We start from the raw sequence: 119,228 nt of genomic DNA, 5'->3' as shown, positions 1-119,228 counted from the left end.
GTGCAGAAAACAAGCACCAAGCAGTATATCAGTGAAGAGCCGGGGTAAAAAACGAAAAGACTTTCTTTCTTACATATCTGCCTTAATTTGTATCTCCATCAATGATATTATTGTAAGTGATCTCAGTCCTCAAATTGTCAGTGTTGTCTTCAGGCCTTTAAATCCAGTCTCTATATTTCTTCCACGTTTCAGTTACAGTGGTAGAAAAAAAATTTTGAACCCTAAACAATTTGTATGCTTCCCCAGTTACAGAGAAATGAACAGTCACTCGTTTTTATGGTAGTTTAATTTTAATGGAGAGGGACAGAAAACCCAGGAAAAAAACACATGACAAAAAAGGTGTAACTTGCCCGTCACTGACTGAAACAGGTGTTTGAGCCCATTGAACACAGTCAGATTACTGGCTCTGTAAGAGTGATGCATTTATGGACTATGGATTTGATATTGTTACTGTACATTACATTATGGTGTTTACAATAAAACCAACTATACTTTTATTTTGCATGTGTTTTTATTTTGACATTAGATTCATGAAGAGAACAGAAGCGTCAAACAGTCTTTGGATCTGATAAAACATCTTTACCCTTTACAATAATATTTTACTTCAAAATGACAGGTAAAAATCAGCAACAATTTTTATCAATGATTTTTGTAATTCAGTTCTCAACACATGCTTTATCTAAGTGTTTGAAAATTTGTGTTTATTCAGTGTGTTAACCTTCAAATCTCACAGTCACGTTACACGCAATTGTGAACATCCAACTTGCTGCTCCTCCAACACTGCCAAACAATAAAGGGGCAATCCAAGACAGACATGCTGCGCCTACAGTAAAATCACATTAGACACCATTAGCTGTTTGTTATACTTGTTCAACATGAGCAAAGCTTTTATTTTTCCATCTTCACCACCTGATACATAAATTATTTTAGTCGTGAACATTTATTTATAGAGACGTGTTCAATAAGAGCATTTTATATGTTTGACATGTACTTAGATAAACATCAAAAGCGAAGTGGACTAAAATATTACTATTCTGAATTTACCTGAAGCTGATCCTGTTCCCGCTCAATGAGAAAACATGTCTGTTTGCTTGGTTTTGTTTTACACACATTTAGAGAGAGTGAGAGGGAGAGAGAGAATATATAACAAAAAAAATTTTTTACCCCAGGACTGCAAGATTGCTATGAGACCTGCTCCACCTACATTAGCGAGTGCTAAATGTGGAATCAGGTTGGCAGCGATGGAGCCTGCTGCTATTCCAGCTGAAGTGAACCCCAGTGTAGGCAAATCGGCAGGGGTCAGAATCACAGTTCCATCAGGTCCTAGATTAAAAACAAAAAACAAAAACAAACTTATAATAAAGATTTTCATATCAAAATTATGCTGTGGTGATGTGATGGTGTACCTGGAGACCCAAGGACTGCCTTGCCTGTTAATAAAATACAAAAAGATATCAAATAAAATCTTGACAGTAACAATAATAATTCATATAGACTGCATTATATATATATATATATAAGCAGCTGGATAGCGTAGTGGTTAGACTACACGCCTTTGGAACAGAGGATCGCAAGTTCGATTCCTGCCAGGGGCGTCTGTATCCTAAGGCTAGACCCCCTATGCTAAGCAAGCCTACCGCAGACATGAGCGAGACAGATAAATATGAAGGCATGCCGGCTCGGACGTCGCCCGGATCAACAAGGTCCGCGTCAGGTGTTGAGGAACCAGGGCACCCTGACGAAAAGTGGGCTACTGGAACAAGAAGGCATCGGTGGGCAAGAGACGAAAACAGGGCGTTGTTGGAATGCTACTACGCAAGTAACCCCGGCGGAAGGGGCTACATGAATAGGATGAGGGACCTATGGATTCTTCGATACCCAACATCCACAATGACGGCGAAACAACTAGTAGTTCGAAAAGAAGGGACTGCTCTCACAGCTAGAGATTGACGAGGTACAACACAAATGCTACGGCAAGGAGGAGTCAGGATGCCAGGTCAGGGGGGTGATATCATCACCCCCACCCGAGATTGGGTACATAGCCCCAAGTGCGATAGGAGAAGGATCGTTGAGTGCGAGAGGAACTGACCTGAAAAATAAGATCATGGCCAAGCTTGAAACCTGGATCCCCCGTACCCGGTTACCAAGATTACGTGAAGTACCCTCAGAAGGTCTGCTAGATGATGTTAATGCAGCACTACGGGCAATACCTACAGCCACGATTACCGACACTAACAAGCTGATATACAATACGGCAGCAGTGATCAGTGAGCTGCTTGGCTACAAGTTGAACAGCGACAAGGGGCAGTACCCTCCATGGAGAAGGAGGCTAGAGGGCAAGATCAAAGTAGCACGGAGGGAGGTTAGCCAACTAACGGAGTTGCAGAAAGGTGCGACAAATAAGGTGCCTAAGAAATACAGCAAGCTGTCCATACCTGAGGCCTTGGAAACTGCCAAACAAAGACTCACAGCCTTGGCCAGCCGCTTGAGGAGGTACACCAGAGAGATAGAAGGCAGGAGAATAAACCAGCTGTTCTCCACAGAACCAGCAAAGGTGGTTCTCAGTGGCAAGAGAACAGTACCACCAAGGCTGGAGACGGAGCAATACTGGAAGAGCATATGGGAGAAGGATGCAACCCATAACGGCAATGCTAGAGGATCTGAGGGCAGACCACAGCGACCTCCCTGAACAGGGTCCAGTAACCATCACAGTGGCAGATATCCAAGAAAGGGTCTCCAGTATGAAGAGTTGGACAGCACCCGACATGGTTCACGCCTACTGGCTGAAGAAGCTGACTGCACTCCACGAGCGTCTGGCAGCACAAATGAACCAGCTGCTAGTTAACGAGAGACACCCGGAATGGCTAACTGAAGGCCGGACGGTCCTGATCCCCAAGGACCCCAAGAAGGGACCGGTCCCCTCCAACTACCGACCAATAACCTGCCTCAGTACTACATGGAAGCTCCTGTCAGGCATCATATCGGCTAAGATGAACAGGCACATGGGTCAATACATGAGTGGGACACAGAAAGGAATTGGCAAGAATACCAGAGGCGCAAAACACCAGCTACTGGTAGACAGAACAATCAGCCGAGACTGCAAGACCAGACTGACCAACCTGTGCACTGCCTGGATTGATTACAAGAAGGCCTATGACTCAATGCCCCACAGCTGGATACTGGAATGCCTAGAATTGTACAAGATCAATGGGACCCTAAGAGCCTTCATCAGGAACTCAATGGGGATGTGGCGTACAACACTAGAGGCCAACTCCAAGCCCATAGCACAAGTCAGTTGTCAGCCACCTCCTGTACATGGATGACATCAAGCTGTATGCCAAAATTATTAAAATTAGGAGATTTAGTGAAATTACGGACATTATTAATTATGTTTAAGGCTAAAAATAATATTTTGCCTTTTAAGTTACAAAGAGTATTTTTGATGTGTTCAAGGGGAGAAGAGAATAGAAGGAAATTTTATTTTAAACATCAGTTAGCCAGGACTACACAAAGATTAATGAGCACAACGGTTAGGGGTATAAGACTGTGGAATTCACTTCATTATAATTTAAAGAATTGTATAAATTTACAATGTTTTAAAAAGTGTTATATGTTTAAAACGATAACTCAGTATGAAGAAGGCGAATGAATGTGATGTTGGTTTGGGATTCGACCGGAGAGAAATGTCAATATTAGTTTGTTCCTGATTTTTGGTGCCCACCGGTGATATAAGTTCGATGGTAGATAGGGGGCAGGGTTTAATAAGAATATTTTCTTCTTCCTGCTCCTTTTCACACATGGTTGTTGTGTTTTGTTGACAGAAGATGTGGTTGTTTTGTTTGATTTGTAGTACCAAGTGTGAAATAAATAAAAATGAAATGAAAATGAAATGAAATGAAAGAGTGAACGAGACATCGATTCACTGATCCACACTACCAGGCTATACAGCAATGACATTGGAATGTCGTTCGGACTGGAGAAGTGTAGTCGGATGGTAACAAAGAGAGGGAAGGTAGTCAGAACTGAGGGGATTGAACTACCAGAAGGCAACATTGCAGACATAGAGGACAGTTACAAGTACCTGGGGATCCCGCAGGCGAATGGGAACCATGAAGAGGCCGCTAGAAAGGCTGCAACCACCAAGTACCTGCAGAGGGTCAGGCAAGTCCTGAGGAGTCAGCTGAATGGTAAGAACAAGATCCGGGCCATCAACACGTACGCCCTGCCCGTGATCAGGTACCCTGCTGGGGTAATAGGCTGGCCAAAGGAAGAGATAGAAGCCACTGACATAAAGACAAGAAAGCTCCTTACCATGCATGGAGGGTTTCACCCCAAGTCCAGCACCCTGAGGCTGTACGCTAAGCGGAAGGAAGGGGGCCGGGGACTGGTGAGTGTCAGCACCACAGTCCAGGATGAGACAACGAACATCCAAGAATACATTGGGAAGGTGGCCCCAACTGACTGAGTGCTCAGTGAATACCTCAGGCAGCAGAAACCCAAGAAAGAGGAGGGAGACGAGGAACCATCATGGAAGGACAGGCCCCTGCACGGTATGTACCACCGGCAGATAGAGGAGGTGGCTGATATCCAGAAATCCTACCAGTGGCTGGACAAAGCTGGAGTGAAAGACAGCACAGAGGCACTAATCATGGCAGCACAAGAACAAGCTCTGAGTACAAGATCCATAGAGGCTGGGGTCTATCACACCAGGCAAGACCCCAGGTGCAGGCTGTGTAAAGATGCCCCAGAGACAATCCAGCACATAACAGCAGGGTGCAAGATGCTAGCAGGCAAGGCATACATGGAACGCCATAACCAAGTGGCCGGCATAGTGTACAGGAACATCTGTGCCGAGTATAACCTGGAAGTCCCGAGGTCAAAATGGGAGATGCCCCCAAGGGTGGTGGAGAATGACCGAGCTAAGATCCTGTGGGACTTCTAGATACAGACGGACAAAATGGTGGTGGCTAACCAACCGGACATAGTGGTGGTAGACAAACAGAAGAAGACGGCCGTAGTGATCGATGTAGCGGTTCCGAATGACAGCAATATCAGGAAGAAGGAACACGAGAAGCTGGAGAAATACCAAGGGCTCAGAGAAGAGCTCGAGAGGATGTGGAGGGTGAAGGTAATGGTGGTCCCCGTGGTAATCGGAGCACTAGGTGCGGTGACTCCCAAGCTAGGCGAGTGGCTCCAGCAGATCCCGGGAACAACATCGGAGATCTCTGTCCAGAAGAGCGCAGTCCTGGGAACAGCTAAGATACTGCGCAGGACCCTCAAGCTCCCAGGCCTCTGGTAGAGGACCCGAGCTTGAAGGATAAACCGCCCGCAGGGGCGAGCTGGGTGTTTTTTATATATATATAAATATATATAAAATTGGGTTTCTCCTCCACCACCTCCAGGCGTGTTCCCCGAAAAATGTGACCGCAGTCAAGTGAGCCCTCACTTACGAAGACACAGTCAAGTGCTGATAATCGGGGATGAGCCACGGCTTTCCCAGGAGCTCCTCCTCTAGCTGGGTGCAAGCTGCTTGCTGCCGCTCACAGCAGAGGTCGAAATCCATTATTTCCGAAGTAGGTCTTTCAAAACTACTAAACACTGTACTTTCAGCCTCAGAACACGATTCAGTCATAGTTTCCAGCCCCGGCGAATCAATGCAAATCTCGCTCTTCTCTATAGATGGATCGTGAGACAGAGACACACAGTCACTCACCCCCGGGGGTAGCGCGGTGCGACGGCAGCGGCGCTGACGCCAGTTCTTTCTGGAAGTGGGTACGATGGATGCTGATGCCACCGAAGAAGAGGGTGACGTGGCGGCAATCTCCTCGTCTTCTGCCCACATCCTCGCCAGAAACGAGGCAGGTGAAGTAAAGTCCGAGCGGGGTGGAGAGGGCAAGCGGCTGGTCTGAGGCGGTGCAACAGGTGAGAGCTCCTCCTCGGGAATGAGCCAGGGCTTCCAATGGAGCTCATCCTCCCGTAAAGCCAGCAATACCTGCTGTTGCTCATCGTCGCTGAAATTTGTGGCCTCCACCATCTCGGTGCGCTGGGCTGTGCAGCTTGACTGTGGCGGAGACGAACTGTGAGACGATGGCGGAGCAGCGGTGAGCCTCAGTGTCCCTACTATGACTGCCTCCGGCTCGCGAGGCAGCAGCGACGACAACGACAACCGTTTATGGGTCGGAGTCATAGGTGCTGAGGCGGCGTTCAACAGCGCACGGGTGCAAAGCTCCTCCTTAAGTGGGGGCCAAAGAGTCGAACACCTCAAAAAGCTGGAGAAACTGCCGGAGCTGCAGCGCCTTCTGGAGGATGGCGCCTATGGCTGCCACAGATGCGCGTCATGAGCCGGCTGATCCGCTGCAGCTCCTCCCCAATCTCGTCCAGACTTTCCGCTGGGTCTGACATAGTCAGATCGTACTGTCATGGCGGGGTGCGCCGGTGTGAGGAAAGAGGTAGACCCAGATGCAGACACGGTGGAGACCAAACGTAGTTTCAAAAAATAAAGCGAGCCTTTATTGTGGCTGATTGCAAAAGAAAAACATGAAACTAGAGAAACTAAGGAGACTATGAACACTGTGTTAACAGAAGGCAGTGAAAAAACTATGAACACTGAGTAAACTAGGAGACACAGTGAAACAATGAGGCAAACCTATGAAAACTGTGGTGAGGTTAACAGACGATCTGACACTGACTGAGCGGAAACACACAGATTAAGTACACATAAGGAATGATCAAGGGAAGCGGAATCACATAGGGAAAACAGCTGACAACAATTAACATAATGACAGGACAGGGGACGTGAAACTAAATACAGTGAACAAAAAACACAAGGCTCTTTCAAAATAAAATGGGAAACATAACGAAACCCAGACATGACTCGAACTTGACAAAGAAAACTTGGACATAAATCATGACAGATAAACACACGAAGACTTAACATGACAATCTGACACAGAAAACTTCACACAGGGATGAGACAAATGGGGAGCTTGATAAATCATGAACTAAAACTGTAACCTAGGCATGACAGGATGTAACTAGATAAACTGAAGACAAACATGATGCCAAACAAAAGTGGTTTCTTCTGACAGAGTAAACCTGCTTTCCTGTTTTACGTGTCTGCTTTTCTAAAATATCAAATCTGTGACAAAAGATCTGTTTCCATTAGAAACCGGTCACACAACATCACTGCAGCTGACACAGAGTCAGACAGAAGGGTGGAAAAAATAAAAAACTGAAATGAGTGACTACAGGAATAATGTTTACATACAAAACATCCTGTATTTAAGTGCAAAATGGGGATAAATCTGTAAATACCACTGCAGCTGCTACACTGATGGGAGCTCATGCTGTTATTTTAAAATGTTCAGCTATTAATCAATTACTGTGTTATAGGACTAATGGCCAGCGGGGAGGTCTTTATCAGTTGGAACGCTGGGCTGATTCAGTCCACTAGGCCTTACATTTGACACTCCTGTTCTCTAATTTGACATGTTAAATTAGCTCGTTGTGATCATTTTAATGTTACTTAAGTTATCTGTCTAGTATATGAACTGTTAAATAATTCTCTTCAGCGTCAAAGGAGCTTGCAAAGAAAAGCGTCTGGACTTCTTTAAGTTGCTTGAAGACGTTTCACCTCTCATCCGAGAAGCTTCTTCAGTTCTAAGGTCAAATGGTGGAGAGACCTCTACATCGGAGAGACCAAACAGCCACTTCACAAGCGCATGGCACAACACAGAAGAGCCACCTCCACAGGACAAGACTCTGCAGTCCATCTGCATCTAAAGGACACTCTTTCGAGGATGCCAATGTTCACATTTTGGACAGAGAGGACAGATGGTTTGAAAGAGGAGTGAAAGAAGCCATCTATGTCCACTGTGAGCGACCATCTTTGAACAGAGGCGGGGGTTTACGACACCAACTCTCTGCCATCTATAATCCAGTTTTGAGATCCCTTCCCAGACGCCTTAACGCCCACTCACATCCTGGGCCATCTGACCTCAGGAATTTGCATGATAAGGTGGGGCCAGGTTTCACAATCAACTCACCCGAAACTCTGGCTGATTGGGACCCACGCCCAGTTTCCCACCTTGGCTCAGGCGATTAGAGGATCATCAGGGGGTCCTTTTGTCCCTCTGTGGGGGATCACTCCCACTAGGTTTATATCTGGGACTCTCCACCATTTGACCTTAGAACTGAAGAAGCTTCTCGGATGAGAGGTGAAACGTCTTCAAGCAACTTAAAGAAGTCCAGACGCTTTTCTTTGCAAGCTCCTTTGACTACGATGACCTGGATGACTGAGAACCTTCACAGACAATTCTCTTCAGCCTTTAAGAAAAGCATACAGCCGAACTGTGAAGCTCTTGTTTCAGAGGCCTGGGAGCAATTCAGTGTCCCTTTTGCGTTCTGGTGAGCACAACATTTTGTGTTGGCTTGTATTTGAGCATTCCTACCTGCGCCAGACTGAGCTCTGTGAAGAAAGATGAAGTGTCCACATCCAGACTGGGACTCTGCACAGCTGAACACAAAACAAACAAGAAGAAAAGGACCTCCAGATACACTCAAACAAGATGACAGCTACACACACGATTTAAAACACACAGCTGAGACCTTGTTTAATTTTTCCTTTGATTTAAGGTAGGTGATGCTCCTGGTGTGGAGAGGAAGTACCAGCATTTCTACACTGAAACGGTCAGAATTTATTTTTTTTTACATGTAGGCAAGCTGATTCATAAAGACCTAAAATACTGTTTTGTTTTGTTTTTGTTGTTGTTGTTGTTGTTCTTTAGGTAAACTTGTTATTCTTTAGAGTTCTCAAAGTGTTTCTTTCTTTTCCTGTTTCATTACACTAACATTTAGCATGCTTTTTGTGGGGAGTCAAATAAAATAAGTAGAATAAAGGATGCAGATATATTCAGACCATTTCCTCCTCTCCTTAACATGGCTGACAGCCTTCTGTGCTGATGGATACACTGACTGATCATCCACACCACGTGACTGGTTCGCTGCTTTATTTACTTTTGTCTGGGTGAATAAACTCAAGTCTCTGTCTCTTTTTATAGAAATCTTCAGCCTCTGGCATCAAGCACAGGCAACATATTAATGCGTTCATTTCTGCATGCATCCGTATATGTATGCCTTCATCTATTTTGATGCGTTTGCAGGATCCCCAAGTACCACCGGGTCTACTGTGGCACCATGCTGCATTATCTTTCTGCAGAGCATAACCAAATGTAGGTCACTAGTGCTTGTACTCGCCCTTCTCCGTGTTTTGATAGGTATGGAGGTGCGTGTGTGTGTGGTGCAGGGAGACTCACTCGTAATGTTTTTTGTGCAGATAGAAGAGGCACCTCCAGCCCTACGCAACCACGTACATCACGGTGAAAATGCCCATAAAAGTGGCGAACTGGCGGCCCCCAGTGCTGCACCACCAGGTGATCCACGACTCTCATCGTGCCAGTCGGCTCCACCCGCTTATTCATCCACCAGTATCCACTGGAAAAGATCGGTGAAAAAAAATCGATCGGTGTTCTTACGGCCATTTGCTGGGAGTAGGGCCTAGGGGCGCCCTCCATTTGCGAGGTGCGCCTGCTGCTTGCGGCACAGGGAGGAGAGGGCGGATTCACTGCTGGCTGGAGCAGCATCTAATAACCAACTCGCAATATAAAACAAACAAAAATAAAAACAAACAAACAAACAAACACTAGAACACCAGACATTATGATACAGACTTATAATTTGCATCAATATTTTTTTCAAAATTCTATTTGAAAGGTGAGCGCGAGAGCCCTCGGTGCGCCTGCTTGCTGCTGTGCTGAAGTCAAAGTAAACTTTATTGTCATCTCTGCTATATACAGTACAGTATATAGAGAGGCGAGATGACAAGGCTCCAGTTACTGCAGTGTAAGTAAACAAACAATAAATATAAGAAGAGTAAGAAAATAAATATAGACCTTAGGACCAGGGGTAAAGGGATCAATAACAATTTAAAATTTACAGTTTAATGATTTAAAGTCTCACACAGAACCTGTCGTAAGGGTAGGGGGCCCTGCTGCTTCCAAATAGATCACATTTCATTCATAATGTTGTAACTCCAAGCTCATTATGTATTCATGATTTGAATCCTGGGTTGTGCGAAATCCCAGAAATAAACCCTAGACAAAGCGAATCTGGGAACTAAGGTGTAGGTCTATTACCGTAGGTTATGTTTTGGTGATCCTCGGGTTGGGGGATGGGTGTTCCTACTGGAGTGCAAAATTAAAACCATTGGAAGATGGACAAGAAAAGTTCAAAGCCATCAGGTGCTCAGTTTAGGAAAAAGAGAAAAGAAGAGGACAAGAAACGAGCAAAAGATACTGGAAAGCAGATGTGTCATTGGATATGGCAGGTCATGTACCATGAAACAATCAAAAAGACAATTGTGTATGATCTAAAAAAACCCAGAAACCATTATCTGTTAAACATTATGTTACAATTTAACATGTCCGTAAAAATAGCCCTATAATATTAAGCATCAGGCTTTATGGAATTTAAAAACTGACAATAGACATCTTTGCATCAATTAAGAAAACAATTTATTTTCTAAAAACATTTTTGTTAAATGTATTATTCACTGTTTTTAGTTTACTCCCCATCCGGTCTGGAGCATAGCGAATGACGTCACAAAGGTATTCTGTGGCAGGTCCCCAAGCTGACACACTGCTAACAACTTTACAGCACCTTTGCTAACAAAGCAAAGTCAGCATTCAAACAATGACTAAATAAATACGTTCTTACCTGAGATCGACGTGCGGTGCAGGGACGAGGACGACTACTCGGGTAGGTGCTACGGAATAGTCCAAGAGACAACAGCTTTAGTTTCCGGCCAACTACAAATAAATGATTTTTCAACATGATTGTTGTCAACTGGTCGACTGTATTAGATCAACAATCAACGATAACGGAACAACTATGAATAAATGCTAAATGAAACCAGACAATATTTTAACTGCTACTATTACTAAAGTTATTATTATGGGAGGCTGTGATGAAATTTAGGGCGGAGACAAACAACCCACACACTTCGAGCGCATTCTTTTTTTTCCTCGAAGTGGGATCAAAGGCTTCAAAGACGTCATACATTTCAAAGGATTTAAGTTAAAACCGAACCCTTAAATACCCCTTTGTAACTCGGAATTTCTAACGCTAGCTTAGAGAATAAATTAACAGCAAACAAATAGATATTGAAGCAAAATGGACAACAACACAGCTAGGAGCAATCCAGACAATGTCAGGAGTGATTCCACTCCTGCAGATGATGTTAGGCCACTGCTAGAGGAATTGCTAAATAATGTTACACATGAGGAGCAGTGGCAACAGTTGCAGTCTGATTACGCCGAAAATGCCACCGTAGGAAGGCTGTGTAATTTTGTAGATAACGTCATTGCCCTATGCTCACTGTCGGCAGGTGCAGAAATGAGGTTTTGCCAGGACACTGCAGTCACTAGCACAACAACAGTGGCCTCAATGGAGACAGAGACAGCTCCTGAACTTGCACAGACCTCTAACACAGTTGACCGCAACACGGGAATGCCAGTTGATATTTCACAGGAAACAACAGTCAACTTGCACAGCACAGCAGAAGATTGCCCTGGTGCCAGACTTATCACTAATATCCAAAATACCAATAATGTCAAGGTTATTCAATTTAACATCTTTAAAAACCTGGAATTCAGTTTAATACGAAAAACCGAAAAAACAATTGTCATGCCCAATACTCCAGTAGACAAGAAAGATCGTGATGACACTCAGGCTGTAGATAAAGCAGGAACCTCTTTGGAAAAGAATGTAACCCCAAAGAAACCCAGCCAACATGTATATATGGGCCCCACCTGGTTTTTGCTCGGGCTGGATGGGTACCATGTGGGCATGGGCTCAAACTGGGCTTTTTGTATGGGGCCTACTTGGGTTTTTCACATTAAACCCATATGGGCAATCCCAAGTGGGCACTTTTAGTAGGTCCTAGCTGGGTCAAACATGGGAAACACTTAACTTGGTCCAAAATGGGAAACACGTGTAGGACCCACTTGGGTTTTCCACCTGGGATAGACATGGGCAAACACAGTCATTTAAGGATAGGCTGTTGTTGTGTGCCCCAGGTGGGACAAAGTGAGGTAATCAATATATGTTTTAGTATCGATGACACAGGTGGGGAACACCTGGTCAAACTATATGGGTGAGACATGGGCAAATACAAGTCAGACCCTGAAAACATGTCTATGTGGGCCCCATATGGGGCAAAGTGAGGTAATCAATATATATTTTTAGCACTGATGACACAGGTGGGGTCCACCTGGTCAAACTATATGGGTCGCACATGGGCAAATGCAAGTCAGACCCTGAAAAATGTCTATGTGGGCCCCATACAGTTTATGTTAAGTTAATATGGGCATATATTTGATGTGGGCTCAAGATTGTTTAGTATATATGGTCCAGCCTTCATCCACGCCCAGTCCAGCCTCCGTGTCTTCATCCACGCCCGGTCCAGCCTCCGTGTCTTCATCCACGCCTGGTCCAGCCTCCGTGTCTTCATCTGGTCCTGCCTCGCCTTCGTCTGGTCCTGCCTCGTCTTCGTCTGGTCCTGCCTTGTCTGGTCCTGCCTCGTCTGGTCCTGCCTCGTCTGGTCCTGCGGTTGCCACACCGCCGTCAGAGCCAGCTCGACCTGTTCCGCTTCGCCTCTGCTGGCCGTTTTCCAGGCCTCTAAGTTGGCATCATGGCCTTCGGGGACGGCCTCCGGAAAGAGTTCATCGCCGACGCTGGCATCGCGGCCGACCTCCGGGCCTGCTCAGTGGCCGCCACTGCCTTCCAAGTGGTCGGCCTCCTGATTGGTTTTGCCTGCGCCGCCGCCGTTGCCGTGTGCACGGTCGGCCTCCTGAACTGTTTGCCCGTCGCCGCCGTGTGCACGGTCGGCCCCCGGAACTGTTTGCCCATCGCCGTCATTGCCGTGTGCACAGTCGGCCCCCGGAGCTGTTTGCCCGTTGCCGTGTGCACGGTTGGCCCCCTGATCTGTTTTGGCTCTTGTGTTGTCGACCTCCAGGTCGACCCCCAGACTTTACTGTGGCCTCATGAATAGTCTTGTTTTGTGTTGTCCTGTTTTTGGTTTAATCTGGACTCTTGTGCTCCTTGTTTTTTGTTTGCCATCTGTTTCCGCTCGCTCTCGTTCATGTTCAGGTTTGTGTTCTGTACTCAGTTTGTTCCCAGTATAGTTTAGTCTTTGTTCGGTTCGCCTTTTGTCCATTTTTATTTTGTGTTTAATAAACCACCATCACACCTTTACAGGTGCCTGCGTTTGGATCCTCCTTTATTTTCCACACGGCTCATCTCGCTCGCCGTGACACTTCCTCTCTTTCCCTCCTCCCTCTGCCAGGGCGGAGCTCACCTGTGGGCTTCCACGCACCTGGTCGCCATCACGCACCTGTGGCTCGTTACGAGTGTTCCAGCTCCTTTATAAGACGGCAGCTCTGTGTTTCTCGTCGCTGGACCGTTGCCGACCTGCATTCCCTGGACCAACCCCTGTGTTTCCTGAGTGATTGAGTGTACGAGGAGTGGAGTACGTCATCGTGTTTTCTGTGGAGTGTGGAGAGGAGCGTGAGGAGTGGACGGAGTGCGTGTGGACTTTCAGCGTCTTTTCCCTTTGTGTGTGGACCCCCGGAGCCCGACTTCCCCCTCACCTCTGTAAATAGATCACCTGGTGTGCTGTAATAAAGATTCTTGTGTTTCCCAACTCAGAGCCTGCGCGTGTGTCCGTTCCATCCTGCTGTGATACTTGGAGGATGACTTTTACGCTGAACACATTATTACAGCATCAGGAAAAGACTCCTCACGCCACATTTCATTCCTTCCATTCAACGTCTCCTGATGTATTCACAGCCACCGAAGGCGCTGTACAGCACCGAGCACCTGAAACACAGACAGTTTGTTGATATTGTAATCAAAAAGGGAGGGGGGGCATTTTAAAAACGCACCCTCCCTATTGCACATGTCCCTAAAAGGTATGGCCTTCCAGATTGCCTCAGTTGTATCGTGAGTGTAATTTCAAATAAAATAAAATAAAACTCAGAAGCGTCTGTGTGTTGTATTCTCCTTTGGGGAGCACAAGGGTTAATTAATATATTATTAACAATAATATAAAATTATGCACAAAAGGAATTACTAATGTAAAAAAAAGAAGTGGTTTTATTTATATATGCTTATATAGAAATATATGCGGTGGCCCCTAGAGACAAAGCACGTACAAACTCCAAAACATGTACAAACTCCAAAACACATTTCTAGCTTTAACTGAACTTCCAAAATAGCTACCTAGATCACTTAAATTACACAGTTGAAAGCATGTGTGTATTGTTTGTGTATTTATACACAAGCACTCATATATATTCAAATAATTTTTAAAAAAATGTTCATTTACCTGTTACTACCACACACCAAATCCGGTCGTTGGTACTTGCTGGCTTGTGTAGCCACTAGGTAACAAAGCTCAACACTGCGCCTAGCATCCTGGAGCACTTCTGTTGTATTTTGTACGTGTTTTGAGTTTTTATGTGTTTCTGAGTTATTACGTGTTTTGGAGTTTGTACGTGCTTTGGAGTTTGTGCGTGCTTCAGAGATTTTACGTGTTTTGGAGTTTTTACGTGTTTTGGAGTTTGTACGTGCTTTGTCTCTAGGGGCCACCGTAAATATACTTTTATTTATTCACTCCACATAAAAAGTAATAAATAAATCATATAATACAAAAACGAAATGGCTCTTAGAGCCAATCTTTGATGTGAAAGACGCGAGGCGGCTCCTTATCGCGAGCCGTGGGGTTTTTTTTTTCTTTCTCTCACCCTCTCTCTCGCACTTTTTTCCGCTTAACTCAGCATGCGAGCCTTGTGCTTGCGCTGGGAAGAGAGGGGCAGTAGTTACACTGGCAGTAGCACAGGAACAGAGCAGGAGGGAAAGAGCCAGGGACAACAACGTCACATTAGAGAAGTATAGTAATCATCCACAACTATTTTCAGTTGTGAATGATAAAGGATTCAGAAAGTTTATTCATGCAGGCCCATATGACAGAGAATGTGCATGTTCTTTTTGTTTTCATATTTTAATTTATATTTAATTGTGTTGTGGTTTGCAGTGTTTTATGTTGTTTCACTTTAAATTTGTTTAAAAGAAAAAAGCTGAAATTTTAAATAGTTAAAATTTGAAATGTGAATAGTTGTTTTTTGTATTTTATGATTTATTTATAAAATTTTATGTGGAGTGAATAAATAAAAGTATATTTACGTTACCCCTAGAGACAAAGCACGTACAAACTTCAAAACACGTCTGAACTCTGAAGCACATACAAACCCCGAAGCACGTACAAACACCAAAACAAGTAAAAACTCAGAAGCACGTAAAAAACTCCAAAACACGTACAAAATACAACAGAAGTGCTCCAGGATGCTAGGCGCAGTGTTGAGCTTTTGTTACCTACTGGCTACACAAGCCAGCAAGTACCAGCGACCGGATTTGGTGTGTGGTAGTAACAGGTAAATGAACATTTTTTTAAATTATTTGAATATATATGAGTGCATGTGTATAAATACACAAACAATACACACATGCTTTCAACTGTGTAATTTAAGTGATCTAGTAGCTCTGTTTTGGAAGTTCAGTTAACGCTAGAAATGTGTTTTGTAGTTTGTACGTGCTTTGAATCTAGGGGGTACCGCATATATTTATATATAAACATATATAAATAAAACCACTTTTTTTACATTAGTAATTCATTTTGTGCATAATTTTATATTGTTGTTAATAATAAATTAATTAAAGCAAACAAAACAACCTAAAGAGCCATGTGCGAGCCGAAAGAGCCGGCTCTTTTTAGTGAGCTGAGCCGAAAAAGCCGGTTCTCTAAAAAGAGCCGGAAATCCCATCACTAGAGTGTGGAATAATCTGGAAAGCTGGCTGCCAGGAAAAGACCATGGTTCTAGACCAAAAAGGGACATTTCTGTGCTCTAAATAAAAGAAACCAGATAGTCACGCACACACTCTGTGGGTTCCTGATCTTTCACATCAGTTAAGCCACTTAACACTGACCTGTGAATCATTCGAGCATAAAAACAGCACCTAACACAAGAGATGAACAACTGTTTTTTATACTTAACAGAAACCTTTACTGGGAGCTTGTGACAAAACATCATTTGTTGTCCTTTATAAAAACTTGTTATATTTGATAGTACACACACTCTGTTTTTATCCCTTTATCTTTCATTGGTCTGTCGTTTGATATAATAAGAAAGTTAATGTCATGACTGCTCTGGCAGATGTGTGGAGTGAAGAGAGATTGGACCCAAATGCAGAGGCTGACGAGGACTTAAACTGAAAATATGCCTTTTATTGAGGCAGCACAAAACAACAAACAAAAATGCAGGAATACAAAGACTAAACTAACAAAAACTAAACAGGGAGGCAACTAGAAGCAAGTATAAAGAAACTAAAGATCTGAGACATGGAGCACAACAAATGATAACCTGGAACATGGGAAATGTCATGGATGATACACAGACAACCCAACAGCAAACAGAGGAAGGCAATGGGCTTAAATACACAGAGGGATAAATGAGGGAATAAGACACAGGATGAGAGCACAGCTGCGAGAAATCACAAACAACAAGACCATGGGGAAGGAAAACTGAAAACACTAACATAGCACACAAGACTATCAAAGTAAAACAGCAAACAAGAGACTTTTACAAAGACACAGAGTTGACACAGAGACATGACTAACTGGGGAGAAATTGGGGAACATGGAAACAAGAATGACTAGACGTGACACGTGGGACACAGGGGTAAGGCAAAGTAACAGAAACCTAAAGCCTAAGAATATAACACAAGAAGAAAACAATAAAGAGAACCAAAAACATACATAAGAATAATCAATGAATATAAATCAACAAACACAAAACACTGGGTCACAGACTCCGTACCATGATGGTTAAATGTACAATAATAAATACTTTAAATCAGATGACAATGTAGCTGACACTGTGTTTATTAGTGTGTGGTCAACCACAAATCTTCATACTGTCATCCATACATGAGGTCTTTATACAAACGATGAAAGATAATGAAAGAAACTGTTTAATTGATATGAAATGATTGAATTATATGAAATATTATGGCTTTGTCTGCCAGAGTGTTTTTCTGTAAACTACTTTGAACTACTGGCAGTCAGTGAAGTCACTGAAAGGCAAGATTCTATGTTGTGTTGCCGTAGTTTCCAGAGTTTACTTATAAAGCTCACTTACAGAATTCAGTTAGAAAAGTCAAGCATTTGAAAGGCGCACATTTGAAGGAATATTAACTCAATATTAACTCACTACGGTTTACATTTTCAATTTTAAAAGTTCTCCGAAATTACAATGAAAAAGGAAACAAGAAAAATTACCACTCCAGCCGATAAGAAAGATTCAGGAGATCAAGGTAAGTAAAATAATAAAATAAAATCCTGGTAAAATACAAATCCTAGAAATGTTGACACTGTGTGAATCATTTTTAGAGCAATTGAATCATATGTTTGATTGAAAATAGCTTTAATACAAGATGTCTAATCAAAGAAAGGTTACCGGTCTTTTGGTAAAATAATGTAATAAGTTTACTCTTGGACTCAACAGTAAAAAAAGACCAACAAGTGTCATCAAGATCTAAGACTTAGTAAACCTAGTATCAATTCGCACTGGTCAGTTTTTTTATCCCAAGAATAAACTTGTAATAATTTAAGCAAAAGCAATTTCAAATTCTTTGCCATCAAAATGCTTCCAGTCCTGATGTCGGGGACTCTTTTTCACCACTGTGTTGTTGTCGTTTATAGATTGTAAGAGCAGGACTGCTAAAAGAAAGGCCAGTCCTGAAAAGAAGACCCCAATAAAAAGGAGGAGGGTCGCTGAGCAGGCTGGTCCTTCCACCAGCTCAGATGTGGTCAAAGGAGTAAAGCGCAAGGTTGTGCAAGATGGAGAGGGCACAACAAAGAAAGCAAAGAGGGCTAAACTGCTTGATCATATGAGCGGTGACAAGGAGCAAGCATCCTCCTCGTTGGACTCTGGTAAAGGTAGGCTAATTAGTTGAATAAGGGGGTAGATTAAGTGTGGTTGCTAGGTTTAAGATATTGGTGTTTAGTGTTTGTGTCTATCATCCAGTGAGCTGATGTGCTTTTGGTGTTTTCCACATCTCCAGACTTGAACAACAAACAGGTGTGCGCAAAAAATGGCAAAAGAAAGGCCACGGGAGACAACAGAGAGTCACCCAAGAAAAAAAAAAGGAATGTGGACCAGGACAAAAAATCAGTGGCAGACCAAAAACGTAAGTAGCAAGCAGCTTGGGTTTTATATTCAGCGGAAGGGCAAAAGGAACATTTATGCTACAGAGGAGAGTAATTTGTGTCACAGCTGTAATAAAATAAGATTTGCTGTTTTGTCTGTTCAGGTGAATTCCAAGCCAGATATGTGGAGGAGCACCAGCTCGGAGAAGGAGGCTGCGGAGCAGTGTTTTCTGGCTACCGGATAGAAGATCGTTTTCCAGTAAGTGTTCAGATGATGGTAGTAAGACAGGCAGTAACGCAGATAATGGATAATATTGTAAACTGAGACGTCTGCTGTGTTTCCACCTTTCATTATGTCATACTGAGGAAATGCTCACCAATGCTCTGTGTCTTTTAGGTTGCCATCAAACACATTCCCAAAAATAAAGTCTACTGCAAAGTGGCGGTAAGCGTCCAACACTTGAATCAGTTTTACATTACTGGATTGAATGCGGCGTTCCTCATCATCCACTTTGTTGTAATATTTCAGGATGAAAGCGGGAAGAAGCTCTCAGTGGAAGTGGCCATTATGGTTAAACTTGCAGGTGAAGCAGAAGGGTCAGTGGGAATATCAGCACCTGTGTCCTTGCTGGAGTGGTTCGACCTTGGCAAAGAGCTGATCCTGGTGCTGGAGAGACCTGTCCCCGCTGTGGACCTGCAAAACTACAAAGCAGAAAATGGAAGAACTTTAACAGAAGACAAGGCCAAGGTAGGTTGACTGGGAGAACCTTAGACTGTACAGCATTCAATCAAGGCAGAAAAGCATTAACTCATTATTGTGTTTTTCATCTTTTTCAGGTCATTCTGAAGCAACTAGTTGATGCTGTAAAGGAACTTGAGGATAAACACATCTTTCATCGAGACATCAAGGGAGAAAACATTCTGATTGAGACCGGCTCAGATGTGCCTCGTGTTCGCATCATTGACTTTGGACTGAGCTGCTTTGTTAAGCAGCGATCTCTGTATCGCATCTTCTATGGTAACATATTCTGCTCCTGCTTTTCACAGATGTAACAATTTGTGTCTTTTGTTTTAGAAGAAATTGTAATTGGGTCTGTTTGTTAGGCACACCTCTTCACACCCCTCCCGAGTGGTACAGGAGGAGCTGCTACAGGTGTGGACCCACCACGGTGTGGCAAATGGGAGTGGTGTTGTATGAAGCGCTTCATGCACGGGACTTTAATACAGAGAGGTTCCTCACAAAGAAACTGAGCATCAAAAAGCGTCTGTCCACAGGTAAGAAAACTTCACACTTCCAGATTCACTGATGCCTTGGATCACTAGAACTATCATCTTCATCTTTTTGATCTTTTCTTTCTTTCAAGAATGCCGCAATTTCTTGGACGCATGTTTAACTACAGTCCCGGAGAAGCGCCCAACACTGGAGGAGCTCCAGCTTCACCCTTGGCTAAGATAACACACACAAACGCACAATTCACACCTTATCATATATGTATGATACATTGTAGTAACTTCCTTTCTTTTTTCTGTTGGACAGGAATAGATAGAATGGGTCAATCTTAAAAAATAAATAAAAATTTAGCTTTTTTGGAGTTCCTGTAACCCCCCCCCCCACCAGCCATCCCAGGAAAGGGGATCTCTCTTTGAATGGGCTTTCCCGAGGTTTCTTCCCATCGATCTGGCCCCCTGGGGAGTTTTTCCTCGTCTTCATAGAGAGCTTGGGCTGGGTCAGGAGCTCCATCAAAACTGTCTTTATTTGATGATTTTAATGTCATCAAATAAAGATGTGTTTTACTTAAAGTAAAATTTGATCAAAATAAAACTTGTTTAATTCATCTTTGCTGAGGATTCTCCTTCATTACTATTTCAAAGATTGTTTTGTTTTGGGGTTTTTTTTTTACCCATGGTGCATTTTGACAAGTAAGAAAACTGAATCAGGTTAAAGTGTGCACAAAGACAGTCACAGAGGTTTTTTCCTTCAAGAAGGGAGTTTTTCCTTCCCACTGTTGTTTGCTCATAGTGGGCTGTCTGATTTTAAAATTAAAAAAATTAATGAGAGGCATTCATAGCAGAGTTATCACAAAGGGAACTATATAGCTTAAATAATTTCTACAGGACGAATTATAACTTCATTATGTATAAAAGCTCCTGTGGATAATTCTATTTGTAACTTTACACAAGAGAAAGTTTGCTGTCACACTGTTTATAACAGGTTGGGTTTTGTCCTCTGAGTTGAGCCTTTGGTTGCAGTTTATTGAAGAATTTCCTCTGAAGTAGCTGTTGATGTAGATTTAAAGTCCTGTTTATATACAACACGTTCTCACTCCCAAAGCGTAACATTTTACGCTAGGTGACAAATCGTCACCATATTACGTTTTCGGCTACCCACCACGTTCCTAAATGACGACCTCGGAAAAAAGAGGAAATATGAGAACCGTCTGGACTGAATCTACACGTTTGCTCTTTTTCTTCAAATCGCTTAGTAGCACGCTATTTAACATTATTAAAGTCCTGGTTAAGGTCAGGAATAAGGTTATGGTCAGGGCTATGGATAAGGTTAGGTTTAGGGCTGGAATACAGGGCTGGAACGTCTATTACCGCGGGAGCGTCATTGCACTGGATTCCAGCCATAACCCGCCGCGTACCATAAGAACGCCGAAGGTCTCCTTTCGCGTTCCTCAGGAACGCCGCGGGACGTGACAAAACGTCGACATGTTACGCCTCGGGAGTGAGAACGGGCTGTTATATATAGAAATGTGCTTTAGTTCACGTTTTTTTACATGTCTGCCTCAGTGGATCAATAGAAGGTCTGGCACAGGAAACTGGATGTTGAAAGAAGGGTAGGAGTGTATATACACTACCAGTCAAAAGTTATGGTAGTCATGCTAGTTCAGTGTGATTCAATTTTGCATAAATCTCCAACAGTGTCATCAGCAAAGAACTTGACACCATCACACCTCCTCCATGCTTCACAGTGGGTACCATGCATGTAGAGACCATCCGTTCACCTTTTCTGTGTCACACAAATACGTTGCAGGTGGACCCAAAGAGCTCAAGTTTGGACTCATCAGACCAAAGCACAGATTTCCACTGGTCTAATGTTCATTCCTTGTGTTTCGTGACCCAAACAAATCTCTTCTGTTTGTTGCTTTTCCTTAGTGCTGTTTTCCAGAGGTGGGTTGAGTATCCAAAAATTGTACTCAAGGAAGAGTAGAATTACTTTACAATATTATTACTCAAGTAAAAGTGAAAAGTAGTCATTCAAAAAATTACTCACGTAAGAGTAAAAAAGTAGTTGGTGAAAAGACTACTCAAGTACTGAGTAACTGGTTGTAAGGTCTGATATATTTTTTACTTTTTAAAAATAAAAGCTATTATAAAAACAAAAATAAGTAAATATACAAATTTTAGTATTTTCAAACAGAATATATCTAAACACATTAAAAAATTAAGGCACAGGAGTCTCGCACAGTCTTTCACAAGCTCCAGATGCAGGAAGAGCTGTATTGATTTTGATTGACAGCTTCCTGATGTGAGGAAAGCTATGCAATAGATCAGGGGTCGGCAACCCTAAAATAGCTGATCTGCACTTTGCCAACATAAAGCTCCATAAAGTTGTTCTATATAGTCTGTAACTGTTGATATAGAGCATTAATAAATTTATTATTAATGCAATGGTTCATGTGGCACATTGACTTCTGAGGAAATTTTACCTCTCCAACTCCCCAGCTTCTGACTTTCCTGATCCCATGGACCCAAAGAAGTCATCTTCGTCCGATAGGCCGCTATTTGTGCTGGCCTCATCCAGCTCTGTGTCTAGGTGATATATGAAGTTGAGACCTGTGGAAAGATATACGGTTTTCAAAAGAATCATGTCTGGGCATTATAGTCCTGTATAAACTGCCAAGCTGTCTATACAGCAGATGATTGCCGTGAAAGTTTTATTCACACTGGACATGGTTTTTTTACTAAATCTGTTGAAAAACGACATCTTGTCATTTATATCCCGCACAAACACTATGCAATGAATTCCAGATTAAGTTCAGAATAAGAACGTATGCAAGGCAAGAGAACGCAAACAGCTCGGTCTGCGTGGCTGAAAAAAGAGGAAACGTGCCCCTTCCAACCCCAGGAGAGGGAGACGCAAGAAGCTAGCCGCCTAGGCTGTTTAAACTAAACAAGCTACTATTTCACATAATAAACCCCGTCAACCGCAGTATTGCCTTCTGATTTAACAGTTAAAGCAGCAGAGACGAGCTGTGTTTACATGTGCGTGGAACTCTAGCTTCATTAACCAGGTTAGCTGTTAGCTTATGGCTCACGCTAGCTAACCAGCGAGAGGTTAAAATGATAACCGAAGCTGCGGACACAACATCCACAAACTTATCTCACTACTGTGTAGCGCCGAAAATATGATGTGATTCTGGTTTAATCAAACTGAGGGCAGGAGGAAAACCGCTCCAATCCTCAAGGCCCAATGTTCTAAAACTATTAAACATTAGTGATGTGTCGGTCGCGAACGAAACAGCTCTAAGAGCCGGGTCTTTGAAGTGAACGACACGAGCCGGCTCCTTATCGCTAGCCGTGTTCTTTTTCTTTTCTTTCTCTCACCCTTTCTCTCGCACTTTTTCCGCTTCACTCTGCATGCGAGCCTTGTGCTTTGCGCTGGGCAGAGGGGGGAGGGGCAGTAGTTACACTCACAGTAGCACAGGAACAGAGCTGGAGGGAGAGAGAGAGAAAGAGAGTCAGGGACAACAACGTCACATTAGAAAGGTCTAGTAATCATCCACAACTATTTTTAGTTGAGGATGATAAAGGATTCAGAAAGTTTATTCATGCAGGCTCATATGACAGAGAATGTACATCTTTTTGTTTTCATATTTTAATTTATATTTAATTGTGTTGTGGTTTGCAGTGTTTTGTGTTGTTTCACTTTAAATTTGTTTAAAAGGAAAAATTTAAATAGTTAAAAGTTGAAATGTGAATATTTGTTTTTTGTATTATATGATTTATTTATTAAATTTCATGTGGAGTGAATAAATAAAAGTATATTTACGTTACCCCTAGAGACAAAGCACGTACAAACTCCAAAAAAAGCGTACAAACTCCAAAACACGTAAAAACTCTGAAGCACGTACAAACTCCAAAACACGTACAAACTCCAAAACACGTAAAAACTCAGAAGCACGTAAAAACTCCAAAACACGTACAAAAGACGACAGAAGTGCTCCAGGATGCTAGGGGCAGTGTTGAGTAGGGCTGGGTATTGTCACTGATTTCTAGAATCGATTCAATTCACAAGGTCCCGAATCGATTCGATTCAATTTAATTCGATTTGAATCTGGGAAATTTTGACAGTCAGAAATATTATAATTCAGATCAGTACATTTACATATTTTTGTATCTGTAAAAAGGAAGCTGACACACGCAAGACTTTATCAAAGGTGTAAGTGTCAAGTGACTCGATCAATTTAAAAAGAGCCAATTTAAAATCCAATTAGTTTTCTAGGATTCAAGCAAACTACATTCAACCCGGAGGGAGCTCTAGCTGCAGTTTGTTAAAGATATTTTATTTATTTATTTATTTATTATAGAAAGAGGGGCAATACATATTAATGAACATTTTAACAAATGTAAATATGCCAGATTATAGCCTTGGGCTAATTTCCATCTGCAGACCCTCTGGCAGGTTGGTGTTAAACACAAGTTAGTAAAAACATACAGAGACACTATTTACAGGTCATGTGACAAGGACAAAAACAGTGATCACATTATACTAGAACAAACAATGACAAGGAGAGTGGACACAGAGGACAGTATAGATAACAATAACGGAAACACATCAATTATATTGCACAAACCCCAGTATTGTACATGCCCTGACCATCGTGAGATTGCGTTCACCCATTGCACTAACAGTTGTTTCCCTTTTTGTAATACACTAACTCTTTTTCCCGTCCAATATAAAACATGATTATTAAACATGATTACATGTTTGTGTGTAGTAAGTAAGTAAGTAAGTAAAATTTATTTATATAGCACTTTTTAAGACAAAAACGCTGTTACAAAGTGCTTCACATAAAAACATGTCAAACGAACAATATTAGAAGAAATATAAAAGCATATCAAACAAGCAATAGTACAATATAAATATAAAATAAGACAACATATTACCCAAATGCCTGTCTAAACAGATGAGTTTTAAGCTGTTTTTTAAAAGAGGCCACCGTGTCGATGGTCCGTAGTGAGGAGGGTAAACCGTTCCACAGTATTGGAGCCAGGGTTTGAAAAGCGTGATCCCCCTTTGTTTTCAGACGAGTCCGTGGAATAGATAGACGACCACTATCAGTGGATCTAAGAGTTCGCTTTGGAGAATAGGGTTTGAGAAGCTCCGAGATATAGATGGGGGCCTCACCTTGTAGAGACATAAACGTAAAGGTGAGGATTTTAAACTTATATCTAAGTGTCCCTCAGGCTGTGTGTCCCTCAGCCGCCCTTTTAAGTGACTCTTAAAGATGGGTAGACTTGTACTTTCCCTCACTGACAGTGGAAGACTATTCCAGAAGCTCACTCCCTGATATGACAGAGCATTCTGTGAAAAGGTGGTCCGCCTGAGTGCCAGTTCACAATCACCTCTAACAGTGGCTCGAGTCAGTCGAGACCCGGCAACACTGCTAGACTTTTGTTTAATAAAATCACTCATTGGTGGAGGCGCCAGACCATGTATAATTTTGTATATTAGACAGGCAGATTTAAATAATTTGAAATTAGTAAAATTTAAAAACTTGTATTTTTCTAAAATTTGACAATGGTGATATGAAAAAGGTTTTTTATCTAATATTTTCAATGCTCTTTTGTAGCATACTTCAATTGGCCCAATAGCAGCAGAGCTCGTATAGGACCAACTTGTAATACAATATTCAATATGAGCCAGTATCATAGAATGCAGGAATGTAATCGCTGCTGTGTCTGTTAATGATGTGCGGATATGTCTAAAGTTCTGTATATTAACATTTACAGTTTTCACTACTTTTTTAATGTGTTTTTTAAAGGATAATTTAGAGTCTAGTAGCACTCCCAAATACTTAAATTCCTCAACATTAATTAATTCTTGTGCACCCAAGCAGACTTTTACTGCAGCCACGGTTGTTTTAGGTTTACTAAAAAACATTGATACGGTCTTTTTAAAATTAAGGCACAAGCATGAGTCATTCAGCCCATATTAACTTGAATATTCCGGGCAGTATTTTTATTCCCGACATTAATGGTATTAGTGCCACCAAAGGAATTGTTTACTATGCTCACAACCGCATTTTGCTGTGAAATGGCAGGTTGCCCTTGGTTTGAATCTTCTGTGTCTGAGTCATCTGGGCTCCCCATACAGCACTCACACAAGCACACAAACAGATTTTTGCAATTTTGATTGTTTGGCCTAGATTCAGGTTCAGGAGCTGGGTCCTGTTGTTGGTGATGGTGTGTCTGTGACAGTTGATGGTTTATTGGCCATCAACTGGCCATCAACTTTGCATTTTTGATTATTGAATCTAGATTCCAGTTCAGGTGGTGTCTCCTGTGTTGGGTTGGTGACAGTTGATGGTTTATTGGCCATTGCGTTTTAATATCTATTTGCAGATAATTTGTTTTCTCTTGCTTGTAAAAATATACATAGCACAATGTAAACAGAACAAGTAGGATAAATAATAAATAAACAAGAGCAATAAAAAACATAACTACATGTCAAATATTCATTAAAGTTTTTTAATATGAAAAAAATGAAGTGACTTGTAAAGCAATAGTGAAGTTTCTGTTCTGACCTCCATGAACTGTTCCATGACAGAAAAAAACACTTTGGTCTCACCTGTCCAAATGATAGTGTTCCAGAAGTTTTGTAGTTTGTTCCCATTAAACCTTACAAAGCTTTGTTTGTTTTTTAGAACAGAAATAAAACAAATCTGGAACACAAATGATGACATTTAGAGAAATATTACAGATAAAGTAAATAGCAGATTTTATTATTATTTTGCCTTAGTAAAATGTTGAAAAAGTATTAATTTAACAAGCTCCTCCTGCTAGGCATGACTGCAAAATGTAATTACTTATTTAATTATATTTTACATAATTACTTATTTTCTTGAAAAAAAAAACATATTAGAGATGACATTTCCTGTTACACCAGTTTAAAACTTTTTGATATGAAATTTTTCTTAACAAAGTTACAAAGTGCTTGAAAAAATAGAAATACTACAAATGTAAACAGAGTAGAATAAAAACTAATAAATAAACGAGAGCAATAAAAACCATAACTACATGTCAAACATTCATAAAAACCCTTTAAGAGTATTCAGAAGCGACTTGTGAGACAATAAAAAGTTTCTATTCTGACCTCAAGAGCTGTTCCATGGAGTGACAGAAAAGAAAAAAGAACACACTGAAATTGTTGTGCGGAAACATAGTACAGTGCTTATTAGCAGTATCATTATAAAACACTACACTTGATTATTAGTAAGTAGAAGTAAAATGACTGGTCTTTGGTTAAAAATGCAGCTACTGAAAATTTTAGCTTATGCATCTTTGTCTCCCCCTGCTGACAAGAGGAAGAATCTTTTTGGCCTGTGACCTCTAAGCATACTGCAGCGTTTTGTGTGTACTGCTGCCACATTACTCCTGAAGTGAAGAAGAGAGTTGCTTAAAATACTAGTTTTAAGATTTGCATCTAATTTCTTTCTCACTTCTCCTCCAGACTGCACCTGGTCTGCATCTGGTAAAAACATAGCAACAGCCAAACCAGTTGGGTTTTCGGACTCCTTTTATGGTAAAGTTCCTTGGAGGGAAGTTACCAAGTGTTATGAAGGAGCAGGAGTGTGGTATGAGTTTGAAGAATCTGTTGATTTTAAACATTTACAGTTGTGTGGGGATTTTCTAAATATATGTATATTAATGTTCCCATTGTTTAACTATTATATTATAATTAGAAATTTAAATGGCAGATTTAACACTACTATAAACAACCTATGTTTACTCTTAATTTGATATTTCATTGTTGTTTTAGACAGTGGGAGGAGCCTCTCACTATATAATCAGGAGCTGCATCTCCTCTCCAGAGCTAGCCTGGGCCAGGTTATGATTGTGAACAGACTATAGTGGCCAGTGTTGGTCAAGTTACTTGAAAAAAGTAATCAGTAACTAATTACCGATTACTTCTTCCAAAAAGTAATCCCGTTACTTTACTGATTACTTATTTTCAAAATTAATTAATTACTTAGTTACTTTTTAAAAACGATTTACAACCTGAATAGGTGATAAAGCGATAGATCTTTCAGCCCAATTCTACTTTTTCTGCATAATCCATCATACAAAATGTAATCAAATGGAAAAGTCTCTTTTTAAAACTTGTTTTATTAGTTTTAATGTTTTAGCTTTATGCATCAAGCAAAAATTTAATTATATGCAACATTCTCTGACTGGAAGAAATTAGTTTAATATTTAAACCTATTTTCTGCACATTCCAGCACATAAAATAAAATATTTTTTGTGTTTACACTCAGTCTTTCAAATAGATGCAAGTAAAACACAGCAGAAAATAAATAAAGTCAAAGACTCAGCGGTCCTGTTGCTCTATTTTCACCTGTAAAGCAGGAGTGGGGTAGGCGGAGGTTTACCCTGGTGCAGGTGTGCTGCGGTCAGTGGAAGAATCCGCGAGTTTCTCTGTGAATTTCCCATTACGTCATAGCGCACTCTGTGCTTGCTTGGAAGTTTAGGGGGTTTTTTTCGCTGTAAAAAGAAGTTTTCTTCCCACGCACAACGGACGCTAATGTTTTTGTTACTTTTTATGGAAGTAAGGTCAGTACTTCCATGCTTTAAACGCTGCACGCTCATATTCTCTCCGCACTCGATATATGATCCATTGTTGATCTGCACACAGCTGTTGTCACCAACATTGCACTCGCTTACGTCACTGTCATGAGACATTCTCGCAAAAAAATCACGGTTTTAGTAACGCAGTAACGCAGCGTTCCTACGGGAAAGTAACGGTAATCTAATTACCGTTTTTGCAATAGTAATCCCTTACTTTACTCGTTACCTGAAAAAAGTAATCCGATTACAGTAACGCATTACTGCCCATCTCTGATAGTGGCTTTATTGTCAGGGGCCCCATTAAAGGGGGTTTCACCCAGTGCAAAACTGTTTTTTGAGTAGTTCAGTTTAGTTCAGGATTGTCTTGAAGTTGCAGATGTGTTTTCCGCGTTTTGTTTCCTTGTAAAGCTTTTCTAGTTTCATTTTTCATTAGTTGGCTCAACCACAGTTGTGAAGAAAGGAATAAATCAATGGGCTGTCAACCAACATTTTTTTTCTGCCTCTGACTCAGACAACCTTCACAGCCTCTAATTTATTTTCTCCATGGTAGGTCAGAGATCACTCTGCCACTGTTGGTACTAACTTATATGTCAAAGTGGGGTGGCGCTGTTGACGTTGTTCTTAAGTGGCAGAGAATTTCAAATTCAGTGTTTCAAACAGCTCAACAATTATCACCTGTGACCTGCTCCTCCTGAGCCACAGCCACCCCAATGATGACGAGTTCATGATGAGGTGAACTGAAGAGGAGGAGATGGACATTTGCTGCCAGGGTGAGACACATGTTGCTTGCACAGTCCTTTGGTGCTGCAGGCAGATCCAGGTACAGAGAGAGAAAAGGTGGAGCTGTTGGTGACATGTAGCACTGTTAATGAATTTTGGAAAGTGAGTTATGTCTAGACTTAGGTTTTTGTGTCTGTGTTAAAAGGACAGGGATTTACAGAATCCCATTTGTTCAAATTTACATGAATAAATATGGTTATGAAATAAGTAATGAAATAAATACATGCTACAATAATTAGCTGTATGAGATTAGCTTTGACTAATATGTATGTCCCTAAGATCAACTCAATCAATTCAATTGGCCTAGATTTTGTCAGGCAAAGTTGCAGAACATTTAAAGTGGATTATATAGGCTAGATATCATTACAAAGTCACAGTATATTCAAAGTATTTTTTTATTTATTGTATGAATTCTTAATTAAAGAACAAATAGTCTGATGTCTTGTATTCATTATGAAAGTATACTAAGTACACTACTTTTTGTTTTGATTTTACAACCACATTATGTTTTAGTATTGTCAATAACACCCTGAATTTGATTTGGTATCAGATTGGAAGAAATTCAGTGATATTGCACAGGCTGTAAATCATCCATGATACATCATGTAACATCTGCTTATATCCTACTAAATTCTGCTGTCTAAATCCACAAAGAGCAGTAAACCTTAGAGGAGCAGCTATAGTAGCACATGTGAGCTCATCACAGCCTGTATACAAAGAAAATCTTAGTGGAGCTTATTAGTGCACTAGTTGCCAAACCATCTACTTGGTCCGAACTTTTTATTCACCAGAAAAAATTGGGAAAGCCAAATTTGAATTAAAAAAATAAAAGTAGTAAATTCATCCTGCAAAATTACGGTTTCGGTCAACAGCTGCATTAAAACAGGTGAGTCAGAAAAACAACTAAAAACAAAAGACAAATGTCATGGACTCAATGTGAAAGGGTTTTTACAGAAGATTTGGATCTGAATTTTGTCTTTATTTCTTATTTCTTTCTATTTCTTCTTTTCTATTCTATTTCTATTGTCTTTTCCCACATGTAAAATCTTACTTTAACCCTAAATCATAAGTACATTTTTGGACCTTCACAGCCCAACAATGGTAAAAGACAGGAAAACAGTGATCCGATTATTTTTACAGGGTTTTTACTTCCATTTTGAAACAGAAAAACAGCTACACATTTGTCCCACTCTTAACCAGATTTCACATCAGACAGCAACATTGGTCTCATTCAACACCAACTTTCTTTACATTCATTCACAGAACAATAAAGTGCAACAGCATCAACACAACTTCATGACAAAAAAGACAGACAGAGGCAGACAAATATAAATTTGGGACACTGAACTTTTGGCACTTCAGGAGGAAGCAGTAGAAATTAAAACTGCACATGGTAACTATTAGTAAATGCTGAATATATTTAGACTTCTCTCTGTCATCGTGAACAAGGAGAAACATTAAATAAATAAAAAGTAACGTACATATTTTCAAAAATATTAAATCTTAAGGTACATTCATATAACCTACATATACAGCATATATACCACCAACATGCAAAAGTCACATAAAATACATCATAAAACAACAGAAGACAACAGAAGGCACCAGCTTGCAAAACTCAAACATGAAGACAAGAATTAAAGTGAATGAACTGCAGAAATGCACAAAACAAAAATGTATCCTTCATGTTTCTTTAGTATCCTGGAGTCTAAATATTATTATTTAGAAATACAGGGAGTGCAGAATTATTAGGCAAATGAGTATTTTGTCCACATCATCCTCTTCATGCATGTTGTCTTACTCCAAGCTGTATAGGCTCGAAAGCCTACTACCAATTAAGCATATTAGGTGATGTGCATCTCTGTAATGAGAAGGGGTGTGGTCTAATGACATCAACACCCTATATCAGGTGTGCATAATTATTAGGCAACGTCCTTTCCTTTGGCAAAATGGGTCAAAAGAAGGACTTGACAGGCTCAGAAAAGTCAAAAATAGTGAGATATCTTGCAGAGGGATGCAGCAGTCTCAAAACTGCAAAGCTTCTGAAGCTGAAAGACGACCACCACTGAACAAGACACACAAGCTGAAACGTCAAGACTGGGCCAAGAAATATCTCAAGACTGGTTTTTCTAAGGTTTTATGGACTGATGAAATGAGAGTGAGTCTTGATGGGCCAGATGGATGGGCCCGTGGCTGGATTGGTAAAGGGCAGAGAGCTCCAGTCCGACTCAGACGCCAGCAAGGTGGAGGTGGAGTACTGGTTTGGGTTAAGTTTTGTTAAGTTGCCTAATAATTATGCACAGTAATAGTCACCTGCACACACAGATATCCCCCTAAAATAGCTAAAACGAAAAACTACTTCCAAAAACATTCAGCTTTGATATTAATGAGTTTTTTGGGTTCATTGAGAACATGGTTGTTGTTCAATAATAACATTATTCCTCAAAAATACAACTCTCCTAATAATTCTGCACTCCCTGTATCATTAAAAGCTTATACTGACTACTAAGTACAAATTTCCATTGACAGATGGAAACAGTTTCCTGTTTCTATAGCACTGACCATCAGGGTTGCTTGGACACCTGATGTGGATGTGGCAGCCATCGATTGCACCCACCGCTTTCAGAAAGGCTCTGTGGCGTGCCAGCCCTGCAAACCCACTAGCTCCAGGTCCTCTGGGGTCGTTTGGTTGTGGATGACATGGTGGCGAATGGCCACCACCTCTTTTGTGACTCGGCGGACGATGTGGTGGACAGTAGAACAAGGCACCCCAAACACTCTTGAGACCACCCTGTATGATGCTCCACTTGCCAACCAGAAAAGTAACACCAGGATCTCAATTGTGGCACCACAACCATGCCGCCGATCTTGGTTCAGGAGATTTAGCAACACTGCCAGGGACTCCCTGCTTAGCCGAAAATCAGGCCTTGCATCTTCCTGGTTAAAAAACGGTCCAGGACTGGGACACTCAGGTTAATCCTGCAGTACAATGGTCTTGTCTGTTTAAGGAAAAGGTGGAGAACAACAAAAACAGTTTTAATAGAAAGGTATGATTTGATATGATTTGAGATCAAAGCATTATTCTGATTATTAAGTTTGGGTAAAATATACTAATACTCTGTGAAAAGAGTTACACTTCATCTGTGTAACTAAGCTTTTTTGTGAAACAACCCTGTTTTCAGCTTTGTGACATTTTTACAGCCATTCTATGCACACAAATAAGTTAAACGATCAAATGAATAATAGGAAATAAATAGAAAATGTTCTTCTATAAGTTCCAAAGAGATTTGGTTCAGATATTTTGATTGACCGGCAGTCATTCAGTCACTGGAATTATCCATGAAACATGCCAAGTAATTCCTAAACGTGTGTAGAGTAATGAAAATTATTTTACCTGGATATGATTGTCTCTGATGAGCCTGAGGTGTAAAACTTACCGGCGACATTTCTGGGTCCATTTTTGTAACGTTTTTTTGCACTGTGGTGCTAGCGACCGGAAATACGCAGAAGTAAGGGCGGGAACAGATCGAGAAGGCTAGACCGTCCAATTTCACAGCCGCTCACTTCCGCCTACCTAGCCTCCTGAGGACCCAGCCCACGTAGACCGCAAAGGCCAGGATCCTCAGGGGGATGCAGCCTATGAATTTGGACACCCCTAAGACACGTACAGCCACTGTTCAGCAGACTTAGAGTTCCTTACCATTAAATGCAGACCTTTTTTCCTCCGCTGGGAGTTATCGTCAGCGATTCTGATCACTGCAGTGTATGTAGCTCCAGACGCTAATGCTATGTCTGCTCTTAGCCTCCTACATAGTGCCATTAGGACCCAGCTAAACATATATCAAGATGGGACTCACATAATAGCGGGGGACCTGAATCATGTAGGCTTAAATCTGCGCTCCATCAGCATGTGAAATGTGCTACATGTGGGGATAACCTGCTAGATAAAGTCTACTCCAACATTAAGCAAGGATACAAGGCCATACTAAGACCCCATCTGGGCCAGTCGGACCACGTATCCCTGTTTGTGCTGCCAGCTTACACACCCTCCGTACTACTACATTCGTATTCTCCTACTTCAAGAATTGCACAGGCACTGTCACTACTGAAAAAGGTATCCGGGTGTATGCCAGTCAAAAACCTTGAATGACAAGAGGAAGTCAGGACCCTGCTGAAGAAAAAAAACCCTGCCTAAAGGTTGCGAGACATGGAACTGTACAGTGGAGCTAGGGTAAACCTGAAAAGGGGCATCAGACGGGCTAAGCTGGACTATAAAAACAAAATTCAGGATCATCTCCACAGTAATAACTCAATACAGGTGTGGAGGACAGTCCTCAACATCACCAACTACAAACACAGAACCAACGGCGTGGATGGCGATGCTACACTTATAGAGAAGTTGAACTGCTTCTACGCCTGCTTCGAACAGAAAACACCAGAAGTGGCTACTTCACATCCACCAGCCACATCTTAACTGTTGGGGAGGATGGTTTGAGGCGTGTACTAAGGACAGTAAACTCCAAGAAAAAAGCAGGACCCGACTTTAGGGTGCTAAAGGACTGTGCAGACCAGCTCACAGGGGTCTTTATTAAAATATTCAACCTGTCCTTAACACAGACCACTGTTCCATCCTGCCTGAAGTCCTCTACCATCATCCCCATTCCACAGAAAACTACCATCCAGTGCCTAAACGATTTCTGGCCAGTGGCTCTTACTCCAGTCATCTCAAAGTGTCTCGAGGAACTGGTCAGAACTCGCATCATTCAAGGGTTCCCAGCCACATTTGATCCCCACCAGTTTGCATACAGGAAGAACAGATCAACAGAGGATGCCATAGCCATAGCCCTCCATACAACCCTAACTCACTTAGAACAAAAGGACAGTTACATCAGGCTTCTTTTTATTGATTTTAGTTCAGCTTTTAACACCATCGTCCCTGCCAGGCTGGTAACCAAACTACACGACCTCGGCCTCCCTCACTCCACCCGTCTCTGGATCAAGGACTACCTCAGTGACCGCTCACAGAGAGTTAAAGTAGGCCCCCATCGGTCCTCAGCACTCAGCCTCAACACCGGCGTGTGTGCTGAGTCCCCTGCTATACACTCTATACACTCACGACTGCACCCCCACCCACCCGTGAAACACTATTTTTAAGTTGTGGACGACACAACTGTGATCGGGCTCATCACGGGGGAGATGAGTCTGCATACAGGGACAAAGTGGAAAATCTGTGATCATGGTGCAGCCGGAACAACCTGGTCCTCAACATGACAAAAACCAAAGAAATAATAGCTGACTTCAGGAGCAAATCTGACCCTCAGCCCTTACACATTAACGGGGACTGTGTGGAGAGGGTCTCTGAAAACAAAGACCACATGTATGATAAATCAGGAATTTTAAAGTGTTTGATTTAAAACTTAATGTTTTCATTTTAAATTTGAAAATCTAATCAGCATATTCCTCTGATCAATAATCAATCAATAATTATCTGTGTGATCACAGATAATAACCATTGATGTCTGCTCAGTTCAACATTTCTGTTCCTGTTTACTTTCGTCAGCAGTTTGAAGGCCACAATGTTCACTATGCAAGGAACTCCCCCCCGCCTCCTCCACCTCAACCCCTCAGTGGAAAATCAACACCCACAGGCAGCTGACAAGGGGGTGGGGGAGGAGTATAAAAGTGAGGAGTTGCTTAGAATGAAGGTTTGAATGAGACTGCTGGATTGGCTCTTAGCGTCGGCTTATTCAGACTCTCAAAGGTCCTCAGGTAGACACAGTCCTCCTCAGGACTCTTCATAGCACCTCACCTGTCATCAAACCTCCTCATTCATCCTCAGACCTCATCAGGTGTGCAGTGATGCCGTGGCTGCTGTCCTCTCAGCTTGACTACGTGTCTTCGTCTCCATCTGAGCGGCAATGTGAGCGGACGGCGTTCTCCTTCTATTGCTCTGTGCGGGAGCGACTTCCTGTCTGGCTGCTGGAAGACATGCGCTGCATGGAGGTCTTCTGCTGGGACGACGGCCACCCTCGAGCCTTCCTGCCATCAGAGGCGCTGCTTTACGCCCTCATACATGACCACCAGGACTATGCACAATACCTGCTCAACAGGTACTCTGTGAGCGCGCTCAGAGCGCCACGGTGCAGTTACTGCTGCTGTCGCGGCAGTGGGGCACCACACCTGAATATTGCGGTTCGCTATGACCGCTTGGTGATCCTCGGTATGATGATGGCAGCTCTGAAGAACTGTGGTGAGCAAACCAAGCGACAGGACTACCTGGACAGCTGCGGCGGCTGCTCGCACGTTGCAGATGCAGGAAAGAGTGCTGTGCAGCTAGCGGTGGAACTGTCGCACGCCGATTGTTTGCTGCTACTGCTGGTCGAGGGTGCACGGCCCGACGGCCTCGATGCCGCTCTGCAGAGACTTGTTTCTTGTGACGTGTCAAAACGACACCACGCGCAGCGCTGTCTGGACTACCTGCTGCTCTTTCTGCCCAAACCACCATTGCTGCAGCGGCTGCAGGACGAACCGCAGCGCTGGCAAAGCCTGTTGGGAAACAAAGTGTTCAGCTGGCTCCAAGGTGTGGCGCCGCCTCCCCTGCTGCTGCAGGCATTGCGTTCTTTGGTGCAGTTTGGTGCAGACCGAATCAGCTTGCTGCCCGACTTCCTGCAGCTGCACAGCTGGTAGTGAGATCATATTAGCATGGAAATCCTCTTGTAACTGGACAGTGTGCCATTGACGTAAAGGCATGATGTAAATAGACTGAAAGCATCAGGCTTTAGGTCCCAGAGTATGGTGGAGCTGCCCTGAGATAAGGTTTAACTGCCAATCAGTTTCATTAGCTGCTTAGACAGGACACTGCTGGATCTCGAGAACACATGACAGGAAACATCACACCTAATAAAACCTGAATAAACTGTAAATAAATTGTAAATAAACTGTAATAAAGTGTGATGGCGATAAAAGCCGAACCTTCCTGGCTGTGTTTGTGATCCTGATGATGGTTTAATTAATTTTAGATCAATAGTGCAGACTCTGGTGTATCTTTGTGAATCTAAATAATCAAGTTATTTTTTTATGTGCAGCAAAGCCCAAAGTTTTAAAATGGTCCTCCATAATCCAATAGGATGAAATCCTGAAATCTGGTTGAGACAGACAAAAAAGGATTATATGATCGAACAAGATCAGATAATCCAGTCTGGGTGTTTAGCTGAATCACACTGATTTGTGTTGTTCAAATTATTTTAGGATAAGATAAGATAAGTGTAAGGCGGAGGCAGATCTCCCGCCATGGCAGGGAAATTTGTGCATTACCTCAGTTTAGGTGCAGATGGCAGAAGAAAAATACAAAAAACAAATAAAATACAAACAAATAAAAAATAATTAAGATAATATACTATATACAATGGTGGCATACACAGTATGTGATTATGGATAAAGGGTTGTGGAAATATGCAAGACATAAATGTAACTATTCTAAGTAATAGATAAGTATTTTAGATAAGTATTTTACTTTATTTAATATGTGTATGTATATTTAGTGTGCACACACGCACACACTAAATATACATACACATATACCTGCACACGTCCATACATATAAAAAGTGCAATATGCATGAAGTTTGACCGTGGATGTCCAGTGACGTCGTGACTGAGGAGTTATAGACGCTAACTGCTGTTGGGAAGAATGACCTGCGACAGCGCTCCTTCCACTTTGATGAGATCAGGATTACTTACATCCATCCAGCAGGCTAAAACGACACTTGGGTGTGGATGAAATAATGAATTAATTGCTAATGAAATATTTCATAAAATACTTGTGTAAAATCTGATCATGGTTAAGGATCTTTTATTTAGTGTGAATTTTTTCCAGTTCTGTTTTGGAGAAAAAGCCCAGTTTGAATTGGCCTCCGTCTGATCAGCAGGACCCAGTGTGTCAGCTTCTTCTCAGGTTAGATTCACTGTGGCAGTGATGTGGCAAAACTCTAATTTTAACCTGCATCTGTTTGAACTCTGACCTCAGATCTGACTCGCTTCAGCTCCAGCTGCTCTGTCCCTCTTGTCCTCCTTCCCCCCTTTTTATTGACTTATTTCAAACAAATAGGCTGTTTTGTTCTTGACCTCAGTGAATAAAACATTTGATGACATGAGTTAGGGTTGGATATAAAATCTGATAATATCAGATATAATCTGATCAAACATTTATCCTAAACAACCTGAGGTGAGATAGTTGACCCGTTTCCCCTCAGAAAACTCAGAAGTCCTGTGGACTCACCTGCACCTCACTCCTTTTATTCTTCTTTCCCTTTTAAATAACTTTCTCGTGTCCTCAGGTTTTATTGAAGTGTCAGTCAATCAACGACTGTGCTCAGGTGTGATGAAGATCTTTTTGCTTTTAACTCCGTATGAGTATTGATCATCTGCAGCATCTGACTTCAGTACTTGAAGTTTCTGATTGTAGTCTACTGACCAATCAGGAGTAAAGGAGCAGTGGATCCAGAATATGGAGGAGGGTTGTGACGAATCACAGAGACTCTCAGACATCATGTGACACTGTCAAATAATTAAAACCTTCCTTCTATTTCACATCACCTGACACACACACGCCATATCTTTTATTACTCATAAAACATTTATCGCTCATTTGTCATGGCTGACTTCTCATCAGAAGGTTGGCGCTTTGATCCCTGGCTGCTCCGACCTGCATACCTGAGCAAGACACTGAATCCCAAGTTGCACCTGATAGGTATGCATGCAATGTCTAAATGAGGCGTGTTGTGCAGTTCCATGTACCATGTTGGCAGATCCAGAAGTATGTGGACGCATTCATTTTTATAGTATAGACCAGGGGTAGGCAACCTGTCTGATGATGAGTGCCATCTAAAATTTCCTCAGATGTCAGTGTGCCATATGATTGCATTAGCAATAAATTTAATAACGCTCTATATTAACAGTTACACACTATATAGAACCACTTTATAGAATTATATTTGTTCACAGATGTTTGCAGCTATCAGCGAATAGTTATCAGCTATTTTGAAACAGAAAAAATACTTTTTATCCATAACAAGAACTCCATAACTGTACAACAGAAAATATTTTTCTTATTCTTATTCTTCTTATTCTTATTCTTATTTTTCTTAAAATTTTTCTTATCAGTGTTGTGAGGAGACCATAAATAGTTATGGTCTCCTCACAACACTGATAAGAAAAATAAACTAAGCCAATATGGCATGTTTGTTAATACAGAGACATACATGTTAATGTGATCTCTGGTCTCCCACTCAGAGACACAGGTCTCCCAGTGTCCAGCATTCAGACGGCTACCTGAGGACTCATGTGAGGGAAAATCTGCTCACACAGATATGTAGAGCCAAATACTGTCAATAAGGCCTCTGCAATGTTCTGAAGACAGTTAAACTTGTCAGGTAGTGATGTCCAGCAGGTGAACATGCAGCTCCGTGAACACGCACAGCTGTGGATTCCTGCTGCGTTTGTAGTTCTGCAAACTTTTACCCCCACAGAGTCGAGCTTTTCAGTTCAATCAGCTGCATTTCGATGTCCTCTGTGTCCAACCAGTTAATGTGAGACAAATCCAGCTGGTTTGATCAGAAAAGAAAACATTGGTCCATACACCTGAAAAGTCCCAAAAACACATTGTGAATTCTGTCTCGAGTCTACGGATGTATACGTGTATTTCTTGCGGCGCTGATGCTGAGAGGACAGCTCCTGAAGCTTTTGAAGTGTTGGGATATGGAAATTTCAACATCGCTTGAAAAAACTGCCAGCTAGCAACGTCCCTCTCACCAGTAGGCTAAGTTACTTTTAGCCAATTACAAGTTGAATCTGGTAGTTGGGGTTAAGTAAGATACCATCAGTAAGAAGCGGCAAAACTAATATGTCTACGCGAGTTAATCTGCAATGTGTACCACCGGCCCAGCTATTTATTTTTTAATGCACCTTCTCAGATTAATTCACTGCGTGTCGTGCCATCAGCTAACCCTTAGCGTGCCAGCTGTGGCACACATGCCCAGGGTTGCCGACCCCTGGCTTAGACTGTTTGTTGGAGAGTTTGCTGGTTTGTTGATCATAGCTGAAACATGAAGGCAGAAAACATCTATTCATTTTTCCTTGAAATTCTGTCAATCCAATCAATAACCATTGAATAAGCTGACGCTGCATCAGTGTTTAAATGTGTTTATTAAGTTAATGGATGAAACACAACAGGTGAGTTTACACTGACTCTGTCCAATCAGTCTACACAGGATGACATCACAGCTGCTTAAGATCCCATGGCAACACTGTCAGAGACAATCAGGCGGTGCTTAAAGGTCCACTAGACACCTGGGCCAACACCAGAACTACACTGCTGTCCATTAGAGTCCCGATTTCTGTTTTTGATTCAGTCTCCGGAGGATTTTTACATGTTTTCATGCTGCTGTGTTAGTGGGCGGAGCTTCTGTCTATACCATGGTAACTACGACTTTTAATGAGCCTTAGAGGAAGAAAATGGAGCCGCTTCAAGTCAGTGACACATCCCTTTAACATCTCTATTTACAATGACCCCGTTAGAATAAGTTAAAAAAAGAACCAAGTAGAATAGATCCAATCAGGACTGATCTCAGGGGGCACCCCGCCCCTCCCTTCTGCAATTAAAGTGCTTCCTGTTAAAACCTAAATAAAACATTCACTTCATTTCCCAGCAACGACCTGGCCTACCTGAGTGGCAGCCATCACAGGAAGCCCAGATGTGATGTCACATCCTGTCTGTCCCTAAGGAAGAGGAAGTGCTGTCACTGATGTGTCACAGCACTGTCAGGCGACGCTGTGATGTCACAGGTTAGATGAGCTCCCATTCGTCATCAACATCATCCCCTCCAAGAGCGGGGCTTGAGGGGGGGGGTCTGAGGGTCGTCTGTGGGAGGAGTTTCGTCAGCCGATGGGACAATCCGCCAAGTTGAGTCACTGCCCACAACTCATCCTCTGGAGTGACTGCAGAGAGGGAGAAACACACCTGAGACACAGCTGTGTCAAGTATCGGTGCACCAGTATAAAACAGAATAAACCAGTCTTACCGGTGAACCAGCTGGCATTCCCAGGGATCTTCTTCCAGTAATCTCCGGCTGGGTTTCGTTCAGAGACGCCGTAGCGGCGAGCCAGATCTCCGTTTACGCAACGAACCCACGCAGTCCGACAGCTGAGGACTAGCTGACTCACAGCCAGACCTACACACACACACACACACACACACACACACACACACACACACACACACACACACACACACACACACACACACACACAGTGAGACACACTCACAGACAGACAGGTGTAGGCGGGTGATGACGTCACACAGGTGAGTACCTGGAACCAGCTCCCACTCTGTCCCAACGGGCATCTCGTCGCTGAGCCCGGTCCTGACGAAAACGCTTCCTCTGTTGTCGAGCGCCCAGAGGAGCCTGTCATTAGGACTCGTCTGAATGCTCATCAGCTGCACTCCGATCGGCTGCAAAGACAAGACATCACAGTCACCTGGACAAGTGTCACTGCTTCTGAGGCTTTACCTTCAGGAAACAGGAAGTTAATAAAGGGAAAATTACAGGTGGAGAGAACGAGGCGTGAGAGAGGTTTAAACGAATGGTAAATGGACTTCTTACATAGAGTCGAAGGAGCTTTGAAAGAAAAGTGTCTGGATTTCTTCAAGTTTCTTGAAGACGTTTCATCCGAGAAGCTTCTTGACTACTGAGAGCAACTGGTGCAGTCCAGATGCTAAGCCCTATGGGAGTGTCCCCCCCCAAAAGGGTCATGGACCAACTATTGATCCTCTACCTAATCACACGAGCCAAGCTGTCAAAACAGGTGTGGGTCACAATCAGCCATGGTTTCTGGTGAACCACTGTGAGACCTAGCCCCACCCTATCATGTGACTAACTGAGGTCAAATGAATGAAATACAGACATTTGTCTTTCTGAGCTCCATAGACTACGATGACCTGGGCGACTGAGAACCTGCACAGACTTCTTATGAAGAGCTTTTCTACTCTACACACTTTATACGACTCGGCTCATATTGATACAAGCACTTAGTATTCAAAGCACCTGAAAATGACCCTGCTGAAGTTAGGCGGGTTTACCTGTGGGTCGATGTTACCTGTACAGGTGGTTCGATCTGGATCCAGGCCGGTAGCATCATGCTGGGATTGAGCGGCTGCGTCCCGACTCTGAAGTAAACGACTCCTCGGCTGTCCACGGCCCAGACGTTCTGACTGCCACAGCTCACGCTCACCAGACGCACACTTCCTGTAACACACAGGTAACGTCTTACCTGAGCTCATCGTGACAAAGGGAAACATTGAAACCTTCTCCTGGACTCATATGAAAAACAGAGCAGTTTGGTCTGAGCCTGACCAAGGAGCACAGATTAAACACGACCTGAAAACCCTTTTTATTTTTCAAAGTAACAGTAGAACATTTTGATCCTTTCTTGGGGTCGGGGGGGCACCGTGGACAGGTCGCCAGGCTGTTGTCTGTTGACAGATAACCATTCACACTTACACCCATGGGCAATTTAGTGTTACCACTTAACCTAGCCCCACTAACTGCGTGTTCTTGGACTGTGGGAGGAAGCCGGGGTACCCGGAAAGAACCCACACAAACACAGGGAGAACATGCAAACTGCACACAGAAAGCCGGGTGGTGGAATTGAACTCGGGACCTTGCTGTGAGGCAGCAGTGCTAACCACTGGAAACCTGACCAGACACGGGAAGGCTTGACAAACTGATAGTTCAGTTAAATCACTCATTTGTGATCACACACACACACACACACACACACACACACACACACACGAGTTTATCATTTTTTAATAAAGAAAGAACATGTGACAACACAAAGTGTGTGACATCATGTGTTCTTTGTAAATAAGATTCTCATTGGATCTGTGTGAGCTGGTGGGAGGAGCTAAAAGACTTTCTCCCAGCTTCAAAACAAACAGTAACTGTTGTTTTAGCAACCAACACCCGTCTGAAGTCGCTGTGTTTTTCTCTGCGTGAAACTGAAATGTTACAAGAGACCGCTGACTCCAGAGAGGACGCCAGTCATGTGACCTGAGATAGTGAGAAGGTCAGTGGGCTAAAAACAGACCGGACATCTGAGACAGGTCACAGTGTGACGCACACTCACAGACACACACACTGACCTATGAAGTGCCGCCCTGTTACACAAGTTCCAACTGTCAGTGTGACACAGAAACACAGCTGCTGTGTGTGTGTGTGTGTGTGTGTGTGTGTGTGTGTGTGTGTGTGTGTGTGTGTGTGTGTGTGTGTGTGTGTATATGTGTGTGTATATGTGTGCGTGTTTCTTGCTGATCTCTTTCACAGCAGTTTTTAGAATCACGTTAATGTTCACTCATTTGTCACAAATAAAGTTTCCTTGTTGAGAAGAAATGCAAAAATCATGAAACAAAAACGTGAATAAAAGGAACAGGAAGTGTGTCGCTGCTTCCTGTTTTTAGGTTTGTTATATAATAGAGGCTGCATCTCTTGTGGACCCGTCCTTCACATTCTACGTGGGCCAGGTCCTCAGAAGGTCGGGTAGGCCGGAAGTAAACGGCTGTGAAATTGGACGGTGTAGGTTTCAGATTAGCGTCACCGCTGTCTCGGTGGAATTTAATAAACTCGGCCGTCTGCTCCTTGCTGTCTAAAATATAACAGGACACTGGAGTAAACTCGACCGTCTCACACTTCTGATTAATCAGTTTTCTGTTTGATGTTTATTCAGCTGTGTGAAAACTAGAACTATAATCTCAGCCAAACCGATTTACTCAGGAACGAATAAAACACTGAAAAAAGCCAAACAATAACATTTTTAAGTTATCTAAGTGACTCATGTTTAACCTGAGTAGTGAAAGTGCGCGGGGGTTTGAAAACGATGTGCGGGGAGTTTGCTGTTATCGCCCTGGCTAGCTGTCGAGCTGGTGGGTAACAGACGTCGCCGAAAACGTCGGAGCACTTTTGCAAATACGTGATGTCTTGATAAACCGAGCAGATATTTGAAGTTTACACAGCTACATTGTGAAAATATCTTAAAAGTTTATTTTGTGACCCAATAAGAGTAATAAGAGTAATATTACAACGCCTGCCATTGTTGAAAACTGGAACTGGCTGGGCCACGCTATGAATTCTGGGATATGGTGGGCAACGAAGGACACGCCCGACCCATCTTTCAAATCTGGGGAAAAGGAGGACGCATTTGTCGGCCGGATTCGGAGGAGTCTACGAGTTGAGACAGCCTTCGTCGCGTCGCTGTGACGTAATCGGTCTACAAATGCGGCCTCAGGAGGATGCAGCCCCTGAATTTGGACACCCCCACTGACACATTTTGTTTGTTTTAAATTACAGCTTGGCAGTCACAACTCATCAGCCAATGAGTTTTGAGCTTTGATCTGATGGGCTCGCCCACTCGCACACAGAAGTATCAGAGTGAGTTCAGGTACGCACCGAGTTGGCTCAGGTCCAGGGGGGTCCAATGCAGTCCGACAGGGCAGGACGGGGACAGAGTCCGAATGCTGACCCGGCCGTGCGTGTCCAGCCCCCACAGAGCGTCCCGGCAGGCGGACAGGTGAGTCAGCTCCACCTGAGCGCACACAGCATGCCATGAGATGAAGACACAGGTAACCCTTAAGACACAGACAAGTGGCAGGTGTGTTTACCTCAGGTGGTAAAAGGACTGATGAGGGGCGGAGCTCTCCATCCTGATCCCAAACGCAGAACAAGTCCTTCCTGCTCTGAGCCAGCCACAGGAAGGTACCTGAAAATCAGGTGACACGGGGTAGGGTTATGCTTGGTACAGGGCTCAGGTATGGGTGTGTCCAGCTATGTTACCTTCTCTGTGAGGCACCGCTGAAGATGTGATGAAGGTCCACCTGGTGGCAGAGACGGTTCCTCTGGGAACTACGTTCTGCCAGAAAGTTCCTGAGACGAAAAGACAAATCAGCCTAGAGCCAGCTAGAGCTTACTGGACTCTATTGGACTTTACTAACCCACGAGGCTGCCACGTGCTAGGTGAAGCTGGTTCTGGCCCGAGGCCACCCAGACTCCGCTGGCATTGGCGCTGACCAGGCTTGGCTGGCACTGGGAGTACTGTGACAGGAAGGCCACAACGCGCTCCATGGGTGCTCTGGTTACCGTGGCAACACTCTGCGTGGCCTGCAGCAGGGTCTGGAACAGACTGCCCTGATCGAAGACCACGTAGTCCGAGATGCTGATCTGAAGGAGAGACACGGGCTGAACCAGAATGCCTCCAACAGAGACCCTAATGATGGAAACCTCTTTGGCTGTCATCGTTAACATACAGTCTGTCGTACAGACGCTAAGGCTCACCTGCCACCAGTGATCATCCTCGCCCTGCGGTCTGGACGAACACACGCCAGTCCGAAACCACAGGCTGCCGCTGGCATCCAGAGCCCATGCCGTCCCACCGTCTCCCAGGGCAACGCACATCAGCTCCAGACCCTGAGCCTCACTGTGACACACACACATACACAGGTGGTGAGGAGTGTACCTGATGGTGTGTACCTGTGTTGCTAGTTCACACCGCTTCCAGAAAGACAGTGTTTCTCCCACACCAGCTTCTCTTCACCGGGTCCAAAAATAGATTCAAAATCCTTCTCACATCCAACAGCTGTCAGAGGTCTCTTCCTGTTAAATGGGAGTTCTTCCTCTCCGCTGTCACCGAGTGCTGCTCGTAGGCATTGATTGTTGCTCTGTTTCTTCTCTAATATTTTAGTGTGGACTGTGTAAAGTGCCTCAAGTTGACTGCTGTCATCTGATGCAAATGTCATAGTATTACTGAAGTATAGTAGTAGTATAATAGTATTACAGTAGTAGTAGTAGTAGTAGTACAAGATTAAGTAGTTCAATTCCTTGTAATCGTTAGTCAGCTTGCCTGTTGATCAGGGTATCAGCTCGTGTACTACAATCAGCTGGTTTGAGTTCTCGGAGGAGGAAAATAGTGGGGAGTGTCCCCCGCGGATATGGACATAACTCTTGTTTTTATTGCACAAAAGGATGAGATGGCAATGGTAAAATGGAAATCTGTATCCAAGACTGAAGCACCTGTGTAATGCTGCTAACACAACTGCATAGACAGCATGCTAACACTAAGTTAGCGTCACTTTGGGTTCTTGGCTAAGCCTGAGTAACAGCTGACCCCAGCCACGCACTGTGAGCTGCGGTGAAGCCAGCTGTTGCTGAACTTCATCAGGTAACAAACGGTCAGGCTGCAGCCTCGTTTTTTTCCAATTTGTATATTTATAAAACTCCAAACAACAGTTGCCTCAACTCACTTTATATTGTCAGGTAAAGAGCCTACATGAATCATTTTCACGTGTCTTTGTGCTGTCAGCTTTGTGTTCATACCCAAATACTAAGAGAAACGTGTGTGTCCTCATTAGGACAGATATTTGTGTTGGTGTGTGGGGCTGTAGCTGGAAGTTTATATTGTCTCATAATTACTGTTTAACAATGTGTTTCAGGTTGTTTTACAGAGAAATGCCAAAGTAATGTAACGAATAGTGTAAAGAATGATTTCCTCTTGGAAGTAATTAAGTAACATACTGCATTACTTTGAAAAATGACTTTTTTGAGTAATGACCCCAACGCTGATCACAACAAAGAGCGGAAACACCTCCGACAAACATTTGACAGCATGACATTAATATGCATTAATGTCATGTTTTTGATATGCTGCTTGAGATGGTGATGAGTGTCAAATTGGAGCCAATGACAGTCGATGAAATTGATAATGCAACCAGAATTCCCATCTCTATGCATGATTATGTTATACTTTCTACCCTTGCTGCAGTAATAGAGTAGTATTACAGTAGTACTGCAGACCTATGATAGTATTACGGCAACAGTACCTGATGGTGTCGTATTTCCAGCCCTCACCCTCACTGCAGTAGCTGTTCAGGCCTTCTCGGTAGAATAAAGCTTGGTGCTCGCTCAGGGCCCACACCACACCTGCCCGCACACACACCTGGCTGAACACGCAGGGGGTCTCCACCTTGATGGAGCGAGCGCAGGGCCGCTCCACGCTCAGACCTGAGACACACAGTGTAAGAGTTTCATTACAGAGCTTATCTGACGTAAAGGGTCAGCCTGGTTTAAGCTCTCGGGCTTTTTGGTTAAGAGCAGCCTGATCTGTGGCTTTTCGTTGGTTCGGTTTTATGACCGATGGTCATGGGATCGAGCAGATCGATCATGTGTGGTGGAGAGGAGGAGCTCTGACCTTACTGATGTTCAGCAGTCACAGTGAGCAGAGCTCTCCTCAGAACCTGTTTTATTGATCTGGGTTTGATTTTGTTTAATCTTAGTCTCTCCTGACAGCAGAGCTGGAGGCAGGTGAAACCTCTATGGCAAGGCGCACTCTGCTGGTCACACACTTTATAGCCGTATGTGTTTACATAAAGTTATGGATGTTGGAAAAAAAAAAAAGAAGAAAGAGAGAATCACGTTTTTCCTCTCAGTGAGTTTAGAACTTCCTGCAATCAGAGGAGGTGAGAACACCTGCTCAGGCACTCAGGTGACTGATGACGTTGCAAGTGGAATAATATTTGTGTCTCAACTGCTTAAAGTTTGCAGCGACATCATGAAGACTAATCCACCAACACAGACCTCTGAAGGATCAGCTGACAGGAAGCTCACACATTAGACAGGAAATGCTTCAGCTGTAGTTCTGTAAAAACAAAGAGTTTACTGTGACATTCAGGCAGAGCCATTTGTACAGGTGCATAGTTACCTGTCTGCAGGAAGAGATCCCCATTGGTCCTGACGATCCAGGCAGAGTCATCACTCAAAGCGATGAATGCCGCCTGCTCCACAGCTTTGTACCAGTGACGTTTTCCTTTCGCCGAAAACTTAGCACACGCGAACGCCGTCAGGCTCTTCTGCTCCACCTTCCACAACAGGTTACCTGCAGGGTTAGACCGGTCATATGGAAATAATTCACCTACACAGGAAACAGTATATTCACTATAAAACAACAATGACATCAGCAAGTAAAGACATTATCGCTTACCTGAAGGCGATAATGCCATCTGGTGGACGTTATCCTCAAAGCGCTGCCAAGTGAGTCCAGTTTCAGGCAGAGGGCTGCAGAACAGCCCACCTTTAAAGTCCAGACACCACACATACCTGAAAAGGAACACCTGTCACACATCTGCACTCACCTACTCATCACCTGAGGGATCAAGAGAGCCTACCTGTCCGTCACCTGCAGGCTCAGTATCCCACATCCTGGTCCTGAGTACCCCATCCAGCTTTCCGCCAACTAAAAGACACATTCGTAGGAGACATGAAGGATTCTCTGCACAGGTGTAAGTCTCACCTAGTCAGGTTTCTGTCTAACCTGGTCGGGTTTGAGCCGGTCTCTCTCCTGGCCATCCTGGTCTTGCGAATTCTCCGTTGGATTGGTCAGGCAGGTGAGGGTGTCCACAGCATTACCAGCAGGGGGGAGCATGTGGCTGTAAATGTCATCGTCTTCATCGCTGGACAAACTGGGCTTCCTGTCCAAATTGGACACGGTAGAGTGGAACATTTGGTCTGCCATACCAGCAGAGGCCGCCAGGACATCGTCCTAAATGCACAGGGGGAAAATTAACTTCACCTGTGCTAAACACGCAGATCCACAGACGAGTTTCAGGCTCAAACCCTGACCTGTTAAGACTTTATTGATACTGATACCATTACTAATAGAAACTCTTACTGATACATCTTGCCAAAACACAGGGGATGACTGAGCAGGTGTGATCCCTGGAAATGTAGGTGGGCCTCAGCTGTAACAGCAGCTGTATTTACACACAAGTCACATGTTCATGAATGTTTGTCAGAACCTTCAGCTTAGACACACCTCCTCCTCCGGCCCAATCAGAGGGCTAAGAAACTCGTCAGCCTCCACCGGCTGACGATCTGGCAACTCCTCTGCTTCCTCAGTGTTCTGCATGTAGGAGAAGGTGCACTCCAGCAGCAGATCCACATCAGGTGTTGGGGGTACGACCTCAGCACCAGGGTTCGGGTGGTTCTCCAGGCCTGGGAGGAGCAGGGAGCTGAAACAGGAGGAAGAGAAAATCCGGTCAGCAGGTGGTGCAGATCAGACAGAACAACACCATCTTCAGATATTCACCCAGTCTGGTGGGAAGAAGCCTCCACCTCCTCTTCTTCCTTCATGCCTCTCTCTGAGACTCTCGTCTCCCAGGGGCCCTGATTTGGGTGGTGTTCTGGAGAGTTCTCGTTCTGAAAATCCACTCCAACGAGGGAGGCCCGGTCGCTCAGAGGAGTTCCACTTCCTCCGTCACTGACACTCCCGTCCTGAACTACAAACATGGAGTCTGAACAGCTGCTCTCAGAGAGGCGGGTCGCACCACCGCTGTCTGAGGAGAGAGAGACAAGTCAGAATCACACACTCACCTGTCTGTCTGATCTCCTGTTTAAACTGTTGCTCTGTGTACTCGTCACAGAGTCACATTGGTCATAAAGTGGTAAAACGCTTTACAGAGTGGGAGGAGTCACACTTGCCTTGTCGTCGCCTCTTTTTCTTCTTCACTCTGATGGGCTTTACCACCAGCTCCTGTTGCATCTGCTCCTGACCCAGGGGGGTGCTGTAACGTCTGGATGTCAGCTCGCAAGAACCACTCGCTGGAGCGTTTCCATGGAGACTGTCCCATGAAGTGACGGAACTGCTGCGGCTTCGAGAGCTACTTGCGAACAAACCGGACAGCTGGCCAAGCTCAGTCACCTGGAATCACAACCAAACACACCTGGTTACCCTAACAGAAAGGACAGGTATGGTTACTGCAGGCTGTCCCAGGAATCCAGGTAAACCACAGCAGCAGCCATACCCCCAGTTGCTGCTCCTCCTCTGCCTCCTCCACTTCCTCCACTCCTCCCTCCTCTTCTTCCTCTGCTTTCTCCTGTCCACCCTCCCCTCCTTCGCCATCCTCTCTTCCCCCTCCCTCTGTAATGATGGCCATGGTTCTGATTGGCTGAGCAATTTCCACTGATCCGACTGATCGGAGGATGGTGGGTGTGGTCAAGGGTGAGGACAGACAGACAGAGAGGTCCAACACTGACAGACAGAATGAGGGTATGTGAAAAAGAGAATTGGTGAGATTATACTGGCAATGGGCTTTTATTAGTAGTAGTGGCAGTATTATGCTCCTGTGATATTATACTGGTAGTGCTGGAGTTGCTCACAGTTGGAGGCAAGACCCTCGGGGCTATTGGACAGGCGGATGATGTCACGATCTCCTTTCAGGACGAAGATCTCGTTGTCACAGCAGGAGACAGACACGATGTCTCCGCTGCTCTCCAAAGCTCCAATGATCACCTTAAGAACACAGATCAGTTAGAAATTTAAACAACATTCACAGAACGCTCAGAAGATTCAGATTTATGCAAAATTAATCCAAAACACAAAGCAGTTCAGAAATATGGGAAATGTTAAGGAGCTTGCAAAGAAAAGCGTCTGGACTTCTTTAAGTTGCTTGAAGGCATTTCACCTCTCATCTGAGAAGCTTCTTCTAGAATCAAATGGTGGAGAGTCCCAGATTTAAACCTAGTGGGAGTTTCCCCCCACAGAGGGACAAAAGGACCCCCTGATGATCCTCTACCTCTGTTCAAAGATGGTCGCTCACAGTGGACATAGATGGCTTCTTTCACTCCTCTTTCAAACCATCTGTCCTCTCTGTCCAAAATGTGAACATTGGCATCCTCGAAAGAGTGACCTTTGACCTTTAGATGCAGATGGACTGCAGAGTCTTGTCCCATGGAGGTGGCTCTTCTATGTTGTGCCATGCGCTTGTGAAGTGGCTGTTTGGTCTCTCCAATGTAGAGGTCTGAGCATTCCTCGCTGCACTGTACAGCATACACCACATTGTTAAGTTTGTGTTTTAGCGTTTTGTCTTCGTGATGAACCAGTTTGTCTCCGAGTGTGTTGCTGGGATGTTGTGCTTTGAGAAGATGCTCCTGAGTTTTCCCGATACACCGGCTGCAATATTTTTATGTTTGTCTTTCTTATCCTCCCTCGCTGGTGTCTGGTCTTCTTTTCTGTGCCTCTTTGCTGACTTTAAGAACGCCCATTTAGGATAGCCGCACGTTTTGAGTGCTTCTTTTACATGTGTGTGTTCCTTCTTTTTAACATGTTCTGCCCGGTGGTGTAGGGTCCTGATTACTCCAAGTTTGTGTTCCAGAGGGTGATGGGAGTCAAAGAGGAGGTACTGGTCCGTGTGTGTGGGCTTCCCGTAAACTTCGCTGTTGAGGTTGCCGTTCTCTTCAATGTGCACAGCGCAGTCCAGGAAAGGCAAACAGTTGTCCTTTGTGTCTTCCCTGGTGAACTTGATGTTTTTATCCACAGCGTTAATGTGCGCAGTGAGGGATTCCACTTCTTGTGTCTTGATTTTGACCCAGGTGTCGTCCACATATCTGTACCAGTGGCTGGGTACACTCCCTTTGAAAGAGCCAAGAGCCTTCCTTTCCACTTCCTCCATGTAAAGGTTGGCTACAATAGGTGACACGGGGGAGCCCATGGCACAGCCATGTTTTTGTCTGTAGAAGCCTTCGTTGTACTTGAAATATGTAGTGGTGAGGCAGAGGTCTAACAGTGTGCAGATCTGATCGGGTGTGAAGTTGGTCCTGTCCTCCAAGGAGCTGTCTTCTTGTAGTCGTTTTCTGACAGTCTCCACGGCCTCCGTGGTGGGTATGCAAGTGAAGAGAGAGACTACATCAAAGGACACCATGGTTTCATCTGGATCCAGGGTAAGTTTCTGGACCTTGTCGGTGAAGTCGGTGGAGTTCTTGATGTGGTGTGGGGTGTTCCCCACGAGAGGAGCAAGGATGGTAGCAAGGTGTTTAGCAATGTTGTAAGTGGCTGAGTTTATGCTGCTCATGGGTCTGAGTGGGACAGCTTCCTTGTGGATTTTAGGAAGTCCATAGATGCAGGGTATGGCATCCCCTGGGTAAAGGCGGTGATATGTAAGGCGGTCAGTGATTTTGTCCTTTTCAAAGTCCTGAAGGCAAGCTATAACTTTCTTTTTGTAGCTGCTTGTGGGGTCTCGCTTTAAGGCTTCGTAGGTGTTGTTGTCACTGAGGAGAGTAGTGATCTTTGTGTGGTAATCCGTAGGGTTTAGGACCACGGTGCACCTTCCCTTATCAGCTGGTAATATAGTGATGTTGTGGTCTTTGCTCAGGGAACTGACGGCCTTCTTTTCTTGTATTGTGAGGTTGTATTGTTGGACGGAGGGACTTTGACACTGGACTTTCATCCTGATTTGCTCTGCTTCTGTCTGTGATAATTTGTTAATCCGTATGGCAGTTTCTGTGGCTGTGATGAGGTCCACTATGGGCAGCTGTTGTGGAGAAATGGCAAAATTGAGTCCTTTGGCTAATACTTTCTTTTCAGGTTCAGTGAGATTACAGTCTGAAAAGTTCTTCACCCATTTTTCCTGACTGTCCTCAGGTGTGTGTTCTTCTCTGTGTTGTGTAGGTTCTGACTGAGGAGTGTATGTTTTAGAAAGCAAGGTGTGGAATTTCCTGCGTTGTCTCTCTTTTCTTTTAGAGAGTTGGGCCTGCTGAGCCTTGTCCACAAACTTGTAAACCTTTTCTAAAATACGAGAGGGTTTTCAGTTCCTGCAGAGTCTGGCTGATCTTGTTCTGGAGGTCATCTATAGTGAAATGGACCTGTCTTATCCTTTCACTTAGAAGTTGATTTTATTCTCCCCCTAAAAATCAACTATGTCCCCTGACCATGGATCCAAGGCGTAAACCCTTAGGAACAACTTTGTCTGCATCTTAGGTTGAAACGGAGATGGTTCCTATAATCCGCTAGTTTCCATGATTCCTTTTCATACTGCCGCACCAGTTGAAGGGTGTTCCTCACAAAATGTACGGCAATATGTGTTTGAAGGTTCTCAGTCATCCAGGTCATCGCAGTCTAAGCAGCTTGGAAAGAAAAGCGTCTGGACTCCTTTAAGTGGCTTGAAGACTTTTCACCTCTCATCCGAGAAGCTTCTTCAGTTACGTCACAGAGTATGGAGAGAGTTTACGAAAGAGAAGCAAATAAGAGTCGTCAGGTGCTCAAAATAAACCTTAGACTCAAACGTTAGAACAGGCTTTTCCCTGCAGCACGCCATGTAACAAATACTTACAAAGGAAATGGCGGCTGTTGTTAGGTTTTGTATTGTTGATTGTCATTTATGCTTAGAAATATTTACCCACATATGCTTAGAAGTGTATAATCATTTGTAGATTGAAAGAATGTCTCATCCTAGGAGGTCTGTAACGGCTCTGAGTAGCATGAAGGGGGAGTGCGTTCACTCCCTCTACAGAGTGTTCTGGCATAGATCACACACCTCCTAGGAGAGGTCGTATCTTCTCTTGCTGATATATGGTATAGCAAACACACGTATATCTGTTTAAGTATAAGAGCCTTTTGTTCAGATGGACCCGCTCCTGGCACCAGCGTTTGGGGAGTCTTCACAGGGTCACACCTTGACCTCACACACACACACACACACACACACACACACACACACACACACACACACACACACACACACACACACACACACAGTATTCTTTGTTCACATGTATACCTATGTAAGATGTCATATGTTAATGACCCTATGCATATTCATGTAACCACAATAAAAGGAGTGCTATGGGGAGCCTGGCTGAGAGTCTGACGGAGGTGGTGGAACAACACTCGGCTCCAGGCAGGACTCCCTCATGCATGAGTAACATGAAGAACTTTGCCTACTCGTGTCTTGCTTCGCTGTGTAATTATATTGTCCTCAACGTTCCAGCGGATAGGTTCAAGCTACAAACCTATCAGCTGTTACAACTTATATCTAAAAATATATCGTTTCATGCCGAAATTCACTGAATTTACAGAAAGTGCACCACTTTGCGATATATGTCTCATATGGGGATATGAGATTTGGTCATATCGCACAGCCCCAGTGCTGCATATGGTCATTACATCTTATCTCTGTCACTTTCCAGTGCAGTCAAAGCCTTTGCAATTTCAACAGTGATATTGATATTATTGAACTTTGTTCTAAAGTTTGACTGCACAGTGCCTTTGTTTGTGCTAGCCATGTTAGTATTTGGGCTACTTTGTGGACAAGTAAAACTTTGGCTCTGTGTTAGTGCCGAAGGTGTTGACATACCAGTATTGTGTCCTTATTAAGAGATGGAGCTGCTTTGAAAAAAGAAGCACGCGGTTTTCAGAACTTGTCTGTTAAGCTGCTATATTGGTCATGTGACGCCCACAATTCCAGAGTACACATTTGACGTGAAGTAAAAGAAGACTGTTTGTAAACCGTGTGGAGCAACCGTCGCCGGTAAAAACACAACACACTTTTACATTTTATATTTTGGTCAGATTACTTAACCTCCAGTCTACGATAACCTTATGATATTTAGTCAGCTGAAAACAGACTAAAACGAAAAAAATGTAGATGCCTAAATTAAGACTGAAACTAAGTCCAAATTTATTGTGAAAATTAACACTGCCTCAAAAACCCTATCCCCCATATTTTTTCCCATACTGGCTTCTCTTTTACTTGCTCCCTGTTTGGTCCAGAATTTAATTTAAAAGCCTTAATGTCATGAATAATCATACCCCACATTATCCTAAAGATCACATCATTCAATCAGAAGTACCTGGTTCAGACAGTCCAGGACATAGATGCTGTACTCATTCCAACTGAGGATCCAGCCCTCTTTCAGGAAACAACTAAGCAGCCCGAGCTGGCGGTCTGCTGGACGGTACCCTCCGATCGGGTCAGGACGAGGAAACAACTCAAACTGAGGTATCTGAGTCAGGCAGGTGTACAGAAAACAGGTCTGTTACTAACACAGGTGTATCAATTTCAGTGTATATGTATAGGTATGTGTTGGTGTTCCCAGTGTACCTGTGAGTTAAAGAGGGGCTTGAGCAGCCGGGTGTCCTCCACCTGTCCTCTGATGTCAGACCTCCACAGTCTGAGTCCAGGTCGAGCAGCAAACACCTGAAGGTCACTCTGTTTACAGAGAGCAGGTAGGAAACAGGCTCCGAACCGTCCACTGCTGTAACAGCACACAAATTCCACAGTATCAGTACAGGTACAAGTGATGGTTCTGTGTACGAGTATCACCAGTGAGCACAGGTATAGATAATATAGACGAGTACCACTAAATCAGTAACCGGTAAAATTTTAGGGTCTTTACCTTACAACAGCGGTCCCCAAACTTTTTTGGGCCACAGACCGGTTTAATGTCAGACAATATTTTCACGGACCGGCCTTTAAGGTGTGGCAGACAAATATAAGAAAATAAAAGGACACGACCAAGACAAAAACTGTGGCATTTTGTAAATATAATAATAAACGCAAATTCACTGTGTAATTGTGTAATTTTATTAGCAGCATCCTCCTGAAATGCGGCAACAACACTGACACCCTCCTCTCTGCCACTTAATGCTCTCTGGTCGCTATGGCAACGGGTAAAAATTTATTTCAAAATACGACACACATCTGCAACAGGAGGTGAGATGAGAATGGGGTAAGGGGATGGGGATAGGTGGGGTCTGGGGTTACCTCTTGCGGGGCTTGGTGCCCAGCTGTAGCACTTCCTGTTTCTGTGTGCAGTATAGCAGGGATCTCTGCTGCGTTGATACCAGCAGCACCTGGTGACTATACTCCATCTGAACCACACCTGAGGACTCCTCCAGCAGCAACACAGGCTTACACACCCCCTGCACGGACGCACACACACGGCGTAAGGGCGGGTGTGTTACAATGGAAAGGACGGAGGCAGTGTGGGTATTTACCTGGTCCAGGTCCAGAGAGGTGAACACAACTCGTCCTTTATCGTCACCGGAGAAAAGCTTCATCCCGTTTGTGCTCCACGCCAACGCTGTGACAGTGCCTTTATGGAGGCCGACAACATCGAAACGCCGCAGCTGCACAGAGACAGACAGCTGTGTGTGTGTGTGTGACACGGGTGCACAGAGGCAGAGGGGGTAACAACAGCGTTCATTGTCAATCAATCTTCTTACCTGTTTGTTGCGACCAGGAAGCGGAGATACCAGCTGAAAGACTGCAACCCGTCCTGAAGAGGTTCCTACAGCAACCAGGTCATCAAAGCAGCTGAGCAGCTTCACAGCTGTGATTGCATCATACTTCCCCTGTTACACACACACACACAGGTCAAAAGCAGTCACCTGTCTCTCGGTCTTCCAGGTGTGAACTTGTTACCTGTCCTGTCTGTGGTGAACAAACATCTCACCATGCACTGCAACATGTTTTTATCATGTGATCTGTCTCGGTGCGTCTCACTCCTGTTCAAACCTTTTCAAGCTCTCACAGGTGGCTCCAGGAGAGTCTGAGGTTGAACCAAATGTAACCTGTAACACCTGAACCTGAATGCATCACTGGTCACATGACTGCAGGATATGATTGTCACCTGTCTGAGCACACCTGCATCAGTGTAAACGAGTTAATGAAAGTCTGAGCGCATCATGCAGATGCAAAAGTACCCGTTTAAAGAATCCAAATATAATTTCTGTCTTTATTTAACCTGCCAGCTATCTGACATCACCTGTGTGCCATTGCCTGTCTGACAGAAGTCCACATAAACCTCCCCAACACTTAGTATCTAAGTATTGTAGGAAAAGACCTCTCACCTCTAAGCTGTATTTGTTCAGGTGTGCGAGCCGGCGGCAGTACAGGTAGAGCATACCAATGCTGCTGCCCACAGCCAGGAAGTCACTGCTACTGTCCAAAGCTGTCAGGTAAACCAGGACTGACCTGAAGCCCCGCTGCACCTGCAGGGAAACAGGGGACCCCTCAGCTTCATCTCTGACACCATCATCATCATCATCCACACCTCGACAGGTACATACCTTGGCTGGGATGGCATTCAGCAGGTAGTAGAGTGGGCAGAACTCCCTCAGGACAGACTGCGGGGCCAGCTGAGTAGCCATGTTACTACCGAGGTGAACTCAGCTGATCCTAGCAAAAAACAACAACACAGAAATACACCTGAGGACAGGTGAAAAACCTGCTCATCACCTGCAGGAGCCTGGACCAAAGAGTTCAGTGAATATCTGTTTAGAACCTTCTGGCTGTTCTGGGAACGCCACTACCGTCAGGGTTTTAATCTTTAACCCTTCACCAGTCTGCGAGGGCGGCGCCCTGAAGCACCGATAGTACGGCAGCTCAGTGGATCAAACAGACACCGAATTAAAAAAAAACGCTAGCCAAGCTCAAACGGTGCTGCTGAACACTGATCTAATTTTCGCTGAGGCGGATTCACAGTAAAATCTCCGTTTGTTAAGTGGAGTTCGGCGTGGACGCCATGAAAGTCCCTATTCCCGATCAATTATCAATGAGCCTTTACGCCAAAAACATATTTGCGGTTCGACATCTGGCAGCTACACGCCGCGCAGACGCAATATAAAGGAGCCAGCGACGTCATTCTACTCTTCATTAAAATAACAATAAAGGTGAATCTGCAGTTTGAAAGCGACCAGCCTGAACAAACGTTGAAATTTAACCGGATTTAAAGCCTGTTCGGTGGAGCAGACTTGTGCCAAATAAAGCAGAACCGTTTGCTGGATGTTATGGAAAGTCTTGGTTTCCCTTAAGCTTCTGTTCTTGTGTTCCAAACTCAGCGGATCTTAAAAATGGCCGTTTACTGAACGGAGTTTGGTTTGACGCTGCAAAAGGCTGATGTTAGCTCGGTAAGCTTCTGTGGAAGGTGACAACTGAGAATAAATATCCCCAAAACGAAGTGAACAAACAAAGAAATAATTAAATAAACAAACAGTCACCGCGTTGTTTACACATAAGTGTCCGGGCTAGCATCAGTGTCGAACGCTGTTAGCACGCTGGCTAACACCGGCGCGTGAAGGAGATCGTGACATCTCACCGAAAGCTGCCCGCGAACGAGGCCGCGCAGATGTTGATCCAGGTGTTTTTGGTGCAGCTGGATGTTGGGGATCGGACAGGTGACATCGCCCTGCGTGACTGCTTCCACCGAGGCCATCCGCAAACTGCGCCACCTGCTGGTCACAAGCATCAAGAAGCTGCGGCTCCCCTCAGCTTCCGGTTTTTATTTTTATTTTAGGTGTTTGTTTATTCTGGGTAAAACTAAAACTTCACCGATAAAACTCCATCTCCCGCCTTATAATTAATAAATAAACATAAACATTCAGAATTTAATGACCGGAAACGGAAACTCGACGACAGCTGACTGGAAAACAAGGAAACTGGATCAGATTAACAAATATTTTTAACTGGAACAGACGAGTAAAACTGGTGAAAAATGAATGACTGGATTAATTTAACTTGATTTTGTGTATGTGTTTTCTGGAGATACATTTATAAAAGTAAATCAATATAAAGATGAAATTAGTGAAATATCCGGTATACAAAACTCTCTAATCAATCATAATGTGCTGTTTGCTCACAAACAGCTTTTCGTCAAAATGTCTTTATTTTAAAACGCTTAGGGTATCTTTAATGTAAATGCGATTTTATTTTCTATTAATCTTCAGTGAACTAAACTCGGCTGTGATTTTACACACTTTTAAAGTGATTTTAAACTTTTTTAAAGATGACCCACGCCGGATCTTTTCACGGTGAAACACTGGATCCGCTCCGGGAAATGCGCGCTCCCGCTCCTGCTCGGGCTAAGCTAGGCTAGTTCAAATCTCCCCCCGCTAACCGTCAGCGCTCCCGGTATCACTGCTCCTGTTAATGTCGTCCTTCATCCCCGCGGAGCGTTTCTGCTTCGTGCACACACAACGTCCATAAATCAGTATTTATTCGGTGTAATCGATCGATCGATCCGGTTGGTTTCATCCCCCGAGTGTCTGCACTGACGCCAACCTCACAGCCAAAATGGCGGACAGCGAGGGTGACAGAACAATAACAGCCCCGGAGTCGTCGGGGGCCGCGGATCAGCCCCCCACCGCCCTGAGCGCCCAGCCCGGGGACGGCTCACCAGCAACCCCCGCTGCTCACAGCAGCAAGCCCGGGGAGAACGTAGCGGCGGCCGGCAACCAGAGCGGCAATCTGAAGCCCGTGTGCGGCACGGAGGGCGACCAGCTGGGCCACAGTGTACCGGTGGCGTCCGGGGCTCAGCTGGCGGAGCTACTGCCGAGCCAGCCGGAGGAGCAGAGCATTCTGGTGGCCACGGAGTTCACCGACCTGGCTAACACCACCATCCTGTACGTGCAGCCAGACGGCAGTCTGGTGGAGAGCTCCGGGCTGACGGCAGAGGAGCAGCAGGCGCTGCTGGAGCAGCTCACCAAGCAGCAGGTGGTCCAGGTTTCCGACACCGAGGCGGCCCAGCTGCTCCAGCAGGGCCAGCTGATCAAACCGGCTCACAGCGCAGCTCTGGATCCGAGTCAGCTGCAGCAGGTCATCAACCAGGTCACCAAGTCCCAGCAGCAGCAGGTCCAGGTGTCACAGCAGCAGGTCCAGGTGTCACAGCAGCAGGTCCCAAAGCAGCAGATCCAGGTCTCCCAGCAGAACCTGAAAGGCCCGAACAACGCCTCCCAGCAGCTGAAGAGCGTGGCCCAGCAGGTGGCCATGCAGACGGGAAGCTCGATCCCCTTGATCCAGAAAAAGGTGGGTCACATAATAATAAAAATAATGATAATACTACATTTTATTTGAAAGCGCCTTTCAGAGCACTCAAGGACACTGTACACAGCAGAATAATAAAAGCAAGCAATTTACACAATCATAAGACATAAAACACATTTGAAATAGCAGAGTGTTATGTGGGATGAGCTGTTTTGAACAAGTGAGTTTTGAGTCTAGACTTAAAAAGAGAGAATGAAGTGATATTTCTTATATCAGGAGGAAGGGAGTTCCAGAGTCGAGCAGCTGAAAGCCCTGCTCCCCATGGTGGCAAGACGGGGAGAGGGGACAGAGAGAGAAGAAGATCTAAGACACCGAGATGGAATGGTGATCTGAACCAAATCAGAGAGAGGGAGAGATGTCGAATAGCCTTAAATGTATACAGAAGCATTTTGAAATTGATGTGATATTTGACCGGGAGCCAATGAAGCTGCTGCAAGACAGGAGTGATGTGATGGATAGAAGGGGTCCTGATGATAATACGGGCAGCAGAGTTCTGGACCCATTGGAGCTTGTGGATGGATTTTTGAGTAAGACCAAAAAGAAGCAAGGCTATGGACAAGAATGGCAGCGGCATGTGGGGTGAGAAAAGGACGGCGACGATTAATGTTGCACAATTGAAAATATGCAGACCGAGTGACATTATTGATGTGGGAATTGAAAGATAGAGTACTGTCGAGGATGACACCCAAGCTTTTCACAGAGGAAGAAATGGAGTTTTATTTTTTGATTGAGTATTGATTGTAATAGAGAAACTGTTGGTTCTGGATAATGTTGATTTAGAGCCGACCAAGATAAGCTCGGATTTGTTACTGTTGAGTTTAAGAAAATTAGAAGAGAACCATGAATTTAGTTCGGCTAAACAGAGGGTGAGGGAGGATGGGGGGAGAGCAGAATCATAATTAAACCAGAAAACCAGACTGGAACTATTCATACAGATTATTGTTAGTTAAGTGTGAGTGGAGTTGTGGCAACTATCTTCTTGAGAATTTTTGAGAGGAATGGTAGATTGGAAAAAGGACAAAAATTGTCAAAATTTATGAGGTCTAGACCCGTTTTGTTTTTGTTTTTTTTTTGTTGTTTTTTTTTTTCAATATTGGGGTGACGGCAGCAACTTTGAAGGAAACAGGAACAGTTCCAGTGGTAAGTTAAGAATACAGGGTGGGCCATTTATATGGATACACCGTAATATTAAAGTCCTGTTTGTGGCACATTAGTATATGTGAGGGGGCAAACTCCTCAAGATGGGTGGTGACCATGGGGGCCAATTAGAAGTCGGCCATCTTGGATACAACTTTTGTTTTTTCAATAGGAAGAGGGCCATGTGACACATCAAACTTATTGGTAATGTCACAAGAAAAACAATGGTGTGCTTGGTTTCAACGTAACTTTATTCTTTCATGAGTTATTTACAAGTTTCTGACCACTTATAAAATGTGTTCAATGTGCTGCCCATTGTTTTGGATTGTCAATGCAACACTCTTCTCCCACTCTTCACACACTGATAGCAACACCGCAGGAGAAATGCCAGCACAGCCATCCAGTATCCATAGTTTCAGGTGCTGCACATCTCGTATCTTCACACCATAGACAATTGCCTTCAGATGACCCCAAAGACAAAAGTCTAAGGGGGTCAGATCGGGAGACCTTGGGGGCCATTCAACTGGCCCACGACGACCAATCCACTTTCCAGGAAACTGTTCATCTAGGAATGCTCGGACCTGGCACCCATAATGTGGTGGTGCACCATCTTGCTGGAAAAACTCAGGGAACGTGCCAGCTTCAGTGCATAAAGAGGGAAACAGATCATCATGTAGCAATTTCAAATATCCAGTGGCCTTGAGGATTCCATTGATGAAGAATGGACCCACTATCGTTGTACCCCACATACCACACCAAACCATCACTTTTGTTGGTCCAACAGTCTTGGAGGGATCCATCCAATGTGGGTTAGTGTCAGACCAATAGCGGTGGTTTTGTTTGTTAACTTCACCATTCACATAAAAGTTTGCCTCATCACTGAACAGAATCTTCTGTGTGAACTGAGGGTCCTGTTCCAGTTTTTGTTTTGCCCATTCTGCAAATTCTGTGCGCCGATCTGGGTCATCCTCGTTGAGATGCTGCAGTAGCTGGAGTTTGTAAGGGTGCCATTTGTGAGTAGCTAATACCCGCTGAAGGGATGTTTGACTAATGCCACTCTCCAGTGACATGCAGCGAGTGCTACGCTGTGGGCTCTTGCTGAATGAAGCTAGGACAGCCACTGATGTTTCTTCATTAGTGACAGTTTTCTTGCGTCCACATTTTGGCAAATCCAACACTGAACCAGTTTCACGAAACTTAGCAAGCAGTTTGCTAACTGTAGCATGGGAGATGGGTGGTCTCGTAGGGTGTCTTGCATTGAAATCTGCTGCAATGACCCGGTTACTGCGTTCACCAGATATCAACACAATTTCGATCCGCTCCTCACGTGTTAACCTCTTCGACATGTCAATGGCTGTGAACAATGAGACACTTATAGATAACTCATGAAAGAATACATTTACGTTGAAACCAAGCACACCATTGTTTTTCTTGTGACATTACCAATAAGTTTGATGTGTCACATGGCCCTCTTCCTATTGAAAAAACAAAAGTTGTATCCAAGATGGCCGACTTCTAATTGGCCCCCATGGTCACCACCCATCTTGAGGAGTTTGCCCCCTCACATATACTAATGTGCCACAAACAGGACTTTAATATCACCAACCATTCCCATGTTATTACGGTGTATCCATATAAATAGCCCACCCTGTAGATGATTAATTTTAAATCTTAGTGGCGGCCGCCATTGGCGCAAACTGGAGTTTGGCTGAGCCGCGCTATGAGTGTAGAGTGTAGCTGGACTATTTGAAAGCAAAATAACAGGTCTTTGAGGGTCAGAAATCTGGCTGATAAGCAAGTGGTCAAATACGTGACACAGTAATTCACAAATAAATTGTTCAAAAATCATACAATGTGATTTTTGGATTTTTTCTTTTTAGATTCTGTCTCTCACAATGGAAATGCACCTATGCTGAAAATTGTAGACCCCTCCATGATTTCTAAGTAAGAGAACTTGCAAAATCACAGGGTGATCAAATACGTATTGACATCACTGTATGAGGGGAAGCAAAGAGGGTAGACAGGCCTTGACCAGAACTGTAGGAATGGGGTCTCGCTGACAAGGAGAAGGTTTTGAATTACAGATGAAATCTGAAATATCAGTGACAGAGGGAAGTTGGAAAGCAGAAAGCAGTGTGATGGGAGTGGAATTGCAAATGAAGAGCTACATGGAGGAAGATCCATGCTGAGAAAGTCCAACTCGATTGGGGCCTGGACAGGTGATGCAGGTGAGGCGTGACAGCAGCAGCTCGCAGTGGGCTGCCGTCTCCATGTTTATGAACATGTTTACCTGCTGTTTACTTAACCACACGGTTAGTTTTTCAACTTCAGGTTCAGAAACATAAAAAATGGGTTTGGTTGTGAATTTTCACATTTGGAGCCCTTAGAACTTTTAAATGCTTCACACTGACATAAGAACTCATCAGTCCATTTTCATTATCCATACACTCTTCAGGAATCCTTAAACCAACTTCTTCATCGACTCAGTTTGTGATCTTAATGTTGCCACGGTAAAAAATCTCTGAATAATCACACTCATCGTGTGTTTTGATCTACTTTCTGTGTGTCTGTCCTTCCAGTCGGAGCCCGTTAGGATCCAGATCCAGGTGCCTCCCAAACAGGAAGTGAAGCCTGGCTCCGCCACCCAGCAGAAGTCGGTCACTCAGCCGCAAGTGAAGCTGTCAGCCAATGGCAGCGTGAGCAGCACTCAGATTATCCACATCCAGCCCGTGGTTGGTCAGGAGGGTCAGCAGTTCTTCCTGCAGCAGAATCCTGGAGACCCGCCCATCCAGCTGCTGCTACAGAGCCCCGCCCCCGTGGTCGGCTCACTGCTACCATTGGTCCACAAGCTGACAGGCCAGACGGCATCAGTTGCCTCCAGCGTAGGTCAGAAACCCACGGCAACACCAATCAGAGTGTCCACGGCACCCACTGTTAAGACCCCAATCCCTTCAATAATTAAGACTCCACCCACTACTGTGGCTAAAACTGTTAGCTTTCCATTAATTAAAACACCTGCTAACGGCACGATGACTGCTGCCCGTAAAAGTCCCATTAAACCACCTGTCACAGTCACGACAGTCCCAGTACAGACCGCCGCGCCTGCTGCACAATGTGTCACGGTGGCCACGCCCTCTACAGCCCCTCCCACTAAGGACAGAAGTGAGCAAAAAGAGAAGGAGAAGAAGGCAAAGAAGAGGGAGAAAAAAGCAATGAAGGTCCAAACCCGGTCCGGGCGGGTCTCCAGACCACCGAAGTACAAAGCCAAAGACTACAAGTTCATAAAGACAGAGGACCTCGCCGAAAGTCACCAGTCCGACTCAGACGACTACTCTGACATGAGCGTGGAGGAGGAGGACGGCGAGGGCAGCAGGAAGGATGGCGCCACGCCCGGCAGCTCCCTCACCTACAGCCACAAGTCTCGGTCCCACCGCTGCCAGACCTGCGACAAGGCCTACATCGGTGCTGGCGGCCTGAACCGCCACTACAAACTGAACCCGACCCACGGGGAGCCAGAGCCACCTGGCGACCCACCGGGGAACACACCGCACCCCCTTCCAGACAACAGCCAATCAGAGGAAACGGCAACAGTCGGCGTCAATGAGGAGGAGGAGGAGGAGGAGAAAAATAAGGATGACAAACCTGCGGCCACGGCAACAAATAAAGTGAGAAATCATCCACCAATCACAGCAGAGATCTGTCATCCTACAGTTTATTTTCTTATTGTCTGTACAGTTAATAAGCTGTTAACTAACCAGCTAATTATGGCTGGTTAGCCCTTTCTGGAGATCAAACATTCAGGATAATAACAGCTGTCGACAGTAAGCTGACTGTTGTCCGTCTGCAGGTGGAGGGGGGTCCAGCAGCAGCTGTAGGACTCAGAGGCCTCCATCATCGGGGCCCCGGCCGTCCCCGAGGACGAGGGCGAGGCAGGGGGCGGGGACGAGGGCGGGGACGGTCACTGGGGCCGCCTCCTAAGGTGAGATTGCTCATGGAGTATGAAAGTGATGAACGGCTGCCGGTGAGAGTTCATGTTACAGCTAGCCGGTCATCATCGTTCCCAGACTGTGAAAGTGCCGTCGCTGTTCTGTTGTAGTTGAAGGACTTCAGCTTTTCAGCTCTTTGTTCTTGTTCAGGGAGAGAAATTTGCTCCCTGCAACATTACAGTCGGGCTCAATGTCTGCAGTGGAGAGCACACAGGTGACACTGCGAAGCAGAAGCTTCTTCCTCTTTGAGTGAAGAACAAAACTCCAGCTGTGACTCAGTTCATTTTTACTCCTGGCACAAACAACTGCTGCTTTGTAACCCGCTTCAGTTCACTCACTTCACCTTGCGTGTGCTTCAGAGGTCCCTGGCAGAGAGTGCACTGCTGCCTGCTCCTTTGTCACTTCACCTGGTGTTCCAGGTGTGCTTTATCCCAATTCAAAATAGAGCTGGGCGATATAATATTTTCTTCATATCACGATATGTTTTTTTTTAAATTTCCAGGCGATAACGATATCTATCACGATATAAACCAAATAACTATATTTGTAAGATTTAAATGTGCCGTTGCTCACAAGTAAAGTGTGAAATAATCAGCAGCTTGTTTTGATTTAAATATTTATTTCCCATAATAAGTTTAACAGGGTAGATGTACTTAAGGAACATGAGACTTTTTCAGATAAAGGCAAATATTACAAACTACACAAAAGGCAGCCGCTAAAGCGTTTACGTTTCAAAATAGAACAAACGAAACAGACTAAATTGTCAATTCCACTTAGAAACAAAATATTAATTCTAAAAATAAATCTTAGTTTGTTTTACAGAAGAACAGACAAAACTGACTAACTTTTGTCAATATCAAATAAACTGAGAACTAAAAGGAAATTCTCAATCTCCCCTCGTTGTATAGCTTAGCTTTTCAAACAGTTTTAACAGTTACTTTAGTCTGACAAAAGACGAATGACGAATTAGCGCTTCCAGTCAGAGCCTGAGCATGCACCGCTTTATTGTATTTCCAGACTTGCTTTCGGCACATTTACAGTGCGCGCTACTCTGTTTTTTGTCAGACTTGAAATAGCCGAAATACCTTCACACTACGGAACTTCTATGGCTCTTCCGTTCGACAATCTCTCCGCATTGGAACCATCATCGGTTTTCTCTTCGCTCACGCTCAGTTGATTTTTCTCTAGTCGCCACACTCGTTTCCTCCATTACCCGGGCGGCACGGCGGCTGGCTGCTTCCCAAACAAATACACATGTGCGGCTTGGCACTTGTGCTGTACGTAACAAGTCACGTGACGCTGCGGCTGTGATTGGTTTGGCTCTGCACTACTTAATGTGGATTGGCTGTTCTTTTTTTTTTTTTTTAAGAGGACAAGAGACGAGGCCTATAGTTAAATTTTTCTATCGAGAAAAAGTTATTTCGCAACACATATCGTGATCGTTCTATCGCCCAGCTCTAATTCAAACTAAAGTACTTTCATCTCTCAGAAAACTCACATTTCTCAGAAACATGGGCTCTGACACATTTACAGTGAAGCTGCATTCATGCACGCACAGACACACTTGAATTGAAAAAGGATAAATCTTGCCTTCAAAATAAAAGCAACAAAGTAGTATCGTCCTACAAAATGGCAAAACACAGTAATCATTCTTTGTACGGTGTCTGCGATGGGACAAACGGCACAATATGCGACCTCACGCGCTGTCGGGGATGCTTTGCTGTAAATAGACCTTTGTTCAACTCTTATTAGAGCTTTGACTACATCTGTCACTTGTCCAGGTGAGCTCACCTGTACAGTAGTTTGCACAGAAACCTCGTCCTGCTCTGTTAGCACTCAGGTGAATCTGATTGCTCATTTTTCGCAGGTGACTGTGGGCCTCGTGAGTAGGAGAGGTCGTCGTGGTCGACCTCCAAAGTTGGGTGTTACCATGGTAACAGCAGAGCAGCAGGTAGAGAGAAGACGAGAGCGTCTAGAGGAGGTAAGGTGGAGGAAGCAGCTCCTTTCAGAGTAAAGGTCTTCAAAAATATTGATTTATGTGTAGTCACCTAATGCGCTAACACCTGAGTGTCCTATCACGTCGCTCACAGGTGGTGGAGCAGTGCGAGGATGAGGAGCTGATGGACATCGTTCTTCCTCGTCTGACCAAAGTGATGAGTCTGTGGGAGCTAATGCTGGCAAAGGTACGCACACACGAAGGACAAACCTTTATCCACACCTGCCAGGATCTGTGACATCATCAGGGGCTCAGAATCAGAATACTTTATTAATGCCAGAGCAAATTATGTGAGCACAAGACAGTGGAGCATGTTATTCCAAACAGCTGACAGTTTAAACTGAGCTGCTCTCTCATCGCACTGACTCTTATTTTCTCTGTAAATGATGTGCAGCTATTGCAGTGTATCATGTGCCCTGGCTGTTCCAGGTGGAGCGCGGCGGTCCGGGTCGAACTCATTTCCCAGACATTTACCGTGAGTTCGAGTCCCTGCAGGCTCAGGTGAGGCAGGCCGCCCAGGATTACATCAGCAGCCCTCAGGGTGGAGCCACGCCCCTGGAAATCAGGAACATAGAGGTGAGGCCCATGCTGACATCAGAACGCCTGTTACAAGTGGACCCTGCGGCGTACAGGTGACCCAGACCGTGCTGTGTTTCAGGTGGCCAGGTCTCTAGGGATCCTGGACGAGGTGAACAGGATGAAGGTGGTTCCTGGAGCGTCTCCTGGCTCCAGTTCAACAAATAAGAACGTGCGATACATGGAGGTAAGCACACCTGCATCCAAGTTGTTATAACAAGATAAGCCTACGTCCCCGCACGGTCGGGCGGTCAGTCTAAGCAGCCAATCACAGCTTTAGAGTCGTAGCTGACAATGAGGTCGACCACAGCTTCTCACTGAGGTTTACCTGAAGATTAGAGGTACGGTTCTAATCCGCATCAGTCTCCTTCCCAGAACTCTAAGATGCTGCCGCCATCCAAGAGGTTCAAGATGGAGAACAGCGTCCCCGTGCATCACAATGGCCTCGAGACGCCAAAAACAGGTATGGCCGGAATGTCCTAATCTACAGCTAAATTACAGATAAAACATCTATCTCTGCTTTCTTAATCTCTCTGCATGTCGTCCGACCAGGTGGGACCGCGGTGACCTCTGTGACCCCTCTGAAGTCCTGCTCGGTCTCTGTCGCTCCTCTCGTGATTCCAGAGGGAACCAGACTGTTGACAGTCTCTGCTGACTCCTCCAGGTGAGCTGTCTCTACCTCCTGTTTGCTGAGTACATGTGCGTGGTAGCCACGCCCTGAGGTGACGATGTGATCACAGGTTACCTGTGAGGTCAGGGTTTCCGTAATGTGGCGAATGTATTTTTACTCGGCCATTTCTAGAAAATCGAGTTCAGGTGAGGTCACTTGTGGAAAGCGCTCCTGTCTCACTGCACTGCAATGTGTTTCTCACAGCTCCTCACAGGCCCCGCCCCCTGACACCCCTATGGAAGTGACCCCAGGTGAGGACCATGACGTCCACCAGGATCAGGCGTCAAGCTCGACAGACATCGGACCCCGGGTGACGGAGCTGGAGAAAGCTCTGGGTTCAGGTCCCAGTGACCCCACGAACACAAAGTCATCTGAGCCCACCCCTACAGCCGGATCTGTCATCAACCCTGAATCCAGCCTGATCCAGACTCTAAGCCCCTCCCACCCTGAGTTGGGCCCCACGGAGGCCAAAGAGGTGCAGGAGGGCGAGGAGATCTACATCCAGACGGAGGGGCTGACGGTGCAGCTGGCAGAACCGGGCTCAGACGGGATTGTGATCGTTAACGGGCCAGATGGAACCACCATGCACATTCAGACCCCGGAGGGCGTGCCGCTGGAGGCGGTCCAGGCCCTGTTGGGCATTGAGGCGTCCGACGGAGCCAAAGCCCCCCAGTAAACACCTGGACCGGAACCAGCACCTGGTCTGTACCACGCTGACTTGTAAGGTGGAGTGAGGCAGTGCTGCAGACAGACGTACCTGACACCATCCTGCACCTTCGGCGCCCCCCTCAGGTTTCTGCTGGACTTTACAGCTGTAGTAAACACTGCCACCTGCAGGGGGCGCCTGCTCTGACTCCGCCCTGCTGAGGACAACAGGACGAACAACTCCGTTAACCTGACCCCAGACCGTACCTGGAAACTTAGGTCCGGTCATTTCTGGTTCAGACTGAAGCTCCTGTTGATGATGTTCGCCATGACTTCAGAAACCAGAGGGATGGCGTCATGGCGACAGGTGGTTTCACCTTCATCCAGGTGCAGTAGCGTGTTCTGCAGACTCCGGGCTCTGTACAGTGCATCTGATTGGCTCGTTTAGTGCCACCTGTGATGATGTCATCAGCAGCCTCCCTGGTTTCCTGGACTCCTGATTGGCTGTGAATGTGTAAACTTTGTGTCTGGACTCGTTGACCGTGAAGTGATCCGTTGGATGTTCATATGTAGATAAAGTTTAAAAAGTTGCACTATTTTATTACTTTTTATAAAATTCACACAACACGTTCTCCAAACGGGATGAGAACATTCGGAGAACCGACACGAGAACAGAGGGAAAAAACGTTGTCCTGTTCGAGTGTTTCCTGTTCCTCCCAATAAACTAAGCTGAACTCCACCCACCTCAAAGCGTCTGTGTTCTCACGCACACACCTGTCAACCCTCTAACCAGGGATGTCCACCTTGTGCTTCCACTGAAAATTTAAAACACACACAGCAGATTTGAAACAACTTTATTGTACACTTTTCATGTGTACAAAGACCTCCGTCTTTATTTCAGGCACATAAACACATCACATCCATAAAGGGCGGGCTGTGGGCTTCAGCACCCAGACGCCATCGCTATAGGTGGCTCATGCAGAGTCTGACCAGGTGTGTCGCTTCCGGTTTGAACAAACTTGCCATCAATCCGTGATGTAACAAGAAAAAACAAAAACGCTTCAAACATAACATCGCCACGGCAACCAAACCCTTGAGCGGGTAAGTTCTTTGTGGAGATGTTTAATATTAATGATGTCATCAGAATTAAGCCACACAAGTACAGGTGAGGCGACAGGTGAGCTCCGCTGTGCTGATGACATGTTGATCAGTTTATTGCCTGTGATCTCAAACAAAAAAGGGGCTGAGTGAGTCTCCTTCATCGAGGTGGAGCCAGGGTCACACCTGCATCAGGTTTAATGGATGATCAATAGAGTCACTCATCAGTCTGGCGTTCCTCTGTTGCGACTCTTTCATGTGCCTCATCTCCAACAGGGCTGATTGTCTCACAGTGGGCGGTGCCCAGTCTCCAGCAGCAACGCCTCCAGCCTGAGTCTGCTCTGCGTGGGAATGAACGGCTGATGGAGCCAGCAGGACAGAAAGACCATGCAGAGGTCAGAGGTCACCGTGTGAGCCACTTCCTGTAGGATTGTCTGCTTTAAGAGGAGCTCCTGACGGAACGAGTCGAGCAGCACCTGAGAGATTTCACCTGAAACACAAATTAAACAATCACCCAAAGGGATCACAGCATGCAGCTCCACGACAGGACAGGTAGTGTGCTGCCTCACTCAGGGGCACGTTACAGGAAGCAGGTTCAGTTACAACTGAGTCTTTTAACCTCGAGATGAGGGAGAAAGAGAGTTAACGTCGACTATGAGACAGTAACCATGGTAACACTGAACCTAACTGTATGCTGGCAGGTATTTTTTGCCTGACTCCTCCCCTCCTGCTGCACCTGAATCAGCTGACTGACCTCAGATTCATGAAGTTGGAGCTCGGGGGAGACAGTCTGCAGAAGTCTTTACAAACGCTGAAGTCTCACATTTATGTTAGTTTGTTATTTTTGTGTTTAGCACGAAGCTCTGACAGTCAATCAGTAATCAATGTATCAGGACAGAGACAGTGATGACATCACAGATCTATCATCTCCGTGACTCTATGGACAGTGACGCTGTCAGTTTCCTACATTGCAAACGTTTACGGTGTTACACTCTAATCACCGATCGATCATTTATCATAGTCACCGCTGGAGAATATCTGAGTGAAGATGAGCTCAGATGACTTTTAGACTCTTAAACTGAGACCGTGACGTTTCAAGGCTGCCGCAGACAGTCTGATTGTAATCGGCAAAGTTATTATCGTTAACGAAATAACGAAAACTAGAAGTGAAAAAACATTTTTGTTAACGGAAATAATCTTAGTTAGTTTTCCTTTTTTTGTTTTTAACTGAATTTATAGCAAAAATGTGTTTAGTTTTCATTGATGTGTGCGTGTCATACAATAGTCAAGGGTGAAAATGAAGTTTAGTTTCCAGGTTTTTTTTCTTGCCGTGTCTCATTATGCCAGCAGGTGGCAGTACGTTAGTCGAGTCGTCTGTGCTGCTCCGTCCACGCGCAGAATCATGTCAGGAAAAGTCGGGAGAAAGCGCCAGAGTCCAATTTGGGATTACTTTGAGTATGACTGTGTTTTGGATAAAGCAAGTGTCTTGTAGTGGAAAGAGACAAATTATGAGGGACATTTCTAAAGGGAAAAAATCCCACAAACCTTAAAGTGCACTTGAAAAGCTCACACAAGAAGGCTAACCTAGCTTACCTTGAGAAGGTAAGGGAGCACACTCAACCCTCATCCCCAGAAAACAGAAGCTAACCCCAGGCAAGGCAGCGTGATGCATCCCGAGACAACAGGACGGGGATATCTACATAACTGTGTGAGTCAATTGCCTTCAAAAAGTTTATCAATTCACTTGAACCAAAATTACGAACACCCGGTGCTGCAAGAGTTAATAGTCTCATTGGGGCCAAGATATACATTTTATAGTTGCCTGGTATCAATGGTTGTTCATCTGCCTTTATTTATTTATTTATTTATTTATAGAACCCATAGGTGGGAATGTGAGTTGTCTGTCTCTGCGTGTTAGCCCTGCGACAGACAGGCGACCTGTGCAGGGTGCAGGGTATGGTAGCTGGAATAGCAACATACCCAAGGATAAGCAGAAGAGAATGACTGATATGATGAAACTGGGATTTTGTTACACTTAATTATTGCAAACAACTAAAACTATAACTGAAACTAATCAAAACTAAACTGAAACTAAGGATTTTCAAAAAAATAAAAACTAAACTAAACTAGCAAACAATTGGTAAAAACTAATTAAAACTGATATAAAATTGAAAATCTGAAGTCAAAACTAAATCAAAATAAAAACTAATGAAAATTGCAAAACTATTAAAGCCCTGGTAATCGGATTACATTTCAGTCCCTGAATGTCATCTAACCACATTTTAAAGGTTCCGAGTCTGAGCCTCGACATGTTTGGATCTGCTTCAAGGAATCGCAGGCTCCGGAACAGATCCAAAATGGATTCGGATCACAGATTCAGACCGAATCCGGTTCCAGCTCATCCCGCGTGGCTCTATTTGGATCGTTTACAGCTTCTGCATCTCTGACTTCAACCTTCTCTGCTCAGCGTGCGGGCAGCTGAGTGAAAGCTGAGCCACATTTGTCTTTTATCGTTGGAAACTTTGGTGTTTTACTCAATGACTGTCAGACAGCCATCGTTGATCATGAAGTTGATATGAGATCAGATTATAATTGTTGACACAATTTAAGCATTTTTATCCTATAATGGCAGAATTAATGGAATTTGTTAGTGTTAGCAGAAACCGCAGCAGAAACAATTGAATAAAATCTGAGTAGAGGGCGGATCTGGCTGGAGGCTGTTGCTATGGGCAACTAATCTCACAGCTCCATCAGTAAACTGTGGCTGAATCATCGGATTTAAAGTGAAACGTAAAATTAAGATTAAGCTTCATCTGACCAGTCCTAGCTGCTACACGGTTTCCATCAGCCACGCTGCTCACCAAACTCGCTGGTGCTCCAGCTGTGAAACAGAGGAGTTTTTCTTCCTTCGGCTCCAAACTGAAACGCCTCCAGATCCTCTACTCCACGCTGTGATGTCATCAGACGAGCCATCTTCGTCACCACAGCAGCCTGACAGGAAACAAGAAATGATGTCACACAGTGTTAGAGGTCTTGACGCATGCTCGATGAGCCAGGTAAGCGAATCCCAAAAAGTTGATTCTGTCACTTGGAAGAGTGACGAAATGTTTCTCCCACTGAAAACGCCGCGTCCTCATGAACAGAATCAAACCTGATCAGCCTATCAGAGCAGAGCTCCTTCATTGGTCACATGATACGTGTAAAATGCTTGTCATATGAGCATGCTCAGAGGCTCCAGCAGAACACTGATAGCCTCCTTCCTGATTCCTGTTATTGATTATTATCTTGCTTGATTAGCTCTATCTGGGAGTTCAGGTTTAAATGATCCAGCTCACTCAGAGAAAGATGGGAAAAGGTGAACCTGATGATGGCATCACTTTAAATCAACAAACTGAGATTCAGTTTAACTTCGTAAAGCAGTTGTGCGCATCAGCCCAAGGAGGAGGAGCCTTAATCTGTGTCACATGCTCAGTCAAGATCAATACTGATCAGCTTTTGTTCAGTGGTCAATAAAAGCTGTTCTCACTTTCTTTTGAAAGGTCTGTGTGAGCTTTTACTCTCCGCACTCAGATTGTTGATCACTGATGGAGCTGCTCTGTGTGTGTGTGTGTGTGTGTGTGTGATTGATTATTGATTGGATTCTGAACCAGTGTTTTGTTTTTGTCTCTGAAACTAAGTGTAAATAAAGTTTTTTGAAGCTTCACCATTTTGTCAACGATTTCCTGCAGTTTGAGACATTTGTCCTGCAGCTCGGAGGCTCCGCCCACGTGCTGTGATGAGGAAGAGGGTGGAGGCGATGAAGAGTTGTTGAGCAGCAGCTGATCGCTCTGAGCACTGAAAACAGATTTCAGATCGATCAATCACATGATCGATCAACACCTGGCATTCCTGAAATCATCAGTAAACTGACCGCCTCATGTTGATGATGCTCTCCACCGCCATGAAGCCATCCTCATTCAACCTGTCCCACCGCAGCATCATGTTGTGCCAGTCGGCAGCGTTGTCTTTGATCTTTCTCGCACTTCCTGTGATCGCAGCAGACTTCCTGTTTGCTGACGTCACTGAGATGTCACCTGAAAACAGAGTCACGTGATTTTGTTGTTGATGGTTTTAGTGACAGAGCGTGCAGGCGACACAAGACAATCCATAAAACCTGCGTAAACCTCGGTTCTCAACGTGCAGCTCGCCGCCTCACAGCGGCCTCTGTCACTTCCTGTGATCTCACAGCTCAGAACGTGACAACATTTCTAAACTTTTTGTAAAAAAAAAAAGTCATTTAAAAAAAACAAACAAAAAAAAACATACAAATGTCAAAAATTTTAATAAAATGAAGTAAAGCAAATTAAAAACAAACAAATATGAGCGGCTCCTCGTCACTGACCAATCAAAGACATGATGCTACTTTAACATGTGCAGCCTTCAGGAAGTCACCTCATTGCATCATTCAGCTGTCAAAGGTCAACCGTAACTAACCCTAACCCACCATGAAGCCAGTCCAACATATCCAGGATTTCTTGCCTTGTCTGGCTTCACTGACCTCATCCACTGCAGCCAGAGGTCACTTCATCCAGCTAACTCAGGGTTTACCTGACTTTAGCCGGGTCAGGGGGTATTTCACCATGGTAACGCTGCCGGTCTGAAGCGATAATGATTCCTGCTGGTCAATCGATATCAAGCTGCCCACCTTTATGGTCCACGTGACTCCAGGCAAAGGTGAAATCCTACAGGGACCTCAGGTGTATACATATGACGTCACTCTTTGTTGTCGTTTTGGTCTCTAAGCTCTGACCCTGAGCGCGTGATCGCTGATTAATAACGGAAAGGCTTCCGCCAGTCAGCTGATACCTTTTGCTGCGCGTGCCATCGATCAGCTGGTTAGTCACGTGTGGATCGATTATCAATCACCCACCTTCCATCTGATCGATCAGCTCCGACCAGCTCCACCCGCTCAGCTTCTTCTTCGGCGGTTTTTCTTCCAGTCGTCTTCTTTGACCGCGGGTGTCTGGTTTCCGGTCTCGGCACTCCTCAGGTAAACTCACCTGTGCGCGAGAAGCAATGTTCTGACTTTAAACTGATTTTCTGCTCTTACACGTGACTGACGATGCAGCCTTTTCAATTCTCTGACATGCGCAATAACGTCTGAAACTTACTGGCCGTGACGTCAGCACTGGGACCGGATGTTGTAAGTAAGTGTCACTGCGCCTGCGCTAACACTGGGACTGCCGTACTTTTACTGACTCTCTTTTTCTGTGGAGATCTTTTAAAATCTGGCGATAATCAATAATATCACGCAGGCGCAGGCAGAGTAAGAAGAACTGTTAGAGCTGACCATAGACACGATCTCAGCTAATCAAAAAGGCGGTGTTGCGGCTGTGATGACGTTAGGGCCGCTGCTCAGGTAGCTCCGTGATCGATTATCGGAGGTGAGAGATGGCGCTGCAGCTTCCGGCCGAGTTGTGGCTGAAGGTGTTCAGCTTTCTGTCCTGGAGGGACAAACTGAGCATGCGCTGCACCTGCTCATACTTCAGACACCTGCTGGATAAGTCCCGCCCCTTGTGGAGGGGCTTCAGCGTGGTGCTGCAGAACCTCTCGCGCTATAACCGCTCGTTCTGGCGTAGCCTGGCTCAGAGGCACGTGGGTAACGTGCTGCTGCGCTCAGGTAAGAGGAAGCACCTGAAGCAGCTGCACACCTGGCTACCGTCGCTCTGCGGCCTGCGACTGGACGACTGGAGAGAAGGGGGCGTGGATGATCTCAGACTGTTCCGCCAGCTTCAGCGACTGTCCGTCACTTCCTGTTCCATTCCGCTGAGGAACCTGGACTTCCTGTTTCCTCTGAGTCAGCAGCTGACGCAGCTCAGCCTCTGTAACGTGCAGCTCACCTGTTCTGCCTCTCACCTGTTGGCCACCGTTGGTCAGTTGACGTGTCTGACCTCGCTACTGCTGCACCACGACGGCAGCCTAAGGGTCCCGTCCCTCAGCGGTGTCCTCGCTCACCTGAGCGAGCTCACACACCTGTCCTGGACCATGATCACCTACAGGACACTTCCACGCGACTTCTTCAGCCCCGCCCACCACACAGGTTGGCACACCTGGATCAGTCGCTCGCTGAGATATGTAATAGTTAGATTATTGATCTTGATGGTTAGGCACTGGTGTGTTCTGCCTTCCTGCTGACCTGCCTCACCTCTGAGATGGAACAGAGACAGGCGAGATCAGACGTCACATGGCTCAGGTGTGTTTTATCGTCCTGCAGGTGACGCCGCATTGCAGCTGCTGGACTTGCAGCTGCTGAATTATGACGCCGTGGTGACACAGGAAACGCTGCAGCCTTTGTCCCGCCTCCGTAGCCTGTCAGTGTTCCACCTGTACTCCGTACCTGGACCCACCTGTCACCTGCAGACGTGGCTGACGTCACTGCCACACCTAACCAACCTCAGCATCCACGGTGAGTGTCTGTTTCCCCCCTTCGTATTTGTCTATCTGAGCATCTCTCTTATGTCTGCATATTCAATAGGAGGCCACCCCCTGGCATCGTACGCTGACTTCCTGCCCACCTCGCTGCTCAGCCTGACGCTGTGTGTGGACCTGCAGCCCAACGACCTGCGGGTGGTCTCCGCCCGGGCACCGCAGCTTGAGCATCTTCACCTGGAGCCCTGGAGCTCGTCGTCCGACCTCATCAGACTCCTCCCACAGCTGTTCCCTCATCTGAAAACGCTGCGGATAAGGTGAGCCCGACACGTCACACGCAGTGTCTCTGTTGTAAGTGTCATGATGATTTCCATGGTAACCTGCCGTCGCTGTTTCAGGCACCAGCACGTGTCTGACGATGACTTCCTGCAGCTGCAGCGACTGCGGCGCCTAGACACTCTGGAGGTTCTGGACTCGTACTACAGACCTGACCCGAGCGACCCAAGCCGGGTCATCTTTGAGCCGAGTCCTCGTTTGCTGCGGCTGACCTCTGACCTGCAGAGACTGACCAATCACAGAGTCAGAGTCATCACCAGCTCACATGGAGACCTGCTCAGCTGCCACTGTGTCTGACCAGTCCATGGCTGTGTCCCAATTCAGGGTCTGCACGCTTGAAGTACGCACACTACGCGTACTACGTACGGTGCGTACTATAAGTACGAGAAGTGCGGAAGTGAGAGGCTTGTGAAATGGGATGGTCTAGCCTTCGTCGCGCTGTTCAGGTTGCCTAGCAACCATGAAACTAACCGTGAGAAACGGTACATACAGCTTTGTGTGACAGAAATGAAGGAGAAAAAATGTTTTGTTGGTCATTCATTTTTGTCATGACATCACTTTAGTTGAGTATCTGAGGCTGAGACCACGGGACTGTAAAACATGATTGTTGGGCTTCATTTCTGTGCTGAACAGTCATTTAAGATTAGTTAGTAAATAACAATTAGTTAATGTTGTTCATGAGACTAAAGTCAACTCACTGTGGTAATGTAAATATAATATGGCCAATATTATAGTATTGTCAGATTATTATGATATATATATATATATATATATATATGGCTTTACAACCAAGTTAACGCTGAAAGTACAGACATCACTAATGTCACTTTGCCGACATGTGGCCAACAGCAATGTTTTAATGTTCTTCATTATTAAACATTCGCACATAAATTCTTGACATCATATTCAGTACTTACTTTTGACAGTTCACTCTTCGACCGCTCCCTTCTGCCATATTTCGCGGCAAAATTATCCACACCCACCGCCGCACTATGAATTGTGGGATATATGGGACCACGAAGCATGCACCGGGCCACGCTTGATATTTGGGGAAATCGACGGCGCATTTGGAGTATGCATTTGAAGTACACTTCCAATTGGGACAGCCGTCGCGTGGCGGTGACGTAATCACACTTAAAATGCGTACTTCAAGCGTGCAGACCCTGAATTGGGACACAGCCAGTGAGAGTCTGCCCACCGCGATCAAGATGTAAAACAAAAGGTGGGCCATCGCATCACCTTCAGCTTACTATCCAATTGGCTTTCAGGATCAGCCACCTGGGCCCAACAGAACCATTCATTTATTCTTTCACAGATACGATACGAAAGAAAGGACGAGATCATCGACATCATCATCACAGGGGGAGGGGACACGGCCGGTTCAAAGCTTCTGTGTAGTCATGGTTACACTCAATGATATGGTGAGGGTCCGGCCGCAGCTGCCGTTATCACTGCTGCATTCTGGGTAACGCTTTGGTAATCAATCACTTTATTGAACCTTTGATTTCAGACACTGAATGTGTTTCGGGACTTTGAATCGGTTGATAAATAAAAAGTTGTTTGTTTGTTTTTTATTTGATTTATTGCAGGGTTTGAACTTTAACCTTTTTCTGAGGTCACATGTCATATTTGAATCTTTTGAATAATGACACGCGTTTTCTTCAAATGTCAAAATAAAACTTCTTCCTGTTTTGATTTATTTTGTCTGGATTTTTTTTCTGCTTCAAAATCCAAACAAATATTTGAAACAAAAAAAACAAAACAAGACTGAAAAACATTAAAAACCAATAATTAACTACTTACAGATTTACTAATCAGACTTATTGATCTTCTGTCTATTAACCTAACCGGAGAGTTAGGGTCGATTCTTTGTTCAACTGGCTTGGCTGTAGCTCAGGTGGCAGAGCAGGTCAGCCACTAATCAGAAGGTTGGTGGTTCGATCCCAGGCTGCCTCCTGGCTGCATGCCAAATATCCTTGGGCAAGATACTAACCCCATGTTTGCCTACTGGTGGTGGTCAGAGGGCCCGGTGGCGCCAGTGTCCGGCAGCCTTGCCTCTGTCAGTGCGCCCCAGGGTGCCTGTGGCTACAACCATCACCAGTGTGTGAATAACTGAATGTAGTGTAAAGTGCTTTGGGGTCCTTAGAGACTTGAGTAAAGCTATACAAATGCAGGCCATTTACCATTCAACTACAAGCAAGCAATTTATTTATATAGCACTTTCAGATCAGCCCCAAGCTGAACACAAAGTGCTGTACACTTGACATGCCAGAAATGATACATTAAACATGTTAAAAAATAAGAAATAACAAAATAAGCTAATTATTAAAATGATATTTAAAATAATAAAATTAGCACAAATAGCAAAAACAATAATAAAATAGTATAAAAATGATGATGAGAATTACATTTAAAACAATAAAATCAGGGTCAGACTGTGTCATGAGCCAAAGAGTAAAAATGGGTTTTAAGACGTGTTGTAAAAGTGGACAGTGAAGGGGTCTCTCTAATGTGCTGGGGCAGAGAAGGCCCCGCCCCCTCTGAGCTTCCTCTTGGACCTGGGTACCTCCAGGAGCAGACCTGGGGGGTGGGTAAGGACAAAGAAGCTCAGAGAGGTAAGTTGGGGCAAGACCATTTAAACATTTAAAAACAAACATGAGAATTTTAAAATGAACTCTAAGATATACAGGCAGCCAATGGAGTGAAGCCAAAACAGGAGAAATCTGCTCTCTCTTTCTAGTCCCTGTCAGGACTCTTGCTGCAGCATTTTGGATTAACTGAAGGCTTTTCAGGGAGTTTTTAGGACATCCTGATAATAATGAATTACAGTCGTCCAGCCTGGAAATAATAAATGCATGAACTAGTTTTTCAGCGTCACTCTGAGACAGGATATTTCTAACTTTAGAGATGTTGCGCAAATGGAAGAAAGCAGTCTTACATATTTGTTTAATATGTGCATTGAAGGACATGTCCTGGTCAAAAATGACTCCAAGGTTCCTCACAGCATTACTGGAGGCCAAGGTAATGCCATCCAGAGTAAGAATCTGCTTAGATACTATATTTCTAAGATTTTCAGGGCCGAGTACAATAACCTCAGTTTGATCTGAATTAAGAAGCAGAAAGTTAGCGGCCATCCAGGTCTTTATGTCTTTAAGACATTCCTGCAGTTTAACTAATTGGTGTGTGTTATCTGGCTTCATGGACAGATAGAGCTGGGTGTCATCAGCATAGCAGTGTAAATGTATGCTATGTCTTCTAATGATGCTGCCTAAGGGAAGCATGTATAATGTAAACAGAATTGGTCCTAGCACTGAACCCTGTGGAACTCCATAATTAACTTTAGTGTGCATTTACATGAACAAATTGGAGTCTATTAGATAGATATGATTCAAACCACTGCAGTGCAGTACCTGAGCACCCACAGCGTGCTCTAATAGGATATTATGGGCGACAGTAGGGCCGGGTATCGTCAGTGATTTCTAGAATCGATTCAATCCACAATTCGATTCGGGGAAATTTTGCCTCAGACAGAAATATTACAATTCAGCTCATGCATCAGTACATTTCCATATTTTTATATCTATAAAAAGAACGCTGACAATTGTGAGACTTTATCACAGAAAAACATCTAGGTGATTTTCCTGGCCTGGGATTTTATAAAAATATTCTGCAGTAGATCAAAAACAAAAGAAAACCATGAATCAGCATCTGAACCAAGGGCATAGATTTGGCATGGACGGAAGGGACGTGTCCCCACCAGCGATCCAGCGATTACTGAATTGTCCCCACCAATAATTTGATCTCTTCGAGTAAAGAAAAACAACCCGATAGAAAGAAAAAACGATCTGTCAGCGTCTCATACACCCAGCGGTGCAGAAAGAGTTAAATTACTTCTCTACTGGAGTCCTACGTCATGTGACAAATATGGCCAATGTGATTGGCTGAGCCTTTCAGGGAGCTCTGTTTAGTTTTAGCAGCGGCAAACCTGCGCTGCGAGGAGGACGGCGGCAAAAAGGAAGAATCTGGATATAAGAAAGTGTTTTTCAAAGAAACCTGTAAGTCACTTAAAGCAAAGCTCACTCATAAAATGTGTCCGTCATAATAACGTTACAGGCTATGCTAGGTTTTGGCGCACATCAGTCTAAAATTGTATGTAACCATGAATAACGTGTTTTATAAACTAACTGCACAACATGCAGCACTATTAGTTCTCTCAGTCTCAGAGCAGCATTTCTAATTTTGATTGAAACTGTCAGAAAACAGCAGCCTCGAGCAGCCAGGATATAAGTTTACAGAGGCTGTTAAATAATTTCATCCTAATGGCACTGACATATTCATAGGAATAGTCACGATTTTGCAAATATTCCACCTTGTAGTGCAGTTTGCACAAATTGTTGTAAAAACGCACTCACCCTACAAACATTACTGATGAGTCAAGATCTGCACAAAGTGACAGAAACACTGAAGCAGCTCCACATTTTATTCTTATTGTCATGTATGTCCTATTTGTCAGGTGACAGAAGAACCAACACAAAGCTCAGAGAGTAATGGTGACACAAGATCACAGGTGAAATTGGATGATGACTTGTTGGTTCATGACTGTATTTGAAGCACATGTCTGACTGCATGTATGTGGAGTGTCTCACTGTTGTTTATCAGGTGACAGAGGCAGCTCTGCCATGTTGTAGCTCAGAGGTGAAGAGGCGAGGTCACAGGTGACTGGCTGATGATTTGGTGCTATAGATTAACTAGTATTTATTATCATGACAATTGTCAGGCTGCTTTTAGTCATCCCAGTATCCTCAGTTGAGGCTGAAAAAAGCTTCAGTGCTCTCAGAAAACATGGCTAAAGTCAACAATGACTCAAATGAGATTAAACAATGCTGCTGTATGTCCACCAGGAGAGACTGGACAGTATAGATGTAAAACCAATATGCCAGCAATTTATCTCTGTTAACGAGAGGAGAAGGCATATGTTTGGCTGCTTCACATAGTGGACATTGAGTTGTTGTGTGGGACACCAGTAGCATTAATGTCTGTTGCTGTAACAGTAGCTCATGCTTAGAATAGAAAATCCCAGCTCACTGATCTGATCGGGGCAATAATGTGGCTAAAATGTTGCATAATGTTGCTGAGAGATCTTTTACTTTGTGGCAATCTTAGATGGACATAAACCACCAGGTCATTCAGTGTTCCCTTAGTGCTAATGTATCAGAGATGTTGGTGTAATGTAACTGAAGTAATGTTGTTAAGTCCTTGAACTCATATTCGTTTATTGTCATGACTGTATTTCAGGGTTGGACTGGCCATCGGGCATACCGGGCATTTGCCCGGTGGGCCGCTAGTGATTTTTCGTTTTTATGGGCCAGTGGGGTTTTCTTCCTTTTCTTTTTTTTTTTAACGGTATAAATGAACAGTGGTGGATTGGCCAGTTGGTCATGATCAACTCTGGGCTGGACCAATTACAGCCGAGGAGGTCAAACTTTAAAGTCAATGTGAAAAGGAACGCGATTTGTCCCATACTACTTCAGCTAGAAAGTTGCTAATTCAATCATGAAACTGATCAATGATCAGCTGATCGGCTTTTTTCTCTGCATCAGAAAGAGGAAACCAGCGGAGGTCGCATTAAACAATAGCAGCACGTTTAAGCTTGATCAGCTGTTGTTAGCATTTATTTAATATTAATTTCTAGTATCAGCTGATGTTTGCTGGAGCCACAGCTGTAAAGCTGCTGGTCATGATGTCGGTTTGGATATGTGGTGAGAGGGAAACATGAAGATGAAACCAGGAGATGTCCTTACTGAATCATCAGAGCTGAACAGGTGATGGAGAAACAGGTTTACCTTTTAGGTGACATGAATGAGTTGAAGTTATGAACTGTTTCTGAGAGACAAATAACACCAGGATCCTTTTCTATGTAGCTGACAGCTGGTAACTGTGTAGGGGCGGGTCTAGCAAAGTGTTGCCAGGGGGCTGCCACAAATGATTATTTTGGTAGTCGACTAGTCACCGATTATTTTTGCAATTAGTTGACTAATAAGATCATCATCCGTTGAACGTAAAACGTACAGCTTATTGCACCAGCAGCATCTGCTCTTATATAGCTATCATTAGCTTACAGCTTTAAGTGTTTAAGGTATGTGCTAACTAAAAATAAAGACAAGATGATAGTTTATTAAATTTTAATGACATTTGCAGATTGTTTCGATGGAGTTTAATAAACTCAGCCGTCTGCTCCTTGGTATCTAAAATATAACAGGACACCGGAGTAAACTCTCGACCGTCTCACACTTCTGATAATCAGTTGTCCGCTTGACATTTATTCAGCTGTGTAAAAACTATAACTTTAATCTCAGCCAAACCGATTTACTCAGGAACAAATAAAACAGTGAAAAAAGCCAAACAATAACATTTTTAAGTTATCTAAGTGACTTATATATCATGTTTAACCCGAGTAGCGAAAGACAGCGGTGGGTTTGAAGCCGGGAGTCCGGTGTTCTCACGGCTCTAGTGAGCCTTGCCCCCGGCTCGCTATCGAGCTAGTGGGTAACAGACGTCTCCGAAAATGTCGGAGAGCTTTTGAAAATATGTGGTGTCTTGATAAACTGAGCAGATATTTGAGGTTTACACATTTTCCCTGAAAATATGTTAAACGTTTATTTTGTGACCCAGAAAGAATAATAAGAGTAATATTAAAACCAACTAGCTGCCGCCATTGTTGGAAACTGAGCAGGGCCGCGCTATGAATTCTGGGACACAGCCTTCTTCTTCGGGGTTTAATGGCAGCTGGCATCCTTGTACATGCAATGCTGCCATCTTCTGTTTCAGTCCGTTATTACACTCTTAAATCCTACTACTTATTCCTGCGTCTTTTGGGATCTTACAAAGCTTCAAACGACGCATCGACTATTAAATTAGTTGTCGACAATTTTGATAGTCGACGTAATCGTGACTAGTCGACTAATCGTGGCAGCCCTAGTTGCCAGGGGGGCAGGTAGGGCATTAACAGGGAGAGGAGGGGGGCACAAAGAAATACTTTTCTTTCTTGTTCTCATTTAAAATGTCTCACTTTTAACAAATAATTATCTGAATCTTTCAACCAACGTTTTCATCTGATGTCAAATGTATAGAAATCCATTATTGTATTCAGTAAATATCAAGTCTAGTTAGTATATACCCTAGTAGGTTATAGTTTTCTTTACTTTGTTAAGGTACCATCTGTGCAGTCTGCAATTCTGTTGAAGAAAGATGTTGAATCTATTTAATTACTGGAGAAAAATAATAGATTTATGTGCATTTGTTGTATACGTGCATTAAATTTAAATCGGTTTTGTTAGTTAAGCATCTTGAGGCAGAGGGTGGGGGAGTGGTTCCCTACTTTTTTTCTTTGCTGGGAGTTGGCAACCCTTTTAGTTATAGGTATATGTAATTATAAATTAGGTGTTACTGTTCAGAATACGGAAGGTGGTGTAGGTTTAAGCTTATTATAAAGGCTTTAAAGGATTTAGGACTTTTCCTATAATACCATGGTGGGCCGGTCACTAGTCAAAATGCCGATATTTTGTCCCAGTCCAGCCCTGTTATTTTCCCCTGTTATATTCCAGCGCCAAAACATCAGAATCAGCGAGCTGTCAGCTTTCAGCCCCAACCGTGTCGTCGGTGAGAAAGACTACATCTCACCGATTCTGATCCGTCGGCGCTTTGTGTTTACGTCTCTGTGCAGAAGCGTGTTACTGCTCTCATTTACTGTTTTAAATGTTTGGTGGTTGTTGAAATTCTGTGAGATTTAACCTGAGATTCTGGCGTTTCAGGAAAAATAAATTTAAAAATCGATTCAGGATTTTAATGAATCGATATCACATTATCCAAGCTAGAATAGATTTTAATCGATAAACAAAACCCACTGCTAGTCGACAGTATCGAATGCTGCACTAAGGTCTAGCAGGACAAGCACAGAGATGAGTCCACTGTCAGAGGTCATAAGAAGATCATTTGTAACCTTCACTAAAGCTGTTTCTGTGCTGTGATGAGCTCTGAAACCTGACTGAAACTCTTCAAATATTTTTTTTCTAAGGGTAAAAATTTTACTTTTGAAGAAAGTCATTATTAATTAAAGGACTGCTCAGCTTAACGGAGCACTGACCGTCAGGCACTGTAATTATTTATTTGGGACTAACACTAAATCAGATTAAAAAGGTCTGAGGAATTAAACTCTGACTAAGGGCCAGTTGGATGATAACAGGACTGGTTTCTGAGCTCAGGTGGAAAAAGCTCAGTCAGGCTTTCAAATGAATCTAAACATGTCTTGATTAATAAGCTAAAGTGGAAAGTTGCTGCCACACCCCCTCCTCTACCATAGTTGTTGCATTTCAGGAGGAAATGTAATGAGATTACAACCAGACCAGCTACAATTTTCTCAACTGTGTCCTGAAGTCACATAATGACATATACAAGTATATGATAAAGCTTTTATTTCTGGTCCGAGGTCAAATTTTCAAAAAACAAACCAAACAAACAAAAAGCTCAAGCTCAGTTTCAGAACAAAAAACATTTAATCTTAAAAGTACAAACAGGTATTTACAGTTTAAAAAAATATTTTTACAAAATAACGTTATGTTCTGCTTGCATGCAGAACTCCCACAACCATCTGCACTCAGGGTTGACGTGGGCCGGGTCTCGCCACCCGTTCACCTGAGACTCCTTACTCTGTGTCACCTTCCTTTTGTTTCTTCTTCTTCTTCTTTTTCTTTGCGCTCTCCACAACCTGCAGGAAGAAGCCATGATGAAAACACGAGTCACACGCACACTGTTGAAAAATGCAGACAAGCCTCTGTGCAGTCGTTTAAGAGTTTTTTCCTGCTGCACAGTTACGTCACAGACGCACTCACCTGTGCTTCTGGGCCCGTGTCCTCTGCCTCCGCCTCTGCCAGCTTCAGCCTCTTCTCCTTTTTCTTCTTTTTCTTCTCTTTCTTTGCCTCCTCTGCAGACGGTGTGCTGGGTGGCGTTTCACCTTCACTCTCCGTCACCTCCCGCTTCCTCTGCAGATCAGAGCTCAAAGGTCAGCATCAGCTCAGACTACACCTGATTTGAGTGATTACTGTTCGAGTTTACCTTTGTTGAAGCATCGCCCGACTCCCCGGTCGCCTGGGAGACACTGTTTAAAAACAAACAAACCAAAACCTTAAACACTTCCTGCTGAACTCAGAAGAGTGACAGCTGGGGTGGACATTGTCACATGACTGTTCTCAGGCGAGCTGCAGATCAGCAGGAAGCTGAGTGAAGGAGCCCAGACCCGAACATTGCTGTCGCAGACTGACTCCCTCGGAGAGCACGCCAGCTCGGCGAGGGATAACTGTCTGCTTCACCTGCCCGACTTTACCTCACGCTACAGAATCATCTTCAGGTGTTCTTACTGTGTCCGAATAAGAAACGTGCACCTGTCCTCCACTTGGACCCCACCCCTGCACGTACCTGTAGTCGACGTACTGGTCCTTCCAGTCGGCCGGCGTGCTGCCATTGGGCTTGCCGTGTTTGTCGAGCAGTCCCTTCTGAATCAGCATCTTCTTATGACTCGCCTGATTAACAAAAACTCGTTAAACACTCGATCGGGTTATTCGCTCACAGCTGATCAGTGTTGTCAGGCGCACCTTTGGTCCCAGGCCCCATTTGCGGGGATACGTGTCCCTCTCCATGATCACCCTCTTGATCTTTGCCACCACACCATGGTCACATGTGGATATCACTGCTGTGGTCATCAGCGCCACCGCTGCACAAAAACAAACTGGTCAATGACCCCATCGCTAATTGATAACCTCGATCGAGCAGAGGCGGAGCCATCAGTTATGGGTGATAGATAGCAAGTCATCACGGCCCGAAAGCTGCTGCAGCTACTCAACTCATCACGTGGCTTCACCTGACCAGGACGTGACGGCATCACACACTAACTCACCTGTGCAGATGGCCTCGCCCTTTGTTGTTATGACAACGATATCCTGGTTCACCTCGATGCCGTCTTCATACCTGAGCACACCTGGCAGCATGATCTTGGCTCCGTAACAGATGGCGTTCACCTGCAGACAGATGTTTTCAGTGTCACCTGTGCAGGTAAAATTCAGCAGCTCATCAATGACTGTTAATCTCGCTGACAAACAGGTGAAATACGGCGAGCATCTGCCTGACTTTCACCAAACAGGTGACCTCCACTTTAACATTCACAGTTGTTTTCTAAACTGGGAGGATGGCAAGGAAGACTCACGGCGCTGTCCTTCATCACGAGGCGTTTGTGTGACACAAGCAGCTTCTCAAGCGGGAAGATGACTCGGCGCAGGTACGACTCGTCTTTGTTGTGGTCGAACTGCCACTGAGCGTCCAGCACGTCGTGCATCGTCACCAAATTGTCCTGAAACAGAGATCCGGTGAGTGATGTCATCATTAAGTGCTGCGATGTCATGTCGGCGATACTCGGGTTCGGGGTTTGGACACGCCATGTCCACCACCTCTCCATCGCCGTCTCTGTGTCAAAGTTCAATTGACAGACCTGCACTGAGCAGCGGGCCTGGACTCAACACTTTGAAACCACAGTGACATCACACAGGAAGTGACGCTCACCTTCTCTCCCAGGACCCCTGACCGGACCCTCCTCAGTTCCTGCATCTGGCCTCCAACGCCGAGCATCAGCCCCAGGTGGACGCACAGCGTGCGAATGTATGTCCCCGCCTCACAGCTCACCCAGAATATACCTGCAGGAAAGACGTGACCTGTGACATCACTGCGCCCCCACACAGGTGAAGCGATTAAACGCCAAATGATCGTCTCGCTCACCAAGCCTCCTCTCGGGGTCGTACTCAATGAGTTTGCTCTCGTAAATCGTTCGAACTCTCAGCTGACGTTTGACGGCGGCGATCAGTGGCGGCCGCTGGAACAGAGCGCCCGTCAGCGTCTCCAGCCCCTGCAGATATAATCACAGTCAGTGGAGGTCACATGACTGGCAGCCAGCCAATAAGAGCTTCAGGAAAACTGTATTAGGATGTTTTTAATCAAAAAGGAGCTTTCTTATGATCGATAAGCACGCCAATCAATACTCGAGCAGATCGATGAGCGAGCGCTTGGCGGCAGGAAGTCTTACCCGGGCCAGAACGTGCTCGCTCTCGATGGCGTTGTGCAGCCGAACTATTCCCACGTACTCTTTACCTGCAATAAACACAGAGAGCAGTGAGGCGGCAGCAGTTTACTGGGCCCATGCCTTGGCGAGGGGCAAAGACGGCGAGCCGGACTACAGAGGTGAACCACTTCCTGTCAGCTGATCATAAACTGGTCACAGCAATTGATCGCTGCAAAGGTGTGACCTGCCACACGTGAACCAATCTTCTGTGTGGCATCACAATGATCACCTCCAACAGGAACAGGAAGTGGTAATCATTACCTGCACTTTGTTGGGACTTGACCAACCGGGTGGCTCGGTCGATGCAGACGATCAGGCAGCCCGTGACCTTCGGGTCAAGCGTGCCGCTGTGACCCGTCTTCTCGACTCGAAGGATCCGCCGGATCCACGCCACGACCTCGTGGGATGATGGGTTTGCTGGTTTGTCAAGGTTAATGAAGCCTGACCTGACAGGAAACAGCAAGTAGAATCAGAGGGGCGCTGGGATGGCGTATTGGTGAGGTGTGTCGGCGGGGCGGTACCTGACATAGTCGTGGATGTTCCTCTTCAGTGGGTTGCTGCCGCTCGGTAACGGCGTGTAGTGCGCCGTCCGGATATTCAGCTTATCAAAGTTCTGCAGATAAAAAACACACACAGAACGTCACTTCCTGTTTGAAGAGCAACACAGCACACTGTCAGGCTCTTGGATATGGGTTGCAGTGTCATATGATCAGAACAGGAAGTCGTCTTGGCAGCGGTCGAGTTGCACCGTTCTCTTGGCGAGGTTCTGTCTGTCGTCCGGCAGAACGCCGGGACGCTGCCAGGACCCCAACCGAGAGGCTCCGCCCCCAGAACGGGAGCAGAAGCACCGACTGCGACTCAAAGGCAGCACTCAGCGAATGGATAAACAGGCTCATCACATCACATGACCATCACTTGACAGGAAGTAGTATGGTGACAATAACAGGCAGACTCAGGTGACCTACCTTTAGCAGCAGTGGCCATTGCGACGTGTCCAATGAGGCGACTTTGGACTCTGGGCGGATGAAGAAGTCCCCGCTCTGCTGGACTTCCTGAACAACAAAAACAAGAAGTTTGTTCACACACTTCACAGTGCCAGGCGCTGAAATGGCGACCTCTGACCTTCTGACTCACCCCAAGATCTTCTTCACTGACTCTCTTCACTTTCTTCTTCTTCTTCACTGACGTTGCTGAAAAACCAACAAACCTGACATCAGGGTGACAATGAGCATGCTCAGTCTGCAGGCAGACCTCTGTCTTTGACCTGCTTTAAGATGATCTAACACAAAAGGTGGGAAAAAAAATCTGGTGCCAAAATGGTGACGACACGAACTGTAATTATTTCACAGGTTAAATCGGCTCATTCTTCTCTCCCTCGTGCGCAGCTGCACAACCACGTGGCCTCCCTGCCACACGTGGTTGTTAGCATGAAGTGGCTAATACACAGAGCTAACAGGCCTTGCTCAATTGCTCAACTTATCAGTAATCAGGCGATTAATAATCAAGATGTTTAACGCGGCCGCAGATCGATGCAGTGAACTGGACCCGATCGTAATAATCAATTAGTGATCGATCCCAGCAGAGACTGACTGAAAGTGATTCAAACCCAGCTCAGTCGGCACCGAGACCTCCCAGCAGCTCAACCAAACCTGCAGATCGATTAAAATCCGCGGATTGATCCGATCCAACTCACTGATCAGATCCTACCAACACACGATCCACCTGAACAGTTAAAGTCAGTTTGCGGTTGCACACGTGCTGCACACACGCGGCTTGCACACACGCAGACACACACTGTCACGTGTACCTGAGCTCGAACCGGTCCCCAGATCATCCTAACCTTAAACCCAACAAACAGACTCAGAACATTCACGATCAAAAGGCGTTTTTTTCTGGAAAACGTGTTTTCTGCTTTTTAAACGCAGTTCTGCTCAGTCGAAGAGGCTGCGCGTAGCGAGCGGATGTGCGCCGGCGCCGAGGTTCTGGTTCTGTCCAGTCTCTTACGTGAATTTGATTCTGATTAAAACTAAAAGCTGAAAGTTTGGAAGAGACGAGCCTCGTGCTCACCTTCTGTGTCCGCCATCTTCCGTCGACTGAGCGCGCACCGCGACCCCTTCCTCCTCTTCTCCCCCTGCTCCTCCTTCTTCTTTGGTGTTGGCAGAAGCGGAGGGGTTTACCGCCACCTCGTGGTGTGGAGATCACCAAACGTGTCTTTCATTCCTCGCTTCTTCCAGATTTCAGAAACAGGAGCGACCTGAAGGTCAAAGTTCAGACTGAGTGACTCCCACTGTGACTCCTCCTCAGTGTTACTACATGTCCTGATGGGAAAGTGGACATGTGAGTGAGGCTCCTCCTGTGTGACCAAACTAGGGGTGGGTTTAAAAAATCGATTTCCCGATTCAAATTTTTGAATAGTTTGAATAACGCAATACCGATTCATTAAATCCTGAATCAACTTTTTAAAATATAAATGTACAGAGCGTGGATCGTTCACCCGACGACACGAACACGCTGTCGGTGCACTGCATCACTTCAGCAGCATCAGGTAATGTTCATATGTGGATCAGAGTTTTCTTCCGTTTTTGATCTACTTTTTATTAAGTTTTTCCTTTTTCTACATATAAACAAAAGGAGAAGAGAAGGATTACATTTGTTCTTCCTGACCTTTGGTGTCCAGGTGACTTCATCTGTGTTTAGGGCCAAAAAGAAGAGCAGAGGAAGAAGAGCAGGTAATCAATCAATCAATCAATCAATCAATCAATCAATCTTTATTTATAAAGCACTTTTCATACAGCAATGTAGCACAAAATGAATTACATGGTTAAAAGCAGCCCACCCTACCGTGCCCTCCAACTCACTCCCCACACTCTCATTAACATAAACGATCATGGATACATACCCCCCCCCCCCCCCCCCCCCACGCACACACACACACGCACACTTAAAGAGTAAACTTGGGCTGGGCACACATGAGCCAGGTGAGGAAACAGTATCACAGGGAGCCATCTGCACCGGGAGCCGGTCACAGACCGCAGCCTCCAGGCCGGGCACACAGCAGGAGGGAGACGAAGAAGCCCCCCCAGCCAGGCTGAGAGGACCCCCAGAGCCCCAGCAGCCACGGTCGATCACAGCCCCGGTGCAGAGAGCGCCCTCCGAGGAAACACTGGAGCTATGACCCAATAAGAGTATATACAGAATAAAAAGATAAAATAAATAAGAATGGGGTTCAATATAAATATAAATAGAGTAAGAAGATAAAAAATGAATAAGAATAAAATCAATAAATATTAGGTAAAGCCTAAATTAATAAATAGAATAACAGGATAGAATAAATAAGCATAAAATAAATAAACGTTAGGTGAAAGCTAAATTAAAAAGGTGGTTTTGAGCCTGTTCTTAAAAACATGTACGTTCTCTGCGGCCCTGAGCTCCTCCGGCAGGCTGTTCCACAGACGAGGACCATACCACTGAAAAGCTTCCTCTCCGTGAGTATGTGTCCTGACTTTGGGAACAATCAAAAGGCCAGTACCAGAGGACCTCAGGGTCCGCGAGGGTTCGTATGGTAAAAGCAGATCTGAGAGATAAGAAGGCCCAAGACCATTAAGACATTTAAAAACCAATAAAAGAACTTTAAAATCGATCCTGAAACACACGGGGAGCCAGTGCAGCGATTCTAAAACCGGTGTAATGTGGGCCCGCCCTCTGGTCTTCGTCAGCACACGAGCTGCAGAGTTTTGTAAAAGTTGTAAAGGTGAAATATTATTTTTGGGGAGACCAGAGAGCAGGGCAGTAATCAATGCGACTGGTAATAAAAGCATGCATCAGCATCTCCGTGTTGGCCCGAGAGAGAATAGGGCGGACTCTGGCTATATTTTTAAAATGAAAAAATCCAATTTTGGTTACATGCTTAATATGTGGGATAAAACCAAGCTCAGAGTCAAAAATAACACCCAGGTTTTTCACTTGTAGCGAAGGACATAGTGAAAATGCCTCTAATTTAAACAAGAGTTTCTCTCTCTGAGCCTCGGGACCGACGATTAAAACTTCAGTTTTGTCCTGGTTAAGCTGTAAAACGTTTTCTGCCATCCAAGATCTTATATCTAGAATACAGTTAAAAAGAGCATCCATTGGTCTGGTGTCATCAGGAGACACGGAGATGTACAGCTGCGTGTCATCAGCGTAACTGTGGAAGTTCACTCCATGCCTCCTGATGACACTGCCGAGAGGGAGCATATACAAATTAAAAAGTACAGGGCCTAGAACCGACTCTTGAGGCACACCACATGTCATTTTATGGATCTTAGAGGAGCATGTATCCATACTCACCATAAAAGATCTGTCTGAGAGACAGGAAGTGAACCAGTTGTGTACAGCACCAGAGAGGCCCACCATGTGTTTCAGTCTGTTTAAAAGAATAGCGTGGTCTACTGTATCAAAGGCTGCGCTTAGATCCAGTAGCACCAGGACTGAGAGCTTTTGGGCGTCCCAGTTACATCTAAGATCATTTAAAACCTTTAGGAGAGCCGTCTCTGTGCTGTGGTTCACCCTAAATCCAGACTGGAATATCTCCAGGATCTGTCTATCATTGAGAAAATCAGTAATCTGAGTAAAAACAAGTTTTTCTAAGACTTTACTTAAAAATGGTGAGTTGGATACAGGTCTGTATTAAAATCATTACAATCCAAATTGCTCTTCTTCAGAAGGGGCCTCACCACCGCCGTTTTAAAGGCAGCAGGGAAGACACCCAACTGAAGAGAGCAATTCATCATGTATAAAAGCTCAACCTCAAAAAATATAGTTTTTTTAAAAAAAGTAAAGTGTTTTAAAGAGTGAAGAAGGGATTGGATCTAAAAGACATGTGGTGGGTCTCACTGTGGAGAAAACTTTCTGAAGGTTCTCAGCATTAACCAGGACAAAGCTGTCCAGTGTCTCCTCAGGTACAATCGAGCCCTCAGATGTGTTTACAATCATATCGTGAGAAGATAAAATATCAGATCTGATGGTGCTGACTTTTCCCCTGAAGTGGTCTGCAAACTGCTCACAGAGCGAGTCTGTGGGGGTTCTTTGGGAGCTGTTAAAATCAGGGTTAAATAATTGATCTATGGTGGAAAAGAGGACCTTGGGATTATTTTTGTTATCACTGATTATTTTGGTGAAGTATGAATTTCTTGAAACTTAAACTTGCAGCCACTTCAGAGGTTAGATAGCGCCTCCTCACAGTTCGCACCGAGGTCTTCCGCTGAATAAAACCGGTGATGTTAAAAAACACACAGTAGTGGTCAGAGACAGCCAAGTCAACAACAGAGGACACCCTGGTGGACAGCCCATGGGTGATGACCAGGTCCAGAGTGTGTTGCTGCGTGACGTGTTGCTCCTCTGTTGTTGCTGCGTGACGTGCTGGGTAAAATCCAAACAGTGAAGAATGTTTAAGAATTCTTTTGCTGCAGGGTCAGAAGGATTATCTATGTGCAGGTTAAAATCACCGGTTAGAATTATCATGTTATATTTTGAGTGTATGTTTGTTAAAAATTCAGAGAATTCCTTGATAAAAGCAGCGCTGTCTTTAGGTGGTCTGTAAACTGTGACAGATAAAACTGGAGGGCTGCTAAAAACAATAGCATGGAATTCAAAAGTGGTAAAATGATCAAATAAAATGTGTTTGGTGGTGAGTGTGTTGTTGGCTAAAGATGCAGTCCCACCACCTCTCTCACCACTTCTAATAGAAAAAGAGAAATTAAAATTTGGTGGGGAGGCCTCAGTGAGAACAGCTGGTGCATCCGAGCCCAGCCGTTTCAGTTAAAAATAAACAATCAAGTTTATTATCTAAACTTAAATCATTAATAATAAAAGACTTGTTCAACAGAGAGCGGACATTTAAAAGTGCCATACTGACTGAGACTGGTGGATTTTTGACAGTAGAGTTCAATGGATGTTGACATCTTTGAAGAGGCCGGAGGTTATTAATGTTTTTGGAGTTACTGGATTTATGATGATTCTGTTGCTCTCTGTTTGTGATTATGACGGGTATTGTGTTGACTGTGGGAGAGAGGTCCGAGTCCAGAGTTTTGTGTATTACTGTTAAAAGTGGAACAAATATAGGAGCTGGGACCAGAGGGACATCAGTCAGTGGCGGACAGATCAGCAGGTAATGTCGGTTTGGGGTAATGACAGGGCCGTGTGCGGGAGTGCTGTACGCCAAATGCCAAATTGGCGGACAGCAAACGGCGTCCCCAGGTGTTGAGGTGGAGCCCGTCTGCCCCCAAAAGCTGCCTCCTCTCCCAGGAACTCGTCTCAGAGCCTGTTACCTGGAGCTCTGATAGTGAGCCGTTTACCTCTGACATGCTGAAAACACACGTGCCGTAATGTGTGTGTGATGCACAGTGTTGGGTGTAAGATCAGATATTCCCATTTTTACAGCTGAGCTGCTGCAGTTTAACATCATTGCTAAGTTCATAGCTAAGTTAATGGTACTGCCTTTATGGAAGAGAGTCCTTGACTGTGTAAATCTGGAGTTTGGGCCCATTGCCATGTTATATGTATTATAAAAGTAATTCATATGTGGATAGGATCCGATTGGCTGTATGTGTCAGTGCGGTGTTCCCAGGCCAGCTGAGAGATTTCATCTCTCTAGCATATCCTGGATCTGCCCTGGGGCCTCATTTCGAAACACCTCCCAGGAGGCACCCAGGTGCAACCAACCTTCTCAACTGGCCACTTTCGATCCAGAGGAATAGCGGCCCAACCTATCAGCCACCCTTCAGAGAAAGCTGATTTCTGCTGCTTGTATCCGTAAACTCATTCTTTTGGGCACTACCTAGACCAGGGGTCGGCGAGCCGCATGCGGCTCTTTAGTCTTTATTTTGCAGCTCCGGGTGGTTTGGGAAAATAAATTAGAAGTATTTTGCTGAAGTGTATTTTATTTGTGTTTAGTTCTTTTTTTAACTTGTAGTTCTAAATTGGAAGATTATTGTTATATTGAAATATAAAAATAAAATTATATCTTTATTTTTTCATTGCTCAAAATAAGCGTCACACTCGTGGAAGCCGGTGTACCCGCCGAAACGCCGTGCATTTATCGAGACTTTCAACCCCAGGTAGGCCAGTTATGGATCTTCGGATCCACATTATGTCGGCAGCTGTTCTCCACCGTGAACTATGTTAAAAACAAACACCACTTACGCCTCACACGACAGTCCTACGTAAAGATGAAAGCCCCGATCTGCAGACGCTGTGCGCAGAGGTTCAGGGGCAGAAGTCCCATTGTAAACATACGACGGCAGACCCGACGATGTTTGCATGAACACGTTTTTCAGCATCTCTTTATTGACCACTTTTCACACGCGGTTGCTGTACGCATACAGCCGGCTGTAGCTCTTCAACAGCAGAGAGAGCACAGACTTTAAGGCGGCGAGGCGTGATTGCGGGTGCCGCTCAGGTGCGTCCGCTTCCCATGCAGCGGCACTGCAGACCACGCCCCGCCACACACATTAACCAGGTAATATACATATTTAGGCAGAATTTTGTAAATATCTATTTTTCATTTTTAGCAACATAGTGCTTTTTTCCAATTACTTTTTAAAAGTCAGGTCAAGGCTCCAAAAGCCCAAAGGCGATACAAGGGTGGAGGCTCACAACAGTTTTTGTTTGCTGGATCATTTTAGTTCAGCGTCTTTCCTTTTGTTATATTTCTTTAAGAGTTCAAAATGTGTTAATTACATAAATGTACTTTTCTCTGTAGCACTTCATGGAGTTCATAAACAACACACCTAAGTTGTTCTGTGGATTCTTTTAAAAAGCAGTTCAAAACTTTTCTGTTCAAACAAGCCTTTTGTTGATCTACGCATTTTATAATCTTTACATTATTTACATTTGATCTTTTACATTGTGTATAATGTCTATTGTTTATTTTAATATTTGTGTACAGCGCTCTGTGACTGCCTGTCTGTGAAAAGCGCTTAATAAATAAACTTTACTTACTTTAGTTGTTCACACAAAGCATAAAGGTAAAAAAAACAACGTATACAGTGTTATCTTCATTTTAGATTTAAAAAAGTATTTGCGGCTCCCAGTGTTTTCTTTTGCGTGGAAACCGGGTCCAAATGGCTCTTTGGGTGTTAAAGGTTGCAGACCCCTGACCTAGACTATAGGTGAGGGTAGGGACGTAGAATGACAGGTAAATCAAGAGTCACTCTTTATCTCTTGCTCTTCCTTCCCCTCACTCGTGAACAAGACCCTGAGGTACTTAAACTCCTCCACTTTAGGCAGCAACTTGTCCATGACCTGGACTGAGCGCTCCACCCTTTTCCAATGGAGGATGAAGTCCTCGGATTTGAGGGAGCAGCTCCTACTCAGTACTCAGTTTTTATGACTGTCACGATTTACAAAGGCAGATCATGTGGAGATGAAAATGAAGAATAAACAAAAGCAAAGAGCGACTACACAGAGCTAACAAAACCTAAACTGGGAATGGTAAACTGTAAATGGCCTGTATTTGTATAGCGCTTTACTAGTCCCTAAGGACCCCAAAGCACTTTACATATCCAGTCATCCACCCATTCACACACACATTCACACACTGGTGATGGCAGTCACTACAGCCACCCTGGGGCGCACTGACAGAGCCGAGGCTGCCGGACACTGGCGCCGCCGGGCCCTCTGACCACCACCAGTAGGCAACGGGTGAAGTGTCTTGCCCAAGGACACAACGACCAAGACTGTCCAAGCCGGGGCTCGAACCGGCAACCTTCCGGGGTGGCTGTAGCTCAGGTGGCAGGGCAGGTCAGCCACTAATCAGAAGATCGGTGGTTCGATCCCAGGCTGCCTCCTGGATGCCAAATATCCTTGGGCAAGATACTAACCCCATGTTTGCCTACTGGTGGTGGTCAGAGGGCCCGGTGGCGCCAGTGTCCGGCAGCCTCGCCTCTGTCAGTGCGCCCCAGGGCAGCTGTGGCTACAATGTAGCTTGCTATCACCAATGTGTGTGTGAATGGGTGAATGACTGAATGTAGTGTAAAGCGCTTTGGGGTCCTTAGGGACTAGAAAAGCGCTATACAAATGCAGGCCATTTACCATTACAGGACAAACTCCCAACTTTTGAGCCACGATCGCCCGGGAAGACTAAACACTACATGAAACTCGAAAACTTGGAACAAGTGGCATTGACGTTCTGTGTGTTTCTGTTTCTTCCGGTTTGCGTTCACACACAAGGAGCAGATCTTTTTGTGGACAACGTAGGTTTTTTTTAATAGTTCTTGTGCTTGGAGACTGTGAGCAGCCACGCTCCTGTTACTTACACCAGGGATGTGCCGTTCGGTCTCCGTAGCTCTGTGGTGCTGCATGTCAGTGAGTGGTCTGATGTTCCCTGTGAGCTGAGGAGGAAGAGTCGCAGATCCTGCGTCAGCAAACCGAAGGAGAAGGGACAGACCCGTCACTGAGCTGCTAGCTGTTAGAGTGAGGCCGTATTAAAAATTCAAATTCAAATTTTATTTGTCACGTACACAGTCATACACAGTACGATATGTAGTGAAATGCTTGGACAACTGCTCGTGACCTAAAGAAAACAAAAAAGGAAAAGGCTATGAATAAGATAGGAAATAAATATGAAAAATTAAAAAGGGTAAATTTAACTAGGAAGGAATAAAATATAAATTAAGGTTAAAAATGAAATAACTGTACAACACAAATTAGAATGAAGGGTAAATTTAACTGGGAAGAATAAGATAAAATATATAAATTAAAGTTGAAAATAAAATAACTGTACAACAAAATACACAATATAGAACTATATAAGAATGTATGAAGAAATCTAAATATAAATAAATATATACACAATAACAGCAGCTGTACAAGTATTAACCGGAAATGAAGAATATAATGACCAGTGTTGTGCAAAACCAAAGTCCAGAAAGTCCAGTGTGTGTGTAAGAACCATATGTGTGGGTCAGTACTGTGTGGTGGTGTGATTGAGAGACCGTATCGCCTGCGGGAAGAAGCTCCTCCTCAGTCTCTCTGTGTTGGTCTTCAGGGAGCGGAATCGCTTTCCTGACCTCAACAGAGAGAACAGTCTGTTGTTGGGATGGCTGAGGTCCTTCACGATCTTCCTGGCCTTGGTCCAGCACCGCCTGCTGTAGATTGAGTGCAGGTCAGGGAGCTCGGAGCGGATGGTGCGCTCAGCTGACCGCACAACCCTCTGTAGAGCTCGTCTGTCCTGCATGGTGCTGTTCCCGAACCAGGTTAAGATGTTTCCCGCCAGGATGCTCTCTATGGTGCACGAGTAAAAGTTCCTGAGCACCTTGGAGGTGCTCAGGAACCACGTGCTACCACGTGCTGTTTGTATGTCCGACCCTCTGCTAAATGCAGCAACAGCTGCGATGTTATGTTACCAGCAGACTCCAAACACAGCATCCCCAGGCCTTTTCCAATCTGCCGATTTGAATTATATCTCTTAGTCCTGTACTCTGCTCACCTTCACCCAACACATTACCTACCACACCAGAGACTTTGGGGGGCTCAGATCACAGCCTGGTTCATCTCGAGCCTGTGGGTAAACCAGAGATGGTCTGAGGGACTGCTTCAGCTCCACTGTCTGGGGAGATCTCTGTGCTCGTCATGGGAGGACACTGACAGCATCACAAACAACATTAAGTTCTGTGTGGACAACACTGCGCCCTCTTGAAGGTATGGTGTTTCTCCAATAACAATCCCCGAATCAACCCTAAAATAAAGGAGAAGAAAGAACCATTACATCAAATAAGGTAGGAGCCGAGAGCTGAAGAAGGAAGATCAGGGATGGAGAAAACATCTGCAGGAAGAAGCGTGGCATCAGCTCCAGGCTCCTAAGGTGGTTGTGTTGTGTGGCATCATGGGATACATGTCTGGGGAAGGTGGGGAAAGTACCACGGTGCATCTACGGTGCACATAGAGTCGCAGGTTCTTCCTCCCAGCAGCTGTTTTAACCATGAACTTTGTCAATGAGGGACAATAAAGGATATTTATAGTCTATTCTATTCAGTACTTCTCCACTGTGTGAGGCACAGCGACAGATCAGAGTATTCATATCATTTCCTTAAACGTCCTTCATATATTCCATTGATGTTAGTGCTGTGAAGAATCTCCTGCACGTTTCTGTTAGTTTGTGCGTCAGCGAAACAATGCAAACTATTATCACTGAATCATTAAAAAAATAATTAAAAAGAATTTTGTAAAAAACATAAACCTCATTAGTTCATGTTTATTCACAACAGAACATAATATCGAGCGTTGTTCCGTTCTGTCCGAGGGATGATTCTAGCTGCTCTTTGGTGTAGTTCAGTTGGCGATGTTCTGGCTTTGTAGAGGTCTTTCTTATAAAGCAACAAACTATTTCTCCAGGCTAAATGATGATCCTCTAAATTTGTGACACGTCATTTCCTCTCCAGCTTACGAGTCATCTGCTTTAGGGTACATGTTTGAGAATTATACCACGGAGTCAGGTACTTCTGATTAGAGACCTTAGTTTTCACAGGAGCTACAGTATCCAGAGTCGTACGTAGTGAGGAGGTAAAATTATTAACAAGATGATCGACCTCTGTTGGAGTAGTGTTCAGATAGCTGTTCTGCTCTGTGTTGGTACATGGCATTGAAGATGATAACAGTGGGTGGATTATATTCTTAAACTTCTCAATTGCCCCTCGGGGATAAATAAAGTCTTCGAATCTAAATTAGTTACAGCACTTTCAGAAAGACATCTACTGTGATGAAGTCTACTCCCCACTGCTGGGTAAATTATTGTAAATGTAAATTATCAGGAAATAATCACCTGTCCCATACAACACACTCTGATCTGGGCAACTAAGGGAACCAAACTGGAAAAATAAAGAACGGGAAGTTGGAAGCAGCACGGTGGCACGGTGGTTAGCACTGTTGCCGCACAGCAAGAAGGTCCTGAGTTCAATTCCACCATCAGGCCGGGGTCTTTCTGTGTGGAGTTTGCATGTTCTCCCCGTGTTTGCGTGGGTTCCCTCCGGGTACTCCGGCTTCCTCCCACCGTCCAAAGACATGCAGCTTGTGGGGATAGGTTGATTGGATAATCCAAATTGTCACTAGGTGTGAATGTGCGAATGAATGTGAGTGTGAATGGTTGTCTGTCCCTGTGTGTTGGCCCTGCGACAGACTGGCGACCTGTCCAGGGTGTACCCTGCCTCTCGCCCTATGACAGCTGGGATGGGCTCCAGCGCCCCCCACGACCCTGAAAAGGATAAGCGGAAGCGAATGGATGGATGGGAAGTTTGAAATGTTTGAAGGTTGAAAGGGAAATGATTTTGTTTGAGTGCTAGAGCTCGAGGATTAACAGGAACACGTTTGCTTTTGACGAGATTAATCTTAAAGCCAGAGCAAAAAAACAAAAAAAAAACCGAACCTCTACAAAAGAGACACGATTGGTGGGATGCACATAGAAGAAGGTCATGTGCATAAAGAAACAGCTAAACCACTTCCCACAACCTCATTCAACACTGTTCAACACAACAAAGAGATAATTCCACTCAACACAATCAAATGCTTTCTCTGGTTTTAGCGAAACAACTAATTCAGACAGGACAGCAGTGTGTGAACACTGAAAACCAGATGAAGCCCTTTAATGAAGCAGTTTTGTTCCTGTGAGAGAAGTCCAGGAAGAACCATCTCAAAATGAGCTGCTAACACTTTAGCCACGATTATATATAGCAGGTACAGGAAGTAGGGTCTTTTTTCACAAGTAGTAGTAGCATATTTGTCTTTGTTCAAGTCGGTTCAATTGTATTTATATAGCATCAAATGACAACAACATTTGTCTCAAGGTGCTTTATGCTGTAAGGTAAAATCCCTACACTGTAACATCTAACTGGTTCCCAGAACATAGTAAACTAAGGTTGGACAACTTGTTCATTGCAAGTGCATAGTACTACAAATAACATGAATTTTCTGAGAGATATATTAATTGTTTACCCACTGAAGAAACTCTTCAAGTTCTACTAAATTAAGAAAACAATTGGTGCCAACTTTTTAAAATTTTGTTTACACACAAGTTAAATGTGACTAAATCACATGTTTTTTCTTATATTTCCAGTACAAGACCTACTATAAACCCTATAAGTATGATTCAAAAAGAATAATTAACAACACTTCCTGAAGTTAGAATCAGCCCAACTTCTATTTGAAATGCAAAGAAGTATATGAGCCAACATACCAGACACTGTTCTGCTGAACAACAAACTATTCCCACTATAGTAGATCGTTACAATTAATTATATTAATTGTGTATTTGCTTGTTAAACAATTTTAAACTTTAATAATCTCACAATGAAACTTACTCGGGCGCAGACCAGCTGAATTCAGAAAGTCACGTTTGTTTACAATCACATTGGGTTCAAAGGTGAAAGTGTATGCAATGTATAGGGCTGGGATTTCCAGGGATGGAAGGGGAACGGCTCCAAAACACACTACACACATCCGCTCCTCACTCTCCACTTACAAGTCCTCTTCGACACCTCACTGCCAGACTCAGGAAACAGGAACGGGTCCAGGAGGACAAGGAAACGCAGTTAGAACAGACTAGTACTTCACACTGGACCCAGAGGCGAACCAGGCTGTACTGACAAGAGTTACTCAACAATCCAACCAAGAAGTCCACTGAACCACCATGTTAAATAGTGGCTCAGGCAATCAGGCAGATCTGTGGCAGGTGGATGATTAAACCAGGTGCGTGGGCCAAGGTTGTGGGTGGCTGACACTCCTCCTCGTTGCTTTCGTTTTAGTTAGTGATGGCCCGCTCGAAGCTGACGCTCCGGAGCGTGTGTCGAAAAAAACAACACACTGGTTCAGAAGCACTGTGTCGAGGCTTGCTTCGTTTGGCAAAAGTCACGTGACCAGTGACGTCTGAAGCTTCATTACGCACGTAACTGCTTCGGTACCTGATTCAAACAGATATAAGGAAGTGAATCATCCACGGGATTCGTGGAGTGTGTTGATGGTGACAGATAGCGACGAGGTGATCATTCCACTGACAGATATGGAGCCAGCGAGGAAGAGAGGACGTTCTGGCGTGTGGGAATATTTTGAGTTGATTTTGCTCAATTCATTTTATCTGCCGAAGTGAAAAACTTGAAATGTCCAAAATCATGTTTTCATAATGTAAATATCATTACAGCATATGACTTTAGGAACACTTCCATGTGAATTAAAGCTAATGAAGACTACAACAATGTATTTGACACTATACGTACATTACATTGCTACAGTTTAGAAAATCATTTTGTTTATTGTTTTTAGGTGATAGTCTGCAGGACCCAGGAATACCTGCATATCTACCAGCTTGCAGTGTAGTTCCTGCACTCCACAGCCTCTTCTGTTCCATGCAAGTGGATTTTCTCCAGGGCAGGAGAAACTATTTCTAAGAAAAGAAACAGACTCAGCCAGCGCACAGTAACACTAATCCTCTTTTTAAATGTAAATAACAAAAGGGCTACCTTACATTGATCATGTTTTTACTTTGCAAGTTCTTGATTAGGGGTGGGTTTTGATTATCGCTTTTCTGATTACAATCCATGCTAAATTGAATAAAGTGATATTGATTCATTAAAATCCCGTGTCGATTTGTAAATTAACGTTATTATGCCTGAAACGCCAGCATCTCAGGTTAAACCTCACAACATGTCGTCAAACACCATGCAGCTAAAACAGTAACTGGGAGCAGGTTTACGGATTCTGCATACAAACGTGAACACAGAGCGCGGACCCGACGCGTCAGAGTCAGATTTTGATGTGTCGGCGGGTCCGCGCTGTGTTTGCCTCTTTTTTTTTCGCTGGCTTCTGCAGCTGCAGGTTTCATAACTCTCTGTTTACATCTCTAATTAAGTCTCACATGTGTCAGCTTTCTTTTAATAGATACGAAATTATGGATATATACTGTTAAATGATCAGACTTGTAATATTTCTGACTGAGGCAAAACTTTCCAGATTCCAATCAAATTGAATCGGATCCTGTATCGAATCAAAATGATTCTACAAATCAGTGACGATGCAGCCCTACTCAGCTTCCTAAGCATTTTCCCTTTCCAGTTCACAATCAATCCCACCCCTAGGTCAAAAATATGTATAGGACAATTGGCCTAATCTAATATTTTGTATGAACCTGTCCAGCTGTCCAGTGATTAAACGACAAGTAGATGGAGGCAGGACTTCACAGCAGGGGCATACTCCATAATGTGCTGTGCATTATCATATGTATATTATATATATTGCTCACTTATTGTATTTACCAACATCAAGGAGTTATGAGCAAAGAAAGGCCACCATAGTGCATGTTTAAATAGGGAAAGTTTATTGATCAAAATGTATTACGCAAATACGCATTACATTTTTTTCAGCCCCCCAATCGAGAAAACAAAACCAATTACATGTTCAAAGCAACGGAACGGTGGCCCAATATCAGAGAGAACTCCACTCTTGAGTGAGCAGTGATAATTGAGCAGTCCGTTTTATTTTGCAGATTCAAGCTGCTCTTCAAAATTTTCACCACCAGATGTCACCGGAGAGGACTGTGTTGAAAAGCTTCGAGTAATGAACCGTTTTTCAATACAAGCTTCAGTGCTTCGGAAAGCTTCATTTGGCCATCACTAGTTTTAGTCACCCACTGCTGTGCTTGGCCCTGGAGTGTCCTCAGGGAGAGAGGAAATTAGGACAGGAGGCTTAATGGAATGCCTCTGTCCTATCACCTCATCCATGAGGGCAAGGGTTACCCTAACCCAGCAGTGGGCTTCCCACTGACCCCCTCTCCTGAGTCTGGATACTTGCAATCCTAAAGGCAGAGGAAATCAAAAATGACAGCAGGCAAGTAAAAACACCACAACAACTCTTAGTAATTGCACATTTATCAACCTGTGTTCTTATGAATTATCTTCTTGATAACACACATACATACTTTGTTTGTTTGTTTGTTTTTAAGTTGTCCCATTACTTTCTGGCCTGCAAGGGGTTGACTTTCCCCTTCTCCAGAATTTTCCTGTCACACACAACAAATAAGATAAGAGTGGAAACCATGGCAACTATGTTAATCCCTAAATCCTATTTATTATAGAGCCGTTTAGGCTCTATAATAAATAGAGCTTTTCATTCTGATGATCTACAGAATAATTTGGGCAGCAAAGAAAATTTCACTGTCCAAAAACTTGCAGACTTCACTATAGACTGTGCAGTCAGTTTGTGGGATATTTGAATAAATGCAGAGCAAACTGTGGTTGTTTGTATTTACTTACACAAAATGAGATAAAAACAAAATAAAATGACCATTTCATCTGGTGCTATTGACATTTTCAGGCCATTTGTATGACCTCAGATGCCGTCTCTCAATCTAGTTCTTTGTTTTGTCTAAAAACAAAAACCAAATCAAAAATTTAGGAACTAGTTAATCATTTCGGTTATACTTATATCCACACCTGGGTGACTAATTTGTATGTTTTATATATAAAACTCCAAAAGTAACATAAAGAGAATCCAAACACTCGAGTAAAGCAGGCGACCTGTGAGTTGTAAGCTACCTAACCCTAAGTACAGTATAGGGTAAATGTACTTAGTTCAACCACGGAAAAGCAACATTTCCAGCTTACTACGTTTTTCCGATTTAAGACAAATCAAATAAATTGAGTTGAACAGCTTTTTGAATGAATAGTACTGGTAACTTACTTCAGTCTACTTAATATTTGTTAATTAAGCACAATATTAGATTTTACAGTGTACAATAATATTGAGAAAAACCCAACAATCATATGACCCCCTATGAGCAAGCACTTTGGTGACAGTGGGAAGGAAAAACTCCCTTTTAACAGGAAGAAACCTCCAACAGAACCAGGCTCAGGGAGGGGCGGGGCCATCTGCTGTGACCCAGCAGCGTACGTCTATTGCAGCATAACTAATGCTGGGCAGACACTGTGCGATTTTTTTTTTTCTCAGTCGCGCGATTCAGCTCCTGCTCAAACTGTACGGTTGACTCGAAGGGGTTAGATGTTCATAGGTCACTTGTAGAATTTCTGTTATAACCTTCATTTTTATGGACGCACAGTGTGAGCACTCAGGTCGCATCAGAGCATCGGGTCGTATAGTGTGAGACCCTGCATCGTGACCTATGAACTTCTAACCCCTGCGAGTCAACCGTACAGTTTGAGCAGGAGCTGAATCGCGCGACTGAAAAAATCGCACAGTGTCTGCCCAGCATAAGCCCAGCATTAGGGAGGATTCGGGGTCACCTGGTCCAGCCCTAACTATATGCTTTAGCAAAAAGGAAAGTTTGAAGCCTAATCTTAAAAGTAGAGATAGTGTCTGTCTCCTGATTCCAAACTGGAAGCTGGTTCCACAGAAGAGGGGCCTGGAGACTGGTTAATGTAGGAGGCAGGGAACCATGTTCCAGAGAGGAGGCAGTTATTATTAAATATTTAAAAAAAAAAAAAAAAAATATATATATATATATATATATATATATATATATATATATATAACTCAATGGGAAACCCATCAGGGCCTGGAGCCTCATGACTTTGCATGGATTTAATTCAAAGGAAAATGTGCTCTAGACTGAGAGGTGCATCAAGCCTATGAAGGAATATGAAGATTTTGAAGGAAAGTCATTCTGACAATGATTTAGACTGATAAAGAGAAGAGTAAACATTTCTACAAATATTTTAATAGCTACTGGTTTAAAAACGAGATTGCCAGAGGAATCAATACTTTGAAGGTTTCAGTTGGTGTGCTAAAAGCCTGCTTGGTTTCTCACCATAATCACAATAATAAACAGCACAGGAAGGCAATATCAGACCATCGAGCAGCTCTGACTGAAGGTTTTATCGTTGTTTCATTGACCTCTCTGATGGCTTTTTGACATTTCTTGAATCAACATCGTGAATTTGAGTTTAAAATTAACTGAGTTTGTTTTTGTGTCACGATGAACCGAGAAAGAAAGGATTCCCACCTAGATAAACTTTGACAGATTCCCGTGATACTGAATAAGATACTGAACTGTTACGGATTAAAAAAAATCAATTGGATTAAAGCAGTGAAGGGATTAAATTGACGATCCGAAAGATCAAGTGGATTGAATCTCCGTGGTAACGAGTTTAATTATCCCACGGGATATTATTGATCAATCTGTGATTTGCTGTGAATGTTTAATTTAAACATCTGACTGATTGCAGGGTGCTTGCGGAAATCGACCGCGATCATTAAAAACTGATCAATACTGCCCAGAGTACTGCTCGGTGATCTTTCGGTTATGGGTCAGCTGTGCAGAATATTGATCAGTGATCAGGGCTGTTCCGGATGTCCTGTGATGGCAGCTCTCTCTCTCTCTCTCTTTCTCTCTCTCACACACACACACACACACCGAGCCGCCTGCACGCGCCTCTCTGATCGCTCTCGTTGGTTTGTATCAGCTGATCGGAGCGGGTTCGGCTCTGGGTCCGGCTCCGGGTCGGGATCCCTGTACGGTTCCGATCTAATCCGGCTTCGTCTGGTTTGGGCTCTTTGTTCCGGAACTTTTCGGACTCTTCGGTGAGCTGTTAGCCGTTAGCCTCTCCTAGCTGCAGCGGATCGATTCTTTCCTCGGAACCTTCCACAGCACAGTTCCTGTTTCAACCCGAACCGTTCCCCGGCTGCCCGGCCCGGACTCTCGCTCTGCTCCGGGCCGACAGGCGGCTCGGTTCGGTTAGTGGAGCGGCTGAGCTAACAAGCTAACAGTTAGCCTGAGCTAGCTGCTAGTATGCCCGCGATGCTGGAGAGGAACCCAGAGGCTTCGGGCAAGAGGAGAGGCCGAGCCCCGGGAGGAGGGCCCGTCGGCGGAAAGAGTCTGTCCGGTAATGGACCCAGTACCAACAGCTGCTGGGAAGAAGGAAGTTCAGGCTCGAGCAGCGACGACGAGCATGGTGGGTAGCCTCGATCATCGCCGCCGCTGCTGAGACTAATCTGAGTACTGTACTGAGTACTGTGTGTGTGTGTGTGTGTGTGTGTGTGCGCGCAGGTGGAGGAGGGATGCGGGTCGGACCGCAGTACCAGGCCGTGGTTCCCGACTTTGACCCGGGTAAGATTGCGGCTGGCTCGGGAGCCTCGCAGCGGAGTAGTAGCCTCGAACAATACCAGCTGTAAAGTTCGCGGCGCTGGTTCCGGTCCCCGCGTGCCGGTTCCACCTCCACATGTGTGTCCGGCTCTGGTTCTGGGTTCGTTTGTGTTTCAGGAGCTTTTGTTTCCTTAGCAGAAGCAGCTCGATGCTCCTCCTCACAGTCAGAACATTCAACTTTAGTCACAAACTTCACACACCGACAATATTCAATAATCAGATAACAGTCATCAATAATCGCTGCAGAATCTGACCAGATTCCTGAAAACTGGTCACAGCAACAGCTCTGAGTTAAACTTCATGTTGATCCTCACAGTGATGCTGAGTCTGAACCCTTCTTCACACAACCACCTGAAAAGTCGTACAGGTGAGCAGCTCTGCCTGCACAGGTGTGGCTGGTGGCTCTGAAGGAGCTGCTCCATTTTCAAAGTTAGTTTATTGATAAACTTCTGATCAGCTCCAGCGTTCTACCAGCACCGTTACAGCATGAATCCCTCATCGAGTTATTGAATGTGATGTGAGAACCATTCTAATTAATTAATAATCTCATTAACGTGTGTGTGTGATTCCAGATGTAGCCCGGGCGGCTCATCTCCGGGAGAACCTGGGGATGTTGGTTTGGATCCCCAACAGCTGCCTGAATCAAACACAGTGTAAGAAATGGCTCATTGACCTGAGAACATGGTGCACTGATGAGAGTCTGATGGCGTTTTGTGGGTGTTTTTTTTTTTTTTTTTTTTTTTTTTTTTTCTCTGTTGCAGTGGACGAGTACATCGCCATCGCCAAAGAGAAGCATGGCTACAACATGGAGCAGGTAATTGTTCACAACTTGGTCACTTTTTTTATTTTAATTCCTCTTGTGCCGCCATATTTAGACGTTGGTTCACGCTGCCATCCTCAGTCAGTAACAGGTGTACTTATGAACACAGTGTTATTTTGGAGGTTCAGTCGCTGCTAATCATGTGGTGCTGCCCCTTTCTCTCTCCTCTTTGGCTTCCTGCTCCTTCTCCACGTTGGACTGCAGTTAGTGAGGGGCTTGGAGAAAAAAAACGTATAAATTACATCTTTAACAGGGCGCCTGCTTTAGCAGCGAACATGTGACTATCTGAGCATGTGCACAAACCGATGTCACACTCAGTGACCCGAGTGTCGGATCTGCTTTTCTTTGTTAATTCAAAGTGCTCTGCAGAACTTTGCTTCACTTTCAGGATGGTAAAATAAAGTTCAAGTTCTCTCAGGAATATCAGACAGGTGGACCTGAAGTTCCTGTGTTTTTAAACTCACTGCCTTCACGCCACTATCACATGTTCAGCTGTTAGAGGGCCTGAACACACAGGAAGTGCTCAGCGTTTGCAGGGACCGTATAGATCATCACACCAAATGTCCTTCAGTATTTACAATGTCCACATTTTACCTGTCTCACCTGTCACAGGCGCTGGGCATGCTCTTCTGGCACAAACACAACATCGAGAAGTCTCTAGCCGACCTGCCAAACTTCACTCCGTTCCCCGATGAGTGGACGGTGGAGGACCGCGTGTTGTTCGAGCAGGCCTTCAGCTTCCACGGGAAGAGCTTCCACCGCATTCAGCAGATGGTACCAGTGCTCCCAGTCCTAGTCTCTCTCTGCTCCCAGTGCTCCCAGTCATTTTCCCCCCTTTGACCAGTGCTCCCAGTCCTAGTCTCTCTCTGCTCCCAGTGCTCCCAGTCATTTTCCCCCCTTTGACCAGTGCTCTCAGTCGTAGTCTCCCTCTGTGACCAGTGCTCGCAGTCGTAGTCTCCCTCTGTGACCAGTGCTCGCAGTCGTAGTCTCCCTCTGTGACCAGTGCTCGCAGTCGTAGTCTCCCTCTGTGACCAGTGCTCCCAGTTTGACCAGTAGCTCCTTGTTGTGTCTGTCTGTAGTTACCTGATAAGTCGATGCCCAGCCTGGTTCGGTTTTATTACTCTTGGAAGAAGAGTCGCAGTAAAACCAGCCTGATGGACCGCCAGACTCGGAAACACAAACGAGAGCGAGACGACAGGTGAGCAGATACCTGCGCAGGTGTGGGTGCTACCCGATTGGCCGATGAGTGTAAATATAAATGTCTGTTTCAGTGACGATGAAGTCGAGGACGGTAATGGAAATCCTCCGAGTGACTCTGAGTTGGACGTAAATAAAGAAGACAAGAAGGAGGTACAAAGTTCAGTGTTTACTTGTTTGTTTGTTTGCTTGTTTGTTTACCTGTTTGTTGCTGTTGTTTACCCGTGTGACTCTTTTCAGGTGAGCTCAGGTTCAGAGAGGTCAGAGGTGAAACCAGTTTCTGGTCTGAAGGTAAGAACACCTTAGCAACCCTCAGACCGTAGCCTGTATGTTCGTACCTGTCTGTTAGATGGGTGACGGCGGCTGCCTCTCTCTGTTCACCTGCAGACAGGTGGGAAGGCGTCCCAGCGGATGAAGAAGCGCCCCCCCAGAGGGATGTTTCTGAACCATCAGGACGTTGTTTCTCTGTCGTCCTCAACGCCTCAGGGACTCATCAGACAGCTCGACTCGCAGCTCGTCTCCATCAAGAGACAGGTGAGTCCATGGTCACAGAAACGCTAGAACGGGGAGGTGCAACCATCGCCAGAAATCTACAGAGGGACTGAAAATAGTCAGAGGGCTGGTCAGGTAATGGCGTTTATCGCCAATACAAACAAACCTAACCTAAACAAAAGGTCACCTGTACGAGCTGCAACAGGTAAACGGCTTCACGCCTGATCATCTGCACAGCGTGGATACCTGCACTCACCTTGATCACATTCCTGTTTCTGAGCCTCAGTCTCTGTTTCAGATTCAGACCATCAAACAGACCAACAGCGTGCTGAAGGAGAAACTCAGCTCGGGGCTGGACGAGTTCAGGCTGCCCGAGGTAACCGCGGCAACGCGATAACACAGCAACATGCCAGCGCAATACAGCAACGCAGTACAGTAACACATAACCGCAATATAGAAATACACAAATGCAGTTCAAAAACACACAAATGCAGTACAGCACAGTGAGTGTATCCTCACTGATTTTTCTCTGTGATTTCGACGATCGATTCAGATCACTTTATTCAAACTAATAAAGTCACTGAGCGCGCTCACTGAGCATCGAAATCACAGAGAAAATCAGTGAGGATACACGCGCTCTTTCAGTTGCTGGTGTTCCTGGATGCTAATGTTTCTTTATGTTTCAGGTGAACCAGAAGTTCAATAACCGTTGGACCACAGAGGAGCAGCTGCTCGCCGTCCAAGGTAACACCTGAAACAAATCACCTGACAGATGTTCTCATCTTTTTAAAGCATCTGTTTATCAGCGTCAGGGTTGAGTGATCAGACATGTAAAATCATAACTGGATAACCTATCAAGGTGCGGACATGTGAACTCGAGCCTTCTATGAAGGCTGCTGTCAGACTTCTCAGTCAGTGATTGGTCGATGACTGTCTCCCTCCCGTCCAATCCTACACAGCCATCAGGAAGTATGGGCGGGACTTCCAAGCCATCTCAGATGTGATTGGTAACAAGTCGGTGGTGCAGGTGAAGAACTTCCTAGTAAACTACAGACGCAGGTTTAACCTGGACGAGGTGCTGCAGGAGTGGGAGGCGGAGCACGGCATGGAGGTGGGGGCAGGAGCGAGCGAGGACGACAGGATGGAGGAGAAGATGGAGGTGTGTCCCACTGAGGAGGATGAGGTCACCACCAAGCAGACCAAGGAGGTGAGGACACAAATCCCAGCATGCTTGGCAGCACACATACCTGTCTGGGTCATGTGACCTCCGTTTTTTACGGTTCCCGTGTCAGCTCATGCTACTCATGTGACTGATTTTGGTCTCAGTGGATGTGATGATTTTAGAGGCATTAAGGAAGTTGTACTAATGACACTGCATGACTCAAATTACATACACCTGGCCACATCTGCACTCACCTGCTCAGGTGGGACAGTCTCACTGTGTTTTTCTTCTCCTACAGGATTCGTCCTCTCCACTGAATGCCAACAAGCCTTTGGCCTCCTGAGACCTTCTGGCCCTTCCTCTTTAGATTCAGGGCTCTGCCCCTCCAGTTTCAGGCCCCGCCCCACAGGCTTTATAATGTAATTTTTTTTATTGTATAATGTTTTTCTCTTTAATTTTCTCCGTTTTTAGATCAGGTGTGGGGTTTGTTTTATTAACCTGTCATTTACTGCTCGCTCTGGACCAATCAGACCCGTCAGTCCAAATGGGCGGAGCTTTTGTTCCTTATTTTCTGCTTTTCATGCTTTTTTTTGGGTTGTTTTTTGTTTTTATTACTTCCTGTTTGGTGTGTTGGGGATAGGGTGTCAGACTGAAGCAGCCATGTTGGATGACCTTGTTCAGGAAGGAGGTGTGTCCTAACCTGATGGCATCTTTTTTGGGGTTTTTTTTTTTTCTATTATTTTAGGACTTTTTAGAAAGACAATAAAACCAAAGTTGATCAGTAAAGTAATTTGTATGTTTTCTTCTTTGAGACCAAACTGAGTCCTCAGGTGATTTAAGAGAAGTGGCGCCCCCTGCTGTCTGTGTTTGTGTGCTACAGAGACAGACTGACCAGCTGTGTCTACTGATGGAAAATGAGCCAAATAGAAACGAGTCACCATAATAAGTCACAGCAGTCTCCTCAGACAGTGGAAACACTGAGGTTTCTTTTCATTATTATTGTAACAGCAGATCATAAAACATCTCAGGACGCAGAGTTAATTTTCATTAATCTGCAGCATCATAAATGAGTTTTCTAAAATAATCTCAGGATTTAAATCGGCGCGTGTGCCTGAGCCAGTCTGCTCTGCAGCTCAGTGGGGCAGACACAAACTCTATTTATCTGTAAATTAAATCAGAAACTACACTTTAATCATTTTCCTTTTCTTGGTTCAGGCTGCTGCTCTTAAAGCTCACATGGAAATTAAAATAAACACTGCAGCTTTTGTACTGCGTTGCTGTATTGCGGTTATGTGTTACTGTACTCACACTTTGCAAAACTCTGTGATGGGCCAGTTCTGGTCCCCGGGCCTTGTGTTCAATGTTCCCTCTAAGTGGCGCGTGTGCGCAATTGCGCACTGCTGGCACGGTCTCTGCGCACAGAAAATCTGTGTTGCGCACAAAAAAATAAATCTAACCTGAATTGAAATTGAAATTAATACATTCACAATTCTGTTCTTCAGTGTGAGTCAGTGAGTGACTGGCTGCTCCCGTATGGGATCAGAACGATGCCACCTTATTCCATAGTCCAGCCAATGATGCGATTCACATTCGTATATACGCAGCTAATCAACGTGGTTGTCAGGCTATGACAGCGTCCTTATGTGCCGACACCAGTGTTTTAGCGAGCAAAGCGGCTGATGTGGAGTGAAGCCACGTTAATGACAACGTGTACAACCATTGGAGCAGGACAGACGGAACAATTGACAGAAAAGTGTGGACTTTATACCAGTTTTTAAATTGTGTTGATAGGCCACGTAAAACCAGAGTTAGGATAAAAATATCTGCAATGTTTGGTTTTCTTCCTGAATACTGTCGTTGTTTATATTTACTGCGGGAGGAAACGGTAAAAATGGCGTTTTTATAAAAATTGCGACGTTTAGCACAAATCTTGTGTAGTTAGTGTGTAGTGTAGTGTGTGTCAGAACAATGAGGCGACTGCTGAATGTTACAGGTGTTACAGCAGTGATACATCTGCTGTTGTCAGGCCTGCAGGTATCAGGCTGTTGTTCTCCTTCATCCCATAGTGGACAGAAATTATTTTTTGGAGTGGCACAAATAATTTGTGTGGCATCAGATCAGATGCAGAACAGCTGATTGTTCTGTAAATAGTTTGAAATGTTTATTTAAAAAGCGCCTTGGCTGCATTTTTAGGTAAACAGCTGCAAAAAACTTTGTTTGCATAACTCAGTTACTTTTTTGAAGAAGTAACTACAGTGGCTTGCAAAAGTATTCGGCCCCCTTGAACTTTTCCACATTTTCTCACATTACAGCCAAAATCAATTTTATTGGAATTCCACGTGAAAGACCAACACAAAGTGGTGCACACGTGAGAAGTGGAACAAAAATCATACATGATTCCAAACATTTTTTACAAATAAATAACTGCAAAGTGGAGTGTGCGTAATTATTCAGCCCCCTGAGTCAATACTTTGTAGAACCACCTTTTGCTGCAGTTACAGCTGCCAGTCTTTTAGGGTCTGTCTCTACCAGCTTTGCACATCTACAGACTGAAATCTTTGTTCATTCTTCTTTGCAAAAAAACTCCAGCTCAGTCAGATTAGATGGACAGCGTTTGTGAACAGCAGTTTTCAGATCTTGCCACAGATTTTCGATTGGATTTAGATCTGGACTTTGACTGGGCCAGTCTAACACATGGATATGTTTTGTTTTAAACCATTCCATTGTTGCCCTGGCTTTATGTTTAGGGTCGTTGTCCTGCTGGAAGGTGAGCTCTGTCCCAGTCTCAAGTCTTTTGCAGACTCCAAGAGGTTTTCTTCCAAGACTGCCCTGTATTTGGCTCCATCCATCTTCCCATCAACTCTGACCAACTTCCCTGTCCCTGCTGAAGAGAAGCACCCCCAGAGCATGATGCTGCCACCCCCATATCTGACAGTGGGGATGGTGTGTTCAGAGTCATGTGCAGTGTTAGTTTTCTGCCACACATAGCGTTTTGCATTATGGCCAAAAAGTTCCATTTTGGTCTCATCTGACCAGAGCACCTTCTTCCACATGTTTGCTGTGTCCCCCACATGGCTTGTGGCAAACTGCAAATGGGACTTCTTATGGTTTGCTGTTAACAGTAGGGCTGCCACGATTCGTCGACTAGTCATGATTACGTCGACTATCAAAATCGTCGACGACTGATTTAACAGTCGACGTGTCGTTTGAAGCTTTGTAAGATCCCAAAAGACGCAGGAATAAGCAGTAGGTTTTAAGAGTGTAATAACGGACTGAAACAGAAGATGGTAGCATTGCATGTACAAGGATGCCAGCTGCCATTAAACCCCGAAGAAGAAGCTGTGTCCCAGAATTCATAGCGCGGCCCTGCTCAGTTTCCAACAATGGCGGCAGCTAGTTAGTTTTAATATTACTCTTATTATTCTTTCTGGGTCACAAAATAAACGTTTAACATATGTTCAGGCGAGAATGTAGCTGTGTAAACCTCAAATACCTGCTCAGTTTATCAAGACACCACATATTTTCAAAAGCGCTCCGACCTTTTCGGAGACATCTGTTACCCACTAGCTTGATAGCGAGCCGGGGCAAGGCTCACTAGAGCCGTGAGAACACCGGACTCCCGGCTAATCGTTTTCAAACCCACCGCAGTCTTTCACTACTCAGGTTAAACATGATATATAAGATAAGATAAGATAAAACTTTATTAATCCCTCGGGTGGGTTCCTCTGGGAAATTCGGTTTCCAAAAGCACAGCACCGACAGAAGTTACAGAGTTACAGAATATTATATATATATATACACACACATATATAAATACAGAGACAAATATAAATAAAATATACAAAGGGGATAAATAGAATAAATAGGAATAAAAATAAAAATACCAGTGAATTGCACATTTCAAGTATTGAGGTCTATTGCACCATTGACTATTAACAAAAGTATTGCACTAAAGGTATTGCACAGTGAAGTGAAGAGGCACTACAGCTTAGTTGTTCCCCCCTCCTTTGTCCTCCTGTTTCCCCTCCCTCTCCCCTCCAGAGAGGAGTTAAACAGTTTGATGGCGTGTGGGACAAAGGAGTTTTTAAGTCTGTTAGTTCTTGTCTTGGGGAGAAGCAACCTGTCACTGAACAGACTCTTCTGGTTGTTAATGGCCGTGTGCAGAGGATGCCCAGCATTGTTCATAATGTCCATCAGTTTTTTTAGTGTCCTTTTCTCTGCCACTGTCACCAGAGTGTCCAGCTTCATGCCGACCACAGAGCTAGCCTTCCTGATCAGTTTCTCCAGCCTGGATGAGTCCCTCTTTGCTGTGCTGCTCCCCCAGCACACCACAGCATAGAAAAGTACTCCAGAAACCACCGACTGGTAAAACATCCTCAGGAGCTTCCTGCAGATGTTAAAAGACCTCAGCCTCCTGAGAAAGTACAGTCGGCTTTGGGATTTTTTATACAGGTGCTCTGTGTTGCATGACCAGTCCAGTTTATTGTCCACCCACAGCCCAAGGTACTTGTACTTGTTGACCACCTCCACCTCCTCCCCCTCTATCTGAACCGGCAGTGGACCTTCTCTGGACCTCCCGAAGTCCACAACCAGTTCCTTAGTCTTTGAGGTGTTGAGTTGCAGGTGGTTTGTGTGACTCCATGCGACAAAGTCCCTCACCAGACTTCTGTACTCGTCTTCCTGATCATCCCAGATACACCCCATGATGGCTGTGTCATGTGCAAACTTCTGAATATGGCATAATTCAGAGTTGTAGCAGAAGTCAGAGGTGTACAGGGTGAAGAGAAGAGGGGACAGCACAGTTCCCTGTGGTGCTCCTGTGCTGCTGACCACAGTGTCCGACGTGATGTCCTTCAGCCTGACGTACTGTGGCCTGTCGGTGAGGTAGTCGGAGATCCAAGCCACCAGGCAGGGGTCCACCTCCATCCTGTTCAGTTTTTCCTGAAGCATACAGGGCCGGATGGTATTAAAGGCACTGGAAAAGTCAAGAAACAGGATCTTGACCGTGCCTTTTCCCCCATCCAGGTGTGAGTGGGCTCTGTGTAGGAGGTACAGGACGGCATCCTCCACTCCGACACCCGCCTTGTATGCAAACTGTAGTGGGTCCTGGGCATGTTGTACCTGTGGTCGGAGGAGGTTGAGGAAGAGCCGCTCTAGAGTCTTCATAAGATGTGACGTCAGTGCCACCGGTCGGAAGTCATTCAGCTCATTGGGCCGGTTCCTTTTGGGGACCGGGACGATGCAGGATGTCTTCCATAGGGCGGGCACTCTCTCCAGTCGCAGACTGAGGTTGAAGACTCGTTGTAGCGGCTCCCCAAGTTCAGCAGCACATGCCTTTAGCATCCTAGGACACACCTTGTCTGGGCCTGCTGCCTTTCTGGGGCGAAGCTTCCTCAGTTGTCTCCTGACCTGATCCACTGTGACACGGGGAGATGTTTGGGAGGAGGGGGGTGGAGAAGATGTCTTGCTGCTGAGAGAGGGATTGGAGGAGGGGGGTGTCTTAGTGTCAGGAAGGGGGGGAAGCGAGGGAGGTAGGAGAGTGGGGAGAGGACTCTGTAGTAAAGGTGAGGGTGGGGGGGTTGTGGGCTGGTCAAACCTGTTGAAGAAGTTGTTGAGTTCGTTTGCCTTCTCCACAGTCCCCCCCACTGTGCTTTTCTTGGTGTTGTGGCCTGTGATGGTTTTCACACCATTCCAGACCTCCCTCATATTGTTCCTCTCCAACTTCTGCTCCACCTTCCTCCTGTAGGTGTCCTTTGCTTCCCTCAGGCAGCGTTTCACCTCCTGCTGTGCTGCTTTCATCTCCTCCTTCACTTTGCTCCTGAAAGCCTTCTTCTTCATGTTGAGGACAGCTTTGACTTCCTGTGTTACCCACGGTTTGTTATTAGGATAACACCGTACCGTCTTAGCAGGGGCGACCGTGTCCACACAAAAGTTGAGGTAGTCTGTAAGACTATGTCTTCACCATGTGGGCTCAGAAGCACATCCCAGTCTGTAGTGTCATAGCAGTCTCTGAGAGCATCCTCCTTTTCTGGGGTCCATCTCCGGATGGAGCACGTTGTGACAGGCTGCCTTTGGACGAGGGGTGTGTATTGTGGCTGTAGGTAAACCAGGTTGTGGTCTGACTTCCCTAGTGGGGGGTGGCTCTGTATGCATCTCTCACATTGGCATACAGTAGGTCAATTGTCCTGTTGCTCCTTGTGGGACAATTCACAAACTGGTGAAAAGCAGCCAGAGTAGAATCCAGTGTAGCATGATTAAAGTCTCCAGATATAATAATGAAAGCCTCGGGGTTTAAGTCACTTAGATAACTTAAAATGTTATTGTTTGTCTTTTTTCAGTGTTTTATTTGTTCCTGAGTAAATCGGTTTGGCTGAGGTTAAAGTTATAGCTTTTACACAGCTGAATAAACGTCAAGCAGACAGCTGATTATCAGAAGTGTGAGATGCTCCAGAATTTACTCCGGTGTCCTGTTATATTTTAGATAGCAAGGAGTTTATTAAACTTCACCAAAACAATCTGCATTTCATTAAAATTTAATAAACTATCATCTTGTCTTTATTTTTAGTTAGCACATACCTTAAACACTTAAAGCTGTAAGCTAATGATAGCTATATAAGAGCAGATGCTGCTGGTGCAATAAGCTGTAGTTTTACGTCCAATGGATGATGATCTGATTAGTCGACTAATCGCAAAAATAATCGGTGACTAGTCGACTATCAAAATAATCGTTTGTGGCAGCCCTAGTTAACAATGGCTTTCTTCTTGCCACTCTTCCATAAAGGCCAAATTTGTGCAGTGCACGACTAATAGTTGTCCTATGGACAGATTCCCCCACCTGAGCTGTAGATCTCTACAGCTCGTCCAGAGTCACCATGGGCCTCTTGGCTGCATTTCTGATCAGCGTTCTCCTTGTTCGGCCTGTGAGTTTAGGTGGACGGCCTTGACTTGGTAGGTTTACAGTTGTGCCATACTCCTTCCATTTCTGAATGATGGCTTGAACAGTGCTCCGTGGGATGTTCAAGGCTTGGGAAATCTTATTGTAGCCTAAGCATGCTTTAAATTTTTCAATAACTTTATCCCTGACCTGTCTGGTGTGTTCTTTGGACTTCATGGTGTTGTTCCTCCTAGAGCAGGGTGATATGACCAAAAATATTTATCACGATATATATTTGAAAATTTGCGATAACGATATAATTGACACTAGACAAAATACTTTACAACTCCACAACTTTATTAGTGCAAAAAACCCCATCAATGTATTTTCACTTAAACAAGCAGCTGTTTTTTATGTGCATTAAAGTTATATAAAAATGTAACAGTGCAAATTCCTTGCTGACAGTTTAACCAAAAGGCATTTCCAGTGGAAACTGGCCGACATATCCTCAGCATAACCATGTATACTGTGTGAATTTTCTGAAGAAACTGCAGTGTAAATGCTTGAATCTGAATGTATGCACTGAAATGAATTAATGACTGAATATTAAGCTAAAAATGTTGAATGAGCTGGAAAATACAGAGTACCTGGAAACAAAAGTGCAGAACTTTTGAAAGTTGATGTTCACAAAGAAGAAGTTGGAAAATAGCTGAAAATGTTTAAAATGTAAATTAGAAAAACCTAAGAAATGAGAAAAGGAAATTTATCTGAATGAATATTAAAATGTCATATTCTTTGAATCACTGAATGACTAAAATGTGGTCCCTCCACTTGGATCCACACAGTTTTATAGGTTTACATCTCTGAGCTTTGAAAGACACGGTGTTGGAAAGAGAACAACGATGGCAACGTTTTGAGGGTAAAATGATGGCTGTAGAGCAAACTCTGTGGACACAGCAGCAGTTGAAAGAGAAGTGTTTAAGATGAATCTTGGCAGAGTGAGAGAGAGCTCGTTAAGCAGGCAGGTGTGAGCCTAGTTGCTATAGTGACTGCACCCAATGGCTCCATACACACGGACACAGACATGCGCCTCACTTTTGCTGCTTAAAATGAACAGAAAACCCTGCCCAAAACAAATCGTTCCCAAATGAAAAGTACAAGTCGTATTGACAAAATTATTTCACGGTGTGCACCAGCAATGTCCAGTCTACCAAATTCTCAGTTTTCATGCTTGTGGAGTTCGGGGCGATCGTGGCTCAAGAGTTGGGAGTTTGCCTGGTAATCGGAAGGTTGCCGGTTCGAGCCCCAGCTCGGACAGTCTCGGTCGTTGTGTCCTTGGGCAAGACACTTCACCTACCACCTACTGGTGTGGGCCAGAAGGGCCGATGGCGCGATATGGCAGCCTCACTTCTGTCAGTCTGCCCCAGGGCGGCTGTGGCTACAACTGTAGCTGCCTCCACCAGTGTGTGAATGGGTGGATGACTGGGTGTGTAAAGCGCCTTGGGGTCCCTAGGGGGGAAGAGTAAAAGCGCTATACAAATACAGGCCATTTACCATTTATTATATGGACGTGGTGACAGTGTAAAGACAGCCTGTGCTTCTGATTTTCAGACAAAGTTTCTGAGCCCTTTTAACATTAGAGTCTATGGAAGAGTTGGAGGGAGAAGGCTGTGCATTGGTGACATTTATGAAAGAACCATAACACCTATTACAATAATAAACACATTGGATGAAAGAAGACAGCAATGGCTACGTTTTGAGGGTAAAATCATACCTGTAGAGCAAACGCTGCGGACACAGCAGCAGTTTTAAGAAAAGATTTTACGATTAATTCCCCCCTCCTCTCACTCTAGCAGTTGAGCTGTCTCACTCTAGCCCCAACATTCCGTCCCATACACACCCATTATAAACTCTGAAACGGCTGAAAAAAAGCATGAAACTTAAACTGGAACTGAAGAAAAAGTATAATAGATATTGAAAAGATAAATACAAGTTGAATAGTCTTGGCTTCGTTTTAAAGTTTGAATGGAGGCCCTACGTCAATGTATGTGGAAGTAGATACAGTTTAAAGAGGAGTAAGTTGAATGAAAATTTAAAGGGTCTCTCCATTGAAATACATGGGAAATTTTTGTTGAAAAAAGTTGAATAACTTTAAAAATATAAATGAGAAAAATACAAGCACACATGTCCAAAAGAAGAGGAATCTAACGGTGTTTGAATGGTTTTTCTAAGTTGAACGGTTTTGAAGGAGATAGTCCAAAAAATGTACGGAATGTGAAAAAATAATAATAAAGAATAGAAGAACAATACTGTGAATGCTTTTCAAGCATTCACACTAAATATCCACAAAACTTAAAGAAGTTACACACACACAATACGGTAATATTATGTTGAAGCACAGTACGTATCACTCCGCGAGGCTCCTGCCTACGATAGCCGTAATGCTCCGACAATCCATCAAGTGGTGCGGCTTCGTAGCTTAGCAAAGTCGTACTAAAGCATTTGACAGATTTTCGAGCGCCGTGTACATAAAATCGTTTCGAGGTCAGTAAACACAACCAGAGTTCATACATAAGGCACACGGGATTATAAGGGGCACTGTCGACTTTCAGAAAAATCAAAGGATTGATTTTAAGTTTGCCGTATTTTCCAAACAACACGGTAATAACGACGGCCCGCTAGCATGGGCTACCAAAAATAGTGCTTTGTTGTGTATCTGACGGACGAAAGCTAAACCAGTTCCACACCACTGAAGTTGCAGCACTTTTACAAACCAGGTGCACTCTATTTAGTCATTAGCACTCATCAGGCAATGTCTATGGGCAACTGACTGCACTCAGACCAAAGGGGGCTGAATAATTACGCACACCCCACTTTGCAGTTATTTATTAGTAAAAAATGT

General features: G+C 44.5%; 8 protein-coding genes and 3 long non-coding RNA genes across 22 annotated transcripts; 6 read left to right on the top strand and 5 right to left on the bottom strand.

The window, feature by feature from the left end:
• Window positions 1-1,242: 1,242 nt before the first annotated feature.
• Window positions 1,243-11,085, bottom strand: LOC309695197. Of its 2 annotated transcripts, XR_014273064.1 has the most exons (5): window positions 10,774-11,085; window positions 9,315-9,492; window positions 8,451-8,515; window positions 1,407-1,430; window positions 1,243-1,323 (listed from the first exon to the last, which is right to left on the bottom strand). It is a non-coding gene; the product is annotated as an uncharacterized lncRNA (long non-coding RNA). The 2 variants fall into 2 exon arrangements; XR_014273065.1 differs by lacking the exon at window positions 1,407-1,430 and having other exon boundaries at window positions 1,248-1,323.
• A 4,776-nt stretch (window positions 11,086-15,861) lies between these two features.
• On the top strand, window positions 15,862-19,804 carry LOC309695162 (serine/threonine-protein kinase pim-1-like). Of its 2 annotated transcripts, XM_082515653.1 has the most exons (9): window positions 15,867-17,487; window positions 17,876-18,112; window positions 18,238-18,363; window positions 18,487-18,581; window positions 18,720-18,767; window positions 18,852-19,070; window positions 19,160-19,340; window positions 19,427-19,597; window positions 19,687-19,804. In XM_082515653.1, the coding sequence occupies exons 1-9, from the start codon at window positions 17,427-17,429 to the stop codon at window positions 19,776-19,778; spliced, it is 1,230 nt and encodes a 409-aa protein (XP_082371779.1). In that variant the 5' UTR covers window positions 15,867-17,426; the 3' UTR covers window positions 19,779-19,804. The 2 variants fall into 2 exon arrangements, with proteins under 2 accessions (XP_082371778.1, XP_082371779.1); XM_082515652.1 differs by having other exon boundaries at window positions 15,862-17,487; window positions 18,720-19,070.
• Window positions 18,914-26,011, bottom strand: LOC309695195. Of its 3 annotated transcripts, none has more exons than XR_014273059.1 (4): window positions 24,497-26,011; window positions 22,934-23,041; window positions 22,036-22,162; window positions 18,914-19,024 (listed from the first exon to the last, which is right to left on the bottom strand). It is a non-coding gene; the product is annotated as an uncharacterized lncRNA (long non-coding RNA). The 3 variants fall into 3 exon arrangements; XR_014273060.1 differs by lacking the exon at window positions 24,497-26,011 and adding an exon at window positions 23,384-24,285; XR_014273061.1 differs by lacking the exon at window positions 24,497-26,011 and having other exon boundaries at window positions 22,934-23,237.
• Window positions 26,012-33,904: 7,893 nt separating this feature from the next.
• On the top strand, window positions 33,905-35,933 carry ankrd9 (ankyrin repeat domain 9). The gene has a single exon (XM_082516285.1). The coding sequence runs from the start codon at window positions 34,817-34,819 to the stop codon at window positions 35,642-35,644; it is 828 nt and encodes a 275-aa protein (XP_082372411.1). The 5' UTR covers window positions 33,905-34,816; the 3' UTR covers window positions 35,645-35,933.
• A 3,207-nt stretch (window positions 35,934-39,140) lies between these two features.
• On the bottom strand, window positions 39,141-57,113 carry tecpr2 (tectonin beta-propeller repeat containing 2). Of its 3 annotated transcripts, XM_082515952.1 has the most exons (27): window positions 56,928-57,113; window positions 55,900-56,008; window positions 55,681-55,821; window positions 55,054-55,182; window positions 54,826-54,957; window positions 54,593-54,750; window positions 53,930-54,083; window positions 53,679-53,831; window positions 49,212-49,344; window positions 48,857-49,083; window positions 48,530-48,753; window positions 48,142-48,384; window positions 47,869-48,064; window positions 47,368-47,595; window positions 47,222-47,289; window positions 47,038-47,153; window positions 46,759-46,932; window positions 45,881-46,061; window positions 44,340-44,481; window positions 44,000-44,225; window positions 43,842-43,931; window positions 43,670-43,767; window positions 43,458-43,593; window positions 41,110-41,258; window positions 40,324-40,465; window positions 40,035-40,184; window positions 39,141-39,951 (listed from the first exon to the last, which is right to left on the bottom strand). In XM_082515952.1, the coding sequence occupies exons 2-27, from the start codon at window positions 55,978-55,980 to the stop codon at window positions 39,800-39,802; spliced, it is 4,023 nt and encodes a 1,340-aa protein (XP_082372078.1). In that variant the 5' UTR covers window positions 55,981-56,008; window positions 56,928-57,113; the 3' UTR covers window positions 39,141-39,799. The 3 variants fall into 3 exon arrangements, with proteins under 3 accessions (XP_082372078.1, XP_082372079.1, XP_082372080.1); XM_082515953.1 differs by lacking the exons at window positions 55,681-55,821; window positions 55,900-56,008; window positions 56,928-57,113 and adding an exon at window positions 55,284-55,665; XM_082515954.1 differs by lacking the exons at window positions 39,141-39,951; window positions 40,035-40,184 and having other exon boundaries at window positions 40,330-40,465; window positions 41,093-41,258.
• Window positions 57,114-57,240: 127 nt separating this feature from the next.
• On the top strand, window positions 57,241-68,400 carry znf839 (zinc finger protein 839). The gene is made up of 10 exons (XM_082515955.1): window positions 57,241-58,633; window positions 62,368-63,453; window positions 63,636-63,767; window positions 65,642-65,755; window positions 65,865-65,957; window positions 66,200-66,346; window positions 66,429-66,533; window positions 66,722-66,809; window positions 66,899-67,010; window positions 67,221-68,400. Exons 1-10 carry the CDS (start codon window positions 57,902-57,904, stop codon window positions 67,690-67,692), a joined length of 3,081 nt encoding a protein of 1,026 aa, XP_082372081.1. The 5' UTR covers window positions 57,241-57,901; the 3' UTR covers window positions 67,693-68,400.
• A 98-nt stretch (window positions 68,401-68,498) lies between these two features.
• On the bottom strand, window positions 68,499-73,999 carry cinp (cyclin dependent kinase 2 interacting protein). 3 transcript variants are annotated; one of them, XM_082515985.1, is made up of 6 exons: window positions 73,910-73,999; window positions 73,669-73,798; window positions 72,670-72,832; window positions 72,464-72,593; window positions 71,621-71,750; window positions 68,499-69,249 (listed from the first exon to the last, which is right to left on the bottom strand). In XM_082515985.1, the coding sequence occupies exons 2-6, from the start codon at window positions 73,673-73,675 to the stop codon at window positions 69,047-69,049; spliced, it is 633 nt and encodes a 210-aa protein (XP_082372111.1). In that variant the 5' UTR covers window positions 73,676-73,798; window positions 73,910-73,999; the 3' UTR covers window positions 68,499-69,046. The 3 variants fall into 3 exon arrangements, with proteins under 3 accessions (XP_082372111.1, XP_082372112.1, XP_082372110.1); XM_082515986.1 differs by lacking the exons at window positions 73,669-73,798; window positions 73,910-73,999 and adding an exon at window positions 73,444-73,656; XM_082515984.1 differs by lacking the exons at window positions 73,669-73,798; window positions 73,910-73,999 and adding an exon at window positions 73,243-73,426.
• A 181-nt stretch (window positions 74,000-74,180) lies between these two features.
• Window positions 74,181-77,198, top strand: LOC309695368 (uncharacterized protein). 3 transcript variants are annotated; one of them, XR_014273132.1, is made up of 4 exons: window positions 74,181-74,838; window positions 75,013-75,484; window positions 75,566-76,725; window positions 76,819-77,198. XR_014273132.1 is itself a non-coding variant. In XM_082515973.1 (4 exons), the coding sequence occupies exons 1-4, from the start codon at window positions 74,190-74,192 to the stop codon at window positions 75,798-75,800; spliced, it is 1,287 nt and encodes a 428-aa protein (XP_082372099.1). In that variant the 5' UTR covers window positions 74,181-74,189; the 3' UTR covers window positions 75,801-77,198. The 3 variants fall into 3 exon arrangements, 2 of the variants coding, with proteins under 2 accessions (XP_082372099.1, XP_082372098.1); XM_082515973.1 differs by having other exon boundaries at window positions 75,013-75,204; window positions 75,274-75,484; window positions 75,566-77,198; XM_082515972.1 differs by having other exon boundaries at window positions 75,566-77,198.
• A 2,273-nt stretch (window positions 77,199-79,471) lies between these two features.
• On the top strand, window positions 79,472-104,094 carry LOC309695379. The gene is made up of 5 exons (XR_014273138.1): window positions 79,472-79,558; window positions 88,899-89,036; window positions 89,143-89,209; window positions 89,296-89,393; window positions 100,951-104,094. It is a non-coding gene; the product is annotated as an uncharacterized lncRNA (long non-coding RNA).
• On the bottom strand, window positions 84,033-88,835 carry dkc1 (dyskeratosis congenita 1, dyskerin). Its single transcript, XM_082515970.1, has 15 exons — window positions 88,732-88,835; window positions 87,799-87,854; window positions 87,630-87,716; window positions 87,186-87,277; window positions 86,926-87,110; window positions 86,629-86,693; window positions 86,325-86,451; window positions 86,112-86,242; window positions 85,759-85,902; window positions 85,453-85,573; window positions 85,151-85,269; window positions 84,975-85,078; window positions 84,615-84,657; window positions 84,392-84,541; window positions 84,033-84,267 (listed from the first exon to the last, which is right to left on the bottom strand). Exons 1-15 carry the CDS (start codon window positions 88,745-88,747, stop codon window positions 84,205-84,207), a joined length of 1,503 nt encoding a protein of 500 aa, XP_082372096.1. The 5' UTR covers window positions 88,748-88,835; the 3' UTR covers window positions 84,033-84,204.
• An 815-nt stretch (window positions 104,095-104,909) lies between the features above and the next one.
• Window positions 104,910-110,238, top strand: rcor1 (REST corepressor 1). 2 transcript variants are annotated; one of them, XM_082515974.1, is made up of 13 exons: window positions 104,910-105,590; window positions 105,686-105,745; window positions 106,354-106,434; window positions 106,543-106,595; window positions 107,214-107,375; window positions 107,681-107,799; window positions 107,873-107,951; window positions 108,039-108,089; window positions 108,186-108,332; window positions 108,589-108,666; window positions 108,977-109,034; window positions 109,250-109,497; window positions 109,751-110,238. In XM_082515974.1, the coding sequence occupies exons 1-13, from the start codon at window positions 105,428-105,430 to the stop codon at window positions 109,793-109,795; spliced, it is 1,344 nt and encodes a 447-aa protein (XP_082372100.1). In that variant the 5' UTR covers window positions 104,910-105,427; the 3' UTR covers window positions 109,796-110,238. The 2 variants fall into 2 exon arrangements, with proteins under 2 accessions (XP_082372100.1, XP_082372101.1); XM_082515975.1 differs by lacking the exons at window positions 104,910-105,590; window positions 105,686-105,745 and adding an exon at window positions 105,752-106,148.
• Window positions 110,239-119,228: the final 8,990 nt, after the last annotated feature.

This window comes from Aulonocara stuartgranti (genome assembly GCF_965226115.1).
Source record: "Aulonocara stuartgranti genome assembly, chromosome: 19".
Classification (NCBI taxonomy): domain Eukaryota; kingdom Metazoa; phylum Chordata; class Actinopteri; order Cichliformes; family Cichlidae; genus Aulonocara; species Aulonocara stuartgranti.
The sequence above is the reverse complement of the archived record's forward strand: the minus strand, read 5'-3'. Positions and strand labels throughout refer to the sequence as shown.

What these genes read in the sequence shown, in the direction of transcription:
- znf839 (XM_082515955.1), top strand. Translation starts at nt 57,902, where the DNA reads ATGGCGGACAGCGAGGGTGACAGAACAATAACAGCCCCGGAGTCGTCG. An exon ending in GACGAGAGCGTCTAGAGGAG is followed by an intron (nt 65,756 to 65,864) that starts GTAAGGTGGAGG and finishes CGTCGCTCACAG; the next exon opens with GTGGTGGAGCAGTGCGAGGA. An exon ending in CCTCGAGACGCCAAAAACAG is followed by an intron (nt 66,810 to 66,898) that starts GTATGGCCGGAA and finishes TCGTCCGACCAG; the next exon opens with GTGGGACCGCGGTGACCTCT.
- rcor1 (XM_082515974.1), top strand. Translation starts at nt 105,428, where the DNA reads ATGCCCGCGATGCTGGAGAGGAACCCAGAGGCTTCGGGCAAGAGGAGA. An exon ending in CTGCCTGAATCAAACACAGT is followed by an intron (nt 106,435 to 106,542) that starts GTAAGAAATGGC and finishes TCTCTGTTGCAG; the next exon opens with TGGACGAGTACATCGCCATC. An exon ending in AAACGAGAGCGAGACGACAG is followed by an intron (nt 107,800 to 107,872) that starts GTGAGCAGATAC and finishes TGTCTGTTTCAG; the next exon opens with TGACGATGAAGTCGAGGACG.
- tecpr2 (XM_082515952.1), bottom strand. Translation starts at nt 55,980, where the DNA reads ATGGCTACTCAGCTGGCCCCGCAGTCTGTCCTGAGGGAGTTCTGCCCA. An exon ending in TGAACAAATACAGCTTAGAG is followed by an intron (nt 55,183 to 55,680) that starts GTGAGAGGTCTT and finishes TGTGTGTAACAG; the next exon opens with GGGAAGTATGATGCAATCAC. An exon ending in TGATTGGGCCGGAGGAGGAG is followed by an intron (nt 47,596 to 47,868) that starts GTGTGTCTAAGC and finishes CTGTGCATTTAG; the next exon opens with GACGATGTCCTGGCGGCCTC.
- LOC309695162 (XM_082515652.1), top strand. Translation starts at nt 17,427, where the DNA reads ATGAAAAAGGAAACAAGAAAAATTACCACTCCAGCCGATAAGAAAGAT. An exon ending in CTCGTTGGACTCTGGTAAAG is followed by an intron (nt 18,113 to 18,237) that starts GTAGGCTAATTA and finishes CCACATCTCCAG; the next exon opens with ACTTGAACAACAAACAGGTG. An exon ending in TAACAGAAGACAAGGCCAAG is followed by an intron (nt 19,071 to 19,159) that starts GTAGGTTGACTG and finishes CATCTTTTTCAG; the next exon opens with GTCATTCTGAAGCAACTAGT.
- dkc1 (XM_082515970.1), bottom strand. An exon ending in AACATCCACGACTATGTCAG is followed by an intron (nt 87,111 to 87,185) that starts GTACCGCCCCGC and finishes GTTTCCTGTCAG; the next exon opens with GTCAGGCTTCATTAACCTTG. An exon ending in CGACCCCGAGAGGAGGCTTG is followed by an intron (nt 86,243 to 86,324) that starts GTGAGCGAGACG and finishes TCTTTCCTGCAG; the next exon opens with GTATATTCTGGGTGAGCTGT.
- LOC309695368 (XM_082515972.1), top strand. Translation starts at nt 74,190, where the DNA reads ATGGCGCTGCAGCTTCCGGCCGAGTTGTGGCTGAAGGTGTTCAGCTTT. An exon ending in CAGCCCCGCCCACCACACAG is followed by an intron (nt 74,839 to 75,012) that starts GTTGGCACACCT and finishes ATCGTCCTGCAG; the next exon opens with GTGACGCCGCATTGCAGCTG. An exon ending in CTGAAAACGCTGCGGATAAG is followed by an intron (nt 75,485 to 75,565) that starts GTGAGCCCGACA and finishes TCGCTGTTTCAG; the next exon opens with GCACCAGCACGTGTCTGACG.
- ankrd9 (XM_082516285.1), top strand. Translation starts at nt 34,817, where the DNA reads ATGCCGTGGCTGCTGTCCTCTCAGCTTGACTACGTGTCTTCGTCTCCA.
- cinp (XM_082515984.1), bottom strand. An exon ending in AGCATCATCAACATGAGGCG is followed by an intron (nt 72,594 to 72,669) that starts GTCAGTTTACTG and finishes ATCTGTTTTCAG; the next exon opens with TGCTCAGAGCGATCAGCTGC. An exon ending in AGGAAATCGTTGACAAAATG is followed by an intron (nt 71,751 to 72,463) that starts GTGAAGCTTCAA and finishes GTTTCCTGTCAG; the next exon opens with GCTGCTGTGGTGACGAAGAT.